Raw genomic sequence first — 144,179 nt, forward strand, 5'->3', positions numbered from 1 at the left:
GCAAATTAAGCAAAACAATCTCACAGCAAGTCAACACTACACATGTAAACCAGCTTCAAGCATTTTTAACTGTCATGGTTTACTGCCAAGGAAATAACCTTAGAAACTCTTGATCTGTGAAGGAGTTGGAGACATTTAACAAAGGATACTTGGGACTCTCAGAAAACTACAATTTTAGGATTCTTTGAAAGATGCCATGACTGTCAAACAGGTTTAAATGTATCGTATATATGCCCACTCTGCGAATTAGTTCACTTCTTTCCAGTGCAGTTTTGACCTATGCCCTTGATAGTCTATATCTGATACCTAGTCCTCTTTTTTGTGCCATCTACATATCTCAGTTATGGTGGTGTAAATGCACTGCTGAAGAAACGCATGGGCTTGTCTGTTCTTAGATCAGGGATGGTCAATTTCTTCAACCTGTGGGTGGGGTGGCAGATGCCATTATAGCCAGGAAATGTTGAGGCACCAAAGGGTGGAGAAGTTGAGGCTGGTCCTCATTTTGTGCACAGTGGTGATTGAGCAAGGCATCACTTAAGAACACAGGAAGAGCCATACCGGATAGGACCAAGGGTCTATCTAGTCCAGCATTCTGTTCACTCAGTGGCCAACCAGCTGTTGACAGGGAACCCACAAGCAGGACATGAGTGCATCAGTATCTTCCCGCCCATGTTCCCCAGCAACTGGTGTGCATAGGCATGCTGCCTCTGATACTGGAAGTAGCACATAGCCATCAAGACTAGTTGCCATTGATAACCTTCCCCTCCAGGAATTTGTCCAACCCCCTTTTAAAGCCATCCAAATTGGTGGCCATCACTACATCCTGTGGTAGTGAATTCCATGATTTAACTACGTGCGGTATGAAGAAGTACTTCTTTTTATCTGTCCTGAATCTCCCACCAATCAGCTTCATTGGGTTCAAGTATTATGAGAGAGGGAGAAAAATGTCTTCCTATCTGCATTCTCCACACCATGCATAATTTTGTACACTTCTGTCATGTCTCCCCTTACTCACCTTTTTCCAAGCTAAACAATCCCAGCTGTTGTAACCTTCCCTCATAAGGGAGATGCTTCAGCACCTTGATCATTTTAGTTGACCTCCTCTGCACTTTTTCCAGCTTTACAATATCTTTTTTTAGGTGTGGTTACCAGAACTGTATACAGTATTCCAAGTGTGGTCGCACCATAGATTTGTATAAGGGCAGTATGATACTGGCAGTTTTATTCTCAATTCCTTTTCTAATTCTGCCTAACATGGAGTTTGCCTTTTTTACAGCAGCCACACACTGAGTTGACATTTTCATCGAGCTGTCCAGTGCAACCCCAGATCTCTTTCTTGGCCAGTCACTGCTAGCTCAGATCCCATCAGGTTATACTTGAAGTTAGGATTTTGTGCCCCAACATGCATCACATTACACTTCTGATGATGCTGTGTACTGAGAGATAGAGATATAGATAATATTTTTATCTCACCTTTCCTCCAATGACCTCAGGGCAGTACACGTCTCCCCGCTCTCTATCTTTACAACGACTCTGTGGCTGAGGGAGTGACTGTCCCAGACACCCTGTAATCTTCATGGCTGAGAGGGGATTTGAATCTGGGTCTTCCTGGACCTAGTCCAACATTCTAAATCGATGACTCATAATTGCTTGCATTTGGCTGGACTGTATCCACTTTTAAGAAACAAAAATTCATATTCCCCAGATTCCATAACTGATTTTTGTGTTGGTTGCAATGTTCGTTTTTTTGTGTCAAGTGTGCAGTCATGTATACTTATTTACATGGCTAGATGGGTTTGTTACACACAAGCCACAGTGGACTGGCAATTTTCTAATCCAATTGCATACCTTATACTGCAACATATTCAGAGAGGGATGCAGAGTTGCGTGGGCTAACAATCTTAGCATGGGATTGTTAATGATCCTTTTTATTTTTCATGCATAGGGCATCATTTCTAGACACTGGGAAAAAGGTGTCATAGCCAGTCTCGTACCGTTCCTTCTCTGGACAAAACAAACAGGGTTACGCTAGCCCTGTCTCACTGGATGACACAACTCTGCTGCAGGTCAGGATTAGAGAGCTTCGGCTATTGGGCGGTATAGAAATGAAATGAATGAATGAATGAATGAATGAATAAATAAATATAAATAGAGTCCTTTGATATGAGGGCAGCAGGTCACAGTGCTCCAACACTGTGCTCAAATGGGAGAGGTTATTTGTGCCAGGAGATAAAAGCATCACCTCGCTCCCATGATGTTTTCTAATCCCTGCCATAGATGCCCCTAAGCACATGAAAGCAAAAGCAGGGAAGGGGGTTGTGGGGAGGATCCTTCTCAGCATGACAAAATTCAGATTCCAATAGAAGGAACAAGGAGTTTTCAGGGTGTCTATGTGTAAGAATCATAGCAAGGTTCAAAGGGCCACACTTTATTATAATTAAGGCTGGATTCCAAACTGGATTGTGTATTTCAAGGACATTTGTTCCTTTTTTGTATCTCATTACATCCAAACACAGGCCTGGTCGGTCCTGTGGCTCCGGAACCACTGGAGCATTCTAAGGCCTCCTGTGAGGCTTTGGCAAGGCACTTTGCAGATAAAATTGATCAGATTAGGTGTGTTACTCTGCACGCTGTGGATACAGTTAGTGAGCAAGAGGCGGCCTGTGGCAAACTGGTTTTGTGGGATCGGTTCCAGCTTCTTCCTCCTGATGAAGTGGACAAGGTGCTTTCATCTGTAAGGCCAACCACCTGCTTACTTGATCCTTGCCCATCTTGGCTCATTATGAGCTGCAGAGAGAGACTGGGTGAGGGGATCAAGGCGGTGGTGAAAGCCTCCCTTGAGGAGGGAGTGATGCCATCAGCCCTCAAGGAGGCAGTGATAAGACCGCTCTTAAAGAAGCCCTCCTTGGATCCTCAAGTTCTGAACAACTTTCGCCCAGTCTCAAATCTGCCATTTTGGGGCAAGGTGATTGAGCGGGTGGTGGCGGTGCAGTTGAAGGCACACTTGGAAGAAACTGATTATCTAGACCCATTTCAGTCGGGCTTCAGGCCTGGGCATGGGACAGAAATGGCCTTGGTCGCCTTGGTGGATGATATGAGGAGGGCTCTGGATAGGGGTGAATGCTCCTTCCTTGTTCTCCTCGACCTCTCAGCGGCTTTTGATACCGTTGACCACGGTATCCTCCTGGACCGCCTGGAGGGGTTGGGCATTGGAGACACTGTATTGCAGTGGTTCCGGTCCTTCCTCTCCGGCAGGTACCAGAGGGTAGCACTGGAAGAGGAGGTTTTGGACCCGTGGCCACTTACTTGTGGGGTGCCACAGGGTTCCATCCTCTCCCCGATGCTATTTAACATCTATGTGAAGCCACTGGGGGCTATCATCAGGAGGTTTGGGGTGCAGTGTCATCAATATGCGGATGACACGCAGCTCTACCTCTCATTCAAATCTTCACCAAGGTTGGCCGTAGAATCCCTGTCCAAATGTCTGGAGACGGTGAATGGCTGGATGGGGAGGAATAGCCTGAAGCTGAACCCTGACAAGACTGAGGTACTTTTGGTGGGAGACAAGAGGAGGCTGGGGGATGTTGACCTGGTGTTGAATGAGGTACGGCTACCCTTGAAAGACCAGGTCCGCAGCCTGGGGGTCATTTTGGACTCCCAGCTGTCCATGGAGGCTCAGGTGTCAGCTGTGAGCCGGACAGCGCTGTATCAACTCCATCTGATACGGCGGCTGTGCCCCTTCCTTCCCGACCAACTGCTCCCATCGGTAGTACATGCCCTGGTCTCCTCTCGTTTAGACTACTGTAATGCGCTGTACGTGGGGTTACCCTTGAAGACGGTTCGGAAGCTGCAGCTGGTACAGAACGCGGCGGCTCGCCTGATTAAAGGCAGCCGCCGGCGAGATCACATCACTCCAGTGCTGAAGGAGTTGCACTGGTTACCAGTTGTTTTCCGGGCAAAATTCAAGGTGTTGGTTTTGACCTTTAAAACCCTATATGGTTCCGGCCCAGCCTATCTTAAGGAGCGCCTCCAGCAACACCAGACAGGCCGCTTCACAAGATCAGCCTCGGATGGCCTTCTCTCTGTCCCATCAGCCAGGACAGCTAGACTGGTGGGGACGAGGGAGAGGGCCTTTTCTGTGGTGGCCCCCACTCTGTGGAACTCCCTCCCTAGGGAACTCCGTCATGCCCCTTTTTTAATGAGCTTCCGTCGTGCATTAAAAACGTGGTTGTTCAGGCAGGCATTTGGGGTGGGTTAGGGTATTTTAGAAAATGTTTTTATTGTAGAATTTTATTGTTTTAAACTGTTTTTATTGTGTGTTGTACATTGCCCAGAGTCGCTGGGTGACCAACCAGATGGGCGATTAATAAATTTAATAAATAATAATAATAATTACAACAGTGATTACATAACAATAGCTATGTTATCAGTACTGCTTTTTTAATCACTAATTGTTTATAATGTAATTCAGTGCGTTGACGCAGAAAGTTGGCCTAAAACAAGTGCTCCTGGGAAATAATAACCCCTGAGGAATAAACTATCTATCCCCTCTAAGTGTTCTCTTCCTCCTGCCAGCCCATTTTTCAGAGCAGTAGCCATGTTAGTCTGTTAAAGCACAAGCAACAAAGAGTCCTGTGACAACTTAAAAACTAACACATATATGATGGCATAAGCTTTCGTGGACACTGTCTGCTTCATCAGATGCATGAAGTATTAACCTCAAATTGGCAGATTTATATACACATGCTGGGAGCAGGAGGGGGGAATGTAATCAGTGTTGTCAGGGGGAATTGAAATGCAAAAAGTATAGACAGCAATGATTACCTTAACAGTTCATAAAACTTTGGGTGAGAACACAGTCATCATTGTAATGGTGAGCTGATTAACATATGTAGTGCCATTAAAAAGAACACATTTGTTTTTATTCAAACCAAAAGAAATAGAATTGAATCTCTTGATGAATTGTACTTCAGCAATTTTGCACTGTTATCTGTCTTTGAAATTCTTTGTTCAGACCTTTTTTGTATCTGGAAGATCCTAATTTTGTTCTGGTCTCTCATCTCAAGAGTTTTGCCCTCCTACTCTGGGCCCATTTCGTTCCCGGTCAGCATTCCTTCCTTTAACCACACCAGATGCCGTGGGGCCACACACAACACTGCATCACTCAACTTATTCCTTGCACGAATCTCTAGCTGGAGGCTCCTCATATCCAAGCCAGCTAATATGGAGGAAACTGGGGGTGCTGCCGGACGGAGGTCTCCTAGTGCTACCGAAGAGAAGGCACTATGCAGCAATTCCATCTTTTTTCCCTTAATGGATTTTCCACAGTAAGAAAAAAGATGGAAGCAGTGGTGGAAGTCATAGGAGACTTATGGGTGGAAATTGACATTGTCTGGACTCCTCACATTTTTTTGTGACTAAGGCAGGCCGATGGCACGATAAAGGGCTCATCTGGAAGCACCCAGACTCTACTCCTGACTCTGAACTCTCTTGGCATCTTCAGCGGCAGGGCAACGGTCCCATAGAGTGTCCAGCTTACAGCAGACCATGGAAACACTGTTAGGAGATATGGGCAGAGCTGGTATCAATACTTGTATCCATGGTCAGGTGTTAACCTGCCCACCTCCAAAACTCTGGCAGAGTCCACGACTGATGCCTGCTCCAGGCCCCCCTTTAAAAAAATATTTTTACACAGGCATTCCAAGAAGCACTGGGTGGCTATGTCTGACCAGCACTTACAGTCAGGGCCAAAAATATTGGCACAAGGATAACTGTTTTGGGAGTTGGCCTCCGTACACCACCACATTGAAGTTGAAAGGAAACACAACCAGATGGGAGTGAAGTCAGGACTTTCAGCTGTAATTCAAGGGGTTTGACAAAAGTGGGGCACTAACCATTCAGGAAGTACAGCCAGTGGCATACACACACACCCATCGTTGGGGGCTCATAAGTAATGGAAGGAATGGCTGACAAGCAGCTGCATGGCCAGGTGTGGCCTGTTTCCTGGGTACCCCATGACCAAGTAAGCAGAGAAAAGGCCTGGAGGTGGTTCTGCATGTTACATTTGCATTTGGTAGCTGTTCACTGCAACCCCCAACATGAGGTCCAAAGAGGTGTCCATGCGAGTGAAGGAAGCCATCATTAGGCTGAGGAACCAAAATAAACCCATCAGAGAGATAGCAAAAACAGTGGGAGTGGCCAACACAACAGTTTGGAACATCCTGAAAAAGAAGGAATCAACTGGCAAGCTCAGCAACAGCAAAAGGCCTGGCAGACCACAGAAGACAACTAAAGTTGATGACCGCAGAATTCTGCTCATGGTGAAGAGGAACCCTTTCACAACATCTAGCCAGGTCAAGAACACTCTTGAGGAGGTAGGCATGTCATTGCCAACATCTACAGTCAAGAGACGGCTTTATGAATGTAAATACAGAGGCTTCACAACAAGGTGCAAACCACTGGTAACACTCAAGAACAGACAGGCCAGATTAACCTTTGCCAGCAAACACCTAAAAAAGCCTGCCCAGGTCTGGAATAAGATTCTTTGGACTGATGAAACCAAGATTAACTTGTACCAGAATGATGGGAAGAGAAAAGTATGGTGAAGGAAAGGAACAGCTCATGATCCAAAGCATCCCACATCATCTGTCAAACATGGTGGAGGCAGTGTGATGGCATGGGCATGTATGGCTGCCAATGGAACCGGGTCACTGGTGTTTATTGATGACCTGACTGCTGATCAAAGCAGCAGGATGAATTCTGAAGTGTATAGGGCTATACTTTCTGCTCAGATTCAGCCGAATGCTGCCAAACCGATAGGATGCCGCTTCATATGGCAGATGGATAATGACCCGAAACATAAAGCAAAAGCTACCCAAGAGTTTCTCAAGGCAAAGAAGTAGGATGTTCTTCAATGTCCAAGTCAGTCACCTGATCTCCACCCAATAGAGCCTGCTTTTCACTTACTGAAGACAAGACTGAAGGCAGAAAGACCCACAAACAAGCAGCAGCTGAAGGCAGCTGCAGTAAAAGCCTGGCAAAGCATCTCGAGGGAGGAAACTCAGCATTTGCTCATGTCCATGGGTTCCAGACTTCAGGCAGTCATTGACTGCAAAGGATTTTCATCCAGGTATTAAAGGCGATCCTTAAGTTTGAAATGATGTTGGTTTGCTTCATTACTTATGAGCCACCAACGATGGGTGTGTGTGTATGCCACTGGCTGTCCTTCCTGAATGGTTAGTGCCCCACTTTTGTCAAACCCCTTGAATTACAGCTGGAAGTCCTGACTTTGCTCCCATCTGGGTGTGTTTCCTTTCAACTTCAATGTGGTGGTGTACAGAGGCCAACTGCCAAAACAGTTATCCTTGTTCCAATATTTTTGGCCCTGACTGTAAATCTGCCACAATTCCCCAGCACAATGCTACAGTGGGGGGAATTGTGGAAAATTACAATAGTGGTTAGATGCAGATGTTTGATGCTGCTGCTGCCCACTACCACCACCAGTAAACTGCTATGGCCTTCTGATGGAAGGGGGGGGCACCCAAGGAGGCTTTGCCTAGGGCCCCCTCATACTTAGAGTTGGTGCTGTAGGTCATAGAAGTGAACTTCGCATTCCTGCTAAAAGGTGTTTTCATCTCCCCAACAAATCTGCCAACCCTGCTGAGGCTCTTCAACATGCACTTTAAAAGATAAGAATCCAAGGGGAAATGTAGACAAGAGACTATTCTTTCTTGTTAAAACACACACACACCTGCCTTCAGTGCTAGAGAAAGGTAGAAACCTCAACTGACGTCTCTGCGATTGGGAACTCAGCAACCCATCCTCCTTCCCAGTTGAAACTGGGGGGGGGGGATGCTATCTCAGTCCCTCCATAGGTCACCCCATATCCTCACCCCATCACACCATCATAGTAATTTTAAGTATTATTGGAGGAATGAGTCCTATAAATCATACTGAGGATCAAAAGAACCATAAAGCTGGTTCCATGTGTGTACCCAAGGAGTTTTGAGTTCATGATTCTTGAACATTCATTCACATACACCCCACCCACTGCAAAGGCTCATCTGTTTTGATAACTGGGTGGTTGTTCAAAAGCATTTTGTGATGTGAAATTAAAAGTCTACTATTCAAAGTATGTCCAAGCGCCTGGGCACACCTAGAGGAGATATTGGATCTTGGCCCACAGGATAGGGGCTCAGAGCTCATGGTTTGTTCTGTTGAACTTCTGTAGAAGTTTTGGGGGCATGTGGATTGGGGGCATAGTCAGTGTGTATTCATTCTGTGAATAAAGCAGAGCAATTGCACCATAAAAGCCTTGTCTGGAAGCACCATTAGTCAGCCAGCTTGAGTAAATAAATCCTCACCAGCTTTATTGTGTAGCTTTAGGTTATAATATAAAACAATACAAAGTCAACCAACCGGTCACAAGACAATGAATATTATCAAGATAAAACATCAAAGAATACAAAAATTGTCCCCCAAATGTAGCAATAATCCAAAACTTAAAACCTATACAAAACAGCCATATCCATCAGACCTATTTTGACACCTCCAGTGCATCACTTCCTTGAAACAACTTGTGTTTAATCTTTGAGGCTGCTGCTAAAGCAAATGCAGTTCATGTTTTTCTTACTTTGAGGGCCTTATCACTTAAAGGTATAGTAGATTGTACTCTTACAACAAAAATGCAGAGGCACAGTTCATAGCTGGAACAATCTCTCAAGAACTGTTGGGGACAGAGATCAAAAGTTTAAGACAGAGAATGTCCTTTGAATCATAGAATAGTGGGGTTGGAAGGGGCCTACAAGACCATCGAGTCCAACCTCCTGCTCAATGCAGGAATCCAAGTCCTTCTAAGAAGGCACTTCAAATCTGATAGCTAGCTTCCAACGTAAGAGCATTTACCTATGTTTGAGTCAGGGCGCAGCATGAGCAATAGCATTCCTTGACAAAAACAAGTGTCTGGTGGCACCTTAAAGCAGAGGTCCACCATTTTTTTGGTCCTGGGGGCTGCATTGGGTGTCTTCTGGGGTGGTGGGGGCCACACATACAACTCACACACACACACACCCTTCTCACAAACCCCACCCCAGCTGCCACAGAGCTTGGTCTTGTAGCAACAGCATCAAGGTACAGAAGCCCCCACTCCAACACAATCACCCCCAAAATCCAAAATGCTCTAAAACAAACTCTATGGTTCCTGCCATAGAGCATGAACCTCATTCCTGGATCATCCCAGGAAGTAGGCAGGAATCATAGAGCCTGTTCCTAGAGAGCTTTTTCCTTCCCTCCCACTTTTCGAGCAGCAGCAGATACTGGGCATCTGGGAACCACCAGACAGGCGTGGGAGTGGGATGGCACATTTTTTTTTGCACCACCAACAAATTATGATATCCGCTTTTATGGACCACGGCCCACTCTGGGTGCTTCCAGATGCAGGACTCCTAGTGTTAATAGTCAAAGGGCACTGTGCAGCTATTCTGTCTTTTCTTCCTTAACAGATCTTTTTCTGGTTAGAGAAAAGATGAAGTGGTGGGGAAACACAGGAGGGTTATAAGGGGGAAATGATGACATCTAGACCCACTATAAAATTCCGTGAATGGGGCAGGGTGGTTGCACAGTAAAAGCCTCATCTGGAAGCACCGTTTGACAGATGTATTGGCAAGCAGCCTGCCATAACCACTTCTTAATTGCTTTTGTGACACACAAATGAGCTAGTAATTCACCCTCTGAGGTTGCTAAGACAACTGACCCATACCATGCTGCTTGCAAGTGTCTCTCACCACCACCCCATTTCTTGAGAACAGGCTCTAGACCAATCAGGCCTTTCTGTATTTTGGCATGAAGGAAGGAAGCAGCCCTCTTAGGGAGTGAATTTGTGGCAGGAAGGCAGAGCCTTTTGCTCCTGTTATCTTGTTCCTGTGACATGCTGCTGGCAACTCCATTAGTTGCAACTCTCACTGCAGGTATAACATAAAGAAGCTAAGTCCACTCTAAATTGCACTGGACCCAGTTAATACCTGTCTCGAAACTGTAAATTGTATTGTTGCAGTTTTGTTAGCATTTTCAGAGTACAAAGTTATGCTAAGATTTTGAAGTGGTTACATTTTTAGCAAGAAAGCTTAGGAGAACTATTGTATTTTGACTGCAGTTCCTCTTTCAGTAGTTACGTGATTCAGAGAGCAATCCTGTGGCCGCTAGACACTGTATAGAGGGCCATAGGACTTTTCGCTTTCTGGGAACTGAGGACAGAGCCAGTGCTCCAAATGCAGTTCCCAGAAACTGCCCTCCCCACCCCCTCATGGTTCTCTCTGTGCCAGCTACGTCTCTGTGCTCGGAAATGGAGTGCGGAGATGCCAAAAAGGGGGCGGTCCTGGAGGTGGGAAGGGGAGGAGACCACGGAAGCCGCTTTATGCAGCTTCCTATGCGCCACGTGGCCTTCTTCCCTCCCGCTCCCCAAAGCCATGGCTAGACAGCTGAAATCGGCCATCTAGCCAAAAATGCAGGGCGACTCTGCATTGGATACTCGGCAGCTTCCGATGGAGGCTGCCAAGCATCTCAATAGGATTGCGCCCTCAAAGTCAAGCCATGACTGAGTATAATGGAAAGTATTTGTTTTCTCTCTCCACAGCTAGAGCATAAAATTCAGAGATTACATCTAAAAAAAATCACTCAGTTTGTGGCTGGTGAGTGAGAGAAGACCTCCACTTCAAGCAATCAGTGGCTACCCCACCCCCGACCACAGACCTGCCGATCCAAAATTGTAAAAGTATAGATAATAAAAGGTTGTTTCTGCCATATGGAGGTTTTCTTGTTGTCTCTTGATATCGAGCATGCTGAAACTGTATTATTTAACTTCATTTTGCATATTCATATAGTGGAGAAAAAATAAAGAAATACAGATGTGTCTGTCACCTGTGTGTCTGTCACCTGCAGGACTTGACTGCTGCTGATCCATGAGAAAGGTTCTGAGCATTTGGAAAATGTTTATAATATTTTATATTATACAAACTCTGGTAGACATACACTGTTAAATTTGGAAAAAGATCCAGAAAATACTCTGCAGGATCTCTGATTATGTCTTTCACCCTGAAATGGAGAAAAATAAGGTTTTTTTAAATTACAAATGTTTAAGTGAGTGCTGGGTAGCTTTCATTTAAAAAAGAGATACACATGACACATAAATAATTATTTACTCATGTCAACATAATTCCTAAATACTAATTTCCTAAGATCTCAGGTTTTTTATGCTTATGTCAGATTTCAGGATGCAAGGAAATTACCAGCAAGACAGGTGCTTTGCTTTCTGTTCTATTTTACTCACAGACTCCTTCCTTATATAAACTGTGAGAAGAGATTCTCTTGATCTGTGTGTCTTGTTTCCAAAGTGACATGTCTCGGGGCGGAACTAGACGTTACGAAGACATGGAGCTACTGCTGAAAATACCAGTCCTGTGTCTGGCTCTTCCCTGTACAACTCTCCTTGTGATACGATGCCACTGGGTTGTAAGTTCCTCCACTCTTGCCAGCCAACGATGTGTGAAAAGGAACTTATATTACAGGGACATCACATAGCACACTGAGTTGTACTAGATGTTACAGGAAAGGAGGGAGAACTAAACTCCGTCCAGCATTTTCCATGGCAGTCCTGCATCAGCTGTGACATCTAGCCCCACACTCAGTTTTTAATTTCATACTCACAGCACCTTGCCTGGATATTTCTAGACAGCTTTATGGAACATACATATTGCTACCCTGTTGGAAAGTTTTGTCCAAGCAGGATCTTATAGTGCAATTATCCAACCTTGTCCATAGGAAACACCACAGTGGACCAGACCACAATATGGTGCAGTGGTTTGAGGTTTACGTTTGGCTCTGCCATGAAACTTACTGGGTAGTCTTGGGCAAGTCACAGTCTCTCAACTTAACCGATGTTAAATGCTTGACCAAGACACATGTTTCTATATGTCTGGAATGTACTTTTTCATGTATAGGGACTAAGCTCTTCACAAACACAAATTACTGGGAGGAATTACTCTTCCCTCTGCGGCCTGGCTTTATTCTGCCGGAGGACAGGCTGCTGTCAGCCCAGTCAAGTTGGTCCAGAAACTAGCATATTTACAAAATACAATAGAGCACAGTGTATGTAACTTTAGCCTAGGTCTCACTACGCCTTTTGAGGAAGGAGTAACAGAGACAAGGGCAGACCTTTTCTGGAAAAAGACATTTTCTTGATCAAGCAGAATAACAGGCAAATTGCAAGGCAAATTTTGGCTTGTCCTAGAGGGAAGGAGTGGAGCCCAAAGGGAGACAGTCAGGGGCAGTGAGCCAAAGGCAGCTGTGCAATGATGCTTGGGAGGAGGAACGTTGGATGCTGGGGAGCTGGCAACAGAGGGGGCAGGATTAGACTGAGAAAGAGATATGGGGATATTACACCTATGCTTTACAATCTGTCAGAAGCATGTCAGAGGGGGAGGGATTCACAGTGTTAAGGTAAATCCAAAGTGGGAGTGAAAGCTGACCTTCTGGGGCCATGGCAGGGCTCTACCAGGCCAGGTTGTAGGAGATGAGAATATGAGCAGGCACCCAAACCAGGGTTTGGGTGCCTGCCGGACCACTCTCAAGGTGCAGGCAAAAGTCCAGGAAGAAGCGGGTACAGTGGGTACCCTGCCTGGGACCTTTAGGACAAACAGAGTGAGAGCGCTGTGGGCACAGGAGACTTTAGGCCTTTGTGCATCTAAAGGCTCCTTAGCTTGAGGCAAAGAAGGGCAGGACGCTGCCTCTTCCACATCAGCAGAGGGTGGGGACTGTTGCGGCAAACAGACCCTGCCCTGACTTGCCTGCTGTTACTAACTAGCCATCACAGACAAGATGGAGACTGAGAAGCACACTGAGAGTGTGGGACAAAACGGAGGCAAACAGGTACTCTCTGGTAAAACCTACCTCACAGGATGTCATGAGGATAACTGTGTGCTGTTATTTTTTCTGTGACATATTTATCATATTTGGGATTAATCTCCTCCAGCTTTTCCCATGTACTCAATTTTGCAACTTTTTCTGGGAAATGATTCTTGCCCTGATTAGAGAAATATTCACACCAGGACTTGACAGAGAATCTATTGCTAGAACTATCACTCGGAAACAAAACCCCAGTTGAACTGACTGATGGCAGGACACAATCCTGCACCTGTCACACAATGTCCTGGTTCACACAGTCACTGCAGCCCACGGGTGCCAGGCTGCCAATTCAAGGCCCCACCGCGTCTGGAGTCATCCAAACCACCCCAACAAGCTACCTTCCCTGGCTTCAGATGATACAGGAAGCCATACCCAGCAAGGGTAGTTATGCAAATCAGCCAGCTTGCAACCAGCACGTGTGGGATGGCTAACTTGTGATGATGCAAACTGGGCCATTCCATAAGTCCTTCTGCCTTCAGTCATATTTAAATACACATAAATATACCCTGCTCTTGAGACTGTAATACTAGATAAGCTACTTTAAAGAAGAGAGTGCTTCTCTCACTGAGGATCCCAGCTATAGAGCAGTTTAATACTGGTAATCTTAAAAAATAAGATTTCCAGGAACAGTATGTGCCAACGTTGGCCTAAAATGTGAGTTGAAAATTAATGTAGTTAAATTGACAGGGCTCCAGACCTGGAGCTGTAAGAGATCAGAGTGTAAATCCCAGCTTCGTCTAGATCTCATTTCAAGGCTGCATTTCTCAGTCACCCAGTCTATAAAATGGGGACAGCACCCAGTAGCCTGCTGTTTGGCAGGATGCTTAGTACTTGCATATTAGCTGCTGGAAGAGGCTGCAATGTGAGTGAAGAAAAGAAATGTAACCTGGTAGCATGGCTGTGAGAGCTGGACTATAAGGAAGGCTGAGCGCCGAAGAATTGATGCTTTCGAACTGTGGTGCTGGAGAAGACTCTTACGAGTCCCCTGGACTGCAAGGAGGTCAAATCAGTCCATCCTAAAGGAAATCAACCCTGAGTGCTCATTGGAAGGACAGATGATGAAGCTGAAGCTCCAATATTTTGGCCACCTAATGCGAAGAGAAAACTCCCTGGAAAAGACCCTGATGCTGGGAAAGACTGAAGGCAAAAGGAGAAGGGGACGGCAGAGGATGAGATGGCTAGATAGCATCACGGATGCAATGAATATGAACTTGAGCACGCTCCGGGAGAGAGCGCAGGACAGGAAGGCCTGGCGTGCTATGGTCCATGGGGTCACGACGAGTCAGACACGACTGAACGACTGAACAACAACAAAAGCATGAGTTATTCAGATGGCCCAGGGTAGCTATACATCTAAAAGAATCAACTATAACTTACTGTTCATCCTTCTCTTCGAAGTGCTCACCAAAATTCCTGATTAGCTTCAGTAAATCTGTTACACAGTTTTCATATATTTTCTTGGGTCTATTTTTCTTTTTCTTGTCCCTATTACTAAAGGGATCAGCCATACAGTCCAGAACTTCTTTGTCTATCTGAAAGAGATGCAAATCGCTATAATTATTTTAGGTTTGGGAAACAACTCTTCACAAGGAAATTCTCTCTCTATATATAGGTTGGAAATCCTCAATCACAAGGCCATAAAATGCATATAGGTAGAATGGTAGTAATATTTATACTTCAGTTTTTAAGAATGAATGAACACATTTCCGTATGTCTGCCTAGTAAGTTTGAAAGTATTTAAAATCTGGTAATGCAGCAAATTAATTCCATGCATAGAATAACTCTCTTGCTGGATTACATCAGACCAAGGTACGTATAGTCCAGCATTCTGTTTGCAACAGTGGCCTCCAAGATGCCTCTACAAGCCCTAAAGCATGCCGTGAAGGTGACAGCTTTCCTCTGTTGTTTCTCCTGAGCATCTAGTGCTCACAGGTATAACTGCCTCTGAACATGAAGGTTCCATGTAGCTATCATTGCCAATATCAACTTGGAGAATACAACATTAGAAGCTATGTTTAAAAGTTTTAGTAATGGAATTGGAGATCCCCATTATTAATTCTAAGTTATTTAAAACTTATTTCAGAAATTCCCAGGCTGGCATTCCAGAAGAATGTAGAGCAGTTTGTTGTTGTTGTTGTTGTTATTCAGTCGTTCAGTTGTTTCCGACTCTTCGTGACCCCACGGACCATAGCACGCCAGGCCTTCCTGTCCTGCACTCTCTCCCGGAGTGTGCTCAAGTCCATATTCATTGCATCGGTGATGCTATCCAGCCATCTCATCCTCTGCCATCCCCTTCTCCTTTTGCCTTCAATCTTTCCCAGCATCAGGGTCTTTTCCAGGGAGTTTTCTCTTCGCATTAGGTGGCCAAAATATTTGAGCTTCAGCTTCAGTATCTGTCCTCCCAATGAGCAGTCAGGGTTGATTTCCTTTAGGATGGACTGATTTGATCTCCTTGCAGTCCAGGGGACTTGTAAGAGTCTCCTCCAGCACCATAGTTCGAAAGCATCGATTCTTCGGCGCTCAGCCTTCCTTATAGTCCAGCTCTCACAGCCATACGTTGCTACTGGGAAAACCATAGCTTTGATTATACGAACCTTTGTCGGCAAGGTGATGTCTCTGCTTTTTACTATGCTGTCTAGGTTTGCCATAGCTTTCTTCCCAAGGAGCAAGCGTCTTTTAATTTCATGGCTACAGTCACTGTCTGCGGTGATCTTGGAGCCCAAGAAAATAAAATCTGTCACTGCTTCCATTTCTTCCCCTTCCATATGCCAGGAAGTGATGGGGCCAGATGCCATGATCTTCGTTTTTTTAATGTTGAGTTTCAAACCAGCTTTTGCACTCTCCACTTTCACCCTCAACAAGAGGCTCTTGAGATCCTCTTTGCTTTCTGCCATTAGGGTGGTATCGTCTGCGTATCTGAGGTTGTTGATAATTCTCCCGGCAATCTTAATTCCGACCTGTGATTCATCCAACCCGGCGTTTCTCATGATGTACTCTGCATATAAATTAAATAAGCAGGGCAACAATATACAGCCTTGTCGTACTCCTTTCCCAATTTTGAACCAATCGGTTGTTCCATGTCCGGTTCTTACGGTTGCTTCTTGACCCTCGTACAGCTTTCTCAGGAGACAGGTAAGGTGGTCTGGTACTCCCATCTCTTTCAGAATTTGCCACAGTTTGTTGTGATCCACACAATCAAAGGCTTTAGCGTAGTCAATGAAGCAGAAATAGAGGTTTTTCTGGAATTCTCTTGCTTTCTCCATGATCCAGCGAATATTGGCGATTTGATCTCTAGTTCCTCTGCCTCTTCGAAACCCAGCTTGTACTTCTGGTAGTTCTCGGTTCACATACTGCTGAAGCCTAGCTTGTAGGATTTTGAGCATAACCTTGCTGGCATGTGAAATGAGCGCAATTGTACGGTAGTTTGAACACTGTTTGGCATTGCCCTTCTTTGGAATTGGAATGTAAACTGACCTTTTCCAGTCTTGTGGCCATTGTTGAGTGTTCCAAATGTGTTGGCATATTGAGTGCAGCACTTTAACAGCATCATCTTTTAGGATCTTAAATAGCTCAGCTGGAATACTGTCATCTCCGCTAAATTTGTCGTTAGTAATGCTTCCTAAGGCCCACTTGACTTCACTCTCTAGGATGTCCAGCTCAAGTTCAGTGACCGCACTATCATGGCTATCAGGGACATTCAGATCTTTCCTGTATAGTTCTTCTGTGTATTCTTTCCACCTCTTCATAATCTCATCTGCTTCTGTTAGGTCCCTGCCTTCTTTGTCCTTTACCATGCCCGTGTTTGCACAAAACGTTCCCTTGATATCTCCGATTTTCTTGAAGAGATCTCTAGTCTTTCCCATTCTAATGTTTTCCTCGATTTCTTTGCATTGTTCATTTAAGAAGGCCTTCTCGTCTCTCCTTACTATTCTCTGGAACTCTGCATTCAGTTGGGTATATCTTCCCCTTTCTCCCTTGCTTTTTGCTTCCCTTCTTTCCTCAGCTACTTGTAAAGCCTCATCAGACAGCCACTTTGCTTTCTTGCATTTCTTTTTCTTTGGGATGGATTGAGTTGCTGCCTCCTGAACAATGTTATGGACCTCCATCCATAGTTCCTTAGGCGCTCTGTCTATCAGGTCTAATCCCTTAAATCTGTTCCTCACCTCCACTGTATATTCATAAGGGATATGATTTAGGTCATACCTGAGTGGTTTAGTGGTTTTCCCTACGTTCTTCAATTTAAGCCGAAATTTTGCAAGAAGCAGCTCATGATCTGAGCCACAGTCAGCTCCAGGTCTTGTTTTTACTGACTGTATAGAGCTTCTCCATCTTTGGCTGCAAAGGACATAATTAATCTGATTTCGATATTATCCATCTGGTGATGTCCATGTGTAGAGTCGCCTCTTGTGCTGTTGGAAAAGAGTGTTTGCTATGATCAGCATGTTCTCTTGGCAAAACTCTATTAGCTTTTGTCCTGCTTCATTTTGTACACCAAGGCCATGCTTGCCTGTTATCCCGGTGATTTCTTGACTTCCTACTTTAGCATTCCAATCCCCTATGATGAAGAGGACATCTTTTTTTGGTGTTAGTTCTAGAAGGTGTTGTAGATCTTCAAAGAACCCATCAACCTCAGCTTCTTTGGCCTCAGTGGTTGCGGCATAGACTTGAATTACTGTGATGTTGAATGGTTTGCCTTGGATTCGTACTGAGATCATTCTGTTGTTTTTGAGATTGTACCCCAGTACTGCTTTTCCCACCCTTTCGTTGACTATGAGTGCTACTCCATTTCTTCTAAGCAATTCTTGCCCACAGTAGTAGATATAATGGTCACCTGAATTAAATTTGCCCATGCTTGTCCATTTTAGTTCACTGATTCCCAAGATGTCGATGTTCAATCTTGCCATCTCATGTTTGACCACCTCCAGCTTACCTTGATTCATTGATCTTTGAGCCTGCCAAACACTGAGCTGACTACAAACACAGACACACAATCCACAGCAGCAAGAGTTCAAGTCTATGAAAAGTCTCACAGAACTTTTCATGGCAAGTCCTTAACAATCCAAAGTTCCAGTCCATGTGCAGAGTGCCTCCAAAAGCCCAGATGATGATGGATCCAAACAGAGAAAGCTTCGGGCAATGATGATGAGATGTTCCAAGCAAAGGCTTTTTGCCTTTGCATCAGCTTAACCGGGAAAGCGAGACTGCAGGACACCCCCTCCGGATCCCTTGACAGACAAGGGCCTTTAGCCTTTCAGCAACCTCCTGTCTAAACAGGGCGTCACTGCTAAGACCTCCAGCAGTGACTCTTAGACCTGGGTAACACTTCTGCAAACCCCACCCCACCTCTGTCAGGTTGTCACAGACAGCTTCCAGCCTCCCTGTCTGCCAAGGCCAGACCATCAGGTGGACAGGGAGTTGGGTGACTCCCCCTGGCTCTGTTCTGAGAACACTGACAGAGATAAGCTCACACAGACCCTGACATTCCAGAGGCTGAATGGGACTAAGCCCTTCCAGGCTACCTCTAATCAAATCTTGGCTATAACCTACAAGGCCCTGACAAGATGTGGCTTTTATATATTCTGCCAGGGGAGAGAAAAAAAAGTGGAAGAACACTCTGTTGGCATTGTTCTAAGTTGTTTTCTAAACCTTGACAGTGATTCACCCCAACTGGCAGATTGAGAAGGTTGAGTTCAAAGTAGTCTGGCAGTAGAAGGAAAAGGTCGGCCGCGTTCGGACGTCACTTTAAGCCACGGTGGCTTAATAAGCTACTCACAGTAGCTTATTTTTGAAATAGTCCGCGATGCCCCACCACGTCACTGGGCTAATAAGCTACTGTGTGTATCTTATTAAGCTACAGTGTGTAATCTGAGTCATCCCCCTGCCCCCTGTCCTGCTGCAGTCCTCCTGTCCTGGCAGTGGTGTTGTTTCACCCATTGACAACATCACAGCAGCCTGTTTAACCCTTCCTCAATATCCGAATGAGAGGGGAGAGGGGAGGGGTGAAGTACAGGGGCTTAATTCAGTGCTTCCAGCATCACCCCGAGAAGGGGGTGGTGGCTTTAACCACTGGAAGTTTGCAGGATCAAGACCATATTTTGTACATGGCCTCCCCTGGTCAGGAGGCACCTGACGCACCATCAAAACCCTGCGCAATTACTCACAAAGGAGCGGAAATGCTGTGTGCACCAAAAAGGAGAGGCAGCAATAAGACATTGGAGGTTTGCAGGATCAGGACCAAAGTTCACATGCAGCGTCTCCTAGTCGGGAGGCACCGGAAGCACCATCAAAACCCTGCACAATTACCCCAGAGGAGGGAAAATCCCAGGTCCACCAAAAAGGGGGTGGCACAAATAAACCCTTTGGGGTTTGCAGGATCAGGACAAAACCCTAAATTGCACACAGACAAGCTACAGCTTGGGGGACCATGCAGGGAACAAGAACACTGATGACCCAATGGGCATGTGGCAAGCTCTCTGTAGGTGAAGGTCATGCTAGGAATACTTTGAGATAAATGAGGGTTCAGCTACGTCCTGTGCTACTGAATGGGAAGCATCTAAGGCACATATGAGAGGAAGAATTATTGCATACACTTCTCACAAGAAAAAGCTTCGGGTCATGGAAGAAGAGAATTTGGATAAAACAGTGAAGTCCCTCTTGAGCCCGTTGGCAGCCTGTCCCTCCCCAGACCTCTATCAAAGACTACAACGGGCGAAATATGAATGGAATAAAAGACAGTAATCTACAGCTGAATTCGCATTGCCTAGTCTGCGTCAGAGGTATTGGGAATGCGGAGAAAGGCCTGGTGAGTTTCTGACATTTGGGTTAATTAAAGATAACCATAACAATGTACACATAAACCAAAAGGATATAAATTTAGAGTTTCATAATTTTGTTCTGAACTATATAAGAAGGAAAGGGATCCTACGAATTGGGAATTTGAAGATTTCTTTTCAGATTTGGTCCATCCACAGTTGTACTTGCAGCAAAAGGAACTACTTGCAGAGTTTTTGCAGGTCAAAGAGGTTAAGGGTGCAATTCTATCGACTGCACCCTCAATAATCAGAAGCTCCCAAACTCGGAGGCGTCCAATCATCCAATGCAGGGTGGGAGGAGTGGCAGAGGCAATCCCCGCCCTTCCAGCCTGCATTTTTTGCTGGATGGGCTTTTTTGCCTGTCTAGCAATGGCACTTTACAAGGGGAGGGAAGGAGGCTGGAAGAATAGCTCATATCCCCCCAGGCAGTTCTCTCCCTCCTTTCGACCTTAGTTGGACTCTAAGACAGGAAATAAACTTAACTGGGGAGGAAAAAAAGAATGGGGAAAGGAGGAATTGTGAGAGGGAAGCAGTGCATATAGGCAATTTTTTGTTCTTCTAAATGTTAACGTTTGCACCCTGACAAACACCTCAAAGTGTTTAAAAACAGCAAAAATATTGTACAGATAATAATAAATTAAATTTCACATATAAACAATATCATCAGGAAAAACAGTGCAGCAGCAACAGAAAACAGAAATACCTATCTGGCAGATTCAAGATACAAATACCCATGCCAGCTCATACAGCCAACACAATGTCATTCACACAACTCGCATGCCACAGATTGGCTTTCCCCTGCAGTCAGCCTCCTTGAACAGATTATAGTTTGTGTATTCAGTTCATGTGTAGTTCTCTACTAGTTGTATCTCTGTGAATGAGTAATGAACCAGGGTTGTTGTTGTTTTCAATCCCCTGGGTCAAAAAATGGGCTGCAAAGTGGCTGTGTGAATCAGCCCCAATTCAAGCTGTAAAAAGGAGGCTGCAAGAAAGCTTTCCTAGTACATTGCGCCAGGGCTGGCTCCAAGTCTGAGGGACCCTGGGCAAAGTGCACTGTGGTGCGCCCCCTCCTCCATCAGTAGGCCCTGGTGACAGAGAGCAGCAACGGTGCCCTGAGCATTTCCAAGTGGCTGGGTCTAGTCACTCTTTTCATTTCCCACAATGCCCTGGAATGATGCTTCATTGGGCACATTCTGTGGTAAATAAAAATGGTGACTAGGCCAGCTCAGACCACCAGGCTGGGATTATTATTATTTTTTTGAAGGGGGTATCAGCATGGCCCTTGCCAGGAGACTAGATCCTGACAGATAGCTGGTGCTGAGGCCAACTCCACACTGTGCCCACCCAATAGCTTACCACTAGGGATGGCAGAGAATTCCGCCACGGATTTCAGTGAGGCCGAATGCACTGGCATTCGGCTCCCCGAAATCCGTGGCGGAACCGCCCACCCCCCCCACCCCCCCGTGGATCCCCCCCGGGACGAGACTTACCTGGGGCAGATGTTCTGGACGGCGGCGGCTCCTGCGGCGGTGGCGGCAGCGGCGGCAGCTGGTCTTTCGACTGGTTGCCGCGGCCATTTGCAGTCTTTTTTTCTTTTTTTTTTACCTAGATGTGATAGGCTACGTAAAGACTTACATAGCCTATCACGTCTGGGTTAAAAACAAAAACAAACGGCGTACGCAAATGGCGGTGGCTACAGCGGCCGCCATTTGCGTACCCTATTTTTCACCAATTTATCTTACGTAAATATTTACGTAAGATAAAACGGTGAAAAAAAGGGGAACGCAAATAGTGCCCACTACACCGCCATTTGCGTACGCTGGGTTTTGTTTTTTGGTTTTTTTACACAGACGTGATAGGCAACGTAAATTCTTATGTACCCTATCATGGCTGCAAACCAGGACGGCAATGGCGGCGGCAGCAGCCTGGCGGCGGCAGCAGCCTGGCGGCGGCAGCAGCCCAGCTGCAGCTGGCCAGGAGACCAGCCACCGCTGGAGCCGCTGCTGCCGCTGCCGGAACCACCGCCACCGCCGAACTGCCGGCAGTCGAGGATTCCGGGGGGAGGGACGGAGTGCCTCACCCCCCACCGCGAAAGATTCCGCGAAAAGGTAAGTGAGTTCGTACATCCCTACTTACCACATCAGTCCAATCCTTGAAAGGATTCTCCTCACGATTCAAAGCCTTCAGAATGTCACTGTTGCCATTCTGGTCCTTAGTGCCGCGTGTCTTAATATCGCTTTCATTCCCAACGTCTCTTAAGAACCTGTACTTCCTGTCAAATGGAAGGCAAGTTGGTGATGCTTTGTAGCATTATGTAGTTATCTTGAGAACACATTTTCATTCTTTATGAAAGCTGGCCTCTCTCCCTCATGATTGTGGAGACAGTTTAAAAGGTGTTCCCAAATGAGATGTTTAGAGAGGTTAGATCAGAGGTGGGAAACCTGTGGCCGTCCAGACGTTGTTGAACAAAGATTCCCATCATCACTCACCACTGGCTAGTCTGGCTGGGGCTGATGGGAATTGGAGTCCAACATCATCTGGAAGGCTACAGGTACCCCAGCCCTGGCTTAGATGGTGGGATCTCTGTGATCTAAAAAAATACAGTTAAAATGGCTCCCCCCCCCCCCGCCAGCTGCCCCCATAAATCATCCCGCCTAGATCCTCCTCTCTGGTAAACATTTAATACACAATATTCAGAGTCAGCATTTGACATCTAACAGTTTTTGGTATTAACTACATTTGACGTTTTGTGCAAAGACGGGCATGATAAAGGACAAAGAAGGCAGGGACCTAACAGAAGCAGATGAGATTAAGAAGAGGTGGAAAGAATACACAGAAGAACTATACAGGAAAGATCTGAATGTCCCTGATAGCCATGATAGTGCGGTCACTGAACTTGAGCCGGACATCCTAGAGAGTGAAGTCAAGTGGGCCTTAGGAAGCATTAGTAACAACAAAGCTAGCGGAGATGACAGTATTCCAGCCGAGCTATTTAAAATCCTAAAAGATGATGCTGTTAAAGTGCTGCATTCAATATGTCAACACATTTGGAACACTCAACAATGGCCGCAAGACTGGAAAAGGTCAGTTTACATTCCAATTCCAAAGAAGGGCAATGCCAAAGAGTGTTCAAACTACCGCACAATTGCGCTCATTACAAGCTGGGTTTCGAAGAGGCAGAGGAACTAGAGATCAAATCGCCAACATTCGCTGCATCATGGAGAAAGCAAGTGAATTCCAGAAAAATGTCTATTTCTGCTTCATTGACTACGCTAAAGCCTTTGATTGTGTGGATCACAACAAACTGTGGCAAATTCTTAAAGTGATGGGAGTACCAAACCACCTTACCTGTCTCCTGAGAAACCTGTACGAGGGTCAAGAAGCAACAGTAAGAACCAGACATGGAACAACTGGGTGGTTCAAAATTGGGAAAAGAGTACGACAAGGCTGCATATTGTCACCCTGCATATTTAACTTATATGCAGAGTACATCATGAGAAATGCCGGGTTGGATGAATCAGAGGTCGGAATTAAGATTGCTGGGAGAATTATCAACAACCTCCGATATGCAGACGATACCACCCTAATGGCAGAAAGCAAAGAGGATCTAAAGAGCCTCTTATTGAGGGTGAAAAAGGAGAGTGCAAAAGCTGGTTTGAAACTCAACATTAAGAAAACGAAGATCATGGCATCTGGCCCCATCACTTCCTGGCATATAGAAGGGGAAGAAATGGAAGCAGTGACAGATTTTACTTTCTTGGGCTCCAAGATCACCGCAGATGGTGACTGTAGCCATGAAATTAAAAGACGCTTGCTCCTTGGGAGGAAAGCTATGGCAAACCTAGACAGCATAGTAAGAAGCAGAGACATCACCTTGCCGACAAAGGTTCGTATAATCAAAGCTATGGTTTTCCCAGTAGCAACGTATGGCTGTGAGAGCTGGACTATACGGAAGGCTGAGCGCCAAAGAATTGATGATTTCGAACTGTGGTGCTGGAGAAGACGCTTACGAGTCCCCTGGACTGCAAGGAGGTCAAATCAGTCCATCCTCAAGGAAATCAACCCTGAGTGCTCATTGGAAGGACAGATACTGAAGCTGAAGCTCCAATATTTTGGCCACCTAATGCGAAGTGAAAACTCTCTGGAAAAGACCCTGATGCTGGGAAAGACTGAAGGCAAAAGGAGAAGGGGACGGCAGAGGATGAGATGGCTAGATAGCATCACCGATGCAATGAATATGGACTTGAGCACGCTCCGGGAGAGAGCGCAGGACAGGAAGGCTGGCATGCTATGGTCCATGGGGTCACGAAGAGTCGGACACGACTGAACGACTGAACAACAACAACAACAACAACATTTGATGTTTAATAATTAATGTTGTCAACTAAGAGCTATCAAGTGTTGAGGGATCAAGTGATATGTATGCATGTGTTCAAACTGGTTCAAAGTCATGATAAAATAATCCAGGTAAGGAGGGTTTAGTGACAGATTAAGGCTGGGAATCAGCTACACATTTCCTTAAGACCTTCTGTATTTATTGGATACTTACACATCCCTGTTCCAAAAATAAGGATGGTGTATCAACTGTTCCAGTTGTTTACTGACTGGGATAGTTTCATCAAGATTGCTCAGACGTGCTCTGAGGTCTTCTATTTCTATATGATTATCTACCTCTACTGGACACTCTGTGGGTAAGTCTTCAAGGCGGGCTGTGCTCCTCATTGCAACATATACAACCAGCTGTTCAAGAGCCTGCATGACAGAACAAATGGTTATTGCCCTCTTGAACGTCAATCAGAATGAGCAATTCGGGTGGATTTATACGTTCTGTCTCCATGCTTAAATGCTGTCTGTTTTTCTATGCATGTGTGAAGACGTGTCCAGCTGCCCTGTATACAGCTCTGGCCTGAAGCACCCCTCTTGACTTATTGCTGCCACCACCTCTCTGCTACACCCTACAACTTCAGTGAGGGAACTCCAAGATCTGGGAGGAGGAGAATTACCAGTAAGTCTCCCCAGTCACCGCTGAGTATGTTCAGCTTGCTTTCCCTTTACCTCTCCTGTGTCAAATTGTGTAGCAGGAAAGAGCAGTCTGACATGCAGGGGAAGGTTCCTTGGGAGGTCAAAAGTGTACAAACAACAGATTCCAAATTAAAAAGATTTATTAAGACTGGGGATAACGGATGAGGGAGAAATCAGATGGGTAGCATAAAACAACAACAAAAAAAGAAACAAAGCAGTTCACTTGCTAAATAACATACACTAAACAGTTTTAAAGAGAAATTCCAAAATTTACATGTGACATGTTTTCCATGTGGATGGTAACTTTCATTAGGAATAAGCCTAATTTTTATCCTTGTAGAATCAGGGAAGGGGACTGACTGGGGAAGGAGGATCCTCCAATCAGATATGGACAGGTAGACTTAATAGAATCAAGTGTGGACAAGGAACACGTGGGGCAATGGGCCATTAATGCTTTACAATAACCCGGGAAGTTAGACGTAAGAGAGGTACACTGCGAGGAATTTCCTATTTACTCCTAGTTGACAGGACTCACTAAGGGGTTTATCACATGGAGCTTTTATTCTGCTATTGAGATGGCTCTCTCTAGGAAGTTTGTGGGCTCTTTACATGATGCTGTTACTGTCCAAGGCGCCTCCTGCAGTTTCCCCCAGCCTATCTCATGTTTTCCCGAAATGCAAAAAATGTGGTATTTTTTTCCAGCCCACGGAACAGGAGCGCCATGACTCCCCTGTGAAAGTCTCCAGTAGCGGAAGAAACTGCTCTGTCTGCCTGCTGTGGGCGTTTGTTTTCAGTTGTTGGGGGCGCGGCCAGGATGACGAAGGCATTGAGAATGGGAGCGGGGTTGCACGGAAGGAGACCCGAGCAGAGATGACAGGCGTGAGGGCAAGAATCGCCTGCCGATTGTGACTCCTGCCTCCGCATTTCTCAGTTGGAGGGAGAAAAGGGTAAAATGCCTCCCTGCAATGAAGGGAGATACATCTGAGCCCCTACCCCACCAAGCTCAGAAGCAACGTCCTCTGTTGATTCAGAGCACCCCATTAAGTTCAGTGGGGCTCACTCCCAAGTAAGTGTGCTGGGGGTTGCAGACTTACAGGGTGATCTTATGTCTACTGAGAAGTAAGTCCCATTGAGTTCAGTGCGGCTTACTCCCACATAAGTGTGCCAAGGGTTGCAGACTTACAGCACAATCTTACATTTTATGTCTACTCAGAAGTAAGTCAGAGGTTTCCTGGGGGCTGCAAAAAAACAGTACAGCAGAAGTTAAGCTACGAAAACAAGACTCCGCCCCCCTCCTTTGACACATGCTAGGGAGGGAGGAAGGCACTCCCTCAGTTCAAAGCATGTGGCTGCCGCGTAAAGAAGCCCTTCTTAATCCTGCAAAGAAACCGAAGGCAGGAAGCTCCGGAAAGGATGTGGGGTTTTTGCTTAATGTAGAGAGATACATGAAGTGGGAAATTCCAGCCTGTGTATCTGAGGGCTAAAAAAGATTCCATGGTGCCAATGGAGATTTTCTTTCTTCTTTTTTGGCCCCCATGGCTACTTCTGAGTAAATATGCAGGATTGTGCTGTTACAGCAATTGTGTTGTAATCAGCCTTATAAGTCTCTTGGACTATGACTTCATTCACTGTTGTTATATGCTCGATTATCCACATTTGTTTTTGTTATTTGTTTTGTTGTGTTACAATATATGTACAGGTACTTCAGTAAAATAACATAAAAAAGAATTCAGAAAACTACTCTAGTGTAGTGGCTAGAGTATTTGACTTGGACTAAGCAGACTTGGGTCCAAAAATCCCTGCTAAGCCGTGAAGCTATCTGGGCCTCTCTCTCTCAGCCTCCCATACCTCATAGGCATAGCTCGTTATGAAGAAGAAATTGGTAACCCCATATACAGTGCCCTGACCTCCTTAGAAGAAGGGTGGGATAATTAATTATACTGGTTCTGGACATGGGGGTTGAATAGCCATGGACAGATGCATCATGAATTTGGATAACGCTTTTCTAAGAGTGCAAACCTGTGGCCACTAGATGGCCATATGATTTTTCATTTTCCCGGAACCGACCTCGGAGCAAGGAATCTGAAAGGAAGCTGCAAGGGGGAAGGAGCAGGGAGCTTGGACTCCTGGTTCCGGGGGCAGAGTCCTGTCTCTGACCTCGGAACCAGGAATCTGAACTATTCTATAGCCACCTAGATGCTGTCTAGGGGCCATAGGATTGCTCCATTACCACCATTTGTGTTAGGGACTTCCATAAGTTACATATACATTGTGTGAAGGAGTACTTGCATTTTCTCTACTGACTTTACTATCAATGAGCTTCTTATATTAGGAGAGGGAGAAAAAAATCACTTCCTTCACACTAATTCATAATTTTATAAATGTCTACCATGTCCCCCCTTCATTATCTCTTTTTTCCCTCTCAACACAAAAACCTCTGAAATTGCTAGCCCTTCTTTCTGGAGAACGTGCTCTAACCCCCATTCACTTTAGATGCACTTTTCAGTACCATTTCCAGCTTTTTGAGATGGGGCAACCAGAACACAGTATTCCAAATATAGTCACTTCATAGATTATATAAAGACATTACAATACTGACAGATTTAATAAAGAATGTGTATTATTTCACTGCTGCTGCTCACTACAACCCCAAGAACTCTTTCCAGAGGAGACCCCACCAGAGTACTATCGTGGTTAGGTTATTTTGTCCCAGTATGCATCACTTGATGAAGTCTTTACAGTTAATCTCATTTGCCATTTTGTTGCCCATTCACATGGGGCTGGATCCAGATTTACACTCAATCAGCTATGCTGGCAGAAGTGGACATCTTCACTCTCTCCTTCCCATGGCACCCTCTCAAGCCCCCTGAAAATGCTACACTAGAGAATCAGAACCCCCTTTGCTTACGGGGGTGTGCTGTGGTATGAGGGGGAGGGGGGATCCCCCCAAACCAGGTGGAAGGACCTTCCGCAAACAGTGCCATTCCTCTTGCAGAAGGTCCCTTACTCTCACAGAAGGCAGATCCTGGATCCAATCCCCAACCTGGGTGAACTCCAACCCTTCTAGGATTTCACCTACCTGAATAGTCTGGGGTCATCTGCAAACCTGGCTGCTCTACTGTTCACCCTGACTTCAGATGATTTATGAATCAATCAAATCACACAGAGATCCTTGGTGGATTCTACCCCTTACATCCCTAAGTTATGAAAACTGTCCATTTATTCCTACCCTCTGCTTCTTATTACTTAACCAGTTGCTCATAAGATGATCAATATGCAAAAATGAGTAAACAAGGAGAATAAATAAAAGAAACATACCTTCAGGTCTTTCTTGATTATAAGATCTTTCTCATTATTATCATCAACTAACTCTGTGCTCTTATCAAAATCTGCCAGGAAAACTTTGCCAGCAACATCTGTCAAAATAAAAGAGGTAGAAAAATAACATGAAACAGCCTTGATTTTTATGCATGAGGCTATTCTACTTTTCTAGAATCTTCTAGAATGTAATGGCCACTTTTGCCCTGTGGCAGACATTACTTTTTGAAAACACCCTTCTTTCTAATGCATACTGATTCCTTGGGTGAAAAGTACTCCAGGTCTTAAATCTCTCTCCCATACTGCACATAGATTCTTCTTCTGGAAAGTTTTCTTTTTTCAGGTAAAGCAGCTGTGGAGGGCTTCATTGTCCCAAGCTGCACAGAAACGCATGGAGCCAAACGGGCTCTTACTAGTAGTGGGGGAACCGGGCTTGGGAGCAATTGTATTGTTTCCTCATTCTACAGCATTGCGTCATTTCCTCAGGTCACGGCATTGACAGGGCTGTGAATCAGGCACTAGCTATGTCATAATCTTGAAAGCTCCTCCCCTAGTCCCAGATTTAACCTGTTGTGGACCTATTCAGCTCATTGGGACTACATGGGAGTAAACAGGTTGTGGACCTGAGCCTCAGTTGGACAGATTATAAAATAAGAGAGAATTCAAACCTATCAAAATGTTACTTGGATGGAGATCCTGGTGGCCAAATCCAAATCCATGAAGGTCCTTCACTGCCTGAAATATTGCTTCAAGGATGTCTTTGCTCTTGATGGCTGCACTGTCCGCCATCCCAAAGTACTCCTCGAGGTTCTTCTCACACAGAGCGAGGCACAAGTAGAGACGGGCCTTCTCTTCTTCCCACCCACAAAACCTCACCAGACGGTTGCTGGTTTGGCACTTTTCAAAGCAGGCTTTCTCTCGCTTAGCATTTTCTGCATCCATGTGGAATATCTTCACGGCCACCTCTTTTCCATCATAGAATCCCAGGTAGACTCCTCCTCCTTGGGAGGTTCCGTGAATCTTGAAAGATGGATCCATGGAAAACTTGGAAAGTTTTCCAATCACGGTACGGCTCTTTCTGTGGAGATCCTGGAGCTTGTGTTCCCAGCATCTGCTGGTGGTTGCACACTGTTCCTGGGGCTGGAATGAACTAGGCTTGGCACCATATTGCTGAAGCAGATCCGCCATTTTGTTATTGTAATTTGCAGCGGCAATCTCGAGGCTGTTTCCAATGGCGGCACCATTTTCACAAAGTATTTTGGCGATTTCACAATTGTTCTTCTGAACAGCTACCTCCAGTGCTGTTTTTTGCTCTTTGTCTCTGGCATTTATGTCAACTTCATCTTGTTCTAATATAGCCTGTACCAGGTCTTGGCTCTGCCTTTCCACAGCGAGGATTAGGGTTGTTTTCTCATATTCATTTTTTCTCTTCACATCAGCCCCACATTTTAAAAGGAAAAGGGCTGTTTCCTCCTTCTTTTTGCTCCAGGGCCATTTCTCGCAATCTGCCAAAGCATGGACTAATGCATTCCTGTTTCTATTGTCACAGATGTTCACCTTGGCCTTCATATCCTCAACAAGGGCCCTGACAATGGTGACATGGCCATTCCTGGCAGCATCCATCAGGGCTGTTGCACCTCCTTTGCCAATGTTCTTTTTCTCCTCTTCAACTACTCTGCCCAAGTTTACATCTGCCTCTTCATTATACAAAAATCTCAGGGCTTCCTCTTGCCCTTTCCCAGCAGCCTCCATGAAAGCTGTGAAGCCATTGCTATCACACTCATTGATTTTTGACCCTTTCTTAAGAAAGAGATCCAAAAGCTTCACGTTCCCAGTTATCCCTGCTATAATAAAAGGAGTAGCACCATTATCCTTCCTAGCAAGTGGATCAGCCCCTTTGTCCAGCAGGAGGTGGACAATGTCTTCCTTGTTTCCCTGTACGGCACTATGGAGGGCTGTCCAGCCACAATCCACCTTTGAATTGATATCAGTACCTTTTTCCAACAACTGCTGGACGGTCTCGATTGAGCTGTTTCGTACAGCATCATTCAGCATTTCTGCTGCCGTTTTTTTTCTGGGGGATTGTGAGGCTTCCTGATGGCGGTGATTGTCGTGGCTTCCCATGGTTTCCAAATATATTTCAAGTATGAACACAAATATTTGAATAGCTAAGGTGACTTCAGAAATCTGAATTAATGGATGAAGAACCTTTCACACATGGAGTTATGCTGCCATGGGACCAGGTGCAACCCATTGTGATTTCAGATAATTTTGATGATAAAGGTTTAAATAATGAAAGTGCTACAGAGGGGAAATGCTGATGTATTTGTCACAAAAATATAACATGGTTCTGTGCCAGGGGGCACACAGATGTCATTCTTCATGTAAATGTACATATATTCACCTGTTTGAGGAAAAAAGAGAATACTCCATTTAGTTAATCTGAAGACTTTATAACTACACTTTGTATTTTCACAATGAAAGCAAATTCAGTTGTTTTACCATTTCTTGCATTTCATAACACCCCTATGCATAAGGCTGCTATCAAAAGTGGTTTTTCGATTTGTCAAATTTTCAGTGAAATAAATCAGCATGTTTGGTAAAAACCCAAAGATGCTTTATTCAAAATCAGACTCAACGGTTTAAAAGTTGTGCCAGACTAATAGTCAGAGATTAACAGTGCAATTCTTTGGATGTCTACACAGAACTAAGTCCCATGGAGTTCAGTGGGACTTCCTCCCTCCCAGTTAGTGTCTACAGGATTGCGGCCTACAGCACCTATGCATGGCTAATCAGAAGTAACCCCGCTGAGTTCCACCTTCTCTCCCAGCAGCCATGCAGAATGTTGCTGACTACATGGGAGGAGGAAAAGGAGCTGAATTACTTTACCAGCACCCTGTGTGGAGCCTGAATGGGCAATCAAGGTTCATCAGACAACCCAGGGCATATAGTGTCAGATCCTGACTTCCCAGAGATGAGGATCTGACTTCCCAGAGATGAGGCACAAATCACAGTAAACCCATTTACTGCAGCGATTCCAGTAATTAGCTATCAGCTTTTACAGATCCAATAAAGAACCACAGTTAACAGTTCACAATGTAAGTCCTTGGCCCCATCTACATGGGGGATTTACTCCAGTATTACTGCGCCTCACAGATGATTGTGGCACATGACGTTTCCCCCTCCCTGCAGCAACTGCACATTTTCATGCTGTAAAACCCGCATTTTTGCAAAGTTGTTTTGTGACAGATTTTCCATCGTGCTGGCTTCAGTGCAGTTTGGGAGTCTGTGTGACCTCAACTAGTGATACTGCCTTCAGTGCTGGCTGGGGCATGCAGCACTGACAGGAGGAAGGGAAAGTTGGTTGGGTCATATCCGGAGGACTGGACTTTTGCTTTGTTTTTCCTCAAATGAGCCTTAAAAGCAGCACATTGCTGTGGGATGACTTTTGTTCTTTTGAAATCTCCACTTCTTCCCTGAAAACATCCCGCTAAACAGATTTACTAAGAACCGACCTGTACATTTCACTCTGCATCTAAGGCCCTCCTCCAGGAGTGTCCTCCGAAGGAGGCTCGAGGGCAGCAACAAGGGAGAAGGCCTTCTCGGCGGTGGCCCCCCATTTATTGAATAATCTCCTTGACGAGGCCCACCTGGCGCCAACATTGTCATCTTTTTGGCACCAGGTTAAAACTGCCCTCTTCTCTCAGTCATTTGGCAGCATATAAGCATATTTGATTGTCTCTGGCTGATTGTTTTAAATTGTTTTAGATATATGCTGCTGTTGTTGTGTGTGCGATTTGTTCTATATCATTATGTAAATGGTCTCATACTTTATATAATGTATTTTAATGGTTTTTAATTTCTGTGATCTGCCCAAAGAGCTTCAGCTATGGGGCAGTATAGAAATATAATAAATGAAATGAAATGAAAGTAATTCCCATTGACTTCCACTGCACTTACTCAACATGGAGCTGAGAGGGGTGGGGAAGCCTATTGTTTTGAATCTGCACCCATCCGGAGCTGCAGAGCTTCGCAAAAGGGTTAATGAATTTAAAAGGCACTTTGTTTTTCCCCAAATGAGCCTGTGCTTTGGGATGACTTCTGTTCTTTTGATGTCTCCACTTCTGCCCTGAAAACAGCCCGCTAAGCAGGTTACTCCACCCACATATGCCCAAATGAATGCCGTTTTCATGTAGTCAGCCACGCAAAAGCGGTTTGTTGGGTTTTTGTATACGCCGCTTTAATTGGCTGCGTGTGCCACGGGAGGAACAAATCCGATTTTATGAAAAGGCAGTTTTTAACTGAACTGCGCTGGAAAGCATATCCGTGTAGAGGGGCCCCTTGAGCATCACAAGCAAACAGCCAAACAGCCCTGGGTACAGCTCACAAAATAAAACCACACAGATCCAGAGTTCCAGTGAAAGTGGGAAGCTTTTCAGGTGATCAGAGTGTCGCTTCCAAAAAAGTTTACTTCTGGTTGCTCTGGTTTAAATACAGGGGAGTGGCTACTAAAGATCAGTATCAGACATTCAGTCCTGGCAAGGAAACCTGGCTCTTCGATGATTGCCCTGCCTCATGGGGCGCCTCTGCTCTGCCCTCTTTGACGCTGGACTAAGGGAGACACCCCTGGAATGCCTTCCCCTGCAGAGACCTCCTCCTTCTGCCCGGTTCCCATGGAAGATGTCTCTGGTTGAGAAGCAGGGGCCTCCATCAAGGTCATATTTTCCAGCTGTGGAAGATAGGCCACATCAGTGTTCTGAGTCTCATCCCCTCCCGGCTTGCAGCGGGAGGCCTAGTAGGACTGAGTTCTCAGATGCCAGGCTTCCCATGGCTGGGCCTGACTCTACAGCGCCCCCTTCTGACTCAGAATCATTGTCAAAGGCTATAGCGCCGCCCAAACTGGGGCACGGTCTCACATGTATTAAGAAGATACTTCTGTTTAAGTGCAATTCGGAAAACATGTACCCTCTGCGTTCCTTCTCCCCAGTTTAGTTATAATGCAAAGAACTATAGGAAGATACTTTATTGCAGTGGTCCCCATCCTTTTTGGCACCAGGGACTGGTTTTGTGGAAGACAATTTTTCCACGGACTGGGCGAGGGGGGATGGTTAAATATAAGTGCATTACATTTATTCTGTACTTTATTTCTATTATTATTACTACCCCCTGCCACCCCCCAAAATCCCCCCGGGATGGAACCTACCTGGCAGCAGCTGGTCCAAGTCCATCCGCTGCTGTCCACCCACTGCGCCCAGACTGCGGACACAAATGGCGTCCGGCACAGCCGACGCCATTTGCGTCCCTGTTTTTCAAGTAATAGGCTATGTAAATCTTTATGTCGCTTATTACTGCAAAGAACAGGGACGCAAATGGCGCCCACTACACCATTTGCGTCCCTGTTCTTCACAGTAATAGGCTACGTAAAGATTTACGTAGCCTATTACTTGAAGAACAGGGACGCTCAACCACTGCTCACCTCCTGCTGTATGGCCCTGTTCCTAACAGGCCATGGACCGGTACTGGTCCGTGGCCCGGGGGTTGGGGACCCCTGCTTTATTGAACTGTCCTAAATTTCAGCTACCAGGTTTGCTGGAGGTCAAATATGCCAGTAAATGCATATTTAAAATGTTGTTTTGAAAAGCTTGACTTTTTTCTAACAGCACTGGGGGAAATAAAGAGTACATCAGTGAGCTACATTTTAAAATTTGGTGTCTTAAGGAAGGATGCAGAACAGGCTGTTGTTTAATGCAAGTTAACTGAGTTCAGTCGGATTCACTCCCAAGTAAAATGTTGTGCTGAAGATTCAGCGAAATAAAATAAGGGGTGGGACATTTCAAGAAACCAGTTCTCCTCAGATTACTGGATCGATTTCATGAATTTGGGGGCAAATCAGTCTTTTTTCCAGAGCTTACCTTAGCGATACTCTAACCAGCAGCCAGTTAGGCACCATTGCCCCAAGGAAGAAACTACACAGAGCAGCTGTATTGGGGTGGGAATGGTAGCTGGAGGCTGCCCGAACTACTCTTGCTCTTGTTGGCTAACCTGCATCACTTCTCCCCCCCCCCCCATGTACGCTCAGCCAAGAAAGGGGGGAAAAGGAGATCACCACCGTCATGGCTCGCCATGCTACTGCTAAGGTAAATGTGTAAGCATCTGCCCCCTCCCCCAGCCACGTGGTGAAACCACAGCAAGTATTCCCCCCACCCAATCACCCCTCCCATTTCAGGGGGTTATATCTGCTGGCCCATAACTGCAAAGAAAATGAATGCACTCCATTCAAATCTGCAGCCTGAACTATTGGCTATGCTGAGCACACCATAAGCACTTGCATTTTGTCTTTGGAATGGGATCTCACCTAACTCCTGCCCTTGTTTTGGGGTGAAAGAAGGCCTTTTGGCAGCCAGCATAATGACAGAGAATACCGTGGGAAAGACTGAGCATGTTCTGTTCATGGTTAGTCTTATTTGGGTCTAACTGCCCCGACTCTGATCTTCTTTCCCCCTAATTTAAACTTATTTTGTTCACATATAGGTTTATGAAATCTGATTCCCAATGGGATTACAAAAACAGTACAGGGATTCAGATCATGCTCCTGAGCAGGCTCAATATACTCATAGCACTGGGGTAGAAAAATCCATCAAGCTGGATTTTTAGTTATACTGAGCACTACACAGCTGGGACCACTCACATGATCCCTTCTCACACCATTGTCTCCCTGAGCATCTCTACACCAGCCTAAAATCCTGCATTTAAAATGGGCCTTTCTGCTTCCATTTTAAATGCATTATCACGACGCTTTACACAGGCTTCCTCCCCCCTTTCCCTCCTCATCTGAGTCTTCCATATGTTTCATTGGCCTAGCTCCTCTTATTGCGGCTTTTCCTTTTTCACGGAGGGAACTCAAGCGGAATTCAAGCACGATAATTTGACAGGTCATTATCTCTGATCTTTTAAAAAACGGAATAAAGGTCATTTAGTGCGGGAGATGCCCTGGAGGCTGACGACGTCATCGAAAGGACCTGCAAACGTCCATGAGTAACCAATCTCAATAGCAGGAGGAAAGCTCCCTGTGAAGAAGCCCCCTCTCAGCCAGGCAACAAGCAGGTCAGAAGGCAGACAGAGTGAGATGGAGGCAGGTGGGTAGACAGGTAACTGAGTAAGCAGCAACACCCTCGCCAGGTGGGCACAGTCCCCCTAAAGGTGAGTGGGATCACTGTGCGAAGTGGCAGGAGGTGAGCTAGGAGTTCTGGAGAGTGGCTGCACTGAGAGTGCAACTAGGTGGGCAGCAGTGGGCAAGCAGAGGCAGCCGGTGGAGGGGGAGGCGGCAGCACCGATGGACGTAAGCCTTTCGCTCGTGAGTCAACACCGCCAGGGTGCCACTCACTGGCCCTTGCTCCTTCATCCTGGCACTAGGTGGGCACTTACAGCACTTTTGCTAGGTGGGCACAGCCCCTGAATTGGCACAGGGGCACCATGCAGAAGCAGCAAAGGCTGCCTTGAGGTACGGGGTTATGTGGTTGCAGTGATGGAGCCACAAAACAAATTCAGTCAGAGTTGAGCTGCGCTGGAGATGCGCAGATTTCAGAGTAAACGGAAATTATGGAAAAGAAAGCGGGGGCGGGGAGAGAAGCAAGAGCGGCCAGTGGCAGCGGGGGAAGGACGCTGACTTCCTCAGAGCAGCCGATGTGGGGAAGCCCAGGAGGGAGAGGGTGACTTTGAGGAAGACCAACTGCTCCACCAACTCAGCATCCAAGCAGCTGTGGTGGGGTGGGACAATACTGACCGCCACAGAAAGCCCCCTCTTGCTGGGGATGCGGTTGGTGGGCAAGACAGCAAGTCCCAGGCAACGGTGGCCATGTCTTGTCATATCTGGCTCTGTGCTGCCCTGTGCTGCCCAGTATGGGGGCGGCAGCTGTAGTCCTCCACTAATTCTGCCAGGCAATGCAGAACTGTTGTCTGAGCATCCTCTTGGCAGCTGGGGGACTCACTGCCTCTTGGCCACACCGTAAAGAACAGAGCCCTGGCCCAAACTCTGCTTGACCATGCTGTGTGGCTCTCAGGGTTGCTGCTGCTGCTGGTGGTGCTGTGGGGAGGCGTGGGTTCCTCTTTCTCCTCCCCTGTTGCCCTCCACCTCTTTCCTGGGCCTCCCTCACCTTCTCCACCAGCAGAGCCTGCCACGTCATGCTGCTGTTGGGGATGCAGAAGGTGGCTTTCACCTACAATCACAGATGGTGACCAATATGTATGCCTACTCCTGGTACAAGAGCTCCAAACAGTCTGCTCTGACACTCTTCTGTCATCGGATTGTGGCACACACCTCTAGTTTGAAGATCCCCAGCATCTAGGAACTCGTCCATCTGTTGACCTTGATGCTTGGCCACGGGGATCACCTGACTGAGGAAGGAAGCCGGGGAGCTTGGAAGGTGACCCAGAAGTTCCGCTGCCTATGAGTCTCTTCCAGCAACACAGGAGTGTTGGGGCCAACAAACTGAGGAACTGGCAATTGTGTCTCTGCTTTCTCCTCCATATTGCTCACCACTGCAGAAGAACTACAGAAAATGTGGCGTTCTGCACAGGAGTTAAGGCTCACATGCTGGCTGGGGAATGCTGGGAGTTGTAGGACTTTTTCCTGTCTAAACATGTATAGGATTGCGCTCTAAATTTCTTTTTCCTCCTAAAGGGGAAAGAAAGGGGGAAAGCTGCATGGATAAGGCAAGAAAATAACAGAGTAAGAATGCAGTGCAGGAGAAGACATGGGGAGTAGGAATTATATGTGAAGAAGAAAGGAAGGATCAGGAACAACAATAAAAGAATGTAAGCCACAAAAATGCCTATCTGCATTCCACACCTAACCAAACTCTTCACATGTTGACAGAGGGTGGAGAAAGCTGGCAGGCACAGCTTTTTCAACTCAAAACTTAGTCACAAATCAATCCCTCCCCCAAAGCACAGTGACTGGAGCCCCAGGTAAAACATGCCCTAACATTAGAAGCTGGACCTGTCATTCCCTCAACTGCACTCCCTCCATCCCCCCCTCTCCCTGCTTAGGGATTTTAGAGAAACAGAAGTTAAAGATGCCACTTGTTTTTGGCAAGATACACACACACACACACACAGAGTTTCCCGCAACTCCAAAACACAAGTCGTTACCAAAGCCTTGTGTGTGTGTGTGTGGGGGGGGGGGTATTTGGTTCTGTCTCCTTCAGAGGGAAGCCCGCTTCAACTTGGGAAGCAACAGAACTGGACTGGTGGCCCAATTCTGCTTGGGCTTTGTCTGAAACTGATGCACATCACTAACGGTAACATACAAAGGGGCCTATAGTCAATTGTTTTACAAAACCTAGACAAAAAAACAGAAGTAGCCAAGTTGGTCCATTAAAAAAAGTTCATATGGCAAAATAATACCTTTATTTGGACTGATCGAAAATCAAAACATAGTGTGCAGGCTTTTGAGTTCACCAGAATCTCTTCTTTGGAATAGATGTTAAGCAAAACAAAATGATCAGGGAAGTGGGGCAGGGGAGGGAAGAGAGAGAGAGAGTGAGAAAAAGGTTGCTGAGCATACAATTTGTAAGAGTCTTAAAATGGAACGGAGGAGGAGACATTAGACTGTGGCTTGTGCAAACAGATCTCAAGTTACAGCAAGCTTGCTGGGACAAAGCAGCAATGGCTATTCTCCCTTTAAAAATAGAAAGGCCAGTTGTTATTTGAATCTGTCTCTAACATCAGTCTCTAACACAGGAGGCATTCTGCAGATTGCTTTTATATTTCCAAATGGAGAGTAAAGACATTTCTTCAAAATGTTAGCAACTTGAGTCTGCTTTCTCCTATACTCCAAATCCTTTCTCTTCCCATTCACCCTTCAGTGTGCGCCGCAAACACTATTCACCTGCTCTCCTTCCTACGGCGTCCACCCAAAAAATCTGTTTTTATTCTCTCTGTCCTGGAAGTCCCATAACGCTTTTGTATGAAAGTCAAGAGAGGATAAAAATGCCTCTTGCCCACCTGCTTACTCTGATCTACCCAAATCTGTGATTGGAGCAGAACCAGAGGCAGAAGGTGCCTTGTCCCTCCTCCTGGGCACTGATTTCAGAAGTGTTTGAGGGGGGGGGGGATAATGAACTCCACAAGCTGTAGCCCTGATTACCCCCAATTTTAACCAAAACATGCGCCTAATACCCTTCTAAAGTAGGCTAAGTAGGCTACCATGAAATGCAAAGGCCGCAGGCACCTTCTCCACCCCTACCCCATAACTCAAAACACTGGATTTCTCTTACTGTCAAGTGGATGTTTGTCTCCTTTGCTTTCTTTTTCACATTTGCAGTCAGCACCCACGATATCACAACAGCTGGGCAAACAGGAGAGAGCAGTGATGCAGAAAGATGACAAAGAAGCTAGCAAACGGTGTTGTTTATGAAGAAGCAAGGCTTACCGGTTCTTTCTAGAAACAACTTTATTAATTAACAAGTAAAGAGTTCCGTTACTGCCCTGCTTGCAGCTCTCTTCCTCTCTGGAGTTGGCCACACCTTGTCTTCTGACAAGTTCCTTGCTAGCATTAAGAGATTAAAAAAACAAGTCTTAAAGAGACAGTGCACTATTCCCACATGTCTCTCTTTTATAAAAAAGATAAAATAAAACAAACATGTTATTAACTTTAATAACAAATATCCACATTGCTCAGTAAGTCTTTCTGGTGCACCGTATATTTTGTTTGACCTATGTGAAGCCACTTCAGACTGCTTTGCAACCATAATAGGATTACATTCTGTTCACACATTCTGTGGGAACAGAATGCTGGACTAGATGGACCTTTGGTCTGATCCAGCATGGCTCTTTGGTTCTTGGTCTTCCATCCTGCCTTCTGAAACACTTTCCTGAATCAATCCATTTGTAGCTTTCTCCTGATCCCACATCCCATCCTTTTCTCCTGACACAGGAGAAAGTTGCAAATGTCTCATGCTGCAGTGAAAAGAGTGTCCATCTTGAGTCTCTCTTTCATAAGATCTTGGTGTCACCTCTCGCAGTATACGTGCTTTCTGAACCCAGGAATTATCATTGAAAATTTGAATATTATCGGTTGGTTTCAATGCCCGCAATGACCTGAACCCTTTATCATAGCATAATTTTTGCTTCACCTTGTTCACTTTCTTACGCCTGAAGAGAGCAGGCCTTGTTACATAAGCCCTGGTAATCAAGTTTGCCGCTTTCAGTTAAACAACAGTTCAGACAAACCATGTGTTAATGGGGCTGATCTGTAATTCAAAATTGCTAAATAGGAGTCCCCATCTGAGGCATTAGGTTTCTTCAATAATCATTTTATGATTTTGACCCCATTTTTCACAAGCCCATTAGACTGTGGATAACTGGAGTTAGATGTTATGTGACGAAATCCATACAGCCTGGCAAAGCTTTTAAATACATGCTTTAAAAATTGAGGACCATTGTCAGGCATAACTGTATGAGGTATCCCATATCATGGGGAAATGGACATAATGCGCTGAATAACCTGTGATACAGTTGTGCTGTTCAATGAGGCAATTTCAGGGTAGTGTGAAAAATAATCTAGAACTAACAGTCTTTGCTTGCCAGGGTAAATAAATAAATTCCCACTTTATGCCGTGGCCCTTGTACTTCAACATCTATCCACATAGGCTCTTTCTTGTTCTTAGGCTGATATGTCTGGCATGTCTTACATTTATGAACCACATTTTCTATTACAGTACTCATACCTGGCCAATATAAAACCTCCTGAGCCCTCCATTTGCATTTTTTCAATGCCCAGATGACCTTCATCTATTATTTCAATTGTATCTGCTCTTAGTGTTGTAGGGACCACTATCCTCTGACCTTTGAACAAAATACCTTATATTACTGACAGCTCTGCCATGAATTGATAATATGGAGAAGGGAGACAATGTACTGGACAACCATAGGTAACGACTTTTATAACGTTCAACAACACCTCATCCTATGCAGTAACCACAACAAGTTTTGGCCACATCTCATTTGAGACTGGATAATCTTGTTGTATCTCATTGACATGCACAATATCCATTTCCAGTTCATAATCATCAACAGTTATATCAACTGCCCCGGACAGAGTGTCTGCAATTACCAGGTCCTTACCAGCTTTGTATTCCGATTACAAATCATACAGTTGTAGCTGAAAGAAAAGTATCTGAGGCCTAAGAAGTATGTCAGGTAGTCCCTTTCTTGCAATAATTATCAAAGGCTTGTGGTCTGTTTTAGCATTATCTGATCTCTGTATATAAAAGCATGCAATTTTTTGCATCCATGAACCAAAGCTAAAACCTCTTTTTCTATTTGTAATATTGCTGTGTTTATGAGAGCTCTGGATGCATATGCTACAGGCCTCCAATGATCACCATATTTTTGCAAGAGCTTTGCCCCAATACCCTCTTTGGAAATATCTGTGGACAAAATTGGTCTTCCTATTGCTGTCAAAACACCTGAGCACTGGAGCTGTTTCAATTAAACTTTTTAGCTTTGCAAAAGCCTAGACCATGTTGGCATCCCAGTTCCACTGAGTATTTTTTTAATGAATGCTCTGCGGCTATTGGTATGCTTGCCAGGTTTTTAATATATCTGCCTACATGAGTTACCATCCCTAAAAATCTTTGAACCCCTTCCTTATCTTGTGCATTGGATGTCAATAAGCTGCCGAGTTCGGAGGCTCACAAGCATTGGGATAGGATTGTCTAATAGTCTAAGAGTGAGAAGATTTCCTTTCCTTAATCACGCATCCGCAATTCCATTCTGATTACCTGCTCTATATTCTGTCTTAAATTTGAACTCTTACAGAATCCATGACGATCTCAAAACAGAACTCTTGTCCCTTCACATAGGATTTTAGGATGCCCAGTAGCCAGACAATTGCTTCCAATCTGAAAAATGTATTCACCAGTGTTACTGCAAGCACAATGTTCCTCATTGAAACTGATTAAAAAATTGGCACAGGTATAGCAAGTTAAGAAGTCCTGAAAGCTAACACATTTGTACTTTTTACTCAAAACTGTAGCTTGGCATATATATTTCTTTCAAATGTTAGTGAAAACTACTGATGTACTTTAATCAGGTTTGTTGTGGAGATGTGCCTTTCATCGGTTTGGTGAAGTTCTGAGTAGCATTTCAAAAGTTATTAAGGCTTTTTTGCCCTATGATAGCCTATGGCAACAACTGCTGACTAAGTTATGTCAAGCATACTCAGTTTCGCTCTGAAGCTAGAATGCTGCCAGTACTCCAATGTTTTGAGACAAATTCCAGTGTTCCTGTCAGCATTCTGACAGTGGGGAAGGGGTAGCAGGAAACTGTCAACTGAGATAAGAGTGAGGTAATTTGACGGCTGAGGGAATCACTCTCACTGACTGATAGATCACTGATGAAGAAGGGAGAAGGAGGGAAATGGAAAGGGTATGTTGGAATCTTCTGCAGGCCTTCAGAAAGTAAGCCTTTCTGAACATAGAGGGACATATTTATTCATGACTACACATCTAGTCAGTTAATGACTTGTTTTTTTAGTTTGTGTTTTTGTTTTTCTCACAACACTGTAATAATATATTGCCTTAAAAAAACAAAAACAAAAAAACCCAGGGAAATTCCATGATTAAAAACCTGCCAGTTTAAGACCAGAGTTAAGTACCTTCCAGAAAATTGGAAGCCAAGTCTGATGCCTTAACAGAAGTGCCCCGCGACCAGTAAGTTGATTGTATCTGCATTGAATGTAATGTGTGAACATCCCTAAAGTGAACATGTGTTCATCAATTCATGCAACTATATGCACGTTCATTCAATCCAGGTTGCGCCGTACAAATGGTCTGTACCCTGGATTAACGATAATTAGCAGAATTTAAGCATTTATTCATAATTGAATCCTGCTGCTGGAAAGAATGCCATGTTTTTAACATCCCTTGGCTTTCAACTAGGGCTGTGCACAGACCCCCTGCTTCTCTTCGGATGCCGCTTCGGACCCTCCTAATCGGCTTTGCTTCGACTCGGACCAATTCGGACCTCCTCTGCTTTGACTTGGTTCTGGATCTGAAGTGAGATTTGGATATCCAGACCACGTGCTTTGGGCGTTTTCCCATTGACTTGCATGGGAAAACACAAATGGCCATAACTTTTTCAGTTTTCATGATAAATACATGAAACTTGGGGGCCTCTATGTTGACATGGAGTCGATCCCACCTGCCAAATTTCAGACAGAAAAAAAATGGATTCAAGGCAGGGATCCTTAGGGATCCTCATGATTTTTACAAGAAAGATACCCCCAAACACTGTCATATCACAGAGCAAATATATGTCCATGGATTGAGTGACAAAAAACATAGATTTGGGGGCTTTATAGCACCATCATGTTATAAAGCCATGGATAAGATGCCCAATTCAATATGGATCCTCTGAATTTTTACATTGGGTCCCCCTGCCCAACCCCCCCATCAAAGCACAGAACTCATCTTTGTCCAAGTATGCACACTAAGAATCCCAGATGTGCTGCTTCCCAGATCTTCTGTTTCACCTCAAATGGTGTGAAAAATCATATGAAATCGAGAGGATCCCTGCCTCGGATCCCTGTTTTTGCACCATGGCTGCACCCACGAGTGACAGATCTGTGATTTTTCTGCTTTAGTTCGTGGAGGCAGATGTGCTTTGTGACTGGATGGTGGTTTTGTGGGTCTCCCCTTTAAAAATTATATGAAATCAGGGGGATCCCTTTTTTATTTTTTGGATCCTCATTTTACCCAGTCCCCTTTGTGTTTACTGCTCTCTTTCCCCAAAAAGGGCATATGTCGTCTACTCAGAAGTAACTCCCATTGTGGTCAATGAGGCTTGCCCCTGAAATGCAGGTGCTTTCAGGGTAAAGGAAATGGGGGGGAGGGGGCGAAGCCCCTCTTATAGCTTGAGCAGCCCCTGCCGGCCAGATGACATTCAATCCAACCCCCACCAGGAAGTATGTTCCTGGATCCTTGTTTTACTTTCTTCCAACACAAAGACGGAAACCAGCCCCCATGTTAACCCTCAGGATCTCTATAATGAAGGGGCACTGTGCCTCGTCAATTGAGGGGGTAAATCACTGGTGGAAACACCCCCAAGGACTACTAGCCATCTCCTGCTCATGAGGAGGAGATAGCTAGTGAGCAGCAGGGACGTGTGCCTCACCTGCTCTTCCTGCCTGGGCGATTCACAGTGCTTTTTGTGTATAAGTCTATGTGCACGTAGAGTGCCAAGCGCCATGTTTTTTAAGAACATGGCAATCACGGCTGAGGCAGAGGAACCAGCAAGTGGAGCAGAGGCTGGGTGGGCTTTCTCACTTCTCATATCCCTAAGTAACACCACCAGAATTATCTCTGTCCCTGAAACGCAGCCATTTTTCTCCAGTTATTCCATTCCCCCACCCCACTTTCTCTGATTGGAGATTGCTGGGTTCTGTTCAGCCCTGATTTGGCAACTAGAGTTTCCATTCACCAAAGCTCCCTCCCTCTTCCTCCTCCTTAACCCTTTGCTGAACTTTCTGAAGTTGATAATTTGGTGCCAGGCTGTCTGGGCTGCTCAGAGTGAATCATCGAGTCAGATGAGGTGCTTCGTATACAAGCTGCTTTGCTCCGGGGTGCTTCGTTGCTATTTTGCTCCACTTTGTACCACATGGAGGCACCTCCGAAACAGCCTGCTTTGATTCGTTATTCAGGATTTGGACTGAAGCGGTACACAGCCCCACTTTCAACCTGAAAAGGTTGCTTTTCCATGGTGTTTTGTGGATTCCCCCCTCCCTGCTTTGCACACAGCATCTTGTTCTATTTATTAGCCTCTGTTTGCCTTTTCTGTGCAATGGGTTGCTAGTGGAGCAGAAAAAATGTGTCTTCAAAATAGTGTTTTTTCTTCATTGTGTGGATCAGACCCCCCCCACACCTATTGTGACCCCCGGCTCCACCTCCCACTGGCTCCACTTATTATGACCTCCGGCTCTGCCTGCAGGTAGCTGCCCTGTCCTCCACATCACCAGCCCCAGTGGAGACCAGCCTCCACTCCCTGTAGGTACAAAAGGGCTTCATATGCAGGGAAAGAGGAGCATCATCTAGCAGACGCAACAGACTTGGGCAATGCACAGTGATCAGCTGTGATTTCTAGCAGGGGGTGGCTGGCTGGACTTACTGGTGTGGGTATAGTGGAGTCTGGGGGATACTTCCAGATGAGGCATCTGCAGTGGAATTGCCATGCCCCATTCACTGACATTTAAAAGGGGATCCACATGATACAGTCATCCCCCTGTAACCCTCCCATGTTGTCCCAGTGCTGCCATCTGTCTTTATTTCTTACTTCTCAAAACCTGTTAAGGAAGGAAAGAGTAGAATAGCAGCACCGTATCTTCACAGGTATGGGGCATCTCTACACCAGCCTAAAATCCTGCAATTAAAATGGGGCTTTCTGCTTCCGTTTTAAATGCAGGATCACAATGACTCCCTTTTTCACCTGCTTCCTTTCCCCCTCCTGCTCCCTGTATCTGAGTCTTCACGGAACACAATGGGGTAATTTGATAGCTCATTATCTCTGATCTATTTTAAAACAGAACAAATGGCATTTAGTCCAGGAGACTAGAGCCTGCAAACTTCCATGATTGAGCAATCTCAGTAGCAGGATAAAAGCTCCATGTGAAGGAGCCCATGGACAAGAACATGTGGAACTGAGGCAGGGTAGGAGGAGTTGTCCCTGTGGACAGTGAAGGACTCCTTGATGCTGCCCCTCCAGTCATGACTGCCTGCTCAGCATTTCCTGTTGCAGCCATTTGATGTGTGGCAACTCAGACTCCTTTCCCTTAAAAGAGTTTCGCCCATTGCCTTTAATCTTTGTCAATAACTGGCTTATTCTTTTTATTTTTTTAAGCTTATGAATGCATTTGGTAATGGAAGTCCTGCTTCTGCCTCTCCAAATCAACATTACCGTTCACTTAATTAATTACATCCTGAACTTGTTGCTTTCCAGAACCAGCTGTATTCAAGCCTAGCAGTGAAATTTAATTACAGGATGCAACTTTGCAGCTTCCTTTAATTATAATTTTTTTAAGTATGTAGTGCAATTCTGATAAAAGAGAATTGTGCAAGAACAGTAAAATAAAAAGTGCCTGCTTTTGTTTTTAAGCAAGAAAAATACCCTGCTGATTAATTACTTCCTAGTTTCACCTGGTGCTAATCTCATTAGCCCCCTAATTAGAGAATTCCCATTGCTGTGTTAGTATAAAATTAATCTGGCTGCAAAGCTTTTAACAACTTTTTGTAAGAGTTTAAAGGCTTCACCTGCTCAAAAAAATGAAGTTATCCACACACTCTCCACACACCCACACACACACATCTTTCTTTCTTTCCAACGTTTGTATACCGCTCCACATCTAAACAGATTCCAGAGCAGTGAACAACAAGAGATTAAAAGAATGAAACATGATATTAAAATCATTCTTTAAAAACAGAGTGGCAACAAAACCAAGGTTGCTCAGCCAAGGAATGCTTCCTGGAAAAGAGCTGTTTTCTTATTATTTCCCTCTTCTCCTCTTGGGACAGTTCCTGATGATTTGTGGTGAGGGTGTGAGGAGGGAAAATATACTCGGAAGGGGCCAGTCCTCCTTAAGCAGTGGAGGTGAGCTTGGCAGATTGAAAAGGAAAGAGGAGTAACTTTATTGCTTGGAGCCATAGGCCACCACAATATGCATAACAAGAAAAAAGAAAAGAAAAACAATCAGTACAGTCACATATTTGTATACATGTACACGCAAAGGAAAGAGGGAGAGATTGGTTCCTCCTCAGCTGCTCCTCTGCAAAGACCTGAAGCCTCCTTCTAGAGTCCCACCAAATGTGTCTGGTTGACCCTAAAGAAGACAAGAAAAAGAACTGCTTTTAAGAGCCAGCCCACCTCTCGGTTGTTCTTATTAACTTCTTTCCAGTGGGGGGCGGGGAGAGTCCTAGCTGACTTCTATAAATTCTCAGAGAGGAGGTGTGCTTCCAGATGGAGGGCTCCCAGCGCTACCAATCAGAAAGCGTTGTGCAGCAATTCCATCTTTTTTTTCCTGAATGGATCTTCTGTGTTAAGAAAAAAGATGGAAGAAGCGGTGGGAAATCACAGAAGTGGTATGAGTGGAAGATGATGTGTGCTCCCCCGCAAATTCTGTGGAAGAGGCAGGGTGCTAGTGTGGTAAAAGCCTGGCCTAGAAGCACCCTATGTTCCTGAGGCGATTGCTGCCTTTCCCCCTTCCTTTAATATGGCTGGTCTTCTCTGCTTTGCAAGGAATTGTTGCTATCCTTAAACAATTGGGAGTCAGAAATCCTTCATGATCTAGCGCAAATCACCCAGAGATCTGCCAATAGATCCTTATCTCCCTACTGCCCATGCCTGCTTTACAGAGTACAAGAGGCCAGGTCCCTGCCAGAAGGAGCTTACAGTTGAAAGCTCAGCACAGAGGAGAAGCAGGGCTAAGCAGTAAAAGAATAGGTAATTATTTCACTTTCATAATCTTAAAGTTACTTACAGTCTTAGTAGTTACCATAGGGCAGTGGAAGACACCTGTTCATCACATGTCACCAGAAACCCCATTTTTTTGTGGTTCCTATATAGGAATTTTTGCCTTTTTCATATTTATTAAGACACATGACAACATACTCCCACTAATGGAAGAGAGCTAGTTTTAGAAGTTAGAACCAATACATGTAGAAAACATGGACTTGTCTTCTGAGCTGGGAGAGTAGAATCACATCTGGACCTGCTTGCTCATTTGTTCCAGAGCCTAGTGTATATGTGTGCATGTTGGAGATTCCTGTCTCACAAGCCCCTGATTACAACAGCAAAACATGCATAAACCATCCCAAGCAACATAATGTGTACATTTAGCATGGGGCACTTAACTGTTTCTAGCTAGCACAAGAAGAAAGCAAGAAGAGAGAGTGTGTGTGTGTGTGTGTGTGTTGTGTATAGTAATAGGTAAATCAAGTAACAGAATCATTACGTAAATTCTCCTTATAGTTTGGGATGCTAGCAAAGTACTCCCTTTGGACTAATATAGTTTGAAGCTTCAGGTATGATGGAGGTTTAACAATAATTTAAGCACTTACGATGCACATTAAACTGAATGTTGTTGCTATTTTAAGCCACGAGACGGCAGCAAAGTAGCGTCACTCTAATCACAAGTACATTCTGTCTCCTAATAAAGAACATAGTTTAAGCTTGGCCTAGCAAACAAAAACATCAACAGACATCCAGTGTTTCTGCATTCTGTTCTTCTTGCGTTTGGCTGCTACTCGGGTCCCAACTTCGGCTGCTTCGTTCTCTATATCCAAAATTTGTTCCTGCTGACCCAGATTGGAAGATTCAAATCTTTCAAGAGCTGAAAGTTCTCCTTCAGTGATATGACACAGTATGTGGTGCTGTTGTATACTATCCACAGGTGAAAAGAGAATCCCCAGGAAAATGTAATTTCTGTTTCCCTCAACATAGTGGTTGGTTGTCTCTCTTAGTTTGCTCCTGCAGTGCAGAATTTCTGATGACAGATCCTGAAATCCTTGGATACTATGATCCTGATATTTCAACTATATACTATCTAGGGTTGCCAGGTTCAGAACATCCCAGGCCCTGAAACTGAGATCTAGTGATGGCCCCTGATGATGTCATGGGATGGGGCTCCAGTGGGGGTTACCAGAGGTGGACCCAAGGGCACCTATTTTGCCATACACAAGCTTTTTGCTACACAGTTCAACCCACTACTCCCGCTCCCAGACATTTCTTCAGAGTAACAATACAGAGAAAGCAATTTGTGGCAGAGCCCATTTATTGAAAGCAACAGGGAGTGGGGGGGGGGAGAAACCCATTTCACACACAGGCAAACTGAGGCAGTAGGCAATTAAAGTCAATGACTGCAAGGGAGAGTGTACGTTTGGGTTACATAATCGCAGCACACTTAAGTTCACAGACCAGAGAGCAGGCTTTTTTTAAAAAAACAAAAAACACCCCAGTTTATCCAGAGTATGTCACAATACAGAGAAAGGCATTTGTAGACAGGACCACTTCTCCAAGATTTATATTAAAGGGGATGGGAGACCAGGAAACCCATTTCACGCACAGGCAAATTGAGGCAGTAAGCAATTACGAGTCAATAACTGTAAGTGAGAGAGTTTGGGTTACATAATCACGGGGGCGTGTGTATAAAAGTGTGTTAAGTGTGTTAAAGTGTGGCCCAGCAAACAATCAGATGCATTATATAGCAAAAATTTGGGATTCCAGGCCCACATTTACAAACAGTTCAACCCACCACCACCACCCCTCTGCAAATGTATCCAGAGTAACAACACAGATAAAGCAATTTCTAGCAGAGCTGGCTTTTCCAACTCTGAAAGCAAAAAGGGGGAAAGAAGCCAGAAAAACCCATTTCTGACATACATACAAGTGCTTACCTGGGAGTAAGTCCCATTGAATTTGGTGAGACTTACTTCTGAGTAGACCTAGATAGGATTGCTGTATATATCCCATCATTTAAAAGCACTTGGCACACACAAGCAAATAATGCCAATGTATACTCTATCATGGTCATCAAAAATGTCATCTTAAGTTGCAGCACCATAAATTCAAAAGGATTTATATTAAGGATAGAATCCAACCACAATTCATATGTGCCAAAGGCCTTGGGGTATTGCAATTCTCCCCCCCCCCCGCCCCTTTCAGATTCCACAGTCTTCTCTCAATCTCCCTCCCTCCCACCTCACAGTAGCAGCAAGGGCTGGTTGGGGCAGGAGGGCAGTAGCTCAGTAGGGGAGACAGCCCCAGTCCACAGCTCCTGATGATCCCTTGTTCAGGGAAGGAACCTGGTGATAAGGCCTCGGATGGCCTTCTCTCTGTCCCATCAGCCAGGACAGCTAGACTGGTGGGGACGAGGGAGAGGGCCTTTTCTGTGGTGGCCCCCACTCTGTGGAACTCCCTCCCTAGGGAACTCCGTCATGCCCCCTCTTTAATGAGCTTCCGTCATGCATTAAAAACGTGGTTGTTCAGGCAGGCATTTGGGGTGGGTTAGGGTATTTTTTAAAAAAAATTATGGTAGAATTGTTTTAAATTGTTTTATGGTGTGTTGTACATCGCCCAGAGTGGCTGGGTGACCAGCCAGATGGGCGATTAATAAATTTAATAAATGAAATGAAATGAAATAAGTGGCGGCAAGAGAAACGGTCCTGCTTCCCACCCAGCCAGCCAGGCTACCACTGTTCTTGGCAGCAGTGGCTCCTCAGCTCATGTTCCTGCATGTGTTCCTCCTTCCTCCCCGTGGCATGGCCGCTGCTCCCACCTTGTACACCAAGTATCGGGAGACCTCAGCCAGGGCCCCTCTCAGGACAGCTTGTAGGAGGGAGCAGCTGGCCAAGCAGGTTGGTGGGCAGGCAGGCATGGCTCCATGGCCACGCATGATAGAAAGAAGCAGTGGGCCTGGGCTCCCTCCATTCTCTTTCCAGGGGCTTCCTCCTCCTGCTCAGGAGAAAAAAAACACCAGCAGCCAACGAGAGCTCTTGTCCAGAGATTCCCCCTGCACCCATCCTGCCTGGAGACTCAGGATGAGGCCTGGAAACCTTGGGCAAGGCCTGGAGACCTGGGAACTCTAATACCATCATGAAGCAAGTTTAATAAACTGTCTTTAGTCTTGGTAGCCAGAAATGGAGCAGTAATATCACTCTGCTGTTGCCCACTCTGCTGTCTAAAAGGACAGGGCTCTTGCAATTAGTAACACTTGGGGAGGAAGATCTAGAAGTATTGTGGCTAGACATTCTTTCAGCATCCCCTCAGTGTCATATGGTGTGGAAACCCTCAAAAATGGACATCAGCTCAGCAGCTGTGGTTTTCCAAAACATCGGTTGTGGCATGCAGTTCCTTCTTCTTAGAAAGTATCTTGATCCCTTTTTTTGCACACAGTTTGTTCCTAGTACTCTATTCACAGTTTTCTCCACTCCTCCCCTATGTTCTATTTCCTCCAGTGTTTTCTTAATGGGAGTTAAATCAGCAGTAATTCTTGCCTAGCTTCCTCCCTCAGTGCCTGTTGCTGGCTCAGGATTTCAGCAGGAATGTCTGGAGATATAGAGCTTTTCTAGACAAGAATTTTATTGTGCACTCATAACTCTTCACTCATGATTGTTTATGAGTACTTTAGATGACATTGTCACTCCAGTTTTGCTTGCAGTTTTTAAAAACATTTTTTGGGGGAGTTTGGGTTTTTTGCGGGGTGGGGAAGAGCTTGGAAAGTCCAGAATTATTCCTGAAAGTGAAACAAAGGGCTAGTCCCCACTAGTGTAGTTGAGTTATTCTCTTATACCACGGTGCCACCTAGAGGTTATGTAGTGGAAAGTACAGAAAGGCAGGAAAGGAAAATAACCCATGTAGACCCTTACAGGGTCGTTGGGAAGCCAGAATAAGGGGGAAGAGCAACAACAGAGTGGGGGAGAAAGACAGTAGATGGAAAGCTTCCAGTGGAAACACCATGAGGACCCAAGGAAACATATCTGGAAGGAGGGTTCCCACCACCTAGAAGGGCTTCAGACTTCCCTCCTGCTGGAAGGAGTGGAGGGAGGAGGCGGAGCCATCAATCATGTTACAGGAACCAATGATCAGTCTTCTGTCCTGATTTTTCCATGCCTCCATGAAAAGGTAGAGCGGAGGGAAGCACTATGAGAGATGCCTGTATACAGGGCCAGTCTAAATCCTGGAAAGGATCCGGAATCAAAAGGACCGGTTTGTAGTGGGATAAAATGCCAGGTGTGAAGAGAGCCCATATTCTCTTTTTTGTGTGTGTATTTCCCTGCCTCTTTTCCAGTTTCTTCCCTCTTTTTTCACTGTCTCCCATTTCTCCCCTCTCGCCCCTCTTGTTTTCCATCTGTTTTGTCTTTATTTTCCCCTTTTATTTCCCCCCTCTTGCTCTGTTTCCATCTCCTTCCCCCCCTTTTGTTTCCTCTCTCACTTATCTCTCCCTTTTCCCATCTCTCCTATTTTCCCTCTTTATTTTCCCTCTCTCTCCCATTTCATGTTTTCTGCCTCTTTTCCCCAGTTTTCTGCCTTCCCCATCTCTTTTTCCATCTCTGTGTGTTTTCTCTGCATGTGTGTTTTCTCTCTCCCCATTTGTGACAAAATGAAGGAAACTGATAGATATCCTCAGATGCAAGCCAGTGGAAGTTGGCAGGTGGGAGCCTGGGGATGATCAAGCCAGACAGAAGCCAGTGGAGGTACCTGGAATAGTGCTGATGGATGGTAGGGGATGAGCCAGCCTGCTTACCATATGTGAGTTTGCCTTCCAGGGAAGTGTTAAACCAGTAAGGTTTTCTCAAGGAGACTCCTGCAAGCAATTAAGAAAACCAACAAGACTTAATCAACTTGAGGACAGTTCCGTTTCTTCTTCTCCTTCCTGTCCCCCCGCAATTGCTCTTCCCTAAAAAAACCGTGGAGACATTCAGCATTACCCTTTGTCTTCTTCTAAGCCATGGGTTGCTAAGACCATGGGTATCATGGGAAGCTGTTCACTGTGGTTGTGTCATCCCTCACCTAGGGATGTCAGAGAATTCCGCGACGGATCTCCGTGAGGCCGAATGCCAGTGCATTCGGCCCCCCGAAATCCATTGCAGAACGGCCTGCCACCCCCCCCGCCCCCCACGGATCCCCCCCGGGACGAGACTTACCTGGGGCGGATGTTTCGGATGGTGGTGGCGGCGGCTGGTCTTCTGACCGGCTGCCACCGCCACCATTTGCAGTCTGTGTTTTTTTCTTTCGTTTTTTTCCCCCATAGATGTGATAGGCTACGTAAAGACTTACGTAGCCTATCACGTCTGGGTAAAACAAAAAAGTGTACGCAAATGGCGGCAGCTATGGCCGCCGCCATTTGCGTTCCTTATTTTTCGCCGTCTTAGTCTACCTAAATATTTATGTAGACTAAGACGAAGACAAGAAAGGGGAACGCAAATAGCGCCCAGCATGCTATTTGCTTTCCCCTTTCTTTTCTTCATCTTAGTCTACGTAAATATTTATGTAGACTAAGACGGTGAAAAATAAGGAACGCAAATGGCGGCGGCCGTAGCCGCCATTTGTGTACACATTTTTTTTTTTACCCAGAGCCCTCCGCGGCTGGAAATCCGCCTGCAGCTGGCCCTGGCCTGGCCCTGGCCAGCTGCTCCATGGAGCCGCCGCGGAGCACAGCCGGCTGTCGAGGATTCCGGGGGGGGAGGACCGGATCGCCTCCCCCCATTGAGGATTCCGGGGGGAGGGACGGAATGCCTCCCCCCCCCCACCATGAACAGAATCTGCAAAAAGGTAAGTCACTTTCGTACATCCCTACCACCCACTGGATTGAACAGAAGATGGTGGAATGCATATTCAGATGCTGGCGGATATCGCAAGACAGAAGCTGGATAAAGTTTCTGGATGTAAGCTGGTAGAAGTTTGCTTCTGGAAGCTAGCTGATGGAAGCTCAGTGAATATTTGTGGATTAGAGACAGGACCAGCCCCCTCAAAAGACCCTTGGAGCACTGAAAGCCATCAGCCCTGATGACACTAGTTATCTTCATTTTTTTTTCTTGAAATAAATGGTCTAGCTGTGGCTTTCATGCTCTTCACAGAGCCATCCCTCTCTGCCCACTCCCTCTTCTCGAATTGCTACACACCCTTCTTTGACCATCCCTCTCTCTTTCTCCACCCTTAAGGATGGCCTAAAAATAATTCTAAATAAAAATACGTTTTAAAAAATGTTTGCCCAAAGGAAGTCTTCTTGTCACTATTTTCACCCTGTGCCACCACAAGTAATGGTCATGTAAGAAAAGGAACATGCCAACAAAGTCATGTATAGGTTTGCATCTCATGCCAATAAAATTATCTTGATGGACATTAGAATGATGCTGGCTCAATCCTGTTCTCAAATGTTCCAGTAACTTATTTTACGATTTAACTGGCGGTAAGCAATGTGGTGCCCACAGGAGCCAGTGTGCCCACACGCAACTCTTCCCTCCACCTACCAAGTGTCCTGACGATACTGGTGATTTTCTCTGTTAGCCCAGGAGCATATGTAGAAAAATCATGCCCCATGCCAGAATTAGTGAAAAGAATCATAGAATCATAGAATAGTAGGGTTGGAAGGGGCCTACAAGGCCATCGAGTCCAACCCCCTGCTCAATGCAGGAATCCAAGTCAGAGCATCCCTGACAGATGGCTGTCCAGCCTCGTCTTGAATGCCTCCAGTGTGGGAGAGTCCACCACCTCCCTAGGGAACTGGTTCCATTGTCGTATTGCTCTAACAGTCAGGAAGTTTTTCCTGATGTTCAGTCGGAATCTGGCTTCCTGTAACTTGAGCCCATTATTCCGTGTCCTGCACTCTGGGATGATCAAGAAGAGAACCTGGCCTTCCTGTCTGTGACAACCTTTCAAGGACTTGAAGAGCGCTATCATATCTCCCCTCAGTCTTCTCTTCTCAAGGCTAAACATGCCCAGTTCTTTCAGTCTCTCCTCATAGGGCTTTGTTTCCAGTCCCCTGATCATCTTTGTTGCCCTCCTCTGAACCCTCTCCAGTTTGTCTGCATCCTTCTTAAAGTGTGGTGCCCAGAACTGGACACAGTACTCCAGATGAGGCCTAACCAGTGCTGAGTAGAGGGGAACTAGTACTTCCCAGGATTTGGAAGCTATGCTTCTATTAATGCAGCCCAAAATAGCATTTGCCTTTTTGCAGCCACATCACATTGTTGGCTCATATTCAGCTTGTGATCGACAACTATTCCAAGATCCTTCTCGCTTGTAGTGTTGTTGAGCCACGTATCCCCCATCTTGTAACTGTGCATTTGGTTTCTTTTTCCTAGGTGCAGAACTTGGCATTTATCCCTATTAAATGTCATTCTGTTGTTTTCTGCCCAGTGCTCCAGTCTATCCAGATCACTTTGAATTTTGTTTCTGTCTTCCAGGGTATTAGCTATCCCGCCCAATTTTGTGTCATCTGCAAATTTGGTCAGCATTCCCTGCACCTCCTCCTCCAAGTCATTAGTAAAAACGTTGAAGAGCACTGGGCTCAGGACTGAGCCCTGTGGTACCCCACTCGTTACCTCTCCCCAGTTTGAGAAGGTCCCATTAATAAGCACTCTTTGAGTCCGATTCTGCAGCCAACAGTGGATCCACCAGATCGTTGTATCATCTAGCCCACTTTGCGCTAGTTTGCTCATCAGGATATCATGGGGCATTTTGTTGAAAGCTTTGCTGAAGTTGAGGTATATGATGTCTACAGCATTCCCACGGTCCACAAGGGAGGTTACTTGACCAAAAAATGAGATCAGATTCATCTGGCACGACTTGTTTTTGACAAATCCATGTTGGCTTCGAGTAATCACTGCATTGTTTTCAAGGTGCTTACAGATGGATTGCTTTATCATCTGCTCCAGAATTTTCCCAGGGATTGATGTCAGACTGACTGGTCTGTAGTTCCCAGGTTCCTCCTTTTTACCCTTTTTGAAGATAGGGACAACATTAGCCCTCTTCCAGTCGTCTGGCACTTTCCCTGTCCTCCATGATTTCTCAAAGAGAATAGACAGCGGTTCTGAGAGTTCTTCTGGCAGTTCCTTTATTACTCTAGGATGCAATTAATCTGGCCCTGGAGATTTGAACTCATTCAAAGTAATTAGGTGTTCCTTGACCATATGCCTATCGATCTCAAGCTGCAATCCTGCCCCTTCAGTCTGTACTTTGCCTTTGCCAGGGGGGTCATAGACCCTCTTTTGGGAGAAGACTAAGCCAAAGTAGGAATTGAGCACCTCTGCCTTTTCTTTGTCATCTGTTATCGTTTTGCAATCCTTATTTAATAGCTGAACCACCATTTCTTTCCTCTGCCTTTTACTATGCACGTAGCTGAAGAAAGCCTTTTTGTTGTTTTTAGCATCCCTCGCTAACCTCAGCTTGTTCTCAGCTTTAGCCTTCCTGACACCATCCCTGCAATTCTGTGCTACCTGCCTGTACTCTTCCTTTGTTACTTGGCCTTCTTTCCACTTCCTATGTGTGTCCTTTTTTGTTTTCAGGTCATCCCTAAGCTTTTTGTGAAGCCACATTGGCTTCTTCCACCTTTTCTTCTTGTTGGAATCGTTTGTGCCTTGAGAATTTCCTTTTTTAAAAGCTCCCACCCATCTTGGACTCCTTTTCTCGTTAGCATCGCTTGCCATGGGACCTTACTGATCATTGTTCTGAGTTTATTAAAATCAGCTTTCCTAAAATCCAGGGTACATGTTTGACTACACTCGGCTTTTGCTTCCCTTAGAACCAAGAACTCAAGTACAACATGGTCGCTTTCCCCCAGAGTTCCTGTAACTGCTACTTTATCCACTAAGTCATCTCTGTTGGTTAGGATCAAGTCCAGGATAGCCGATCCTCTAGTTCCTTCCTCTACTTTCTGCAGGAGGAAGTTATCTGCCACACAAGTCAGGAATTTCCTGGAGGGGCCATGTTTTGCAGAATTTGTCTCTGAACAAATATCGGAGAAATTGAAGTCCCCCATTACTACTACATCATGCTTCCTTAAAACATTGGCTATTTGCTTTTCAAAAGTTTCATCCTCGTCTTCTCCTTGATTGGGTGGCTGGTAGTAGACTCCGACGACCAGGTTACTTTTATTCTTTGCTCCGTTTATTTTGATCCAGATGCTCTTGATGGGGCTAACAAGCTCATCCTCCTGTATTTCTGTGCAGAGATATGTATTTTTCACATACAGTGCAATTCCACCTCCCTTTCTGTTCCTCCTTTTCTTTTTGAACAAGTTATATCCTTCAATTGCTGTATTCCAGTCATGAGTGTCATCCCACCAAGTCTCAGTTATACCTATCAAGTCATAATTTCCCTCCTGTACTAAGAGTTCAAGTTCATTCTGTTTGTTTCCCATACTCTGGGCATTAGTATATAGACATCGAAGACCATGTGCTTCATAGTCTGGCTTTCTTCCTACATGTGTCTGAAGACTATTATTGGGCACTATCAGAGCTGTTCTCTCCGTTGTGGTGCATGAGCCTTCGTCCATTGTTACCCCCAGCTTTACATCTCCCTCCCCCATAGGATTCAGTTTAAAGCCCTCCTGATGAAGTTCTTCATGCTGTGGCCAAAGACATTCTTCCCAGCCCTTGTGAGGTACAACCCATCCCTTGCCAGCAGTCCATCTTCCAGGAAGAATAGCCCGTTGTCCCAGAATCCAATCTCTCACGCCGGCACCACCTTCATAGTCACCCGGAGTATTTTTCTTTCCCTTTCTACCCCTCCTCTAACTACTGGAAGGATGGATGAGAAAACTATCTGGGCCCCAAAGTTCTTGAGTTTCCTCCCCAAAGCTTCAAAGTCTGACGTGATTTCTTCGTAGCTCCGCTTGGCGGTATCATTTGTTCCCACATGGATGAGAAGAAAGGGATACCTGTCAGTGGGCTTTATGAGTGCAGGCAACCTTTCAGTCACATCTCTAATCCATACCTGGCGAGTCCATGGGTCTTCGTGACATACTTAGGTCTCGATCCCACGCAGCAAGGAGTCTCCCACTACTACCACTCTTCTCTTCTTATTGTTGTAGGCCTGGGTTTCATTGCCTCTGTTTGACTGACCTTCAGCCTCTTGCTCACTCTCATGTAGGTTCCCCTGTGATTCTTCCTCTGCAGGCTGTCCTCCAGTCTCATCCGCAAGTACCTGGAGGCGGTTCCACATCTCCACTGCTTCCACTGGTGCAGAGTGGCGTCTAGTTCTTCTTCTCCTGTCACCCTTTTCCAAGGAGTATCCTCTATTCCATTTTTCTTCACCTCAGCATTTCCCACTGCCTCATCTTGCTGTTGCTCTTCAAGCTTCTGGTCTTCCCTTTGCTGCTGTAGTTCCACATTCTGTCCAAGAACTCTTCGTGTTCTCTTATTCCCCGGAGGGTTGACAGTTGCCGCTCCAGTCCACTTACTTTTTCTTCCAGCAGCGTGATCAACTTGCACTTGTTGCAGGTGTAGGCCATGTTGTTCTCAGGCAAGAAAACAAACATTGCACACACCTTGCAGGTCACCACCACTGGAGAGTCCTGTCCTTCCATTGCCTCTTTTCCCTTTTTGTGTCTAGCTTTGTGATTGTTCTAGACTAGCCTGTGCCTGCTCCTCTACTCAGTAGAGGTTAAAAGCGGAGTCCCACTGGTGTGGAAGTGTGTGTTACAAGACAAAAAAATGAAAAAAAGTTAGTTAAAAAATAAAAATTTAAAAAATGTGCAATTGGTTTTATTTGATCAGAAACTACCTGTACTTACATAATTTCCATGGTGTAATTCTACAGTGTGTGGCAAATAGTTTTGATGACATCTTCAAGATGGCCACCATCAAAATTCACAAAAACATTAATATCTCTGTAAATAGTGGATGGATTTTAATTTATAAGGTCTCATTTTAAAGATAAATCAGACAGCTACAGAATAATAATTTCCATGGCGTAACTGGTGTGTGACGCATAATATTGATGTCTTCAAGATGACAAGCAACTGGACAGTTTTCAATGCAGCATTGCAAGATGTTCCTAAGCAAATAACATGTGTATCTATTCTACCAATCATACCCACTGCCACAACAGATTGTTCAATTCAGTTGACATTTTTGCACCAACTTGAAAATTTAACTAAACACATTTGTGGAGCAAAATCATGATGTGTTGTTACATTAGATTTGGGTCTCTATAAAGCCAGTACAGCAAAACTAATAATGTCTCAACACCATCTTTGTGATCAATTTGTTTTACAGCCTGGTGAACGGCGCATATGCATGGCGTTACTTCATGCAGTTGTCACTTACACTGATGGATCCAGTATTCCTGAAATGCGGGAGGTCTGGTACGATGAGAGCACTGTGCATCACATCATCATGGGGAAAGACCGTTGACGTGCTGTAGAAGCTCAAATATGTACATTCATTGCACTGTACAACTGCTACCTAGAAATATTCTTTAAGAAGCATTCATGTGAAGAAATCTGTAAGAAGGTTGAAAACCTACAAGGCAAATCTGATTTTACCAAAGGCAATGATATTGAAGATCTGTTAACCACTACAGATAAATGCAATCTCTCTGGACAAATAAGGGAATTTCATGAGCTCCAAGGACAATCAAACCCAACATTTAAAATGATGCAAGAACACATGGCAGTGGTGGAGTGTTTGTTGCAAGTAATTAGGGTCTATTTACACAGCATCCTAAGGCCCTGGCTCGTTATTTTTTTTAACAGCACCAATAGCTGACCAAGTATCTGAAGAGATATCATGCATGGCAGGGATACCATTTGGGCCAGCAACATTGCGTAAGCATCATCAGAACTCAAAAGCAGCAGCCACTAAACAAGATACAGCAATAAATTAACTGCGTATCGAACTGAAACAGACTGGAAATACATTTTCAGATGATAGGCCTGAACTCATTAACATTGCAGCCAAGGCAGTTCTCAGTGGAAAAAACTGCAAAGGATGTTAGTCGACTGTGTTTTCTCAGTATCATATTGTGTGAAGATTTCAAAATACGGAGACTCATCTCAGAAACTAGTTCCACGAATCTATGGGATCCAGTCAAGAACAAACTAAATTTGTGTTCAAGTGCAAAGAAGAAAATAAAAATGAATGTGGCCGGTGTTGTTAAAGAGTTAAGTGCAGACAGTTCACTATTTGCCCGACTACTGATTATAGCTAGATCACAGCACCAAACTGGTTTATGTGAGACATTGGGACACTATGAAGTCTCTGCTGTACTACGATCACTGTTTAATACTGAAGGAACTATGCATCCATGTCAGCAACTACTACACAGGACTTTGACAATAACGAAACAAGGCCTACACAGCTATGCTGTAGCCTCACAGAGACCACACAAAGTAAACAACACATGACACCAACAGTTATATACAGACATTTCTTCACAGTTCATAATTGTGTATTTTGAAAATATTGAGAGTAAATATAATTGTGTATGCATATTGGGTTTTGGTTACATTGTGTTCCACACCAAGACACAAACTGGTGCCAGGCACTGGGAAACTGATTCATTTGCTTTTCCTCTACAGTGAATCACTTTGATTGAAGATAGCTGACCAAGCTTTATCCAAATCACCAGGAGTCTCTGCTGATAAGCTTGTCTGTGTACACTGACAAGGAGAAATTTTGGAGGCTGTGAGAACATGCCATCTTTCTGACACCTCTCATTAACGGCTTTCAGAACTTGGGCCCCAGGAAGAAGCGTGTTGTATTCACATACAAGAGTTAAGAAGCTGGAGATGCTGCCGGGATATTTGATCCTTTTTGTCTATTCCACATTACTCTTTTAGTGAAATGGAGACAAACTAAAGGAAGCCAGGCGTGTCCATAAAGAATCGATGCCCATTGGTCCTCACTGCAGCTGAGAAGGATTTTGGGCAGTTGGAAAAAGTCTAGCATATTTTGTATTATACAGTCTCCGGTAGACATAAATTGTTAAATTTGGAAAGCGAGTCAGAAAATAGCCTGCAGGCTCCTTGATTATGGCCTTCACCCTGAAATGGAGGAAAATATGAATCCTTTTATTACAAATAGGTAAGTAAGCGCTGGTAAGCGTTGCATTTCAGAACATCATTGCCAGTTTCCCAAGACCCCTTTTCTGCTTATGGGCCATTCTTCTAAAGCCTGGTTTCAGGAAGCAAGGCAGCTATCACCAAGAATGATGCTTTCTGTCCTATTGTATCTGCACACTCCTTCCTTATATAATGATACAGAATGTGAAAAGAGATGCTACGCAACTGTTAAAAGCCCAGGAGCCTCTCAGGGGCTGGCTTGGTAAACTTATTTTCCCCTTCCCTAAGATCCTAGTGCATGACACTCCATCTTTCTTTGCCAGTCCACTTACTTCCTGCCATCACCTCAAGCTTCTCTTATCCATAGGATTATGTGAGGTTTTGCCTCAGCCCCATCTTGTTGGCCGCTAAAGCTCCTAAGGGCACAGTTCTATTGATTGTGCCCTTGATGATCAGAAGCCCCCGAACTCAGAGGCTTCCAATTTTCCAGTGAAGGGTGGAGGAGTGGCGGCAGCGAACTTCACCTCCCCGTCCTCCTGCCCTGCATTTTTTGCTAGGTGGGCTGTTTTGCCCGTCTAGTGATGGCACTTTGCAGGGGGAGGGAAGGAGGCTGGAAGAGGCTCAGGATAGCTTATATCCTCACCTCTCTGGTCTCCTCCTCTCACTGCCCACCAAAATGCCCCCTTTTCCCCCTCTCCAAGGTCACTTTTCCAACTTCAGAAAGCAGCTGAAGTTCCGTCCATGCTGGCTGCAAGGGGCAGGGCGAGTGGGGTCAGATCTTCGACTCCCCCTTCCAAGGTTAGAGCACTGTCTCTGACCTCAGAGGGGGCAATCGCCAGCATCCTATGTCCCCTCAGACAATATCTAGGGGCTATACGATTGATCTCTAAATTTCTCAAATAGCAAACTTTAAAAACAACACCAGCCCTATCTGCAGGCTTATTGTAAGGAATTATTCGACTAAATGCCTCTGCTACCCATTGTTTCCTCAGATTCCTGCATTTTAGAATGTGTAGCCATTGCCTGAGGCCTGTCTTACTTCCTTTAGACACCTGACACTCAGCTAGCTTGCCTACCTGCTCAGCATAGTTGTATCTTGCCAACCACTAACACACAGCCTCTTCTGTCCTTAGACTCCATGAATTTTTTCCACAGCCACCTTTTAATTGCCCCTTCTTTTTCTCCCTTTCTCTTCTGCTTTTTTCTCAGGCTGCTCTCATTCCTTATCTACTCTTCCTCAGGTGCTTGTTTTTCACTCCACAGATTGTACTGAGCCTATCCTCTAGAACCCTTCTTCTTGGCTTCCTTCCCCTTGGCTCTCTACTCCTTGCAACTTCTTCCCACTGAGATTTCCAGCTCTGATCACAGACTGCGTGGGTTCGCATGATCATGGAGGGGAAATAAGCCATGGTGGCTTATTTTCCCTCCCTGTGTATTGCCGGTCATGAGCTGCCTAATTAGCACAATTACCCTCATGAGACACAGGTTTGTTATGATGTCCAAACCCTGTGTGCATGGGTGGATGGGGTGGTTTACCAACCACTCAACAACCCTAGAACAAGTCATAGTTTTCAGGGTGGTTTGTAAATCACCCCAGTCATTTACCCTCGCCGAGTTCGGATGTCATGACAACCCGTGCATGGTGAAGGGTCATTATGCTAATTAGGTAGCTCGTGACTGGCATGGGCAGGAACAGTAAATAAGCCACTGTGGCTTGTTTTCCCTCTGTGGTTGTGTGAACCTGGTCAAATTAAGGGGCTGTTCACACAACACACTAGCCCACACTCAGTGGTTCAGTGTGGGTTGTTTTGAACCGTAGGTTGTTTATTGAACGGTGGGTTATTGTGTTGTCTGAATGCAGCCAGGGTGGCTTATTAACCATGCAGTAGGGCTTATTTTTCTCAAACAACCCTCCTTGAGAACCCATGGCTTGTTGTTGGGTTGTTCAGAGTGGTTAATAAGCCAGACTGCATGATTAACAAGCCACCCTAGCTGCGTTCAGACAAGATGATAACCCACCTTGCTGAAAACATGCTGCGTTCAGACTACACACTAACCCATGGTTCAACAAACAGCCCATGGTTCAAAACAACCCACACTCAACCACTGAGTGTGGGTTAACGTGTTGTGTGAACAGCCCCTAAGCTTGTGTAGGAAGGCTTTTCTCAGCTCCAAAATTACCTTCAGTTCACAAGCTGGATGCTACAAGTGTTCCATCCATTGCTGGCAACTTTTCTTACATCATTCCAACTATCCAACAGATATCAGACATTTCATTGTTGCTGCCAAAAATCCACAGCCTTACAAACATAGATTTTGTATGGCCATAACAGGCCAGACAAGATGCAATCCAAGAGATCAGTGATCAGAATCTCCTTTGGATTTCATATTTTGTTCTTATTTCAAGTTGCTAATTTGGTTGTAGACATGATACTGGGTGAAGGGGTTTAAGCCTTTTCTCTGTGTCATTTGCCTGTTCTAAATCCCACCCCCTATTTCTGAAACAAGGAAATGGCACAAGAGAAAAAGATAAAAATCCCAACTCTACATCACCAAACAAATTAGCAGCTCCACATACTGCTCTGAAGTACCAAAAAAAAGTTGCAGAATCCCATTTAGTTTGACCTCTTGTCTCTCAAAATCCAAACTGCACAACTGCAATCATAAAAAAACTAGGGATGTACGAAACTCACTTACCTTTGCTCCGTCCCTCCCCACGGAATCCTCGACGGGGGGGGGGGGGTGATCCGGTCCTCCCCCCCAGAATCCTCGACGGCCGGCTCCGCTCCATGGCCAGGGCTGTCTGCAGCCGGATTTCCGGCCACGGACGGCCTGGTGCAGCCACAAATGGCAGCCACCGTAGTGGCCGCCATTTGCGTCCGGCCAGACAACCGTGATAGGCTACGTAAGAATTTACGTAGCCTATCATGGCTAACCTAAACAAAAAACAAAAAAAACGCAGCATACGCAAATGGCGGTGGCTACGGTGGCCACCATTTGCGTTCCCTATTTTTCACTGATTTATCTTACGTAAATATTTACATAGGCTAGAATGGCAAAAAATAAAGGAACGCAAATAGCATCCACTACACTATTTGCGTTCCCCCTTTTTTTCGCCGTTTTATCTTACGTAAATATTTACGTAAGATAAATTGGTGAAAAACAGGGAATGCAAATGGCGGCCGCCATAGCCACTGCCATTTGCATACGCTGTGTTTTTTTGTGGGTTTTTTTGAGGTTAGCTGTGATAGGCTACGTAAATTCTTACGTAGCCTATCACAGTCCAAGGATGGCAATGGCGGCAGCAGCAGCCCTGCCGCAGCTGGCCAGGAGACCAGCCGCCGCCGAATCCGCCCCAGGTAAGTGCCATCCCGGGGGGATTCCGCGGGGGGGCAGGAGGCCATTCCGCCACGGATTCCGGGGGGCTGGATTCTAAAGAATCCGGCCTCGCTGGAATCCGTGGCGGAATTCTCCGCCATCCCTAAAAAACCAAAAACAACGATCAAGCAATTCCTCTACCTACAAAGAGGAAAAGAGCCTGCCAGCAGGAAACAGGAATATACTAATTAAAGGGCTGGTTCACTAATGCAGTGGTTTGGAAGCAAACAACTAATTAAAGGGAGAGTAGCTTCTAGAAGCAGGAGTTGCTTAAAAAACAACAGGGACTGTGAGAAGAGATTAGCTCAAATCAGTTAGATTTGCTGACTGAGTGTTACAGTCCTAAGCATTCATTGAACCAAATAAGACTTACATCCAAGTAAACACACTTTAAAAAGTTCACCTGTAAGGATGAACATTGCTAGATTTTTATGGGGAATATAGGAAGTGCTGTATGGAAGCACTGTTTTATTTCCACTTACAGCTGACTGCTGAAAAGTAAAGCCTTGGAAGTGCTAGAGGGCACTAGTCTGGAAGCAGCTGCAACTCATCAAGAGTTTGGACCACTTTATCCATAAGAATAGATTCAGGACAGCTAAAAGAAAGTACTTTTTCCATACTATACATGATTAGCATATATAATTTGCTGTCATAAGTTGTGAGCATGGCCACTGCTTTAGAGGGCTTAAACAAAGGATTTAAACAAATTCATGGAGGGTTAATCGGTCTATCAACAGCAGTCTATCAACAGCAAACCATTTTCAGAGGCCAGGCCATACACCTCGCTGCAGCCATTTTTGGAGGACAAAGAACAGGAGTGAGCTTTTTCCTTGATACCCTGCATGTGGAACTTATTTTCTAAGAAGCTCTGCCTGGCCAGCTTTTAGAAGGAAAAGTTAATTATGAGCATTTAAATATTACTAAAAGCAGAGGGCAGGATTGGTATTAAACATCTTTTAGAAAGGGTTTTTAATAGCTTTTAATAGCTCTGCTGCTGAAGTATCTCTGGTTTTAGTAATATTTACAACACATGGGCAACTTCAAGAGGATTGGGGGCCATCTTTGCCCCCCAGACATCCTCCCCATGCTGACCATGTGGCCCCAAGTTCTAATAGAGAAAAAACCTTGCAAGCTAAATTTGACCCTTTTAGTGCTCTGCAGCAGCTATGGAGTACTAAAATAGTCAAATTTAGCTTGCAAACAAGTTAAATTCAACTCTTTGGGCACCCCATAGTGCTACAGACACCAATTTTTTCCTCTAAAAAGGGGGGGGCAGGGGCCACACGTGGCCAAAGGCCACATATTACCCAAGCTTGATTTAAATGTTTGTAGCTGGTCGCAAAATTGCTACCTATGTCAGTGGTAGGCCTGAAAAAGTGCCTCCCACCCCCATAATGGCCCCTGGCCTGTAACCAAGTCAGCAGTAGTTTTAGAGGGGCCTGGAGATCCATGCTTTCTGCTTTGGTTCATTATTAAGTGCAATTCTCTTGCTAGTGGGCCTCTTGGCTGGTAAGAGGAGTCAAAGGTCGATATCCTCGCCTCAGCACATTCCATGCTAACAAGCTCCAAACCGTGTATCTTATCAGGGCCTAGAATGTACCTGAGAAGTGAGGTTATGTTTATGCTATGCTACAGGTGTCTCTGCTGGGAAAGTTCTGATTGTTTTCCTTCTGAACGAGCACTGTTAGTCTATAATGAGAAAGTTGCAGATGAACGCTAGTTAACTCTTGCTTCTGTCATGCTGCCCCATTGCTAACATGTATGGTATAAAACCCAGTATACCCCATGGCTCTGGGCTCAGAGAAACTGTCTGATCCAACCATTGGGTACGCCTGTGCACTGTAAGTACTCAATAAAGTCTCCCTGTAAGCAAACCTGGATCTGGCTTATCATTATCTCAGCACCTCTAAATTCTGGAAGCCCACTGCAGGGGAAACCCCCCCCCCCAAGTTTTCCCTCTTGCCTTGAGAACTGCAGAGGATGCCCTACTCTCTGTGCCTCCATAGCCAGACATGGACAGTGGAGATCAGTTCAAGATCCTCCTTTGTTCAGGATTTGCATGCAAGCTGCTGCAGGAGGAAGATCAAGGCACAAAAGCAGCCAGTCAGTGAATCCTATGCAGAAGGCCAGGCCAGCAACAAAACTGAAAGAAATCAACTGGCACTTACGCCTTTGGCTTCTCGTTGAAGTGCTCACCCATATTTCTGATTAACCTTAGTAAATCTGTCATACATTTTTCATAATGACGCTTGTTTTGTTCTTGTTTCTTCTTCCCCCTTTTCCCCTTGTCACTGGACAAATCAACCATAGACGCCAACACTTCTTCATCAATCTGAAAAAGACTCACATCCTTGTTATTACTTTGGTTCCATAAAACCCACTCTTCCCAAGAGAGTTCACTCCTGCGAGCTGGCAGATTCCCAGTCACAAAAATAGGATAGTCTATATTCAGCAAGAGGACACTAAAATGTGATATATATTAATTAATAAAATAGTTTCCATATATTGCTTGGTAGATTTAGCAATATTTAAAATCTGGTAGTGTTGCAAATCAATTCATGTACATCAGAACTGCCCTTGCAGGGTGTTGCAGGCAAGCCCATGGAAGGAATGATGGACAGCTGAGACCACAGTGAAATGTGGGTGGAGCTAGTGGCAATTGGAGAAAGTCGAAGAAGGGCCAGGATTGTTAGGGAGAGATCAGGGAAGGAGGGAGAGGAGTTAGGATGGAGAGATAGTGAGAGGAATTAGGGACCAGAGGCAGTTAGTCAGTGAGTAGAATCAGACAGGTTGTGAATGAGAAGAGATGGAGAGAAGCTACTGAAAGCAGAGCTGTGGTGTGGAATAATGGAAACATTATTATTATTATTAATCAGTTATTGCTTGTTCTGAACTGACCTGTTCAAAAAATAAATATATGTTTACATTTTTAAATACCTGTTTAAAATCTGGGTACATTTGAAAATCAGCATATCTCAGCCCAGGTGCTAAGAATGTAAGGAGGAAAGTCCTACTGCTTTCTCTAAATCAGTAGGTGGTGGCAGCTTTTGGAAAGTCCTGGCAAAAGCATGGATTCAGTGACCTCTAGGGGCCAGAACCCTAGAGGGAACCCCTAGTTACGCCATACAGGGCCGGTTTGCACAACACGGAGAACCATGGTGTATGCAGACAACATTTTGAATATGTAGCCCCCTGCTCAGGAGTTGATATGTCATGCAAACCCAGCCACCAAAGTTTCTTTGATGGTTAAACAACCCTCACATAACCCTACAACAAACTGAGGGTTATGCAAGGGTTGTTTAAACATCAAACAACCCTAGGTGGCTGGGTTCATTGCATATTCAAAATGTTGCCCAGCATGCACTGCAATTAATCATGGGTTAAAAACTCCCAGAGAGACAGGCATGTTGTGCAAGCCAGGTTGCTGGGTCTGACCAAAATAGCAGTTGCTCAGCAGCAATTTATAGATATTGAGTCAATCATGCAAGAACCAGTTGGTGGAGAGCAGAACCACTCTTGAAAGCAGACTAACCCTACATATGGTAAATAGGTTGGGTGAATCAGACCGTAGCTCAGCCTTCCTCAACTTGGTGATCTCTAGATGTTTTGGACTATACTCCCAGCATTCCTGATAATTGCCCATGCTGGCTGGGGCTGATGGGAGTTGAAGTCCAAACATCCGGAGGGCACCAGGTTGGGGAAGGCTGCATTAGCTGCATGTTATGAGCATATGGTGCTTTCAGGCCTGGTAACACATGATGAACCACAGGCATGGTCAATCCAGAAGGGAAAAAGGCCAAATGTAGTTGTACAAATCAACATAACATAATTAAAATGAGGGTTGCAGGAAAGCTTTCCTAGTGCCTCTTGCCCAGCCAATAGGTTACCTTTTCCATCCAGTCCTTGAAAGGATCCTCCTTGCAATTCAAAGCCTTCTTGATGTCAGTGGTATCGCTGACAATGGTAACATTCCAGCGCTTAGCGTTTCCTGCCTTAATGGCACGTATCTCATTTCCAACCTCTCTTAAGAACTTGTACTTTCTGGCAAAGAGAAGGCAATCGTAAGAACAGCACTCCACTGCTGCCAGGACAATAAGCTGCGCGGATGACTCATGAGGCCCAGATGCTTCTGTGTAGCAAAGCAGGTTGGCCTCTGAGACAGGGAGAGACCACAGCTCAGTGGTGGACCACACACTTTGCATACAGAAGGAGGTCTCGGTTTCAGTCCCTACCATCTCCAGTTAAAGGGTGGAAGCAGGTGATGGGAAAGCCACTCCCAGGCAGACGGGACTGGGCTAGACGCATAAATAGTCTGACCTGGTATAAAGCAGCTTCCTACGTTCTTAAGTGGGCAGGTATGCTGCACCCACTAACTCCAGACAGATGAAAGGAAGGGACCTGCCTTTTATAACAAGCCTCAGTGATTTGCCTTTCCCCTCCCTCTAATTAATGATAATAAATTGCATTTCTATGCCACCCCATAGCCAAGCTCTCTGGGCGGTTTACAGAAGTTAAAACATTAAATACAATATAAAAAGTTTAAAACCCATTTACATAAAAGCACACAGACAACATACACAAACAACATACGACTACCAACTAATGACATCACTACCCAGCATACTTCTTTCAGCTAGTGTTCTGCCAGCCTTCCTGAGGTCTTGGTGCCCACGATTCTCAACGCTCAAAGGATTGGGTCACCATCACAGTTGTCCTTCCTACAGCTACCTCGCCACAACAACACTGGAGATGGAATTTTTCACCGAGTAGCTTTCAGGATCCTGGCTTTCATGCTTTATGATAGCAAGGCATTTATTATATCTCTCATGGTTGTGGGAAAACACTTGGAAATGTATGGTTTCTGCCTGTTGAAGTCTCAGAAGGTTTTAGACAGGTATGAGAATGGAGCCTAACAGGTAGTATCGAAACATACATTGCTCCCATAAATCCTACTCTATGGATTTTGACACCTGTTGTATGTTACAGTCAATATCCAACTATTTGATATGTGACACCTGGCAGTATTTGATTACCACTGATATCAAGACTGCTTTGCAATATTTGCAGCAAATTCACTAGCCTGGTTCACGCAACACTTATTTAACCCTACAACAAGTCACGGGTTTTGCGAGGGTTGTTTACCTCTTGAATAACCTGTGGTGGCTGGGTTAACATGACACAACAACCCCCAGTTGAGGGTGGCATATTCAAAATAGCGCCCAGCATGCACTGCGGCTCACCATGGATTAAATAACCCATGGTGAGCCTGGCATGTCATGTGAATCGGGTCAGTATCAATGGCATTCATTACTGAAATACAAGTTTTGCTTTTACTCCACCTTGATGGATAGCCTTGTAGTTTGTGCAAGGTTGTGAGGGAACAGGCAGTACAACCTTTCCTGAACACTAGTTATATTTGATACAACACTACAATGCTTGTGAGACTGTAAAAGAAAGGACTACCCAAACAGTCTAAAGCACTCCCAATGTGTTCAAATTCTGAGGTTCAATTTTCAAGGCAAAACTCAAGATTTCAAAAAACTGAAATGGATAGATTGCAACATTTCCTAAATGTCATTCTAGCTCTACTTGCAAAATTTCTTCTTCCATGGCTACTAGGTTAATAATGGGCCAGTGAAGTTAAGATGGAGAGCTAGGAGAGGTGCTAAATGTCCTGTATTTACTTACGTCTGTTTGCTCCAAAAATAAGGATGGTAGATTAATTTCCCCAGTTGTTCAGTGACTGGGATGCTTTTATCAGGAGATTTCAGACATGTTCTGAGGTCTTCAATTTCCATACAATCAACTTCATCCTCTGGACAATGTGTAGGCAAATCTTCAAAGCAGATTTTGCCCCTCATTGCAACATATAGGACAAGATTTCCGAGAGCCTAATGTGTGAGAACAAATGGCTGTATCACACCAGAACATTTAGAATGGATTCACATATTTATCCTACGTGCTAAGACTTAGTTCTCAATGAGATGGTAAACATGTGTCCAGACTATACCAATTTATATTGCTGGTGGGGGAATCTTGTGATTGAAAGTCTCTTACAAAAAAACCTCCCACAGTTCCTTGCACATAGAAGCTGACCTAGTATGTCCGGGAGAAGCATTAAAGCCTGTAAGGTCACTTTTTATTTTGCCCCATAGACCAAAAAGCAGCTGCAGAATTATTTTAATCAGGGAAAATGGTGTTGGAGGAACAGCTTCCCCCAACACTGTCATCCTGGTGAAATTACCACTACTACCATAGTCCTGCCACAGTGACTGGTATAATGGTATAATATTTTTATTAAAGCATGTCTATTTTTTTTAATTCCATGTCTAATTTGACCATTAAAAACATGGGACTGACCTGGTTGGTTACTAAGTTCTCTAATCTACCTGGATTATTAAGAAAATTATGTTATAAAATCAATGAGGCTGTTACAAACAAGAAGGAACCCATACCAGTCACACTCTTCTTACCTGTTACAAACCATTACTCTTCCTTGAAGTCGTCATTATGCTTGTGATTGATTAAATATATGTGTATATTGCATGCACACACAATACTCTGCCTTAATGTTTAGACTCTAGAGATAATAATTGTGTAGATGTAGAAGGAGAAATCATAGAATCATAGAATAGTAGGGTTGGAAGGGGCCTACAAGGCCATCGAGTCCAAATATTGGAAGACAGTTATTTACCTGTAAGTCTTCTGAGATTGTAAGATCTTTTTTATCATCAGTAATTTTTCTGCTCTTATCAAAATCTGCTAGGAAAACCTTGCCAGCAACATCTAGCAAAATAAAAAAAAAAGAAATGGACAAATGAAGTGAAACATTTTTGTCTTTTATGCATAAGTGCTTTGGAAATTGAGGGCAAATAATGGCAATTTTCAGCATTCAGCAATGCTAAACCATAGTTTAGTGTTATAAGAATGCGCCTATGTGAGTCTTGGCCTTTCACACTCCTCCAATCACTCTGATAAGGTTGTGAGGAGTTCGAAAGTTTTTGTTCCTGAATTGCCACATGTGGCAATTCAGCAAGCCTTTTATCAATATTATTCAAATTTGTATAAAGGACAGGATATCTCCCCAGAATTAATGGATAAATATATTCATAAACAAAATTTACCAAAAATTACTAAGGAACAAAAACAAATGATGAATGGCCCAACAACAGTAAATGAAATGGTGGAAGCAATAAAAAAAATTAAATTGGGAACAACTCCGGGACCAGATGGAATATCAGGATTATATTATAAGAAGTGTGAAGAAGAAATTTTACAACAGTTGAAAAATATGATGAACAATATTTTAGAAAAGGGGGAGATATCAGAAACATGAAAAACAGCATATATAACATTAATACCTAAAGGAGGACAGGATTTAACCTCGACAAAAAACTACAGACCAATCTCATTATTAAACAATGATTATAAGATATTTGCAACAATTTTGGCAGAAAGGCTCAAGAAAATATTGCAGGACTTTGTAAATGAGGACCAAAGTGGTTTCTTACCAAGGAGACAGATGAGAGATAATGTAAGAACGGTCTTGAATGTGGTGGAATATTTGGAAAAACATCCAGAAAAACAAGCAGCTCTGATCTTTTTAGATGCAGAGAAAGCATTTGATAATCTCAATTGGAAATTTTTAATTAAGACTTTAGAAGAACTGGACTTTGGAGAAAACTGTATAAAATGGGTGAAATCAGTATATACCAATCAAAAGGCTCAAATAATTATAAATGGGGATCTGACTAAACCTTGTGAGATACAAAGAGGAACAAGACAAGGTTGCCCATTGTCACTGCTTTAATGGAAAATTGCCATTATTTGCCCTCACTTTCCAATATATTGTTTATATTGGTTCTAGAATTATTGAACATATAAGGCAAGATGATCGAATTACAGGAATAAAGATTAAAAAGGAGAAATATAAGATGAGGGCTTTTGCAGATGACTTGGTGTTTATGTTGGAAGAACCTTTAAAGGGAATTGAAATTTTAATGAAAAAATTAACAGAATTTGGAGTAGTGGCAGGGTTCAAAGTTAATAAACAGAAAACAAAAATTTTAACAAAGAATATGAATGTTCAAGTTGATGGATAAGACTGGCTTCCAAATTGAAAAGAAAGTAAAATATTTGGGGAAAAGATTTAAAATTTACTTTATGTACAAGTCTTAAAGAGAATTTTTATAAGATGATGTATAGATAGTATATGTCACCGTTTAAATTGTCTAAAATGTATAAAGGTGTTTCTGGAAAATCTTGGAAATGTGAAGACCAAGAGGGAATGCTTTATCATTTATGGTGGACTTGTAAAAAAGCTAAAACATTTTGGAAACAAATACAATCTTAAGCTCAAAGAATATTAAAGACTACTATAGAACTATAGCCAGAAACTTTTTTATTGGGACTAACAGATAAACATGTAAAAGAGAAGGGGGGAACCCTCTTTCTCTACATGACAACGGCTGCAAGGTTATTGTATACACAAAAGTAGAAGAATGAAACAATACCAACTGTGAGTGAGTGGATCATGAAAATGATGGAGCTGGCAGAGATGGCAAAACTTACTATTATAATTAAAGAAGGGTCAACAACTAAATTTATGTTAGACTGGAAACCTTTTATAGAATTTGTACAAGAAACAGAGAAAAATGATATCTATGTATGTGGATTTTGAATTATGAGATGGTTGATTCTCTTTTTTCTGTTGTTAAAATTAGGAGAAAGGAGATAATGTCTGTGAACTCAATGTATGATATACAACTAAGATAAGAAGTAGAAAATAATAATAATAAGCATTTGTTGTGTAAGGGGAGCCAAAGGTAGATAACTTACAATCTTAAGATATATTTTAGTGTATGTGTATTGTGTGTTTATATTGTTGTTGTGTTGTGTTTTTCTTTTTAAAAAAAATAAAATAAAAAATAATCACAAAAAAGATAATGTTATTGTTCCTGTTTTTGATTAACCACAGTTCATTGTGTTGTTTAAATTCAGACAAACTGTGGTTAGTTTAAACTATGGTAAGTGCAAACAAGTCAACAGTGAAGTGTGTTTCTAAGTTCCTTCTCAAGACCTCGCAGGATGATGGTGTCAGATGTCACCATCTGGACACAGTAAACTGCCTTATATCAAGTCAGTCCTTTAGTCCATCTAGCTCAGTATTGTCTCACTGACTCTCCAGGGTCTCAGACAGGAGTTTTCCCCAGCCTTACCTGGAGATAGCAGGGGGATTGAACCTGGGATCATCTGCATGTGAAGCAGGTGAGCTACAACCCCTTCCTTTCTTGCACCGCTGGGGCTACTGGTTGGAGGACAGTTCTAATTGGGCACTTTCACCACAGTCCAGAATCTTCTTGGCTTTGGGGAGTGGATGGGTTTCTCCACATTAATGGAAAATCCCGCTGCCTTATTTTATTTATTTATTTATTTATTGCATTTATACCCCGCCTTTCTCCCTCTCGCAAGGAACTCAAGGCGGCTTACATTATCCTCCTCCTCACCGTTGTATCCTCACAACAACAACCTGTGAGGTAGGTTGGGCTGAGAGTCTGTGACTGGCCCAAAGTCACCCAGTGAGCTTCCATGGCCAAGTGGGGACTAGAACCCGGATCTCCCGGCTCCCAGTCCGTCACTCTCACCACTACACTACACTGGGGCTTTCTGCTTCCCGATTCTTTGCGAGATTACGATTGGCTCCATTACATGGGCGGACATGGACAACCACACAGTTTGAATTGAAACCTTCCATTTCGGCACTTTTCCTATGTTTTCCTTTAGACAGCACCATCTAGTGGCTTAAATATAGCACTACAGCGGCATTACATGCTACTGATTCTGTGCATTTTTTAAAAAAATACCTGATTTAGTCTGGTGTTTACAGCGGGATAAAACTGAAAAAGTGCCGGAGGGGCCCTGGATGTCAATGACATCATGTAATGGGCCCACAAACCTCTGCAAGTGGCCAATCACAAGCGTGCAATAAACTGCTGGTGTAGAGAAGTTTGATGATCAGAGAGCTAATTCCACATCACTGCCTGCAATAAAGCTCCTACATCTACTGCTGTCCTTCAGTCTGGGTGACTTCTTACTGAGTGAGGCTACTGAAGTATCTCTCTATGCTGCCCACCTGCTCACTTTTGGATCCGAGTGCCTGATATGTGCAGATGGCTGGCTATCTAGTTAAATGCACACTATAGCAAGATACCACATCGTAAATGGTTACCTGTATGCACACATACTATATGATTAAGCTATTCTTTGTACTCTGGTTTAAGTACAATACAAGTCTATTTGATAAACCCCACTGACTTTGATAGACTCCTGATGTGACTATGACATGGGGTGACTCAGGGAGAAGAGATCTGGGAATGTAAGTGCAAGGTTAGAACTGACAGAGCTTGAATTTGGTTTACGACCCTGCTGCTGAGAAGTGAAGCCAGCCGTGTTCAAATTTCCCTGCTCAATTTGAGGCAACACTGACACTTTGTGAACTGAATAGGGAAAACTGAATGAGGAATCTACTGATTATACTACAGTATTGAAAAGCTGCTGTTCCATGTTTATCCCATAAATTTCAACTGGATTATACTGGAGTAAATGGGTAGGATTCCATCAGACAAGGTCAAAAACAAGAGAATACAAACCTATCAAAATGTTACTTGGATGCAGATCCTGGTGGCCAAATCCAAATCCATGAAGTTCCTTCACTGCCTGAAATATTGTTTCAAGAATGTCTTTGTTCTCCATGGCTGCACTCTCTGCCATCCTAAAATACTCCTCAAGGTTCTTCTCACACAGAGCAAGGCACAAGTAGAGACAAGCCTTCTGTTTTTCCCACCCATAAAATTTCATCAGATGGTTGCTGGTTCGGCATTTCTCAAGGCAGGCTTTCTCTCGCTCTGCATTTTCTGCATCGGTGCAGAATATCTTCACAGCCACCTCTTTTCCATCATAGAATCCAAGGTAGATTCCACCTCCATGGGAGGTTCCCTGAATCCTGAAATCTTTATACCTAAAGATCTTGAGTTTCCCAGTCATAGGATGATACTTTTCATAGAGGTACTGGAGCTCAGATCTCCAGCGTCGGCTAGAGAATATCCTCTGTATCGCTGGCTGGCTTGGACGAGGTGATGCATGATATTTACAAAGAAGCTGTATCATTTTATCATTGTTGTAAGTTACACTGGCAATCCCAAGGAGGTCCCCAACATCTGTTCTTGCTCTCTTTTCACACAGCATCTTTGCTATTTCATAATTTTTATTCTCCACTGCTACCATCAGTGCTGTTCTGCTGTTTTTGTCAGCATCATCTATGTCAACTTCATTTGTTTCCAAAATGGCTTTCACCAGATTTTGGCTTTCTCTTTCAACAGCCAGTATGAGAGTAGTTTTCCCACTTTCATCTCTCTTGCTCACATCAGTCCTGTGTTCTAAGAGGAAAAGGGCAACTGCCTCTTTGTCTTGGTCCCAACCTTTGACTTCAGTCACTGAGAGAGCATGGACTAACACATTCCTCCCGTGATTGTCACAGATGTTCACGTCAGCATTCATTTCTGTGACTAGCGCATTGACAACAGTGACATAGCCATGCCTGGCAGCATCCATCAAGGCTGTTGCACCTCCTTTGCCAATTTTCTTTTGCTCCTCATCAACGACTCTGCCCAGATTTACATCTGCCCCTTTCTTATATAAAAATCTCAAGGCCTCTTCTTTTCCATACCAAGCAGTTTCCATGAAAGCTGTGAAGCCATTTTTATCATACTCATTAATTTCTGACCCTTTATTAAGAAAGAGATCCAAGAGCTCCACATTGCCTTTTATCCCTGCCATAATAAAAGGAGTAGCACCATTTTCCTTCCTAGCAAGTGGATTGGCCCCTTTGTCCAGCAGGAGGTGGACAATGTCTTCCTTGTTTCCCTGTACGGCACTATGGAGGGCTGTCCAGCCACAATCCACCTTTGAATTGATATCAGTACCTTTTCCCAACAACTGCCGGACGATCTCGATTGAGCCAAATCGCACAGCATCATTTAGCTCAGAGGCGCCTGCTGCATCTTCCAATCCAGCCCTCTGGGGTTCCCCAGGTGGCTCTACCACCCTCACCTGGTCCTGCCCCCTTTCCTCCAATGACTGATTGTTTGGTGGTTTCATGGCTTCTGTGACGTATTCCCCCATTATAAAAGATTGTTAAGCCTTTCTTAATGCTTACCTGCTGGCAGTAAGAACTTTAAGCTAAAATATTCTGGTATTTTTAGTATTGCTCCCCTCTCTCTTTTGCCAGCCCCCTTTTGCCTTTAGCTCTACCTACCACCAGAATGCAGTTTGAGAGCTTCTTCAAAATGGATTGGGCCCTTGGGCTGAAAGAGGTTCAATACACCTGATGTAGCTGAAGGGCTTTCTCTGCTGCCATTTCTTTTCTGTAGAATTCTGAGACCTTCTGATGGCAGAGATTATTTTGGCTATGTATATACTTCTAGTATAATACAAATAAGTTAATACCTAAGGTGACACCCACAGTTTGTATTAATAGAAGAGCTCTTCACATGCAATATATATCAGATGCAGACATTTTGGATGGTGAAGGTTCAAACGACAAGGTGTTAAACAGATAAAAATTGGTGTCTTTCACAATAATGTACATGTCCCAAGGGTTCACATTCTTCCTTCCATCTGTTTATCAAAGAGAGAAACCATTGTGTTTAGTTAATATGAAGAATTCATAAAGAATATGTCTCTCAATAGTGAAATGGAAATTCCATGTTGAGAAACAGCATACCTCTGCATACTAAATACTGGGGACAAACAGAGGAGAGCTACTCCTCCCATGTCCCATGTGTAGGATTTCCTGGAGGCCTCTGGCTGGCCACTACTGCAAACAGAATGTTAGACTAACAGTGCAATCCTATGCATGTTTACTCAGAAGTAAGTCCCACTGTGTTCAATGGGTCTTACTCAGGCACATGAACCCTATACTCACATTATGCTAAGATAAGACCAGAGATATGCACAGCCACCGCAATGAAACAGTCATCATATCCAATGCATACTCAGCCCAAGAGAGAAGGAGGGAAACATACTAGAAAGCACAAAAACGGCATAAAAATGGCAGACACATTCCCAGCATTCCTGGAGACTCCAGCAGCACCCACTAATCAGGGACTGCCAGCAATGACATCCATGTGCCATCCATACATGGAGGCAGCCAATGAACTCATGACAATGGGGACATGCCCCCAGCACACACCCCTGAATCAAATCATGCAAGACAACACCACATCACCCCCAGTTCATCAGCCCCAGTGGCACAGCCACTGGATATTTTAAGATACAGGAAGGTGACCTCTACCAAATGATATGGTTTTAGCGATGTACCCATGATGTAATTAATGGTCCCCTTTTTGGAGGGGTCAGAAAGGGGATATGCTCCAACAAAGTCAGTCAGATTGCACAGCGAAGAATTATATACACTATTCCCCAACAGATACTGCTTGTTTCATCCATGTACCTTATGATGTAATTATTGTCCCTGGAAAGGGTGGGGTGGAGCTGCCAACTCCTAAACACCAGAGCAGTTGCTCATAAGACTGGAGGTTTTGGAGATGTCACAACTTTTGTAAAATGTCCAGGTAGTCATTTTTTTGTACCTTATAACATAAGCATTTTAATACAGGCTCTTGTACTATTTAAGATCATTCACACCTTTATCACTTGTATTTGTTATCTATATTTACATTTCCTTGGTATGATTAATTAACTTAGATCAGGATTTCATGGCCTCCGTGACAACCATGGAACTATCTCAACATATCATCTGCCCAACAGATATAGCAGGGCACTTTTTTTCTTAAGCTGGCCATGGAGATGGTAATCTGAAGGTAGGAGACCTTGAATGAGTCCCTTCGTCATGGTCAGATCACCTCCTACTGAGGTTTAGACTTACAACAGCTTTCCCCCACTGCAAGGGTGGGGGACCTATTAAAATGATCCACCCCCAGAGGCTAATGGATCCAAACAGCTTCCAGATGGCTTGGGGAGGGGTCCTTACTGATATGGTTGGCTCTCCTGTCAAATACGTAGTCAATCTGTGGAACGCAGAACTGACCTGGGCAGTTCACACGATGCTCCAAAGCACCCTCTCCACAGTAGAGCTCAGACGGCTTCACAATATACCTTGGCGCTGACAGTGATGAAACAAAACAACAGACGGTTTGATGGAGGAAAGTTCCTGACAGATGGAATTGAACACTGGTACGCGCCTATGCTCAAATATATTCAAGGGCAGTGAAGGCGGAAAAGAAACAATCTCTCTCTCTGCCTCTATTGAATCCTCTCTATGCTGCCCAGCAAAGCTTCTTAGGATTGTTCAATCCTATATGCCGACCCTAGGGAGGTTGTGAAGCCATCAGAGGCCTGTTATGATATCTTTGCATAGCACTTCCAAGATAAAATCTCTTGCATCCACCAGAACTTAAGACTCCAATGTTATAGCAGGTGAATCACGTGACAAATCCAGAGTTTTGCTGGATAAGTTTCAGTTGGTACAGCTCAACAGCATTGACAAAGTGCTTGGACAGGTTTGAGTGGCCACCTCCATATATGAGCCTTGCCCATCTTGGCTTATAAAAACTGGTAGGAAGGGAACAACTGGCTGGGCCAGGGAGGTGACTAATGTTTCCTTGCAAGAGGGAGTGGTCCTGGGCCCGCCTGAAAGAAGTGGGGGTGAGACCACTCCTGAAGAAATCCTCCCTGGACCCAAAAGATCTTAACAATTTTAAGCCAGTGGCAAATGTTCCAACCCCAGTCAACCATGACTAATCATCAGGGATTATGAGGGTTGTAAACCACCCTGAGGGCATTTGCAGTTAGGCAGTATACATATCTAATAAATAACAACAACTTTAAAAAAAAACAACTTCTGGAGGGCACCAGGTTGCTTCCTCTGCTATGCACATTTATTTAGGGAAAGATCCAACTGAAATTAATGGGGCTTGTTTGTCAGTAGTCATGCATAGGATTGCGCTATAATTCACTTTTGATACATTAAGGTCGCCATCCTACGGCCGCTAGTCAAAGGATAGGTTGGTTCCCAGGAACCAACCTTGGAGCCCGCACTCCGAGGTCGGTTCCCTGAGAACCGGCCTTCACCCCTTCCTGCTCTGCCTTGCAGGCAGCGCGGAACAGTCCCGTGCTCTGCGCTCGGAAGAGGAGTGTGGAGTGGCAAAAACGGGGCATTCCTGGGGGTGTGCCAGGGCAGGAAACTCAGAAGTGCTGGTAGGACACATCCAAAGTGTTGTCCAGCTGCCGCTTCCCCTGCTCCGACTTCCGGCAGTTAGACAGCTGAAATTGGCTGTCTAGCCACAAATCAGGGCAGGTGAAGTGTGGAGGGGACAATCCCCTCTGTGCTTCTCCTGCCCTGCATTGGATATGATTGCTAGTGTTGGAGGGAGCAATGTTAAAGACATAATCTTTCTACCAGATTTGACATACACACCTGCTCCCAAGCTTCTCTGTGTATCCATCTCTCTTAAAGCCACCATCTTTTTTCCCCTGGCGGGGCTCATAATATACCCTGCTGCATTATTGGCAGAAGATGCAGTGGTGGCAGCTGTGCTAGGGGAAGCTTCACCTGTTTAATCTCTGCCTGCTGTGCAGCTATTAAGGGCACAGGAGTTGTTCCCAAGAAAGTGGCAACCTGCAGTCTCCCCATTTGCTACTCCCAGGGGTGCAGCTAGGTTAGGGAGGCTAGAGGCAAAAGCGGACAGAGCTTCTGCCCCTTTAACAGCTGTGTCAAAGAGGGAATTTTAGCAGATGTCGCTCCTGAAGCAAGCTGCACCTGCTGAAATTCCCTCTTTGACACAACAAATAAAAGTGCAGGAGGCCTGTCCTCCTTTGCGTCTGGCCACCCTAAGCTAGGGCTGGGCCTTGGAGCCAAAGAACAGGGCCCTGCAAACGGGGGGGGGGGGGTGCTTAAGAGCACCCAGAAAGTGGTAAGGGATGAAGGTAGCATAAGCAAGCTCCATTTTATTCCTGCAACCACGATGGTGCCATGATTGAAAGGAGCTTCAAATGCAAGACTGTGCATGCTCAGAGGATTTCTTTTTTCAGTACTGGCAAACATTCTAACAAAAAAGGATGAATGTAGAAGCACTTGTAAAGCATAGGCTGGTGGTTGGGGGTCGGGGAGAAGAAGAAATCTCAGCTGTGTGCTTCACAACAGAAGTAATACACATGGCAGTATAAAGAGGATAAGACCATTATGTCCAGGCTCTAAAAATTACCTAATTGTACCACTGGCTTCTCCATCCAGCCAAACCCCATTCTGTCTAACCCACGACCCTCTTGTCTTTTCCGTTCCTCTGTTACAGATACGGGGTAAAATCCAGCGTTAAGGAGCCCTACTTAGAGTAGACCCATTGAGATGAATTGGGGTTAAGTCAGTCGTGACTAACTCAAGCCCCGTTCATTTCAATGGGTCTGCTCTAAGTAGGGCTCCTTAACGCTGGATTTTACCCACCTTTCTCACACGTTTGTCCTCCCTCACGCAGCCTTCGCCGTAAAATCCTATTTTCTCTCCCTGCCTGTAGAGACGCGCATGCGGGGCGTTTGTCCGGCATTCAAGGAACCCTTCAGAGCCTCCAGCCTGCCCCGCTTGCTTTGGAAATGACTGAAGCCTGTGGCAGGACCAGGAGCAGAGACAGAGGCCAAGCTGCCCCCGGCTCGGCTCGGCCCGGCCCGCCTGTCCCCTTGTCCCGGGCACGGGCTTCACTCACCGTCGCGCGGACGTTGCTCTCCTTTGCATTAGGTGGGAGCTCTGCAGCCGCCAGTGCAGCGGCTGGCGAGGGCCGGGGGAAGAGGAGAGGGAGGGAAGGGCCGCGTTTGGGGTTTTAAAACCCAAGGAACGAAGGCTGCTTCAGGGCTGGAGGCGGAGATGCGGCTTGGAGAAGGGGCGTTGTCTGCTGGTAGTTTCATTTCCCGGTCTGGTCAGAAGCACCTGTCTGAAGGCTTCTCGAGTTGGCGCTGTGGCACTAGGGGAAGGAAAACCTTGCGTCGCTCCGGACCGTCGTTGCTTCCACCCAGTGGGCGCTTCCTCTGCCCTGCCTCAGAAGGGGTGTGTGTGTGTGTGTGTGTGTGTGTGTCCAGACGACATCGTCTTCCACGACGAACCCTGCCGTGTTTTCCCCACCCCGCCGCTTCCGCCTTTTTTCCTACCACGAAAAATCCTTTGATTAGGAAAAGCAGTGGAATAACGAGGCGCTCAAGCGGGATGTGAACGCATGGGAAATCGCAAGAATGGTAAACTGAACAGAAATAAGAGAGGGGAAGAAGGAAGTAATTGTTTTCAATAATTGGAAACCCATCCTTTTTTTAGAGTTTATGACTCAAACACAATTTGGATATTGGTAAGATCCGGGTTCTAGTCCCCACTCAGCCATGGAAGCTCACTGGGTGACTTTAGGCCAGTCACAGACTCTCAGCCCAACCCACCTCACAGGGTTGTTGTTGTGAGGATAAAATGGAGAGGAGGAGGATAATGTAAGCCGCCTTGGGTTCCTTGCAAGAGGAAAAAAGGCGGGGTATAAATGCAATAAATAAATAAATAAATATTAAATGCATGGTTAAAATAGGACCATATGCACTGATAATAATTAAACTATTTAGGGCACAATCCTATGGCTGCTAGATAGCACCTAGATGGCCATAGGATTTTTCGTTTTCTGGGAACCAAGCTTGGAGCCACACTCCATGGGTTCCCAGAAAACCGACTCCCCTCCCCTGCCGCCTCATAGGCGGTGCGTTTCATCCCCAGCACTGCATTTGTAAGAGCAGCATGGGGAGGCCGAAAAGGGGGCATTCCTGGAAGAGGGGAGGGGACAGCCCTTGCCATGCTTCCCATGTGCCATCCAGCCTCCCCCACCCCACTCCAAGGTGCCCTGGCTAGACAGCTAAAGTCATCCGTCTAGCCAGAAATGCAGGGCAGCCAAAGTGCGGAGGAGAAGGTCCCCTCCATGCTCTGCCCAGCCTGCGTCGGATAGTCAGTCGCCTCTGAGTTTGGAGGTGGCTGACTATCCCCGTAAGATTGTGCTGTTATATATTTTTAAAGCATTATGTAGATAGAAACGCTACTTACGTTACTAATTGTGTATGTTGGAATGTTTATCAGTCTTGTAAAATGTTAATGGAGTTACAAAATTTACCAAGATGTATTTGTGTTTTGTAATATGTAATAAAAAGAGGGAAGGAAGGAATAGCTCCACAGTGTCTTCTGATTGTTAGCCCGAGGACTCCTCTCCCCCATCTGGAAGCACTCTAGTAAATATGTAGTTGACACCCATTTGTTACAGGGGATCCAGATGTTTTGGTTCAATTTACGGTTCTGTAGCATTAGGTACAGATAATATGATAATAGCAAACACTCTTTTCCAACCGCACAAGAGACGACTCTACACATGGACATCACCAGATGGTCAATATCGAAATCAGATTGATTATGTCCTTTGCAGCCAAAGATGGAGAAGCTCCATACAGTCAGTAAAAACAAGACCTGGAGCTGACTGTGGCTCAGATCATGAGCAACTTTTGCAAAATTTCGGCTTAAATTGAAGAACATAGGGAAAACCACTAAACCATTCAGGTATGACCTCAATCATATCCCTTATGAATATACAGTGGAGGTGAGGAATAGTTTTCAGGGATTAGACCTGATAGACAGATTGCCTGAGGAACTATGGACGGAGGTCCGTAACATTGTTCAGGAGGCAGCAACGAAATCCGTCCCAAAGAAAAAGAAATGCAAGAAAGCCAAGTGGCTGTCTGATGAGGCTTTACAAGTAGCTGAGGAAAGAAGGGAAGCAAAAAGCAAGGGAGAAAGGGGAAGATATATCCAACTGAATGCAGAGTTCCAGAGAATAGCAAGGAGAGACAAGAAGGCCTTCTTAAATGAACAATGCAAGGAAATCGAGGAAAACAACAGAATGGGAAAGACTAGAGATCTCTTCAAGAAAATTGGAGATCTCAAGGGAAGGTTTTGTGCAAAGACGGGCATGATAAAGGACAAAGAAGGCAGGGACCTCACAGAAGCAGATGAGATTAAGAAGAGGTGGAAAGAATACACAGAAGAACTATACAGAAAAGATCTTAATGTCCTTGATAGCCATGATAGTAATGTCCTTGATAGCCATGATAGTGCGGTCACTGAACTTGAGCCGGACATCCTCGAGAGTGAAGTCAAGTGGGCCTTAGGAAGCATTAGTAACAACAAAGCTAGTGGAGATGACAGTATTCCAGCTGAGCTATTTAAAATCCTAAAAGATGATGCTGTTAAAGTGCTGCATTCAATATGCCAACAAATTTGGAACACTCAGCAATGGCCGCAAGACTGGAAAAGGTCAGTTTACATTCCAATTCCAAAGAAGGGCAATGCCAAAGAGTGTTCAAACTACCGCACAATTGCGCTCATTTCACATGCCAGCAAGGTGATGCTCAAAATCCTACAAGCTAGGCTTCAGCAGTATGCGAACCGAGAACTACCGGAAGTACAAGCTGGGTTTCGAAGAGGCAGAGGAACTAGAGATCAAATCGTCAACGTTCGCTGCATCATGGAGAAAGCAAGAGAATTCCAGAAAAACATCTATTTCTGCTTCATTGACTACGCTAAAGCCTTTGATTGTGTGGATCACAACAAACTGTGGCAAATTCTTAAAGTGATGGGAGTACCGGACCACCTTACCTGTCTCCTGAGAAACCTGTACGAGGGTCAAGAAGCAACCATAAGAACCAGACATGGAACAACCGAGTGGTTCAAAATTGGGAAAGGAGTACGACAAGGCTGCATATTGTCACCCTGCTTATTTAACTTATATGCAGAGTACATCATGAGAAATGCCGGGTTGGATGAATCAGAGGTCGGAATTAAGATTGCCGGGAGAATTATCAACAACCTCCGATATGCAGACGATACCACCCTAATGGCAGAAAGTGAAGGGGATCTAATGAGCCTCTTGTTGAGGGTGAAAGAGGAGAGTGCAAAAGCTGGTTTGAAACTCAACATTAAGAAAACTAAGATCATGGCAACTGGCCCCATCACTTCCTGGCATATAGCAGGGGAAGAAATGGAAGCAGTGACAGATTTTACTTTCTTGGGCTCCAAGATCACCGCAGACGGTGACTGTAGCCATGAAATTAAAAGACGCTTGCTCCTTGGGAGGAAAGCTATGGCAAACCTAGTCAGCATAGTAAGAAGCAGAGACATCACCTTGCCAACAAAGGTCCGTCTAATGAAAGCTATGGTTTTCCCAGCAGTAATGTATGGCTGTGAGAGCTGGACTATAAGGAAGGCTGAGCGCCGAAGAATTGATGCTTTTGAACTGTGGTGCTGGAGAAGACTCTTACGAGTCCCCTGGACTGCAAGGAGGTCAAATCAGTTCATCCTAAAGGAAATCAACCCTAAGTACTCATTGGAAGGAGATACTGAAGCTGAAGCTCAAATATTTTGGCCACCTAATGCGAAGAGGAAAGTCACTGGAAAAGACCCTGATGCTGGGAAAGATTGAAGGCAAAAGGAGAAGGGGACAGCAGAGGATGAGATGGCTAGATAGCATCACTGATGCAATGAATATGGACATGAGCACACTCCGGGAGAGAGCGCAGGACAGGAAGGCCTGGCGTGCTATGGTCCATGGGGTCACGAAGAGTCGGACACGACTTAACGACTGAACAACAACAACAACAACAACAACAACATGAGAATCATAGTCTGTCTGGCAGGACCAGTCTTAGTGTTAGGCAGAGTGAGGCAGTCACCTCAGGCAGATAATTTTGGATGTCAAAAGCTTGGTTATTTAATTTATTATTGTTGCATTTTTATTCCCAGAGAGAGGCTGTTGTAGGATTTAGAGATGTAAAATTTCCAGAAATTTTGAAGCTATGGAGAAAACCATTTTTTCCTGTTTGTGTGTGTGGAAAAAACAGAGTTTTGGAAAAAATAGAAAAAATAAGCAGTACTTGGGGAGCAATCTTATTGAGATAGTAGCCTCCGAAATCCAATGTACGGAGGACGGAGGTGATCCTCTCCTCCGCACCTCGCCCGCCCTGCATTTTTGGCTAGTCACATGTTTTTGGGTGTCAAGCTGTGGCTTCAGGGAGGGAAGGGGCCTGGAGAACCAAGAGTGGGAGGGGAGAGTGATTTCTGGGAACCAAGGTCAGACAACATTGGTTCCCAGAAACCAAAAAGTCCTGTGGCTGTCTAGGCAGTGTCTAGCGGCCATAGGAATGAGGTCTTATCTTTTAGCACTCTTTACAGATCTAAAGTTACTTTGTTGCTTTAGGACAGCCTTCCCCCAACCTGATTCCCTCCAGATATTTTGGACTTCAGCTCTTATCAACCTCAGGAAGGATGGCCAGTGGTCAGGAATGTGGGCCATCGTAGTCCAAAACTTCTGTAGGGCACCAGTTTGAGGAACGCTGCTTTAGGAATATAAAGCAGCCTTTATGTTCCTATAGTTAAATTATGTATAATGTGGTTTGCTCATAAAATTAACACTATATTTGAATACTTTAAAAAGTGATCTCAGTAAGTTGTAATTCTTGTCTGAATAAATCATACCTTTAAAATTTAATATGCCAAACATGATTACTTTTATGAGCAAACCAAGTTATACATAACATATTTTAGGTTCCTAATTTATGTCTGACCAGAGGGAACTTCAGCAAATAGTCCCTGAAATGTCTGAATCATCCTAGAAGCCAGAAGAACAGGAGGCAGAGGAAGACAAGTCCAGAAACACAACTCTGTAGAATAAAACCCAAACTGTCAAGAATGCACATTTTCTTCTATATGATAATATGGTGAATCTATTCACTTGTTGGGAAACTGAGCATGACTGAGAGCATCCCAAAATGTCTATCAGTAAAAGATACATTGGATCAATAATTTTAATAAGAAATTGGAAAAATAACTATGCGGAGAATTTTACAGCTAGGTTTTTTTAAAGCAATTTTCCTCATGTCTTCATTATTTCCTGACATTTTACATCTGTAGTCTTTCTATAAAAGTCTTATTACATAGTTTTAGAAATAATTTGGGTGGAGGGAGTAAAGGCTTGGTAACAATATATATACACCTTGTCTTATTTTCTAAAAGAAAATATTTCATAATCTAAAGCTTTCAGTGTTTCCAGTTTTTCAGAAAAAAAGATCCTTGAGGGAAAAACAGGGGGAAATGGGGGGGGGGTCCCCCCCAAAAAATTTCCATTTTTTTTTTCCAGGCCTTCAAATCTCTAGTGGGATTTTCTGCCTCAGGTACCAGCATAATTTGGCCAGCCTTGGGTACTATGCTGCTTGACTTTGTGGGCGGAGGCAAGGTGTGTGTGTGTGTGCTTATTTGCTCTTATACCTTCAGGCAACAAAATGTCTTGGGCCAGCCCTGAGAGCAGGGATAGGCAACTGTCAACTTAGGCATCCAATTCGGCCCTTCTGGCTTCCCATCAAGAAACTAGCATGGCCTCTTATCCCAAGGAGCGGCCCCTGCACTCCCAGCTGGGAGGGACCTTCAGCGAGACGAAGGGATCCTCTTGTGGGAGGTCCCTCTGCCCAATTTGGGGGGATCCTCCCTACAGTTCACCCCATTCAGCAGGGTCTCCTGAGTCACTGGGCTAGTTTGCATGTCATGATAAAGCACCATAGGTTAATTCACTCATGGGTCTGTGAGATGTGCCGGCTGCCATTTTGAATATGCCAGCACAGGTGTCATGGGTTATTTGAGAGTTAACCTTAGAACAACCCATGGGTTATTTGTTTATCTGAAGGAGCTGCCCCCACTGCAGCATGCATATTCAAAATGTCAGCCGGCACGAGTCTCAGAGCCCCGCGGGTGAATTAATCCATGGTGTCGTACCATGACATGCGATCCACGTCACAGTATAGCATTTTCAGGGGGATGGAAGGGCTGCTGTGGGAAGGAGGGGAGGAGAAGTCCACTTCTGTCAGCACAGTTAGTCCAGTGTAAATCTGGATCCAAACCATTAAAAGTAAATCTGGACATTTAGCTGCCATTTACTGGACATTTAATCCATTAAATGGATGCCTCACTGCCAAATTATGAATGCAAAAGAGATCTTTGTAGAAAGGCTTGTGAGGAAATTAATTGGGTCTTTTCTCTATGACAGTTCACTTTTCATCTGACATGTTTTCACTGGCTATATTTGCATGTGAGAAGGGAGGATCAGTGGGGGAGTGGGGAGAACACCGTAGTACTGAAAATGACAGGAGTCTGGGGGTGGGGGGTGTTAAAGTGAGCTGAAGGATTTAATACATTCTCCCTGTTTATAACAATTTTGCAATACTCAAGGGTTCTCTTGGGATATAAATCCTGTGACTCAAAGCAGGGAGATGAGGCAGCAGGTGTATGGGGAAGGGACACAATACAGCGGGGATGCCTGTGCAAACGAGCCCACACATGTATAAAGGCACATTAACTGCAGTTCCTATAATTGTGAGCACATGGACATAAACATTTAGCCTGATGAAAGTGGGAGCGGTGGGCATACATTTGCCTCACATATTCATGCTGGCGCACATATACAAACACGTGTGCATTTTAGAGATGAACACAAAGAAATACAGTCACTTCCAAATATAAATCAATGTGCATGCTTGTACAATTGGTCCCATGACGCTACAGAAACAGATAAAAGGAGATTCTAATAGGCCAAGTATTTGGAAGCCAGAAAAATCTAATATAAGTGGATAAGACTTAAGGAGGGGTGAAAGGGGCATGCCTCTAAAGTAACTCTGAAATACAGAGGATTCGGGATCACAAAAACTGTTGTAAAGGTATTGGAAGCTGTGTGTGATGACTTTTTTAAAAAAAATTAAGTGAATTTGGCATATATTTTTCCTACAGAGAAAAATGGCAGAGGGAGCAATCCTATGGCCGCTAGACAGCGGCTAGATGGCCATAGGATATCGTGTTATCCAGGAACCAACCTCAGAGCCCTCACTCTGAGGTTGGTTCCCAGAGAACCGACCTCCCCCCAATTGTCCTCCACGATTGCAAGAGGAGCGCAGAGCGGCTGCAAAGGGGCATGGCTGGGGGCGTTCTGGGGCGGGGAGGGCGGAAATGCCTGTATGAGACATCCTATGCGTCGTACAGCAGCCTCCTTCCCCGCTCCATCCTCCCGCGGCTCTAGCCAAAAATGCAACGCAGGAGATGCACAGAGGGAACAACCCCCTCCATGCTTCTCCTGCCCTGCTTTGGATAGGAGGTTGCCTCCGAGTTCAGAGGCAGCCACCTATCTGGATAGGGTTGCACCCTTAATATCCAAATCCAGGAAGATCAGCATAGTAACTCCGTTCCCAGGACTAAACTGCAAATGCTTGTAATCCTGAGAAGGATAAAATGATTCCCATGAGAAATCCCTGGAACCAAAGATGTGTGCACATTTGTGAACCTTTTATGTTTGATGGGATCTTGAAGGTGGAATTGTGGTTTTCCTTTTACTTTTAGAATGCTGGCTCCAAAATGGCACTAGTTCTACAGTGCTTTTCCTTGTGAGGGCAGGGGAGTACCAAAACCAAATGCCAGGCTAGAATATTCATTGTATTAAGCATGCTATGGAACTGTATTGTGATCTTTGATATAGTGTTATTATCAGGGGTATCGTTAGAGGAGGGCTGATCTGGGCACAGGCCCCGGATCTTTTTTGAGCTGTGCCCCAGATCTTTTGAGCTGTCCTAATTGCCTTTTTTTTTTTTTTTTACATTTTCCCATTGACTTGAATTGGAAAACAGAAACGGCCATAATGTTTTCCTTTTATACAATAAATACATGACATTTGGAGACCTGGTAGCCCCCATGGAGCTGATTGAACCTGCCCATTTTCAGGCAGTTAGGTCCAGTGACTTTTGTGCTAGCCACAGGTAAAATTGGTTATTTTCAAGAAAATCTGTCAAAGCAAAGAGCTATAATTTTTTTCTTCTTCCACATAAGTGCATGGAATTTGAGGACCTGGCAGCTCCCATGGAGCTGACTGAACCTGCCAAATTTCAGGCAGTTCAGTGCAGTGCCTTTTGTTCTAGCCACAGGTAAAATTTGATTTTTTCCAGAAAATGTATCAAAGCAAAGAGCTATAATTTTTTTGTTCTTCCACATAAGTGCATGGAATTTGGGGATCTGGCAGCTCCCATGGAGCTGACTGAACCTGTCCATTTTCAGGCAGGTGCAGCAGCTTTTATGCTAGTCACAGGTAAAATTTGCTGTTTTCAAGAAAATCTGTCAAAGCAAAGAGCTATATTTTTTTGTGTGCTTCCCCATACATGCATGGAATTTGGGGACCTAGCAGCCCCTATGGAGCTGACTGAACCTGCCAAATTTCAGACAGTTGGGTCCAGTGGCTTTTGTGCTAGCCATGCGTAAAGTTTCCTTTTCTCAAAGACTAAAACAAAAAGTGAAAACTGCCAAGATACACAGGGGATTAGAAATCCTAATCAGAAGGTATTTAAGGTGACCATTAGGAGGTCACTATCCCTAATCTCTGGTGTAGGTTTTTTTGAGGTTCAAAAAACCTCTCTCCCCCTACTTTTCTGCTCTTACAGGCCCACTGTTGGGAGCTTGCTTGCAATGAAATTTTGAAGAGGGAGAAGGGAGGGAAGAAAGTCCTCTCTGTGAAATACTGTATTTCACACAGCACCTGATTTTACTGCCCCAAAGTGGAACCTTTGGCTTCTGCAGAAGTTTAGTAGCTTCAGTACAGCAAAGGATCCAATCAGCCTCCACAAACGTGTTTCTCCCCCTCCACTTTAATTTCTCCTAAATAGCTGTAGGACTCAAATTATTTCAAAAGGAGGGTTAGGACTATGTGGCATCATGATCGAGGAACTGCCAAGGCTTTTAAACAGGTTCTACAGTTTAAAAAAAGCTAGAAAAAGCCCTCAGCCACCTCACCTCATACAGTTCATTTAAGTACGTGCAATCCTTACAAACCCTCCACAGCCTCCTAAATTCCTCTGAAGTACTACCTCTCTGAAAGGAACCACTTGGCTTTGGGAATTCTCTCCCCCCCCCGCCCCCGGTGCATTTCTAGTCACCATTCTTCTTCTTCCCTCCCCTATCCTGTTCTGTCTTTCTCTTCTTTATTCCACCCAGAGCATATCTTGGGGCATTCTTAAAGAGAATTCTTTCCGGTGGGCAAGAGAAGTTATGAACTGTATTTGACTTTATACAAACAGACAAGAGTCTTGGATTTTCTCCTTCTCGCTCAAGTCTTTGAGAAAAGTGGGTTCACATGGTTGCAGAGAACCAAATCTGGGGCTGTTTTGTTTGTCAGTTGCCATTATCCAGCAATAGGAAGGGCTGCAGCTCAGTGGCAGAGCGCATGTTTGGCATGCAGAAGGTCCCAGGTTCAATCCCCGGCATCTCCAGGTAGGGCTAGGAAAGAATCCTGCCTGAAACCCTGGAGAGCCGCTGCTGCCAGTCAGTGTCAACAAGACTGCGCTAGATGGACCCAGGGTCTGACTCAGTATAAGGCAGCTTCTTATGTTCCTATGAACAGAAAGCTTTAATAAAAATAGGAGGTTTGGGTTTGTTTTTTAAGTGGAGGGGAGGTAAAGACTGCTCATTTATACAATCCTATGTATGCCTACTCAGAAACTCCATTATGTTTAATGAGACTTACCTTCAAGAAAGTGTGCATAGGATTCCAGCACAAGTTACTTCTGCAGGGACGTTTGCACTTTGATGTTCTGCATGTTTACTCAGAAATAAGTCCTGAGTTGTGAGCATGGTATTGCAGGCTTAATACAGTGCCTACCCAATTCCACCTAATGAATTGACTACCCTTTCAGCTCAGTCCAATACGTGTTTTGTCATTTGTGGGTTTGGGGGTGGTTGTTTTTTTGCATGAACTCTAGCTTCAGTGGTGAGGGAAAGGCACTTAGTACATGCTCAGAGTTTCTCCATAACTTAGCCCTAGTTTTGAAAACAGACTCATTGGCTGAATCCTGGTGAAGTCTTGGCACAAATGAAGTTATGGGGAGGAAGATACAATGAGAGCTTGTGCATAACAAGGAGGAAGTAGAGAGGAGTTGCACAAAACAAGACATCTGTTTTTATGAAGAGTTGCTGGAGGATGGTAGGATGAGGAGGGATGGTTGCATGGAGGGGGATAGAATTGGTAGGGGGAGAATGTAAGTGCATAGTGGTGAAAGAAAAGCATTCTGCATATGCTCAGAGGCTTTCTCTATTTAAGAACATAAGAAGAGCCATGCTGCATCAGACCAAGGTCCATCTAGTCCAGCATTCTGTTCACACAGTGGCCAATCGGATGCCCATGGGAAACCCACAGGTAGAACATGAGTGCAATAGCACCTTCCCACCCATGTTCCCCTGCTGCTAACATTGGTGAAATGTAAATAAATTCTAGTCATTCTAAATCTGCATGTATGTATATCCTTCAGAATTTTGCAGGTTTCTTGCCTGAGAGACACCTCTAATGATCTATGCATTTTCATACAAATTTACCCAAAAAACTGTTGAGGAAGGGGTGAAGGGAAAGCAAATCACTCCCTCCCCCAAACTGGAGAACTCCCTTTCCACATGAACTGCTGCACTTATCCTTCTGAAACGTTGCTGGTTTCTTACTTAGGGACAACTCTAGGCTGTCTGTAATTTTCAGAACAATGGTCCACAAGGAAAATAAGGAGATTAGTATGTCCTCTTTTGGAGACCTCAAAATGTCAAGGCCACCCTTGCACAAAAATCCTTGTGGCTAAGCTATCATTCTGAAATTTGGAGACATGATCTCCTCCGATGGGGCAATGAATCCTGAAATGTGTATCCAATTCTTCCATGTAATAACAATGTTATTGGCAGTTCGCTTTAAAAGAAAATCAAAATATAAACCCTGCACTTATTTTTCTGACACTGAGCAGGCGTAATCCCCTTCTAGGGGGCTACTATGCCTGAAATGCCCCTTCATGGATCACTGCCTTGTTGTGGCGAAGGGGCTTGCGTAAAGCCGAAAGGACACTCAGCTGTGGATGTGTCTGGTGGTGAAAAGAAAACCCGATGCTGTAAAGAACAATATTGTTTAGGAACCTGGAATGTCAGATCAATGAATCAAGGTAAGCTGGAGGTGGTCAAACATGAGATGGCAAGATTGAACATCGACATCTTGGGAATCAGCGAACTAAAATGGACAGGTATGGGCGAATTTAATTCAGGTGACCATCATATCTACTACTGTGGGCAAGAATCCCTTGGAAGAAATGGAGTAGCACTCATAGTCAACAAAAGGGTGGGAAAAGCAGTACTGGGGTACAATCTTAAAAACGATAGAATGATCTCAGTACGAATCCAGGGCAGGCCATTCAACATCACAGTGATTCAGGTCTATGCCCCAACCACTGATGCCGAAGAAGCTGAGGTTGATGGGTTCTATGAAGACCTACAACACCTTCAAGAACTAACACCAAAAAAAGATGTCCTCTTCATCATAGGGGATTGGAATGCTAAAGTAGGAAGTCAAGAAATCACCGGGATAACAGGCAAGCATGGCCTTGGTGTACAAAATGAAGCAGGACAAAAGCTAATAGAGTTTTGCCAAGAGAACACGCTGATCGTAGCAAACACTCTTTTCCAACAGCACAAGAGGCGACTCTATACATGGACATCACCAGATGGTCAATATCGAAATCAGATTGATTATGTCCTTTGCAGTCAAAGATGGAGAAGCTCTATACAGTCAGTAAAAACAAGACCTGGAGCTGACTGTGGCTCAGATCATGAGCTTCTTGTTGCAAAATTTCAGCTTAAATTGAAGAACGTAGGGAAAACCACTAAAGCATTCAGGTATGACCTCAATCATATCCCTTATGAATATACAGTGGAGGTGAGGAATAGATTTCAGGGATTAGACCTGATAGACAGAGTGCCTGAGGAACTATGGACGGAGGTCCGTAACATTGTTCAGGAGGCAGCAACGAAATCCGTCCCAAAGAAAAAGAAATGCAAGAAAGCCAAGAGGCTGTCTGATGAGGCTTTACAAGTAGCTGAGGAAAGAAGGGAAGCGAAAAGCAAGGGAGAAAGGGGAAGATATATCCAACTGAATGCAGATTTCCAGAGGATAGCAAGGAGAGACAAGAAGGCCTTCTTAAATGAACAATGCAAAGAAATCAAGGAAAACAACAGAATGGGAAAGACTAGAGATCTCTTCAAGAACATTGGAGATCTCAAGGGAACGTTTTGTGCAAAGACGGGCATGATAAAGGACAAAGAAGGCAGGGACCTAACAGAAGCAGATGAGATTCAGAAGAGGTGGAAAGAATACACAGAAGAACTATACAGGAAAGATCTGAATGTCCCTGATAGCCATGATAGTGCGGTCACTGAACTTGAGCCGTACATCCTCGAGAGTGAAGTCAAGTGGGCCTTAGGAAGCATTACTAACAACAAAGCTAACGGAGATGACAGTATTCCAGCTGAGCTATTTAAAATCCTAAAAGATGATGCTGTTAAAGTGCTGCATTCAATATGCCAACAAATTTGGAACACTCAACAATGGCCGCAAGACTGGAAAAGGTCAGTTTACATTCCAATTCCAAAGAAGGGCAACGCCAAAGAGTGTTCAAACTACCGCACAATTGCGCTCATTTCACATGCCAGCAAGGTGATGCTCAAAATCCTACAAGCTAGGCTTCAGCAGTATGCGAACTGAGAACTACCGGAAGTACAAGCTGGGTTTCGAAGAGGCAGAGGAACTAGAGATCAAATCGCCAACGTTCGCTGGATCATGGAGAAAGCAAGAGAATTCCAGAAAAACGTCTATTTCTGCTTCATTGACTACGCTAAAGCCTTTGATTGTGTGGATCACAACAAACTGTGGCAAATTCTTAAAGAGATGGGAGTACCAGACCACCTTACCTGTCTCCTGAGAAACCTGTACGAGGGTCAAGAAGCAACCATAAGAACCAGACATGGAACACCCCAGTGGTTCAAAATTGGGAAAGGAGTACGACAAGGCTGCATATTGTCACCCTGCTTATTTAACTTATATGCAGAGTACATCATGAGAAACGCTGGGTTGGATGAATCACAAGTCGGAATTAAGATTGCCGGGAGAATTATCAACAACCTCAGATACGCAGACGATACCACCCTAATGGCAGAAAGCGAAGAGGATCTCAAGAGCCTCTTGTTGAGGGTGAAAGAGGAGAGTGCAAAAGCTGGTTTGAAACTTAACATTAAGAAAACTAAGATCATGGCATCTGGCCCCATCACTTCCTGGCATATAGAAGGGGAAGAAATGGAAGCAGTGACAGATTTTACTTTCTTGGGCTCCAAGATCACCGCAGACGGTGACTGTAGCCATGAAATTAAAAGACGCTTGCTCCTTGGGAGGAAAGCTATGGCAAACCTAGACAGCATAGTAAGAAGCAGAGACATCACCTTGCCGACAAAGGTCCATCTAATCAAAGCTATGGTTTTCCCAGTAGTAATGTATGGCTGTGAGAGCTGGACTATAAGGAAGGCTGAGCGCCGAAGAATCGATGCTTTCGAACCATGGTGCTGGAGAAGACTCTTACGAGTCCCCTGGACTGCAAGGAGGTCAAATCTGTCAATCCTAAAGGAAATCAACCCTGAGTGCTCATTGGAAGGACGGATACTGAAGCTGAAGCTCAAATATATTGGCCACCTAATGCGAAGAGAAAACTCTCTGGAAAAGACCCTGATGCTGGGAAAGATTGAAGGCAAAAGGAGAAGGGGACGGCAGAGGATGAGATGGCTAGATAGCATCACCGATGCAATGAATATGGACTTGAGCACAATCCGGGAGAGAGCGCAGGACAGGAAGGCCTGGCTTGCTATGGTCCATGGGGTCACGAAGAGTCAGACACGACTGAACGACTGAACAACAACAATGCCTGAAATGATCAGCCAGTTCTGACCAAGAGAAAAACTTAACAGTTTTTTTAAAAAAATTTCCAATGGTAGTCAGTTGGAAGCATGAAGACTCATTTTTCCAGACCTTGACTCAGGTTTGGTGCTGAGCTGAAATGGTCCGACTACAAATTGGCCTGAGCAGAAGCAGGATGTTTTCCAAAATGCTGCATCGGGGTCTGAGTTGAAGTGGGGTGGGGGGTCATTGCACACTTCTTATGTATGTATGTAATCTATACACACACGCAAGTACACCACATGCACACACACACCACACACACACATAATATATATATTAGAGGCGCACTTAGACTTGGATATATTATAAAGACAGACAGACAGACAGACAGACAGATGCTTGTGTTATGGGCCTCTGCCCTGGACCTTTTAAAAACCTAGCAACGCCCCTGGTTATTTATTTTTTTATTCATTTCATTTCTACACCGCCCAATAGCCGGAGCTCTCTGGGCGGTTCACAAAAATTAAAACCAAACGGCACACAATAAAACAGTATAAAATATATGGAACATTATTATGAGCTTCAGCTATTGGGCAGTATAGAAATGCAATAAATAAATAAAAATATTATAATAACATTATTATCCTGGGTTGCACCAAATAGAGGGATAATTGCATTTATGTTCATGTGGCACTTTTAAAAAAGCACAGTCCAATTGTAAAAACCCCTCTAGGGAGGCAGAGGATGGATCAAACCTGTCGTTCAATCAATGCTGTGCACAACTGTCTCTGCAGCAAAATTCACAGAACCCACAGAAGGCAGGGGAAGTTGGTTCACTGTGCAAGTAAAAACAACAGCGGCCAGTAGAGTATACAGGGGTGTCTATATCAGCCTTTCCAAACCTGGTATCCTTCAGATGTTTTTGACTACAAACCCCAGCATTCCTGACCATTTGCCATAGCGGCTATGGCTGATGGGATTTGAAGTCCAAAACATATAGAGGGCACCAGATTGGGGACGCACATACATCCCAAGAATACCTCTGTGTTGCAAGTTTGTCTATCCTGCTCCAAGCCCATTTCAACATTTTCTAGGCAGCTTTTACAAGCTGTCAGGTCCGTGCCTATTGGCGATACATCTTGCATTACCATTCTAAGGCACAGAGAGATGAGGCAGGCAGGTGGTGTGCTTTCTGGCCCATTCCATGACCGGTCCTTTCCCCAACGTTCTCCTTCCCCCACTAGCTAGCATGAAAGAGATTTCCATTGCACTGGTTTCTGTATCTGTTTTATTTTTTTCCAAATAATATATTGACAATATTATAACATTCAATGCAGCATCTCAGTCGTTCACATTGAAAGAACTAAAATACAAAACTATTTTAAATAAATAAATATGAAAGCCGCTCTGGCCTTGGGAGGCTCCTGCTTATATTCTCCTAGGCATCTTAGCCAGGCTAACTGCAGTAAGAGAGGGTGGTACAATATAATCCTGAGGTCTTAAAAGTGGGCTGCACTGGCACTGCTACTTCATGGCTGGTTTACTGGTGGAACTGCCTGCCACTGGAAGGGCCCTGAATATTTTCTCAGTTGCATTCCAGCATTAAATCCTACTAATTTCTGTCAAATAGGAAGCAATGCCTGTTCTGAGGAACAACATCTCAAGAAAACCAACATTAAAAGGGCAGCATGGCAGCTGTGGGAAACAGTGATGGAAAGAGTTGAGTGTGTTTTTTAAAATCCAGTATCCTCCGTACTTCCTTATAGCAGATCATGAGATGGCCATCATATTTAACTTTGGCATGCAGTGAAACCAAGGACAAACCACAGTTGAATCAGTAGAACTGGGCATGCAGACACTACACTGCAACATTGAAGAAGTTGCCTTTGAATTTGCCCCCAAAGTAGGTGATCTTTAAAAAAGATTTTGATTATTTAACTTAAGGTATTGATCCCTCACCAGTGGAGTCTATGGGGGGAGGTTTTAACCATAGACTTCAGAATGGAAACTGAATCACATCCTATCGCCTTTTTCAGACATCTCATTATGGAAGTCAAGCAGAGTTTGCCTGAAGAAGGGTTAATCAAAATCTGAGTAAAAACCTCGGGATAAAAACCCTATTGAATGAACTCCAGCATGCAAGATGGAATTTGCTGTTGGCTCAGGGTGCAACTGCTCCAGGAAATATTGCTAATGGATGAAGGATTTTTTCCCCATGACTCATTGCTGGAGAAAGAAAAGTTTAAACTGGGCTTCACTAGCATTTGAAAAGTTTTGCTAGCACCAGTGATTTGACCACTGGTGAAAAATAGGTACAGGATGCTCAAGTCAAGTGTAGCTGCCTTGGAATCTTGATCTCAACTGTATGCAATATCATCAAATTTCAAGTTTACATAAATCTGTACTCTAGATGTCAGAAAATGAAATGAAGGGCTGATTCACACATGTATGTACACCACTTAATCTCATCACTGGATTACTCAGTGACTCTCGGCCAAATATCTCCATTGGAATGTGTTGTATTTGAGTTAATATCAGACATTATAAATGTTGTTGTCTGCAGTGAGTAATCTACGATGGCTCATTCACACGTCACTGGAGGATGAACATATGTTCATGAACCAGTCCAAAGCCTTACACTGCACTGTAAACTGCTCAGTAATTGTGTGTTTACAGTTCCCCAACCCCAGCCACTTCCAGTACTTAAATCATATAAATAACTCTTGATAGGTTTATGTTTGGAAGAAATAATCTGCTTTGCAGCCTGTCAAATGTAGGTAGTTGGCTCTAAGGTCTGATTCAACCAAACTATGCAGGGGTTCAATCATTCAGATAGGTCTGGCACATTCTTTTGCTGCCAGTTACCTTTAGTGCAACAGACCCCCAAACAATCCCTAGCTGGTGTACATTACAGAATGTATGAAAGTACAAATGGGCAGGGGAAATGACTGTGAGCCTGTGCCCCTTCCCACTTGTAATCCAGGACTCTGCCAACTGTACAAGTGGAAAAGGTGGTGACCAATGCAACATCACAATGCCTGCCCTGTCGAATGGCAGGACCAGCCCTGCATCTGTTTCCAGACTGCAGTAATGGATCAGCTGCCATGCATGCAGGGTGTGCTATGTTTTCCTTTTCATTGGGACAGGGTTGTATGTGATTCCTAAACCGTCCTGTGCTGCCCATGTGGACGGCATAGCTCAAAGGGGAGAGCTGATCATGTGTGAATCTGCTCTTTATTTAATCAATGTGGAGACTCGTTTTTCTCTAAGCTGAAAATGTTGACACCATCAACATTCTGTTCAACAATGTGCTGTTCCTCTCTCTCCAAAATCAAGTCACTTCTTGCACTAAGAGGCACTGGGCCCACTAACTTTCTAACAGGACTTCAGCCATACATCCCTGCTTTGGATAGGCAGTTTTAACCTGGAGATTTGAGCTATGGTTGCCCACTTGTCTCATTCTTCTGATTTTTCTACATCTCCTTTCCAAAATGTTCTTCATCAAAACCCATTGACGGCCTGTGAGACACATCTTACTGGCAATGTCTCCTGCACATCTGTATCCCTGCTAAAATATTGGTAGTTCCACAAGGACATGCACAACTGCTACCAATTTCAGTGGGGCTTGCACTGGAGATGCACACCTTGAATGGGTGAAGCCACAAATGAATTCTGCTGCAGTTAACTCCTTAAATAATCCCTACTGGCTATATTTTTAGACTTTCAATGGGACTAGTCTTCAATAAGTGGCTTGTAAACTGTAGCCAAGAAATCAACCCTTCAGCCTTTTCCTTTGTTTGACTGCATTGTAGTCTGGGATTGTAAATAAATAGCCATTCACTTGAGATGAATAAAACTAATCTCCAAGCAGGGAAGTGTTTGTCCATTGGAAAGTTGGTCTTTTTTCCCCTTTCAGGCTGTCAAATGTGCTGCAAATAACCATATGTGGGGTAGTAGACATTTTTATTGGCTAATAACTTTTATGGACTCATATTTTCAAGGCTGATCTTAGCACTGTCTCCCTCTCTGTCTTTTTCATTTCTCTGTATAAGCTGCCTGTTAGCGCATTTTATAAGTCCAGTTTCAACTGCAGCCTTCTTGCTGCAATGACTTGTCCATAGCACCTGCTTCTAAAGTGCTGTGCTCATCTAATGCCCTATCTGAATAAATAACAAAATAAATAATAATAATAATAATAATAATAAATAATTAAAAAATGGGGCAGATCACCCAATGTTGCATATAATGTTCAGAGAGGTACAATACACCAAATCCATGTGACTTCTGCATATGTCATTGGAAGGAATTGGCAGAAGACAGAGATTTATGAACGCAGTCTATGCAAAGCAGATGCAGCTTTCCTCTCTGGGTCCATAGACAAAGTGAGGCCTGCGCTGTTAAGGATGCTAAGCCCTGGAACATCCAGCTGGTCAGTGTACAAACATGCAGAGAGCTGTGGGCTTCTGGAGCTGACATGCGGCAGGTGGAAATGGCAAACCTGTGTGTGCTATGTACAGTTTTGGTCTATGTTTGTAGGTGCAGAGACTGGCTTCTGAGAGCAGACAGAGGCTTTCGCTGGTGTATGTGGATGGGCACATTGACACACAACATTCAGCAGCGAGTGGTAAACCATTTTAGAGGGGGAATTCAACCTTCCCGGTTATTTGTCACTTATTTCTCACTTCTGCTTTCCTCCTCCTTTCTGGAGAACAGGTTCCTCCTTGCACAGCGTTCTCCAGCACATCTCGAACTCCTGTTTTCTTCCCTCACAGCCTGCCTTCTGTGGTGCTAGGGAGGGTCTTTCTTCGGTAGAGCTTCTGGGTGCATGGAAGCATTTGAGGTCCCAGGCATCCTAGCCAGGATAAAGCCCCAGCCAAAACTCTGCCAGGCAAAGCTCTTAGCACCTCCCTCTCAGGGTCCTGCCTCTCCTGGTCTGTTCTGTGTCTCTGTTCCCCAACACAGGTCCAAGCGAGGGCAATGGGTGGCCTCAGGTGTGTGTGGGCTTGCCTGTTCTATGGCTAGTCGCTTGTTCTATCAGATCTCTGTAGTAGGCAGATTTCAGAAATCTGGGATAGGAGTCCTTCTCCATCAAGGTATGGGTTTTGGCTTGGGCTTCTTCGAAGCAAGCAGAAGTGGCGACGGTGAGATTCCTCCTAGTTGCCTCTCTGGTTTCATGGTCAAGGTTCACCTGTAAGGAAGGGAGAGCACATGGTGACTATTCATTTTATACCAGTATATTTCCTAATGGTGGTAAGTGTAGAAATAACAGGTAGAGTGTACATTTAAATACAGAGACTGGTATAATTTTTTCAGCTTGTATCATTAAAAGGCTTTACAAAACAAAAAAAAGACAAGGTTCCCAGTAACAAATTCAGAACAAACACTCCAAGTGCAAAGAACCAAACAAAGCAGCAGCACTGGACCAGTAAAACACTTTTTGGAGTTTACGCTAAATTATTGAACTAAACTATTTCTCAAAGCAGTCACATAAATAGACCATCAGGGCTCCTTCACATGGAGCTTTTATCCTGCTATTGAGATCGCTCAGTCACGGAAGTTTGCGGGCCCTTTACATGCCACCGTGACCCTCCAGGGCGTCTCCTGCACTAAATGCCCTTTGTTCCATTTTTAAATAGATCGCAGATAATGAGCTATCAAATTACCCCATTGGGTTCCGCTTGAGTTCCCTCCGTGAAAAGAGGAAAAGAGGCAAGAAGAGGAGCGAGACCAATGAAAGATATGGAAGACTCAGATACGGGGAGAAGGAGGGGGAATAGGAAGCACGTGAAAAAGGGAGTCGTCGTGATCCTGCATTTAAAACGGAAGCAGAAAGCCCCGTTTTAAATGCAGGATTTTAGGCTGGTGTAGAGATGCTCCCAGTCAGTTTTTCAGACACAACAATATCAGTAAATACCCAACAGTCAGTTTTACAGTTAGGTTATATCTAGCAGTCCACTACACCCCCTGGTGCATTTCCCTTTCGACTATGGGTGGTCTTCCTCAGGTGCTCAAGTAGACATAACGGTTTATAACTCATCACAACTTACAAAGGCTGATAATATTGGAAAGAACGTTAAACTTGTTTTGAGAAATAATTTAGTTCAATCGTACCATCCCATAGCATAAACTTCACAAAAAAGTATTTTACTGGTCCAGTGCAGCTTTGTTTGGTTCTTTGCACTTGGAGTGTTTGTTCTGAATTCATTAAAAGGCTTGCCACTTCTGGATCTAGTTGGGAGAATCCTCCAATCCTTTTAGAAAGGGTAGGAGACTTATTCAGCAATGAGAGACCCATATATAATAAATGTAGCCAATCTAATGAGCGTTGCAGATCCATGAACAAGGTCCTTTTTTTCTACAAGGGGGTCGGCAACCGGCTTGGAAGAAGGACCCCACTGGGAACATTCATCATGGCAGGCATAGATTTGAAGAAGCAAACCTGAGCACTGGAACTTTGCTTTTTTTAAATAGCGAAAGGTAAGATGTCCAGGCACCTGGGGGCTGCAGACTAGTTTAGGGAGTTCAGGGCAGGTCATATGACACACACAGATCTGTCCCCCAACAGGGGAATGGCCAGGGGCTCAGGAGAAATGACCAGGGTGCTGCCAATGCTACCCCTACCCTGCATTTGCTGTCTGAGGTGATTGCCTCGCTGTGTCCAATGGAGAGAAGGAGAATAATGTCAGCTGCCTTGGGTTCCTTGCAAGGGGAAAAAAGGCGGGATATAAATTAAATAAATAAATAAATAAATAAATAAATAATAGGGCTGGCCCTGCCAGGGAGTGAAGACAAGAGAGTTTGAGTGAAGGATGGATCAAGGATCTGAAGTGCTCAGTTCACCCCATCTCCTCCTGCCCATGAAATGTCATGGGTCTTTCCCCCTGCCATAAGTAATCAGCAAGATCACTCCGATTATCTTGAAATTCCATGTCATCCCCACTGTAAAGCCATCTGATAAATGCAGAAGTATAACCTGAATCCAAATTTGCACCGAATTTGCATCTGCATACATTTGATAATGCTCAACTTGCTGCATAAAGCCAGGTGAGAAATTAACACGGTCCTATTATTACAGTAAATGCCTTTCAGAAAGCCACACACTTCAGTAGAAAGAACAGTAAATAAAAGCTCCAGATAACTGGGCTTCTATTCTACTAGTTGTTATGTGCAATTTTGAAGGAATCTCTTTTTTAATTCATTTCTCCATAGGAGCAAAATGACTCTAATGATGCTGAAAATGCTAATTAGTTTTATGAGCAGTAGTCATCATTTATCTTTTGGAGGGTTCCTTTGTGTGTTCTTTTTTGTACACAGAGTGATCATGCAAGGCACACACGTACACAAAGACGCCTGCATTTGTGTCTGCATAATACCTGTGCCCGACTCCTCCTCTCCCCAACAGATCTGTAAAGCGCAACACTTCTAGGAGTATCTTAAATGTTTACTAGCCTGTTGGGGAGGTAGGGTGGAACTAGACAGACCCAATTTTATTTATTTTTCCCTATAATGCCATTTTGGTGTGAACTTCCCTGATCCACTCCACATCATTGCCTGCTGCCAATAAGGGCAGGGAAGCTTAGAGTGTGGTGATGTGATGTAGTGTGTTTCACTAGCCATTACAGCTATGAGGTGGAGAACAAGACACAAGGTTGCCGTTTTTGTGGCAGCCCCATATCTGCCATGTTACCTAGTTCTGCCTTTTCACACATGTGTTATTCTTTCACAAGGCAACACTGGTGCATGTATAGAGACGTGGAGTGGCTTCTGGAAGGCATTCCATGTCTGCAATATATAATGTGAGAAGCAGCCCAATATTGTGTTTGTAAAGTGCTACAGATTCTGGATGTATTTGCATATACCTTTTAAATGGAGGCAAAGTAGAGCTGAATCTGTATTGAATAGTATAGTTCTTACTGATAGTGTTTATATTTCTTTGCAAAAGACATTAGTCCTGGTTTTATCATGCAAGTGCAACATCCTGGGTGTTTCAGTACCACAGACAAAACCAGGTTTAATGGTTATTCTGGGTGCTTTTAAATGAGGTGCCTTTATTACGTCATTGCCCTGCCTAATTGATGGAATTTTATGGTGGGTCCAGATGTCATTGTCTTTCACTTGCAACCCATCCCCCCAATGTTTTCCCCCTGCTTCTTTCGTCTTTTTTCTTACAGCGGAAAATCCATTGCGGCGCAATCCTATTGGAATGGCTGTAAGCCTCCAAACTTGGAGGCTTATGGCTATCCAATGCAGAGCAGGAGGAGCAGTGGGGGCAATCATTGACTCCGTGCTCCTCCCTCTCTGTATTTTGGCTAGATGGGCTTTTTTGCCCATCTAGCTGGGGCTCTGCAGAGCGGGAGGGAAGGGGCCTGGGGTACATCATAAGCCGGCCTCCCCAGTCCCCTCCCTGCCCACCAGCACACCTGCTTTCCCTCCTCTCCAATGTCTCCAGAGGAAAAGATGGGATAGCTGCACAATGCCTTCTCACTGGGAGTGCTAGGAGCCCTCTGTATGGAAGCAACCCCAGTCCCCAAAGAACCCTGGGCTGGCACATCTGTGAGCAGGGTGGCTAGGGATATTAAACAGGGACTTTAAAGCACCCCCATCAAACTACAGTTCCCAGGATTCTTTGAAGGAAGCTATCACAGTTAAAATGGCATAATATGTTAGTAATGCGCACAGGCCTCATGAGCCACCCCATACATGGGTGAGTTTCCTCCAGCGGTCAGTCAAAAGTGATCCTGTAACTAACTATTAATTTTGTAACCAAGGGTGGTGATGGAATGTACCAGTTTAATCTGCACCAGTTTCCTAAGCACCTGTGTGTAGCAACTGTAGAACAACATTTATAACAGGCAACCAGTGCAGCCCCTTGGACAGCCTTTCCCAACCTGGTGTCCTCCAGAGGTGTTTGACTACAACTCCCAGCATCCTCCAGCCAGCCAGCCAGCCAGGAATTATAGTCCAATACCTCTGAGGGACACCTGGCTGGGGAAGGCTGCTCTAGGAGGAAGAGTATTTCCTATTCCAAATCCAGATTCAGCATCACAAGTGGATAAGCAGCTCCATGGGAACACCTCTCGTGGTAGCTAAGGAAGGCACCCATTCAATTGTCAGCACAGAAGTCATCCTTGGGATTTTGACTCACCTCTCTGGGGGCCTCATTTTGAACAAAGTCCTCAAAGATCCTGTTGGCTTTGGATGCCAGCCTTGTTTTTGAGCGGGTTTTCTTAAACTCCTCGCAGGCCAGCCAGAACTCCAGATTCTCTTCGCTGAATTCTGTTTTAAGGAACCCGTGGAATGCTGCCACCCCACCTGTAAATAAGGAGAAGGAATGTCCAGTTTAGATGTGGCTGGGAGAGAAGAGGAGGAAGGACAGTTTCTTGCAGAGGAAAAAACATGGCTATGGATTTTCGAAATCCTGAATAAATCTCAAGGAGGAAAAAAGAACTAGACACCTTGTATTGAACACAGCCCAGAACGCTGCAGAAAATATATTTGGGGGAAGAGAATCTTAAGTGTGGAATTCAAGGATATTTTTAATGTCCCATCTTATCTGATTCAGAGTTTAATGGGGCTGGGATACAGTACACCTGAAAGAATGATGGAACAGTCAAAGCTTGCATTTTCTATATGGTGCCTTTGTAAGGTATCTGCTTTCCAGAAATACATCGGGGGAAATTCTCTGCTGTTTTGGCATTATGTGGATTGTCAAGAGATTCCTGTTTCATAGAGGACTAAGATGGGAACAACCTGTTAAATCATGTGGTCACCAACTCCTGCTGCTTGTAATTATACTTTCCTATTGGTACATTATGCATCATAACATATTACTACTCACTTTTACTTCTCAATAGATGGTCAAAAGATTCCTTCCATCCAAGCATTTCTTCCAAAGCATATCTGGAGAAAAAAAGAAGTGTGTTGGAACCATGTTGCGGGAGGTTCAAAAGTAATGTTGGGGTAAGGAGTATAGGCAGAAGAGCCAACAAGAAGCCCAGAGATCATAAGCTAAAATAAGAAAATGAACAGTCTCATTGCTACCTATGGATGTCTCCCTCTCTTAATTTCATAACTGCCTCATATTATCTCAAATCCATAGTGTGGCTACAGTATTTAGAAAGGAGCTGAGGCAAGTTCTGAAAATCTTGTTAGCCATAGGGGAAAAGACGGGCCATTGTTCTTGCAGGCTGCTCACCAAAATGGGTGAGAGATGCCACCTATTTTGCTGTCTTGCTGAGCATCTAGCTTGAAAACACACATGCCATTGAACTGGTTTAGGGTGCAACCCTATGCATGCTTGGACAGAAGAAAGTCCTAGAATTCTCAGCATGCCCCAGCCAGCATAGCTGGCTGAGGCATGCTGGGAACTGTAGGACTTTTTTCTGTCTAAATATGCATAGGGTTGCAGCCTTAGTGGAGTTTTCTCTGTGATAATTACAGGGCAACGCAACTCACAATTGAAGAACAGCCGTATCGCATAGCATGTTTTCTCCTACAGATAGAAGCCTTAGTTACGAGTCCTTCCTCCCTTTGGAATTCCTTAGGAACTAATAGAGTTTGAATGCTGCAGTGCTCTGTTGCTCCTTCTGACCCAGGTTCCTTTCCTGTAGCTGTATGTTCTAGGACATATCAGTTTGCTATTCTAGACATGGCTTACCTCTGTTTTGTGCCCCGGCTGAGGTTCCCAATTTTATGTCCAAAATCTGGTTTATGAAGCAGGATCCCCAAACGGGTCTTGAACTCTTTGGCTCTGAAAAATAAGAGGAATATCAGAATATTCCTAGGTTATTATGACTGTTTTATTGATTCCTGTGCTATTTATTATTTTGCATGATAATGCATTTTATTCTTTTAAATATTTGTATTGTATTTTATATATTTGTGTTTTAAAATGGCATTTTAGTTTTTAACTGGTTGTAATTCACCCAGACAACATTAGTTATTGGGCAGATTAGAAATGTATTGAATGAATGAATGAACGAACGAACGAACAAATGGATACTAAGAAAATAAAGAAGTGATTGCTAGGGGGCAGCAGTGCATGTTCCTTGCTTCAAGCCTGCCCTGCCCTGAGCTGAGAATGGCCTTCTGGGTTTGTGGAAGACTCTGCATAGCTGTGGATACATTGCCGGGGGGGCGGGGGGGGGGATAGATGTTGCATCTTTGTTCCAAAAAATAAGAGATGCAGAGTAACCATAGGGGCATATCTTTCATTAGACTAATTTCTGTTGTGCATAAGTATGCAAGCATTACAATTAGGCAGTTTTCTTAATCAAGCAGATAATTCTCATCTATGCAGAAACCAAGGCTGGATTACCCATGCAGATAATGTAATCATTTCCAATAGAATGGTGGCCAATTTTTTTTTTTAAGTTCTTTCAAAGTCTATTCTGGAGACACAATCTGTTGTGTCTTGCATTTAATCCAGGGTGTTTTTTAGACTCTGCAGACTTCCTCTGAGTTCCCACTTTGTAAAGACAACAGGATCTACCTGGCAGTGAATTTAGTTTATCTTTAGTACTCAAACTGCTGAATTGACTATTAACTTTTACAACATTTAGGATTCATCAGTGCCCTCGAGTTTAATAAATTGCCGTTTCCTATAAGGGCTTCTTTTTCTTCATCCCCAACGTCATGGTACATTCCTCACCCTCTGTGCTGCAGGACTCTTGAGAAGTCATACTGTTACGTAATGGCCCATTATGAACTGGGAATATTGGTAGGAGTGCTTCAAGGGGGTTTTCACAAAGCAACCAAAATTATTCATTTCTGTAGTTCAAAAGCATTTTAGTATAATTTCTTTAATTGGATGGTACATTTGTTCTGTGGCATCTGCTCTTCAGATGCAAGGGATTGGAGTACCATGAGGCACACAGAACTGGTAACAGCCTGTTGCAAAGAGCAATGCCTTTCCACTCGGAACATCTGGTACCCTTTTAGCTGCTTCCTCCTCTCGGATGGCTCCCTGCAAGTTTGCTCCGCTTACACCCACAGATAGTCTGTCTTATCCTTCATACTTCTATTGCTGTTGAATCTGAGAGAATTAAGCCATGTGAAGGTAGCTGGTTTCTTCCAGAGATTTAAAGGAAGGGTCGTAGCACTGTCTTTGCCTGGGGGTACACACGTTCCGTGTGGTCATTATCTGTACTGCTTCCTCAGGTTCTTCAAAGCACTCCCAAAGCCTGCAACATTTGCTTCACCAGAGATTATGGTAGGTCAGGCAGTGGGGTGGGGTGGGGTGGGGTGAGTGGGGAAACCAACCACTTTTACCATTAGGCAAAGACACCCAGAGTGTCTTAAAGTTCCCAGAAACCCAGTGTGTGTTCACAGCTGTAAAAGCCCCACTTCCTTGGAGACAATAGACCTGGTATCCTCCAGATGTGTTGGACAATTCTTATCATCTCCCAACTGGCAGGGCCATTGACCCTGCTGGCTGGGGGTGATGGGAGTTGTAGTGGAGAAACAAGCATCTGGAACAGTACCATTAATTTAATAGCAAAGTGGTATGCCAGCAAATAGGCACTGTAATGTCTATCCCCCATTAAGCTCAAGTTGAACTGCATTTATCTCTCTCCCTTTCCTCCTTCCTACCCTGTGCTGTCTCCCACTGTCAAAATGTAGACTGTAAGCTCCTCAAGCCAGGGACCTGCACTTACGTTGCTCTGTAAAGCAACTTGTAAATTGGCAATACTATAGAAATAGTAATAATAATAATATCCACATTCCTTTTTTTGAGAGAGCACAAGGCTGAATTTCTCCATGCCATCTTGCCTGACGTTCCCTGACACCATTCCCCCTCAGTGACCCAACTGGGACACTTCACTTCCACTGTGCACACCATAATGCTGCGGAGACAGTTGTCTGTTTTTGGATCTCTTGCGACAGCTGCCTGCTGCGATGCATCTGCAACTGCACAGAGGTGCCTCCCTGCTAGCTGGCGCATCACTGCGACAGTTTGGAGATGGTTGCCTGGTGTATTGCTTTCTATTCTTAGCTCACCCCGCTCTGGATGGTGTGCAGCAGGAATGCTAACTGTGTGGAGGGCTGCTTGCAGAGTTGTCTCAGAGAACTGCAAAAATAGATTATGGTTCTGTTGTAGTCTTTTCATCATATCACTACAAAGCTTTCCTTCTGAGCAAAAGCAAACTGTCTATGAAGCAGGGAACCAAACATCCCTCAGCAACAGCAACAGAAATATGAGACAGACATAGTTCTTTTTTGTTTTGTTAATTACCTCTTTTTTCTCAGTAAGTCTTCCTCAACTAAATAATCATTATTTGAAAAGGTACAATGATTTAACTAGCGAAGCCATTATTTGAAAAGGTACAATGGGAGTTTGAGCTAAAGTTGCACACAAATGTTAACACCAGTTCAGAGGAGATGGCCAAGCAAGGCGCAGCTGTGATGATTTCTCACCTAGGTAATCATTTGCCAAGAGCCCCAAATATTTCCCAAGCCTCTTACCTTTCCAAGCAGCTGGCAGGGAGTGCAGCTAAACCCCGACACATGCTGAGAAAGCAGGTGGATGCTTTGCCTAAGTCTGTGTAAACTGGGATGGTGAGAAGCGGATAGCTGTAGCTGCACCTTTTCCTGCTGAGGTCTCTGTGCTGGAGAGTCTGGGAGCAGAGCTTTTATATCTAGCGGGAAATGGGAGGGGACGTGAATCAAGCACACAGTTCCTGCCTTTAGACAAGAAGAATCGGAGCTGTCCTTGAACATCACGGTCATAAGCAGTTCCCAGACAAGAGGACAAGAGACCAATTCTGTATTATTATAAAATAGGGGTGCTTCTGTTCCTGTAGCTTCTCTGATTTGAAGGGGAGAGACGGCACACAAAAGCTCCAGGGATGCATTTTGCTGCTAGGTTTACAGCGAAATAAACACTTTATCAAGTGTATGATGAAAAACACACAGTGATGGATGCTCTTTGCTGAAATCCTTTTTTGTTTGTGTTAAAGTGACACTTAAAACACACACTTACCTTGAAGGGGCCAAACTTGATGTGCCATTTGTCACGTTGTTTGTCCTTATGTAGTTGATTCTGGCAACAATTTATTCAATTTATGAGTCGCCCTGTAGCCAAAGCTCTCAGGGCAACACACATAATAAAAGCAAATACAATAAAACAAATGATAAAAAATAAAAATAGAACACATTAAAAGAATTGTTTTAAAATAGAATTGTTTTAAAAGCAGACTTCTTTTAAATTAAAATAAGGCTTTCATCCTATTGCAAATGGCAGGCATGTGGGGTGTGCGTGTGTGATTCAGATCAGGAGCACAACAGGGGTAAAGTGTTAAAGCACCCCCTCCTCCATACCATGCTCCCAATCCAGCCCCCACCCCTCTTTCCCATGCACCAGCTATTCGTTAAAGATAAATCAACTACGTAAGGGCAATCTACATGACAGGCTTCATGCCTAGTTTGGCCCCGGTGAGTCTCATTAAAACCCATGGGACCGATTTCCAAGTAAATATGTACTATACCAAGATGTAAGGTCTCAAGTGCCCTGTACAAAGCTAGTGCCCATATCTATTTGCAGGTTTAGTAAAAATTCCAACAGGTATAGGAGTTGTACTATTACTAGAGGAAGTGATGGCCTCCAAGGCTTCTAAAGAAGGGCTGGAAAAAATAATGAAGCAAAGATCTATTAAGGAAGCAATCTGATGGCCTTTAAAAATTGCCAGAGGGGCCATAAGATAAGGGGAATCCCCCCTCCAAGGTCGGAGACAGCACTCCAACCACGGAGGGGAGGTTGGAGATCTGACCCCCTGACCCTGACCCCTCACAGCTGATGCAGAAAGAACCGCATCGGCTGCCTTCTGAGGCTGGAAAATCAACCTCAGAGAGGGGGGAAAGGAGGCATTTTGGTGGGCAGGGAGCAGAGGAAACCAGAGAGGCCAAGATACGAGCTATCCTGAGACCTCATTAGCCTCCTTCCCTCTGTTTTTGAAGTGCTGTTGCTAGATTGCGCCCTAACAGATATTAGCCATGACAGTAAAATGGAGCCTCCTTTTTCAGAGGCAGTGATGATGCTGGGGACAATATATATACAGTATATATATATATATACACACACACACACACACATACATACATACATATATATATACACACATGCAGACACGCACATACATATACGAATATATATATATATTCATGCCTGAATGCCTGATGCTGGAGACAATCGAGAGAGAGAGAGATGGTGGTTTCATGCATCTGGCTGGCCAGGTTGGAAGCTGAATTTTGGATCAGATGGAACTTTGGGTCTGACCCAGCAAGGCAATTCTTACTTTCTTGTGACTAGCTCATTCTACGAAAGCTAAGCATTATCATGTTACTTTTCACAGTTCTGAAAAATGCATGTAGGGAAGTGGCAAAAAACTGGTTGCAGCTACATTTGTAACACAGAAATGGTCATCCATTAATGAATTGTCCACCACAGACATGAGCTCCTGTGCCTTTTTGGTACATGATTGTTCATTGGGAGTAACTTGTCAGGAGCTCTGGGGCTTGAAACTCACAAGCCACTCAGGGCAGAAGACCGAAAGGTCCCAAGGGCTGCTCTTCCTTTCCACAGTGAAGTTGCCCACCTAGGCAGCCTGGTGGGTTCTCCTGACCTGGTAGGGCTATACAAATTTCTGGGTCATAGGAACATAGGAAGCTGGATTATATTGAGTCAGACCACGGTTGCATCTAGCTTAGTATCGTCTCCCTGCAATTACGCAACCTGGTGCTCTCCTGATGTTTTGGATCACCACTTCCATTTGGTAATGGATGAATCCTGGAGATCGCTGTGAGAACGCCAGTATGAAGTAACCACGTTCTCAGCCTTTTCTACATGATCGCCTGGGTTTAAATGTTACTAGAGGTTTTGTTCTCACAAACAGCAGATGAGGTGGTCAGTCTGTTTCGGGAACGTACCACTTTAGACTAGAGGTGGAGAGCTCAAAGGACTGAATACTCCTCCACCCCACCAAATCAAATCAAATCCATACACACAGAAAACTGGCATTGGTTTTTGCCTAGCCTTCTCCCTGACATCCTACTTTGCTATGTATAGCCATGTTTTTTCATGGGAGAACATTCCTTCATGTAAGCACTTCCAATCTGAAGTGGAACTATCCAGGCACAGAAGCCGTATTTGGGATCATGTGATGGAGGAGGGTGTAACCATGGTCACCAGCCCGCTCCACCCCACCCCACTCTGTCCATACCACCCAGCCACCCTCCACACACTGGAAAGGGAAGGTTTGAAGGCCAGAGCCTGCTCTGCATCTGTAGGGTCCCTATACCATCAGCGTTCTAAACCACACGAGATGCCTACATGCATAGCAGGTTGGCCACTTACTTACGAATCGCCAAAAAAAAGAAGACACCAATTCGCACAAAGGGCTAATTTATGTGTATAGATGCAAGTTAAGTTTTTCTTAATCATTTAAATAAAAATACAGTAAGGGCGCAATCCTACAGCTGCTAGACAGCAGCTAGACAACCACTGGATTTTTCAGGTTTCAGGAACTGACCCCGGAGCCAGCGCTCTGAGGTCGGTTCCCAGAAGACTGGCCCCCACCCCCTCCCTCGCTGCCTTGTAGGCGGCACGGTTCGTCCCTGTCTCCGCACTCAGAACAGCAGCACGGAGTGGGAGAAATGGGGACATTTCCAGGGGTGGGGATGGCGGAAGTGCTTGTACACACTTCCTATACGCCGTCCATCCTCCCCCCGCCCCCCGCTCTGAGCTGCTCCAGCTAGACAGCTGAAATTGGCTGTCTAACTGCAAATGCAGTTCAGAGGCTGCTGACTATCACCATAGGATTGTGCCTCTAAATCACACTGTGGGGTGGGAGACCGTAACCAGGTGACCTGTGTGCCTTGCTCAGTCTGTTGTCCAGCTGCTGTTGATGGGCAGCGTCAAGGCCTAGCTCTTCCTTCTTCCTTCCTTCTGGTTCTTTATTTTTAACCCAGAATTGGACAGAGCAGCCCTTCAAATACAGGACTGTCCTGTTTAAAAGAGGACACATGGCCACCCTTGCTCCCTATTTCAGACATTCGCCCTCCAGTGCATGAACAGTAGCAATGGAGACACAACAGAAGAGGCAGGGGCAGAGAGCGCAGCCCTGTTCTCCCCCCGGACGTGAATGGAGTCAGAGCAGGGAGAACACCCAAAGAAGGCCCGAAGTAGTAAACCAGAGCGTGGTGTAGGTCAGGAAGCAATCCTGTGCGAGTCTGTCATATGAGGATAGACCCTACAGAACGCTCAGCATCAGTTACAACGTAAGGGGATGGGCTAGAACAGCAGGCCTGTGCTACTTCTCACACACACACACACACACACACACACACACACACACCAGTTGAATGCCGCTCCTCAGCCATTTTGTGGAAGCTGGTATAAGCAGCTCTGAAAACCTTCTAGTAAAAACAAGGTGGTAGGCAAGCTGTAATACTACTACAGAGGTATTGTAATACTGTAATACTACTACAGAGGGAGAAGGGTTGGAGAGTGTAGTTACCTCAGGGAGCTCTGCAACTACACGCAAGCCCCTGTGGATTTGCTCTCACTCACTCCGCAGAGGGAGAGCCTCCCCTATGAGCAGAGCATGCCTCCTGAGGCCCCTATTGCATAGTTGCAGAGACCCCCGGGGCACATCTCAGTTTACAGGTTGGAAAAGGCGGCGTGTAGCCCCAACCATGTGGAATTAGGTCCCAGAGGCTGAACAATGCATTAGTGCATTTCCCTTCTTTTAGAGAGAGAGAAAAAAGTGTAAAGCTAACCTGTTTTTAGACTGGCTTTTGTTGCACGGTGCTACTTTTACTGCAGGAGTGAGCAATTTGTGGTCCTTCAGATGTTTTGGCCTACAGCTCCCATGATCTCTCACCACTGATTGTGCAGGATGAAAGCTCATGAGAGTTGTAAGCCCAAAAAATCTGGAGGGCCACAAGTTGCCCATCTCCTGTTTTATTGTTTCCCACGCTCCCCCTCAAATGCTCCTATCTCCTATGCTGAGTTTTTTTCCCGAAGTATTTCTATGTTTACAACTGATTTTATATTGTGTCAGCTGTCACAAGCTTGAAAAGGAAGTGGGGAATATAAACAAATGATACAAAACTTCCATTGCACAGATAAATTACCCGGTACGTGGTGGAATAGGCTGAGGCTCATCCTGGTGTGTGGGTAAGACACACAGCAGTATGAGATGGCAGAATCCTAAAATGAATGAATGGGCTGTACCACTTCAGGGAGGAGGTGGAAAATGCCACTTTTGGTTGATTGCCCCATGTAGAAACAACCCAGTGTTCCCCTGCCCCCGCCAACCTAGAAATCAGGAAGAAAAGTTCTAGTCCAAGCCCCAGCACTGCTGTGCTAGTTTTCTTCTTGCAGGGAGGTGCCTTTTGTTTTGTTTTAATGTAGAGAAGCTTTAATTGGGACTGAGTTGCAGGCTCTGTGATTGTTCAGTCTGACTTTCAAAATCCCCTGCAAAATCCCCTGTCCCCACTTTCATCAGTGCTTCATGGGGTCAGGGGCATGAACTTGGGTGTACTTTGCTCAGTGCATAAGGCAAGGGGAAGGAAGTACGTCATTCTATTACCTAGGCAATATGGGGCACGAGTTCCTCTGTTCCCACCCTATACGGCAGCCAATACAGTGTAGGAACAGAGGGATACGTCCCTGTGTTGCCTGGACAACTAGGCAATGTATGCTCAGCCCTGCATGTCTTGTGGGCCCTACCCACATAAATGAAACCTGACACACACACAGGGAGGGACGGATTGTTGTGAGAGCAGCTGCCGGAAAAATGAAGGAAACGGTATTGGGGGAGGGGTGCTTTGGTAGAGTGACCAGATACAAAAGAGGACAGGGCTCCTGCACCTCTAGTACTTGTGTTGAAGAGGGAATTCTGAAATTCCCTCTTTTACACAACTACTAAAGGTGTAGGAGCTCAGTTCTTGTTTATATCTGGCTAACCTACTTGTGGGGGGTGTTTGCACCCCAAAACTCCCCATTTTGCACCAAATACTTCAGCCCAGGTCTATGTGTGATTCTCCACCTGCTGCAGTTCGCTCCATTTCATCACCTCAAGAGGACTACCACCTCGTTTGCCTATTCTTGCCTCTAGCCAATTACCTATTCTTGCTCTAGTATGTATTCTAGTATGTCTAGTATTCTTGCTCTAGAATAGAGTCTATTCTTGCTCTAGTATGTAGATCAGGCTCTCCCAACCAGGTGTCCTCCAGACGTGCTGGATTACATCCCCATCATCCCCATGCTGGCTGGGGGTGGTGGGAGTTGTAGTCCAAGCCATCCGGAGACAACACGTTGTGGAAGGCTGACGTACACTAGGCATGTATAAAAATTTCATTTATGTTCACAAATCATGCGAACATGTCCCATTCACAAACCTGACTGCAAGGAGGAGAGCATGTTCTCTGAAAATGTTTACAAATTCCAGAAGATGCATTTACATTAAAAAAATGCACATTTTTGTAAAATTTGCATTTTTCATATTATACTCAGAGGGAGTACGCATTTCGGTGCACTTTTTTTTAAAAAAAGCCACATTTTTCATGTTCAAGATGCACACTTTTTCCTGTTTGAACAAAACAAAAAAAGCACAATCAAACATGGGGAAAGAGGCGAGGCAAGCTTGAAGGTGGTGTTTGCCCATCCCTAACATGGACTCACAGTTCATGTCAACTTGGAAGTGTATGCCACTGTGTTCAATGGGGCTTACTCCCAGGTGTATAACATTGCAACCTCACTTGCTCTTTCTAATTGTATGATGCAGTCACAGATATGCTAGAGAGAGACAAATGTTCCATTCCTTCCCCCCACTCCCATCCCAAAGCTTATATTACATTTCTATCAGAGAGGAGGAAATTACACCTAGTCTCAGAGCTGTGCTGGAAGCTGTACAGGCACCAGCAAGTGCATATCAGAGACACTTGTGACACAGACGTAGCTAAGAGAAGCAACATAATCCTGCTCTATTGCCATCCCACATGCTGTATTGTCTTAGTGGCCTCTTGAGTGGGAGGGGGAGAGAAAAGGAAGCAGGAAACAGCTGCAGATGGATAGACTGTCAATTGCAAAGAAAGGTACCACGGGAACAAGATGAACCAGAGAGAGAGAGAGCCAGGAGGAGAGATAAGTGTCTACTGGAAGTGAGACATGATTCACATGAATGTGTCAGAGCACAAGATGTATGTAAAATGACTAGGGCTGATTCTATACAGGACAGGGATCCTGTGGTTTTAATTGCTGAACAAAAGGGAGAATTTTACAAGTACTGGTTCTCCCATCAGAGTGCTGTTTGTGGCTGGTAACATTGAGATTCTCTGCAGAGCTGTCTAGTATCAAAGTTGGCAGTCCTGATAGCCATACATTAATAAATGGGGATGTGTGTGTGTGTGTATGTATGAATGACATAATTCATTTTTAAGATTCTTTAAAAACCTGGACCAACCAGTATTCATATAAATCAGGAAAGGGCAACATGCATCCCCCTCCCCCACCTTTTTTGTGCCTACTGCCAGCATTGAATTAGCAAACTACAACACACACACACCCGGCGCATTTTGCTGTAAATTAAATGGATGTGTGTGTGTGGGGGGGGTGCCGTGTTTTAAAGCAAAACAGTGGTGGGTTTGCTGTTGCCACTACACAGCATTTCCAGTGGGTTCTGGGGAAATGAAAATTAGCCCCCAAGCCCCCGGAAGTTGCCTACCCCTGGTATAAATAGTGAGCACGCTTTCAATTTTCACAGATCCTCTTCATCAGACGAAATGAATATTCAGCTCTAAATAAGACAACTTTTGTAGGCTGAGTTTGAGTTTAAATGTACACTCAGTGGCAAACCCAGGTTTGCTTCTGCATAACATGTAAATTGGCTCTAAGCTATTATCTTTAGATAAAATACAAGATGTGGCTGCCAAATCAGGCCTCCTTTGTACATTACCTGCGTTGCATGGCCACCACTACCCAGTGGCTACATTTCACATTGCTCTGATAATGCAAAATGATAAAATAATGTGGAGAGCTGGGCAATATGTGGAATTGCCATGCTGCTGCACAGGCCCTCTGGGTGATGTGGCAGCTTTTCATGTTATCCCCTCCTATTGAGTTGCAACATGAATCAAGGGTGAGGTAGCATTTGGAGACCCAGTGCAAACATGATTCCTGAAGCAATAAGGATGTTAAGTAGCAAATTGTACCAGTGGTCATGCCAAGTTCTTCTCCAGAGGATGCAGTGGCTCACATATTGTCATGGTGCAGAGCATGCGCAGGTCACTGCACAATGGTGGTAAACACAAAACAGGAAACCAGAGCAGAGTGCCAGCTGTCAAGCAAGGGGGTAGGGACAATTTTGCAGTGGAAAAGTGGCAGGCAGCAGTGGGTATGTACTTGATCTTCTCCTGCCCCATCCACTTTCCCCCATTTGATATGGCAAAAATGTACCAAGGAGCCATCCTAGTATGTCATGCTAAAATTCTCACTTCTATATAATGATTAAACATATAGGAGCCCAGTCCTGTGTAGCACCAAATATAGTTTTTGGCACCACTGCTTGCTTGTGTGAAATGCTTCACAGATAGTCCCCCTGGCTAGGGGGAGGTGAATGGTGGGGCAAAGGAAGAATTAAATATCCCTCCCTTTGCTGACTGTTTCTCCCCTACAAATTAACCCCCCTTCCCCACTGCTTTGGAGCTGATAAAAAGCAGCCAGGGTTGCCTGATTTGTGTTTGGGTAAAGACAGATGTAACATTTAAAGAGAAACCACAGTTGGCTGGTCACCTGCTGTTTGAATACAGTGTCTTTCTGGCTTCACAGTTAGCGTGACAGATGTGAATTGTGGTAAGCTGAAAGCTGGATCAGCCACTGGTGTTCTCCTCTCCCCCCCACACACACCTCTGCTCCAGCCCTCCATTCAGGTGGCATGTCCACCTGTTTTAAAATTATTTTAAAAGTGCCATATGTGCTTTTATTTGTTTATACATTCATCCCCTCTCTCTGCTTTTAATGAAACATTTCTAAAATGATTGCAAAACTTCTCTAGAGATTGGGGAAGAAGCTTCCTTTCTAATTATCCAATTGATGGCTATTCATGTCTGCTTTTTCAGTCAACTTGGAGAATGTGTTTCTTAGAGCTCAACCTTGGAGAAGGAAAGGTAAGTTTATACACCGAATATAGCGATGACACTTCCAAACTAACCCCTCTACTCTGCAAATATTAAGGCCACAATCCTGTGTACACTTAACTAGAAGTAAGCCTCATTGAACACAATGGGACTTACATCTGAGTAGACATGTAATTCCACCCTTGTAGCCAATGTTAACACAGCCCACAGTTTTGCTTTAACATGCACAGCTTGTGAGTATGTTGCTTGTGACGCCCTATAATTTAGACAACATAAGCAAATCTCCTAGGAGATTTGGATATAGAGGATCTTGCCTCAGCGTGTGCATGTGAGTGTGTGAAATAGTATAATTTTAATCTTCCAGTCCTGTGATTCCCCCCCCCCCCCGGAAAAAAATCATAGATCACCCTACTCCAAGGTTTGAGAGCCACTGGCAATACTGTATAGCCCCAATAAAATGGGTTCTATAAAACTTTTAGGGGGGTCCAAACATTACACTCTCATGTGGAGTCTGCTAAATGACATTCCTATGTGGTGGTGTGGAACTCTGTATTGAAATTGTAATGTCTAACAGCAGTTTATCATGCTTATTTAATTTCTACCCTGCCTTTTGAGCCTGAAGGATCTATGTATTTTGGTTTATGTAAGATAGTAAAATACAGTTAAACTTTTCAAAACCACCCAATTAAAAACACCAAACTTGTAAAACATTTGGCAACATAAAGCCTGCCCGCCCACCCCTCTAAAACTTTGCAATATCTTGTTTTGAACACTTCTTCAAAACCAGGAAATAGGTAGCTTGATAGACTCCTTAGGCAGGGAATTCCACAGAGAAGAGCCCTGCATTTTCATCTAGATAAGCCCAGCACGAGCAAAGTGTAGTGCTACTGTGAAGGATGGGCTGAGCCATGCAGTAAGCAGCTTTCAAACATTTAATTCCTCATCCCCTATCCACGTGCTGTGTGAATACTTGGTCGTGCAAAATCGGGTTTGGGGGTGGGGGTTGCTCTAAATACGTAAAAGTTCCATGTACTGAACTGGGCAGCTGGAACCCGGGGAAGCAGAGTTGTCGGGTGTTGAGATGTGGGAGACTTAAGGAAAGGATGTGAGAAGGATGCTTCTACTATATTTGTTTGGGCTTGTATCTGAGATAAATGTGTGGCTGTCCCTCCTTCCCTCCCCACTGGTATGAATTACACTCTGATAGAACGGAAATCAAGGGAAACTTGATAAGAGTCCACCCCCAACCTGAGGCTGTAGTGTTCGTTCACAACAGCGTGTGTGTTCCTCTCCCTTTCTTCTCTCTTCTTAACTTCTTCCCTCTCTGGCCATCATTGAAACTAAGCATCCACTCCCTTCCAGGAGTCCATGCTGATGTTAACAAAGCACAGCTTACAGGCACGAGGCAGCGGAAAAGCGGGGGGCGGCGGTCCTAAACACTGGAGAGAATAGCCCTTGTGCAGTCAGTCACACGTGTGTTCGTGGCGTGCATATTTTCAGGGATCACCTGTCTGTGTCTATTCTTGTGGTTGTGGTGGCTGCTGAAAATGCCAATCACTGCTTTATGGGGGAAGAGCCTCATGAGGGAGCGTGTGTGCATGCAAAAGAGCTAGTCTGTGTCTCTGTAGCTGATTCATTCACATGCAGGTACACGTGGGGTCTTTTGGCGGGTATATTTCCGTCTAAACATGCCTAGGATTGCACCCTAAAGTATTTCATCTATCTCCGTGGTCTGCTGCACTGCCATTTCAGTGAGGAGTAAGACCAGCCCTCACCCCCAAATGACCACCCAGGGAGTGGCAGATAATGGGGAAACCAAAGCCAGCAGGCACCAGGGCTGACAGAGGCCACTGCAGCTTGCTTGCTTGCTTTTAAAAAAAATTATATTCAGGGGTTGGGTATATACATAGTTACAGATGCTCATTTTATTATTTTTACTCTTAACATGGGTTAAGCTTTTCTACAACAAAATGGTCCTCATTTCCAAGTAAATCAGGACAGCAGAAACAAACTCCACTGAACTCCAGAGGAATGCTGGGAGATCTGTAGGAGTTTTTTCTGTCTAAACATGTATAGGATTACGTCCTTAGTGAGTTTAAAATGCAAAACTGCACATGCTCAAATATTTCCTTTTTTCTTCTTAATCAAGGTTGGCAAACCATTTTTGTTTATCTGTTTGTTGCTCTAACATATCAGGAATGTAGAAGCAGATGTAAATCCTGGAATGGCAGTGGGGTGAGTGGGAGAAGAGAAATACTGTGTGCTGCACAACTGAAGTAATATACATAATCTCTTTCTTGGTCAGTCATGCCAGCTCAGATCCCATCAGTGTATATATGAAGTTAGGATTTTGTGTCCAATGTGCAATTCCCAATGCATAGATCCCTATATAGCCAATATGGCACCATCCATATACAGGAGGGAGGTATCAACAGGATTGGAGGGATCCCAAGGTTGGCAGAAGTACTAAAAACGTGTGTGTGGGGGGGAACCTAATAAGGAGGACTGAAAAACAGCCCAGTGAGGACTGAGCACGCTCAGTGGCCGCAGAATGCTGGCTGACTGTTTTGGGTGGGTGGTTGAAAAACCAGTGGGGAGGAAGAACAAAATGGAGTAACCAAGAAGAGGGCATGGCTGGCTAGAATCCTGAACAGAAGCCTTCTACAGTACATTTTGTCATAGGTCCTGCTTGTAGATTTGATTGATAGGCACACACAACCCCCCCTTTACATGTGAACCACATCACACGTTTACTGTGGAGCCATAATGTTGGCCCCACCCCGGAATGTCCATGTAGTAGGATGGACCTGTGCACTGCACTGCAAAGGCGACACATGAGCAGCTGCGTATGCACAGGCTGCCATGATCGGGACTGCTGGTTGCACAAGGGTCTCGATGTCATGGAGCCTCTGCATGTTCACTTCCTAATGCGTAGGCCAGCCTTCTCCAACCTGGTGCCCTCTGGCTGGGGATTATGGGAGTTGTAGTCTAGCCCATCTGGCCTAGGCTTTGTCTGGAGGCAGGTCCAGCTGTGTGGCCCAGCTCCATGGTAATACTGTGATACACCTTGTAGGCAATTCATGTGAAAAAAGGGCTACTATCTGCCTAACTTTGGGTTTCTGTGATCTGTTTCCCCCCACTTTGTAGACTTAACTGCCATCAACAGTGTGCAAACAAACACATGTTCCTGTCAGGCAGTTGTTGCTGCTGCTTCCTTTTAATATCATTTTCTTTCCATTAACAAATGTATGTCTCTCTGCATAACTAGGGTATCCCCTGGGTATGTAGACACCACTACCTTATTTTGGGGTAGCTCTCTTCGATTTCCAAAACAAGGGTGTAAGTACATGCAACTTTAACAATGTGATTCGTAATCACGTTGTGTGTGTTTTAAATTAAATACCAGGCACGGGGAAGGGTGGGGGGAGATGTTGTTATCAAGATCTCAGTGCATGAAGAGGGGAGATTTGAGCCTTCCCCCCCCAACCACAATCTCTGTGATATCTCCCCTGCTCCCCACCCTTGTGACAATTAACATCAGGGGGGGGAAAAATCTCCCATTGGTGCCAGTAACAATCCCACCTAGCCTGGGATTTAATTTTTAAAAACACATGATGTGATTACTAATCACAGTGTTAATGTCACATGTAGCTAGGACCTGAGTGGCTCTCAGCCGCCTGAGGGCATCTCTTTGTTGTTGTTGTTCAGTCCTTCAGTCGTGTCCGACCCTTCGTGACCCCATGGACCATAGCACGCCAAGCCTTCCGGTCCTCCGCTCTCTCCCGGAGTGTGCTCAAGTCTATATTCATTGCATTGGTGATGCTATCTAGCCATCTCATCCTCTGCCGTCCCCTTCTCCTTTTGCCTTCAATCCTTCCCAGCATCAGGGAGGGCATCTCTACACCAGCCTAAAATCCTTTATTTAAAACTGGGCTTTCTGCTTCCGTTTTAAATGCAGGATCACAACGACTCCCTTTTTCATGTGCTTCTCCCCCGCCCCCCTTCCTTCTCTCCCTATCTGAGGGCTCCTTCACACGGACCTTTTATCCTTCACGGAAGTTTGCAGGCTCTTTACATGACGCTATGACCCTACCGTAACCCTCCAGGGCGTCTCCTGCACTAAATGCCCTTTGTTCCGTTTTAAAATAGACTGCAGATAATAAGCTATCAAATTACCCCGTTGTGTTCCGTTTCAGTTTCCTCATGAAAAGAGTTAACATGGAAAGAAGAGGAGCCAGATCAATGAAAGATAATGGAAGACTCCAATACGAGAAAAGGGGCAGGGGGAAGGGGAGGGGCAGGGGGAAAGGAAGCACATGTAAAGAGAGTCAGTTGTGATCCTGCATTTAAAAAGGAAGCAGGAAGCCCCGTTTTAAATGCAGGATTTTAGGCTGGTGTAGAGATGCCCTCTGTCTTCCATCATCTTTCACTGATTGCACTCCTCTTCTTACTGCTTTTACTCTTTTCATGGAGGAAACTGAAGCGGAACACAAGGGGGTAATTTGATAGGTCATTATCTGCAGTCTGTTTAAAAACAGAATAAAGGACATTTAGTGCAGGAGACACCTTGAATGATCACAGCGTCATGTAAAGAGCCCACAAACATCCATGAAGGAGCAATCTCAATCACAGGATAAAAGATCAGTGTGAAGGAGCCTATAAAGAGCGTGGGAACTTCCATGAGGGAGCAATCTCAATTGCAGGATAAAAGCTCCATGTGAAGGAGCCCTCTACTGTTAGGGGGAATGGAAGAATTGCTCTTCGCAGAGGAGCCCACTTCATGTGGAGGCAAGCCCAAACTGGTGATCTTGCAGAGGCAAAACATGCAACCTCCTCTAAAGGCAGGTAATTGTGCTACAACTCTGCATTGGTAGTGATTGATCCATCATACTTAATGCAGAAGCACAGTTGAATTACACCCCCTACATCAGAAACAAGGCTAGGACAATTAATCATGAAGAGAAGCAGTGGGTAGGTATTTAGGGGTCATACAAGTCTTTTAGAGTGCAATCCTATGCATGTTCAGACAGAAAAAAGTCCTACAACTCTCAGCTGTGCTGGCTGGGGAATGCTGGAAGTTATAGGACTTTTTTCCCATCTAAACATGCATAGGATTGTGCAAGTCAAACTTCTTTTAGACCAGTTTAATAGTCATGGGAAAGTATCCAACATTAGTCCTACGTAGAGTAGATCCTTTGAAATGAGTGGGACTTAAGTTAGTCATGACTAACTTAAGTTTCATTCCTTTCAACAGGTCTACATAAGACTAACATTGGATTCTACCCCATGGCTTCCTCCCAAAGAATCTTGGGTATTGTAATTTTTTGACAACACTAAGAATTCTTTGCTAGAGATCCCCAGGCCCTTCAGAGTTTTGCATTAGAGGCGTAAGACCACTAAAATAGGCTTCATTTGTTTAAAACAGTAGTGTCGACATGCCCTTTCACTGTTCAGTTATTAAGTATTCAGAAACTGGAAATTAAGAGGTCAGTTTTTATGGAACAAAATTCATGAGTTAGTCATTGGCTTGTTTTTACACTATCTCCCTGTTTCTATGTTGGATGTGTGTGTGTGTGTGAGTGAGAGAGAGAGAGAGAGAGAGAGAGACTGGGCCAGTTCCAATTGTTTTATTTTACCGTTTTTTTCTCTTATGGAAGAATCCATGTGAAAATGTTATAAAGGGAATGCAGAGAACGCAGCCCTCAGATCAAGCGCAGCATGATGGATTGGTCTTGGGTACAATCCAGCAAGCACTGTGGCTGAGGAACCGTCATCCCTTTTTGTGGGGTTTATGTAATTCCTTTCATCTTCCCCCACCCCCGCTTTGACTGATCTTTGCCTGCAATGAGTAGTTTTTGCCTTCCAGAAAAGAAATTTCCACAATTGCTGTGCTACTGAGGTCAGACCACCCCCTCAGCAGCTCTTTTAACAAGGGGTAAAGGTGCAAGGAAAGTGGGAAAAGCATAGATAACAGTAAGTGACACCCGATGGGAATTTCCATCCTGGCTTTAGATTTCAGAGCTGTCCTGTTGGGTCTCGAAGAGATGCCTGAACAACTCAGTTTAATGAAAGTCTAAGGTTTTCCCCTTGTTCATTTATAACATACACCGGCAATTCTGAATCATTTCTATACCATGCTATCCCATATTCCCCTCCCAGGGAAGTGGGGGTGGCTGGATGGGATTTCCAGGACTCCGGTTGTTGCTAAGTTGGTGTGAGAGCAGGGTCCATGCAATATATTGGAGAAATGGAGGAAAGGATGTAGAAAAAGTTCAGTTGAGGTTGGGGAGTTCAAGCCAAGAGGCAAAGAATGGTGCTGCATAATTGGTTGGAACCTTGGGTACAGGACCAAAGCTGGGAAGTCCAAAGAGAAGAGCACACAGCCAGCCCCAGAGGTTGGTGGGGGTCAGGCAGTTTCTGGGACCCTGGCCCATGAAGAGGCCCAGTCACCAGACGCCAGTGCTGCCATCTTGGCAAGGAGCTTAGCAAGTCTGGAGGTGAGTTGTGTTGCCTCCGGCCTTGCCAAGCCCTCCACAAAGAGGGAGTGCTACCCAAGGGACTTCGAGGCGTGCTCTGAGGGTGGCCATTTATGTATCACCAAAAAAGAGGGCACTAAGTTGCATAACATTTGCACATGCAAATGTATATGTATAGGTGCAGATTTAGAAATAATTATAATTGAAACAGAAATACAGTACATCTCTCCATAGTTGAGAATACTGACCAGGTGACATGTGTGCCTGCTCAGTCTGCTGTCAAAGTGCTAAGTGTTGATGGGCAACTTCAAGGCCCTTGCAGCTCTCCCTCCTTACTTTTTTTGCCCTTAAATGAGACTTGGACTGGAGAGACCATCACACAGAGTGCACCTTTACATAGAGGACTGTACTCTGCCAGCTCTCAAAAACAGAGGACTGTCCTCTGTAAAGCAAGACATCTGGCCACCCTATGCCTGTGTTCCTCACCCTAAGATAGTTATGGGGCCTTCCTACAGCAAAGTGTCGCATGGGGCCTCTGAAAAGCTGGAACCAGCCCTGAAGATGGAGGAACCAGACAGATCAACCACAGAACGGAGAATCAAAGAACTGGGCAGAGGAATTCTGACTGAAGTAATGCTTTCATTGGCAAAGGGCGGAAAGTCAGCCTCCTAGCAAAACAAGGAACAAGGCTGGAAGAAACTCAGCTGATCTAAACTGTTAGTGATTTGTGGCATAGTCAAGAAGATTGTAGATGTGTTGTGAACTTGTGTGGCCACACCAAGCAGGCTGTCATCTGAATCTAATCTAACCTCTCCTAAAAGATCAGAATACGTAGCTCTGGCAGCAACTCTCACACAGGTGGCTTGTGTGAGTCCCCAAACCCTACCTCTCAGGGCCTTTCCAGAAGGTGCTGGTTGACAGCTCTGCAAATGGTGTTTGTTTGAGCCGCTGACCTCCAGGCTGGTTATTGGCCGCATCTCTGAAATTACATTCCTGGTTGTGTTTTCCAAGGCTCAGCCATTAGCGGCTCATCACTTCTATTTGTGATGATGTCACTGCTGTCCCCTTCATCATGCTGTCCTTGAGTATTTCCTGCTACTGGTGAGAGTGTGCATCCTTGGCCTGATCGAGTGGTTAATTGCTAGGAAAAGGTGGCACAGGGCACATGCCTGACTGGCAAACCCAATTTCCTAATCCCAGAAGTGTGGGGGTGGGTTGTGATTGCTCAGCGATGAGCAAGCTGCACTTGGCAGCTCGGTGCATATTCTGGTTTTTTTTCCTCCAAGTGTTAATTTAATAATGGAGATTTTGGGCACTGGATGTTCCATTAAAGCACCCACAGAGCTTAACTGAGCCAGACCCATTTTCAGTGTCCCTGAAATATATTAAGGTGCAAGAAGGGTGCCTCTGAACATGTGCAGAGTGTTTCGCCTAAAACACAGCATGGCCTAACTGCCCTTCAAGAAGATCATTATGTTTATTTCTCATTTGAAATCTGCAGTCCACATATTTTGTACTTCTGTTGGGGGAGATATTGCAGAAGCTTGTGCAGAAGAGAGATCTGGGAGTTTGGGGAGGGAAAGACTTCAGTGGGGACTTGCTGACTAGCATTTCCTTTCTCAGGTCAGGTCCTGCCAGATCTAGTTGCTAGAAGAAAGGGAAGGGGAGCGTGTCTGGATGTCTTCCTGAAGGATCCCAGCACCGAAGGGATTATACTGATAGGCGAGATGGGTGGAAATGTTGAAGAAGATGCTGCTGACTTCCTTAGGAAAAACAATTCTGTAAGCTTAAACATTCTAAGAGTATTTTCCTATGTGTGAATATTCTCACCAAATCCACAGACATGCTTCCACTTGCACAGCCTTTTTGTGAAAGCATAAAGACCAAGTCTTTCTCCACTACTTTCTCCTGCATTGAGCAGGGGTTGGACTCAATGGTCTTATAGGCCCCTTCCAACCCTACAATTCTATGATTCTGTATCCTAAAGATGCGAAGGATTCAATGTTCCAAATATCTGTTGAGACAGAGCCCTTTTGGGTTGTCCTCCCAAGCATTTTTCAGACCTCCTGATATGGGTTGTGATACTTCCGCTATAAAATGCAATTGCAACACCAGCATCTCCAGGACAGACAGGCAGAACACTACTTAGGCCAGCCTTCCCCAACCTGGTGCCCTCCAGATGTTTTGGACTACAACTCCCAGCATGGTGGCTGAGGCTGATGGCAGCTCAAAACATCTCGAGGGCACCAGGTTTAGGCTTTTAAGAAGAACTACTCCTTCAACTAAAAGCTTTGGGCACTTTCAGATGGAGGGCTCTTACTAGTGCTACCAAATAGAAAGCATTGTGCAGCTATTTAATCTTTTCCTCTATAATGGACTTTTTCTGGTAAAAAAGATGGAAAGAGTGAGGAAACACAGGAGGGTTACAATTTGAAGATGTCATCATCTCCCCCCCCCCCCCCCAATTCTATGAACGAAGCAGGGTGATTGCAGGACAAAGCTTTGTCTGGAAGCTTCCTCTCATTTTGGAGATTTAGCCCATTTTCTAACTTCCCTGTTGGGTGTAGTTAGGGGATTTGTACAGAACTGACCCTTATTTAGTCAGCTTTTGTTCCCTGGGGGAGGGTTAAATTACTGGGTTATTTAAAACAGCTTTTTATAGTTCAAAGCAAAATAATGGAAAGAAGGTACTAATTTCATACATACACACATCCTTTACTGGGAACAAAAGTTAATTAGGGGTGCATTTCTATGCATGTTTGGACAGAAAAAATTCCTACAACTCCCAGCATTCCCCAGCCAGCATGGAGATGTAGGACTTTTTTTCTGTCTAAACATGCATAGGATTGTGCACTAAATAAGGTTCAACTGAGCACAAATTCCTCAGCTAGGCTGAACAGGTAAGCAGTAAGAAGGGCTGAGCTTCCATGGAAGCATGGAAGATTTCAATTAACATTGGAAAGGGCCTTTTCTGGATGGAAAATTGAGTTGACATCATGAAATGGCCTTGGCTACAGGGAAGAGCATTTCTGGATAACAGAGCAATATGTTACCATATGCTTGCCTGGAAACTCATTTTAATTTGCAGGTAATTGCAAAAAGGAGTGCTCCAGTAGCCCTGAACAGCTCTAGTAGTGTGGATGCAACATCGGCCGAATCTACACAGCCAATTTAGTGTAGAGCAAGAGCACATCGGGGTCTTTCATGATAGATGCTGCTGCTGTTGCCAATCTGCAGCAATCCCATAGCTTCCATCTAGAAACGGTACATTCTCGTAAAGTCGTTTTAGTGCATTGTTTTCCTTAAATGCAGCTCCCACGTGGTTCCGCTGCAGTATGCCCCGTCCCATTAAATCCTGGGCGTGCCTAGGGCATTTCTGTGACCTGGCTATGACCTGTCAGTGACAGTCAAGGAGTGGGTCCAACCCCTCCCACTCCCCATTCCCTCTTTTTCCTCATTCACAGTAGGGCCTTTTGGACAGAGGCTTCCTTTCCCTACTATCTTGCAGTAGCGCTGTTGTAACCATTCACAATATCGCAGTAGCACTGTTTTCCCATTCACAATATTTCAGTAGCCTTCTTTACCCATTCAGTCTGTAGTCTGTTTCAACCATACACAATATCGCAGTAGCGTTGTTTTCCTGTTCACAATAGTGCAGTAGCCTGCTTTACCCATTCAAAGTCTGTAGCTGCGCTGTTTTAACCATTCAGAATATCACAGTAGCACTCTTTTAACCTTTCACAATATCCCAATGGTGGATGAGAGGAGAGAGGTGTGGGGTAAACTAAAGGGGCTTAATTCAGTGCTTCCATTAAGCTTTTCTGATCAGGGGAGCATGGACACATGCAAGAAAAAAGCCTCTCATTGGCCGAGCAGCACCTATGTGGTTGATGATGTTCCATTCTACTCGCTGGACTCCAACCACTCAACCCTGAAGTAGGGTGGTCTCAAGTGCTGTGTGACCCGTTCTCCACTTTTCTTGCTTTGTGTTCCACTGATGGACCAAAGTAATTTCATGAAAATCCAGATATAACCACAAAACACTTCAGAAACCATCACAGTGTAGATTCCCCCTGAAACATTGCCAACCTCTTCATTAGCCAGTGATGGCAGTTCAGAAATGTGCCCCACTCTCATTGTCACGCAGGCCTCCCAATAATAATATTACCTGCTTTTTCCAAATTGAATTGGGAACATGTCGGAAATGGAAACTCTTTCACCAAAAGTGATGCCTTAGATTCTTTCTTTCTTTCTTTCTTTCTTTCTTTCTTTCTTTCTTTCTTAGATTCGTATGCCACCCAACTGGCCAATGCCCTCGGGGCGGTTTACGGTCATTAAACTAAGCAACAACAGAAACAAAATACAACAATAAAAGTATCAAAATAATACAGTATTAAACATTAGAAACATTTTAAAATATTTAAAACATTGAGGGTCCAGCAACGCAATTAATAATCAAACAACAGATTAAAGATTATATGCTTGCTTAAAGAGGAAGATCTTAACTGAGCATCTAAATATATGCGGTGAGGACGCCAAGTACACTGAAGACTCCTCCATGCTAGTTTTGTCCACCACTTCCTCTTCACTTGAACATCATTATTTTCTGTCCAAGCAGTTTCTACAAGGTAGTTGACTGTGTGGTTTGAGAGCTTTTGCGGCCTGTGAAACATCTCTAAGGGTCAAACCAGATGGAACATTCATTGCATGATAGCAAAAACTGTGCCCACTTCTTTAAATAGCAGCTACAGGGAAGGGAGTGGGGAGAGAATTGGGATTGAGACCACTGTATGTGGGCAATGGAGGTTAACCCTCTCCCTCCACCCCATCCAAATTCAGTTGCAAAGCTGCTATTCACCCTAAGAGGGAAGCTCCTGTTGCTGTCAATGGAAGCTTCCCTTCCAGGATGAATCCCAGCTTGAAGGAAAAATTTTAATCAGGACCACAGCAGTGGAGGGCTAATGCACCCCACCTCCTTCTCATGCACTGTGGTCCCAGTTCTGATCTACTCTGAAGCTACTATTTACTTTAAAATATAGACATATTGATTACAGTCACACAATCAACATCACTTCTAGTTTGGCCATTAGATCTGCCTTTTGTTTCCAGTGCACAAAACTCCAGAGATAAATGTTCAAGTACAGGCACTTTCAAGGAAGGCTAAGGTCAGAAAAGTCTCGCTACTACATTTCTACCATCCATAACTACAGCTGGGGCAAATAACTGTATTGATTGTAAAAATTGGGACAGTCAGTTCCATCAAAAACAACTGTTGGCTTTATCTGAATCGGACTTAGAGCCAATCTAAACAGAAATACTTTGAGAAGCTATTTGGGCAAAATCCGCATTTTCACAGAATTGAATGAGCTCTTTCCATGGTACACGCACTGCTGTATCCCTCCGCTTTTGCAGTGTATACAGGAACTGAAGCCGCATTAGTTGAGGTGGGGTGGGCAAGTCCTGCCACAAGTAGAAATGAATGTCAGCAATTGCATAGGTACGGGGCAGCCAATGAGTGGAGGCCTACTCCCCCTCCCTCACGTGTTCAGTGAAGCACAATGCAGGACGTGCTTATGGGTAGACATTCGTGACAAACCCCACATACACACACATTCATGAGGCGGGCAGGCAAGCAGGCAGCTGCCGCCACCTGGAGACTAAGCAAAAAGAGCAGGAGTGCAAGAGGTGCTGAGAGCAGAGAACACAGAGCCAGCGAGGAGGGAGAGTGACTAGCACGTTGTCTTTGATGTATATTAACTGCCCAATCAACAGGCTTCCCCTCCCCGCACAACAAACACAGGTTCAATTAAGTGCTTCTGAGAAAATCATCCACCCTGGCAATCACCCTTTCTTAGCTGCACAGCTTCGAATCAACAGGCATCCACCATTTCTCAGCTGTGCTCCTTCATAGCTGCACAGCTTCAAAACAGCAGGGCTGGCAAAGTGGAACTGAAGGCAGTGAGTTACTTCTGGGTAGACATGTTTACCCCTCATCTCTCCCCCCGCCCCATGCTACTTTCCCTTCTGCCAATCATCGCCACTTCCAGCCTGAGCTGAAGCCAGTTGAGGTCACACAGACTCCCGAACAGTGCTGAAGCCGCTGTGATGGGAAAATCCAACACAAAATGAGTTTGAAAAAAACCCGGATTTAGGGCGAGAAACGCTGGGCTAGCTATGGAGAGCAGTATGTGTCATCTTACACTATTGATTTGGGGATGGCGTAGAACCGGACTAAAAGCCCCATGTAGATGGGGCCCTAGTCTTAAACCTTGCTCAAATGATGCATCTGAGACTTGTGAATTAACAATGAAGAGTGTGCCCATGTTCAGAAGCAATGTGCCTTTCCTAGGGATGTACGAAATACTTACCTCCAGGTCCGGGGCGGGGGTCCGCAGGGGGGGGAGGTGATCCATCTGTCCCGCCAGAATCCTACCTGACCGGCTGCATTTAGCTTAAACTAAGACCTTTACAGCCGCAAATGGCGTAGTGGATGCCATTTGCGTCTGCAGTCAATCCGCCCAGCCAGCGATATGGCAATGGCGGCCATATCGCTGGTGCTCTGGAGCCGGACGGCAGGGAGGATCCAGCTGGCAAGAATTCCTCCAGGAGGCAGAAGTAAGTCTTCCGATCCTCCACGGACTCTGGGGGGCTGGATTTTTTTGAATCTAGCCTCACTGGGGTCTGTGGAGGATTTCTCCCCCATCCCTAGCCTTTCCCAGATAGCTAAATAACCATAGCCAGTCCCTGTAGAGACAGGGGTTGAAAACTAATGCAAGACCTAATTAATTTGCTGCCACACGATGGGATGGCCACTGGTTTAGAGGGATTTAAAGGGGATTAGACAAATTTATGGAGCGTAGGTCTATTTGCTGTGATAGCCAAATGGGAGCTCCATGTTCAGAAACAGTAGAGCTCTAAATATCAAATTCTAGAGATAAATAGAAACGAGCTATTGCCTTCATGCTCTGCTTGTGAGCTTCTCTTCCCAGCAGTGGGGTGGCGAATCCGCTCCGGGTTTCACCAGAGCCACCAGCCTCCACTGCTTCCCTGGTGTGCCTGGTTGGTGACTTTTGGACTAGTTCTAGATGGGCCCTCAGTCTGAGGCAGCAGTACTGCTCTTCCGTTAGGGACTTCCAATGTCATTTTGAGGAGTGTGACCCCTGGCACCTCTCTTTTTAGATGTTAACTAGCACTTTAAGGCAACCCAAAATCTCACACTGTGTGACAGCTGGGAGGAAAGCTGCATCCCGTTGGCCAAAAGGTGATTGTTCCAAGAGCCACTTTAATCCTGGGCTCTGACATTAAAGCAGACACAGCATTTTTTACACACACACACACACACACACACACACACACCACAGTTCCATGCAGTGTGACCTATATTTGATAGAACTGTTTCCCATTACAAATCTCTCCCTCTGCTTAACACCATGTCATCAAATTTGCCTGCTTTAGTGTACCTTACCCTTCTTCATGCAGCTCTAGGTCTTATTTTTTTAGCCGCCTGTTTACTGCACCATTGTGCTACGAGGCAAACCGCACACCCACTTAGTAGCTCCATCTATTATTGATAGCAGATTTGGAACGCAGAGGTTGTTTTGCATTTCAGATTTGATTTTTCTGGCTGCATTCCCTTCCCTTAAGCTCTTCCCTTGACAGTGCTAGGCTAACTGTCTCCCGCGGTTGCAGGCAGTGAAAGAATTTATGCACTGCAGTGTCTCAAATGTCATGGATGTTATTTTTTTCTAATAATAATAAAGACTAGAAAAATTGCACTGAATATCCCAGAGAAGGTCATTAATGCTCTTTTCCCCTATAATCCTCCTACTTTCTGAGTAATGGTTAATAAATGAGGCCTCAAAGAAAGAGAATTATTATGTTTATGAGAATTATTATGTCATTATGTTTGTTGACAAACAGAAGTGCTCTGTTGTTCTGTCGTTCAGTCTGTCCAACTCTTCGTGACCCCATGGACCATAGCACTCCAGGCCTTCCTGTCCTGCGCTCTCTCCAGGAGTGTGCTCAAGTCCATATTCATTGCATCGGTGATGCTATCTAGCCATCTCATCCTCTGCCGTCCCCTTCTCCTTTTGCCTTCAATCTTTCCCAGCATCAGGGTCTTTTCCAGTGAGTAAACAGAGGTGCACAAAGTACTTAAAAACTTTGTGAACCTGCATTTCATAAATAGTGTAATTCAGTTCAGGCTAAGAAGCATTTGCATAAATCTGAAGAGATTTGGGGGCAGATCCTTAACGGGTCTAAATTGGTGTAGTTGCATCCTTTCCAACAAAACTAACATTGGTGCAGGGGTAGCCCGTCCATATAAGTGAACTAGGCGGTTGCCTAGGGCGCCAAGTGAAGTGGGGCACCAAATTTGAGGGGGGAAATGCAATTTTTTTTTTTAAATACAATTTCATTATTTCATCTTCCGTGCTCATACAGAGGGAACATGACTGAGGCTGTGGAGGTGAGCGAGGGATGGACTGGGGATGGTGGGGCTAAGTCAGGCTGCTCGCCCGCCTTTTGGACCTGTCCTCCCTCAGGCAATGCCATTTGCCCCAGTGCCTCCTCAAAAGGAAGATCTTTGTGACAGATGTCACAGTTTCTGCTTCACAGCCACGTCGTGGTTTTCACAGAGAAATCCGGATTTTCTTAGAGTCCATTTGCTGTGAATTTTTCACTTGCTTGAGGTTCACCACAGGGGTTGAGCTGTCTGTCCCTTCTTTGGATTGACATCGCAGCGTTGTTGGTGATGAGAGACCTTTTTGCCCCTCCCCGTTCCTCCTTCGCAGTCCCGCAGTTACAGAGGCATGAAGAAGCGGGCTGGTAGAAGCCGCGCTGATTGGTGGAAGGGAAAGTAGCCTGGGGCGGGTGCGGGGGGAGAGCAGAGGGGTAAACATGTCTACCCGGAAGTAACTCATTGCATTCAGTTCCACGTCACTGCCTCTCACTTTAAGCAGTACAGCTTGGGAGTGGAGATGGGAGCCAGCCCTGCTGTTTTGAGGCTGCGCAGCTAAAGGAGCACAGCTGAGAAATGGTGGAAGCCTGTTGATTCGAAGCTGTGCAGCTAAGAAAGGGTGATTGCCAGTGCAGCTAAGAAAGGGTGATTGCCAGGGTAGATGATTTTCGTGAACATTACTCAGAAGCACTTCATTGAGCCTGTCTTTGGGGAGGGGGGCAGCCTGTTGATTGGGCACTTAATATGCATCAGAGACAACCTCTCCCTCCTCCCCAGCTCCCTCCTCTCTGCTCTCAGTGCCTGCTTAGTCTCCAGTGGCAGCGGCTGCCTGCCTGCCTGCCTGCCTGCCTTCCTGAGAAATGTGTGTGTGTATGTGGGGTATGCGGGGTTTATCATGAATGTCTACTCGTAAGCACGTCCTGCAGTGCACTTCGTTGAACATGCGAGGTAGGGGGAGCAGGCCCCCACTCATGAGCTGCCCCGCACCTACGCGATTGCTGGCGTTCAGTTCTACTCGCAGCAGGACTCGCCCACCCCACCCCAACTAACGTGGCTTCAGTTCCCATATACACTTAAAAAGCGAAGGAATACAGCACTGTGTGTCCTGTGGAAAGAGCTCATTCGATTCTGTGAAATGCGGATTTTGCCCAAATCGCTTCGCAAAGCGTTTCCATTTAGATGGCCCCCAGCTCTGCTGCTGCTCCCAGCTAGAGGCAGGGAGTGAGAGCCCCCGCCCCACCCTGAGACCAGCTGATTCCTTTGCTGTTGGAGGGCTGAGCCTAGGGGCTGGCGGTGACTTGGTGGCCATGTCACCCCGAAGATGCAGTGGGGACCCTTCTTCCAGGGCTGTGCTCGTCTCCTTTGTTGTTTTTCTCAGACTCTCTGTGCTGATTCTCTACTTTAAAAAAAAAAACATTTTGGGCACATTTTATTACAAATGATAATTTTCTGCTTCCAAAGATGCGGGGGCGAGGGGCCTCTTCAGGGCAACTAGCCATTTGCTTGAGTAGCATCAGGTAACTTGCATTAGTGTCAGCAACCTTTGTTACCAGAGCAATGTGGTTGCTGCTTCATCTGTGGCTTCACTACTCTGATGTTTGAAAATGGAATTACATTGGATAGGTGAATCGTGTGGTTAGTTCCATCACCACTGGCTTTTTTGTCCTCTCAAAAAACTGGGATGCTGAGGTTGGTATGACCATCACCCATATAATGCCTCCATGTGATTCAAACAGTAATGTTTAATGTTTAAACAGCCAGTGTGGTGTAGTGGCTAGAGTGCTGGGAGTCGGGAGATCTGGGTTCTAGTCCCCCACTTGGCCATGGAAGCTCACTGGGTGACTTTGGGACAGTCACAGACTCTCAGCCCAACCTACCTCACAGGGTTGTTGTTGTGAGGATAAAATGGAGGAGGAGGAGAATTATGTATGCCGCCTTGAGTTCCTTGGAGGAAAAAAGGCGGGATATAAATGTAATAAATAAATAAATATAAAATAAAATAAAATAATGGAGCAGCACAGGATCCAGCCAAGGAGCAATAAAAATGCTGCATTATCTTACCCTGTTTAGAAAACCTTTTGAGATGGGATGGAGATTGGTATCTTAAACTGGGGTTTGCTCCTGTCCAAATCCTTAATTCTATAAAGTTTTAGAAAGTACATTATTTTCTTTAATAGTAATTTTGCAAGCTTGTGGTGATTTATGGATGTTATGGTACTTTGAAAATGCTATTTGCTATTAGCTGCCTGGGACACTGTCTAGCAGAATGGTGGGATATATTTTTTTAAAATCAATATCACCCTTAGATTATGTGTTTTTATCTGCTGTTCCTGGTGTATTATCAAACTATTTTATAGCTTGATAAAACACACCAGGAACAGCCATCCCAGCCTCCTTCCCTCCCCCTCCCTGAAGTCTCTCTTAGACGGGGTGGGTGGGCACCCATCTAGTTTAAATGCAAAGCGAGGCCCCTCTGCATAGGATACTCATAAACCTCTGAGTTTGGAGGCTTACGAGTAGCCAGGGCGCATCCCATAGGATTGTGCCCTAAGCTAAGTCTGTTGGTCTCTAGCTAAAAATATTCCAGATCCTTTACAAATCTTGAATACAAAACAAGAACAAATGTATTTTTAATTTGTGTAGCTCATTCTGGTTCCAGAAATGGGGGGTGGGGTGGGGTGGGGGTGGGAATTTTGATTCTTTGGCAGAAGATACCCACAGCTTATTTATAGGCTTTTAAAAAGTAGATTGAAGGGAGGAGTTAGGGAGACAATCTGTGGGCTTTAGAAAGAGGGAGAGAGAAAACGAAAGCACAGATGGTGTGAAGAATAATTTTTTAAAATGGATGAAAAATGGATGGCTAATTATGTGGATTTGGTAGAACTGAAGTGATGAGTAGTTCTGAAAAAAAGAGGTAAAACTTTATGCAGGGCTATGATTTACATAATGCTTTGCAGAGAACAAAAACTTTAGGGCCAGATTCCCTTAACTTTTTTCGGTTATTGTAATGAAAATCCGATTCTCAAACAAAATGTGTTTTTTTAATTATATTCGTATTCCTACCTTCTTCCAAAGGAGAGGAGCCCAGCCCTGCTGTCTTTCCACTTCCTCATGAGGGGAAGGCACACATAATTTATCTTTGCACTATAATTATGGATCTGCAAACACTCTGCTAGCTATACCACATTGGCTCTCTAACCAACAAGGGGAAGTTGCATAAATCTAGATAGATGTGGGATTGTATGGAGTTAAATCAAATATTATGCAAGGTATGATATCATAGATCAAGTGACGCAAATCCTGGCAATATATCTTTAAAAAAAAGAGGTAGATCTGAATGGGGAGAAGGAGATAGGATAAGCACAAGTCCATGGCATATGAGGTAAATTGTGTGAGGAAGGACTAGAGGAGGGATTTGAAGGAGAATGTTGTCTGGAAGAAGAGGCGGAAGTATCTTATCCTGGATGCAAGGACAATATAAGAGAAACACAGTGAAAGTGGGTGAAGGAGACAGGATAATAAACTTGGGTAGGAGGAGGCTCATTTCTATATTTTCCTGACTGTAGCCTTCTTGAATTAGCATAGCCTGTATGAGGCCTCCTTTCGCTTTTCCGGTCATCCTGAGGGAGACCAGTTGGCTCGCAACAGTAGCCTATTCACAGGTATTTGACCTATTAACCTTGCTCCATCTGTTTGCCTTCCATGCCAAATACACAGTTTTGTTGCCCCAGGGTAGTAGCTAATGAGCCCTGGCCTGGTTGGGCAGAACAAGGATATTATCGCTATGACTCTAGGTTTAGAAAGCCAGGATCTACCCCCACCCCCATGGAGATTTTTCATTCATTGCAAGATCTATGTTAAACTGCAACACTGAGAAGATTCCAATACAGGTTTCTGACCATAAGACCTACACAACTTGAGCATGCCTTAACAATTGAGAACATTCAGAAAATATGAAAGATTACCCTAAAAAGTGAGGAAATCAAGCTGATGAGTAAGTAATGAAGAGAGGGTTCTGCCTTCTGCGTACTTTTCCATTCTGTATGCTTCAGCCAAGCTCCCACTGGAGTGTAAACTCATTTCATATATATGGTGGGTTCGCCTATTGGAAGAGATAATGTTAGCCCTGGGACAATACTCACCCATACGGTGGAGGGAGTTGAGTTGAATTTGAAACCAAGTCTCCAGTTGCTCTTACTGTTGGTTCTTTTCTATGTGGCCCAGAGAAGGTTTCTGAGTGTTTGTCCAGTGTTATTAGTAGCTGAAGTGTGCAGTGCTCAACAATGGTTACAACCCCAAGTGCATGGTGGGAGCTTCCCTGCATTAGGGGATAGGGGGTGTTGGCAACAGGGTCCCTCTCGGCAAATTGCACACTTGTCCTCCATCCCTTTGTGTGTGTGTCCTCCATTTGCTCACATCCCAACACTGCAGACATCTTACGTTCTTAAGTGCTCTGCCTGCCTTGTTTTTTTCTTGGGGTGCTTAGTCAGGATGAATCTGCATGGAGTGCCTCGTCCTTATAACCCCAGTTGCAACAGTGAAGTCCCTGGCGGATGTTCGTGTCTAAGGGCTTCTTCACTCAGAGCTTTTATCCTGCTATTGAGATTGGCCACTCACAGAAGTTTGCAGGTCCTTTTCATGACGTCATCAACTCCAAGACACATCCAGAGGTATTTCCTGGTTATTCCATCTTTAAAAGATCCAGAAATAATGAATTTATCAAATTAAGTTGGATTGTTGTGCTATTAAAACGATGGCGCTGTTTCATTGAGTTCAATGGAACCCTGAAAATTAAAAACTTCCCCTCTCAGCAATCATGTGGTTGCCATCTGGGAGCCCGCTGTAAATGCGGAAAGGCTTCACAACGGGAGGACTGTGGTTTTTTTTCTTTAATATAAAGGCAGCCCAAAGGATGCTGTCTGGGAAAGATGGGAGTTGCCGTCAAACACATCTGGAGGGCACCAGTTTGGGGAAGAGATTTCAGAATCCTAGTATTAGCCTTTTTCATGTTTGTTGTCCTTGGCTATTGGATATTTGTGAAACGTGCTCCCTTCTTGCTGAAACCTTCTGTTGAACCTGGCTTATATTAGCCTTAATTGCTCAGGCTCGGCCTTTTTGACATTACCAGCTTCTATTGCTATAGATAAACAGACACTTCGATTTTATAGAAGAAACCGTGGCAGCTCTCAGCACCTAGAAACCAAAAAGGAAAGGATGAAGGCCCATTTGGAGTGGTGGCAAGCGATTACTGTTGTTTTTGTCATTTAAAAAAATGTAACCAGCAAGTCCGAGAGTGCAGGGCCAGCAGGTGGGTCAAAAACAAACAAACAAGTCGCTTGGCGACAATGCCCTTTTGCCATGTCCGCCCGCTTGCGGACTCCCAGTTCTATAAATGGGAGAAGGGCAGAGCGCTTTGGCCTGTACCTCAACCTATCTTGATATGCTACACTGCGATTGGCTATTTGGTTAATCAGGATTCTGTTCTCCAGTGTGGCTTAGGTGAGAGGGAGGATGTTGGCATCTGGAGCTCTTCACTGGCTCTAATGGGTGCATGTTTAGTTATGTCAGCTATTATCTGTGTATAACTGTAGGGATGTTTATACGAATACCCTCCTCATATCAACAAGGAAAGTGGAATCCACCTGGCAATTACATATATCTGCTACTGTGTGTGCTGTCCACACCCCCTGCAGTCTTATTGCATGCCAAAGATAGGATCACACCATAAAACTTTGATTAATCTAATGCAACCTTCCCCAACCGGATGCCTTCCAGATGTCTTGGACTACAACTCCCAGGATTCCTGACCATTGGCCATACTGGCTGGGGCTCATGGAAGTTGGAGTCCAAAACCTCTGGAGGGCGCCAGGTCTATAACAATAGAAAACTGTGTCCTGGATACGATTAATTACACATTGGACCATTTGGGTTTGTATTTACTTCAATATGGGAGAATGAGTGCAAGCACCTTGTTGCTTTGTCCCGTTATATATGATTGCACAAACTCACCCTCCGTTTTGTGTCATTGGGAAGAATCTCAAGTTGGTCTGGGACATTTTGTTGCCTGAGGCAGAAGGGAATTACTGGGGGCTCAGATGGAATGGTCAGGGGGCCTCCTGCTGCTGCCCCCCAGCATCTGCCAACTGAGGCGGTTGCCTTACCCTGCCTAATGGTAGGGCTGGTCCTGAGTGGACCACCATAACATTCTGTGAATACGGCAGGGCAATTGCATTATGAAGACCTTGTCTAGAAGCACCCTAAGTCTTCTGGCTGCTAGAGCTTTTGTCTGCCACTTGAAATGGAGCCATTTCCAGCCATCAAGCCAGCTTCATTGGTACAGCAAATTGACTGGAAAGGGCTTCATTTTTCAAGCAGTAGACACCTTACCAGCCCATGGATTGATGGATGAATAGGTAACATCTAGTGCTCACTCAAACAGATCCACAGGCAGGGAATTCTGCCTAGCCAGCAAACTGTGCATTCGTGCAATGTCTGTTTAGAATATATTAAGTGAATCATCCTGGGGGAATGAATAGTAAGGAATTTACTTTCTCCTCAGTCAAAACTGGATGTGGAGCCCCTAGCCATATGTGGACTGCTTTGCTTTCCTAACCTGGTGCCTTCCAGACTACAAGCCACCATCCCTTACCATTGGGTGTGCCAACTGGGGCTGATGGGAGTTGTAGCCCAAAATATCTGGAGGGAGCCGGGTTGGGGAACACAGGCTTATGTGACAGCTACAGTGTCAGTGCTACCCATCAGGCTCTGTTACGGTCCATTTGACTGATTGAAAACAAAAGAGCACGTGCAAGCTTCATGTCTCTGAAAGAGATGGCCGTTCTGCTCTGTCAGTGCGTTGCTGCGTGCGGAAGGAGATGGTTGAAATAAAAACCAGAGTTATAAATGAAGCTTCAAAGGCGCATATAAGGCGTTCAGAAACAAACAAACAACCCCCCTTTTACTGCCTTTAAACTGCTGGGTGTGTTTGCACAAGAGTAAAGCACTCAGTCTAAGCCCTTTTAACAATTTAAACTGTGAGCAAAGACTCTCTCTGCAGAACCACCACCACAAAGCTGTGAAGGGCTGCTTGGATACTCCCAGAATCAATCCAAGCATGAGGAAAGGCTGTTTTGAGGACTGGGGTAAATGTTTCCCCAGTGAGGGTTCTGGGTTCCCCTTGCTGATCTTGGCACAATGTCCTTTTCAAGAAAGCCTGTAGCTAAGCAGATGCCAACTATGCATTATTCACACTTTTTAAAAAGTGTGCTTAAACTAGCCAGTTTTATTTTGCAGAAAAAGCAGTTGTACAATCCTGATCTAGAACATACACCTCATCCAGATAAGGGTCTCACACAAATTACTCCCTCCCTGGTTGCTATCTGCCTGAAGGGTGCTGTTAGCAGTAAACAGCACCTTTGGGGAAAAATAGCAGGGAGGCAGTGATTTTCAGCAGGAAACTGTTGCGAGGCCCATATCTGGATCAGGAACTCATTTTAGATTGGGGTCCCACCACTGATTTTTCTTCAGAATTAAAACTGGCCAGTTTAACAATGCTTTTTAAAAAAAACACAAACGTGAATCATGTAACGCAGAGGTTCCCATCTGCTGGCACCTCCAATGGTACCTGTGAAGGAGTCACCAACATGGTGCCTGCAGAAAACTTTATTTATTTATTTATTTTCTGTGTGTTGTTTTAATATATCCACATGGATTTATATATATCCATAGCAATGACTACATCTGTACAACTTTCTAGCAATTATACCTAGGCTTCAACAAAAGCAGACCAAATATCCCAATAAGTATCCATTTGAAGGTGGTGTCTATATGCTGCCCATTTAAATATTGAAAGTGTTGTAAACTCCTCAATCCAGGTGAGAGTTTATCCTTCCAAAGTTGTACTATCAGACTTTTAGCTGTCAAAATAGTGCAGAGAATCTGTTTATGCTGACCATTTGTTAATCCCCACGAAGGAGGTAAATAATTTAAAGGAGTGTATACATCAGTGAATATTAAAGACTGTTCAAATACAAAATTTATCTGTGTAATAACCTCCTCCCCAAAAGATGCAACTACTAGTCATTGCCAAAGCCTATTTTTAAAAGAAGCATTAGCTGTATTGTACCGTCAGCAATTAGCCAAATTAGACAATTCCTCATTAAAGAGATGTCCAATAGACACAAAATGGGGGAGGGGGGAGTTGCGGAATAAAATGCAGCCTAAGATCCATAGTTGAGACAGGTAGATGCCAAAGTGGGGATCCACTGATTAGGCATTTTGTGGTGGTGCCCATAGCAGTTTTTCAAATTCCTAAATGTGCCCACAGGTCCAAAAAGGTTGGGGACCCCTGTTGTAATCTGTAGTCTAGACCTCAGGTAGATGCCTTTATTCAGTGCTTGACTCAACTGGGACTATGTCCAGCACAGCCTCACAAACTTGTCAATTATTAAAAGTCCAAAATGACTCCAACCAGCAGAGCTGCCAAGCCGCCCTTGATGTACGAAACATATATAGCCATGACATGAGGCATCAAACTAGGTAAGTGCTTAGCAACGAACCCATTCGCATTTAGGCATGAGGGTGAGCAGGCAGATGGACAGAATCCACAAACTGGCTCCTAGTAGGTGCCAAACAGAATCCTGATACTGGAGTTTAAGCGTACTCAATGGCCTTGTAGGCCCCTTCCAACCCTACTATTCCATGATGCTATGATTCATACGCACATTCCAGTCAAAACTGGCCACTCTGCAAGCATTGGCTCCCACTACAGACTGAATACCCTAAAATGGCTGCTGCCATGTCCAGCACATTCAGAATCGTTATCAGGACAGCTGTGTGTGCTTCCCTGCGCTCTTTCTGCCTCAGTTTAGTCAATGCAGCTATATCTGCAGAACTGGGGTGGAGTGGGGTGAGGAAGAGAGGTCAGTATTCTTAGGCGTCACTGGTGAGAATGAAAAAGGTGGCTAAAATTAACCATCCAAGCCAGTGGAATGCTAAAGGGAAGCTTTCTGTACATTTATTAGAGGGCAGAACTATCATTCAAGGGCCCTGGAGCCAAAAAGGAGAGGAAATGGAGGGGGCGGTGTACAGGTGAGGAAGAAAAGTATGTGTGTGGGGGGGGAGACAGCCCAAGATTGACAGGCCAATTCTAGTTTAATGATTTCAGCCAGGGAAAAACAGGAAAGAAACTGTGTGAGCTGAATATTAATGGCACCAACTGTCTCCTCTGAAAAGCAAAGGATTTTGCAACCAGAATAAATGAGTGTGCAGATTGCTAAGGGAAAAACAGCAGGACGCATTCTGCACTCCCAGACGGCGTATTGTTAAAGGGAATCCATCAACTGACCTACTAATAGGAGACTGGTCAGACATAGGACCAGTGCACAAAATAAGGAATTTGTTTTTGGTGATATAGCCAGCTCCCTGGGTGAAGTATTAAAATAGTTCTATCCTGGGCAGAAAACCTGGAGTTGCTGAGCCTTGGAGACTCAGATGGCCAAATGCAAAAGGGGACAGGGCCCTGGGTCTTTAAGAGAGAGACTTTACCATGTGCAGCTTACCATGAAAGGTGAGAGAGAAGGTAGTCCTGCTAAAATTTCCGTTTCTTGACAACAAAGAGACAGGGGGGCTGACATCTTTTGCTTCCTGCCATCCTTTTGCAGTCTCTCCCCACCCACACTGTTTACCCTTTAGTGAAGATCTTTCCAGGAGGCTCCACCTGCTTGCATTTCTTTAGGCACGTCGTCCCGTTCCTGCCTCCTCCCCTCCACCCTGGAATTCCTGATTTGCCATCTCTTTTCTCAGGGCAGAGCTACGTGTTCCTTTTTGTATTCAGAGGGTGATCACTGGCGAAGCGATCTCCCTAGGATTTGTTGTGTGGGTTCTCACTTAAGGCCAAGTTAAAAAAAAAATAATAATCTTCCCCTTCCCTTTCATGGTCATTTCAACCTTTCCTTTTTCCCAGAGGACAGGAGAAAATTGATACATTTGGGGGGGCTTACTGGGAAAAGCATCAGCATCAGAGTCTTCCCCTCACCCCCTTCTTGTTGCTTTGTGGCTTCATTGCAAGCAGCAACAGTGCTGCCATCAGCAGTCACCAGGCTCTCCCACAATGCCTCACGGGGGTTATGGCTGCATCAGGCTCTCCTTTTTTGAGAACTAGGTAGGAGTGGTTGCCAGGAATCAGTGGAGGCTCGTGGCTCTGATTTCGGTGGGGCTCTGAATCCATCCTGGGTTTCAGTCAGAACTAGCCAGAACTCTAAAGGAGCTATCTAAGGTGGTGAAACCTAGCCCCAAAATAGCTTCAGTACCTTGGATAGTTCCCTTAGAGTTCTGGCTGGTTCTGACTGAACCCAAGGATGGATTTACAACCCCACCAAAATTGGAGCCGCCAGCCCCCACTGCCAAGAATACCTTTTCCCACCATCTTCAGGTCATTTGGAGGCTATTTCCTGTTCTGAATAGGTCAGACCTTGCTGCACTGACCCATGCTTCTGTAACTTGCAGTTGTTGTTCAGTCGTTCAGTTGTGTCCGACTCTTCGTGACCCCATGGACCATGGCACGCCAGGCCTTCCTATCCTGCGCTGTCTCCCGGAGCGTGCTTAAGTTCATATTCATTGCATCAGTGATGCTATCTAGCTATCTCATCCTCTGCTGTCCCCTTCTCCTTTTGCCTTCAGTCTTTCCCAGCATCAGGGTCTTTTCCAGAGAGTTTTCTCTTTGCATTAGGTGGCCAAAATATTTGAGCTTCAGCTTCAGTATCTGTCCTTCCAATGAGCACTCAGGGTTGATTTCCTTTAGGATTGACTGATTTGACCTCCTTGCAGTCCAGGGGACTCATAAGAGTCTTCTCCAGCACCACAGTTCGAAAGCATCAATTCTTCGGCGCTCAGCCTTCCTTATAGTCCAGCTTTCACAGCCATACATTACTACTGGGAAAACCATAGCTTTGATTAGACGGACCTTTGTCGGCAAGGTGATGTCTCTGCTTCTTACTATGCTGTCTAGGTTTGCCACAGCTTTCCTTCCAAGGAGCAAGCGTCTTTTAATTTCATGGCTACAGTCACCATCAACCTGCTTTCCATGAGGCTGCTCTTGAAGACAACCTGGTAACTTCAGCTGGTGCAGAATGCTCCTATGTGCCTTCTGGCCCATGTTGGAAGATGTAGCCATATGCAACCTGTTCGGCACCCAGTTGCTTCTGGGCCCAATTCAAGGTGCTGCTTTTAACTTTTAGAGCTTTGCAGAGCCTGGGACCCTCATTCTGCATGGAACATCTCTCTGCATATGAACACTGGCTAAGGTACAGTCAGCAAAGCTTTATTGTCGGTGCCATCTCTGTGGCAAGTAAGACCAGCCACAGCCCAGAGCACAGTTTTTACAGTGGTTGTTCCAAAGCTGTGGAATCTCCCACCACCAGAGGTCAGGACAACTATTACCTCTTTGTTTTCTTTTCATAAGGGCTGCAAAGACCTACCTTTTAAGGTTGACCTTGGTTAAGTCACTCTCTGGTTGTTGAGTTTGATTATTGGATTTTACTGATGATTTTCTAATCTGTATTTTTAATCATTGGCTTGTAAACCACTTTGAGTGGCCAGGAAAGTGGGTATATAAACATCTTAATAAATAAAATCAAATATGCGAAGAAACACAGAGGCTGCCACCAAAAAACATCATCCTTTGTCTGGGCCAGCCCTATGATAAAAAGCACCCTGGGCGAGGAGTGCCTTTGGTGCCCCCACCCCAGTCAGTTTTGCAGGGCCACCCAGAGGATTTATGGGGCCTGGTGCAGGTGTGAGAACAACATTGCTGCAAACCTTGATGTCTCAACTACTGTGCTACAGTTTGCACAAGCCAGAGCTCAAAAAGCCACATTCTGAGCAGTGGCAGTGCGCTGTGCAACACAGCAGAACTAACACAGGTTTTACTTACAGTATTTTTTTGTTTTGTAGCTGTTCCTGTCTTTGGGTAAGCATTCTTTATTTTAGAATATCCATTATTTTTATTTTTAAAAATAATAAAGAAAAGTTATAAATAAAAAAGGTATCCAGCTGACATCTTACAGCTTACGCCTTTATTTTATCATTATATATATATAGCGCTTATAGCAACTGCAGTATTTGAAGTGCTAACTGCTCAGTAACGTTGCCTCAAAGTAAGGCTGTGTTCCACTAATTTTTACCTAGTGCAAATGACATCAAAGTGGAAACTGGAAAAAAAAAAAACATACTGTAAAGCTAATTGAAGGAAGACCATTTGTGTAGTTAGTACCCAAACAACCTGTAGAACTCTGAAAGAAAGGTTGCAGGCCCTTGCTTTTTGCTACCCTAGCTCACTGGAGACAGTAGATTAAAAAAAACACAGCCACTCGGCTCAGCTTGGCGCCCCCTCAGCTCAGCACCCCAGGCAACTGCCCAGCTCGCCTACCCCTAAGGCCGGCCCTGTCCTTTGTGGCATTGTGGCTGTGCAACCTGTCCTCTGTTCTGACCAGTGGTGCATCTAGGTTGTTTTTAGAATTAATGGTCTTAAAGGGGCCACTTTTAGATGGCCATGTGTATTAATTGAGTTGTGAAGCACACAACTAACATTTCTCTTTTCCCCTCCCTGCCACTCCATGCATCACAACTGGTTCTGCGTTCCTGTTTACCAACCCTGATATATATTTTTTTAAGTGCAGTTTTGCATTTCAAAACTCATATCATAGCACTGTTGGGCCTATGGAAATAAAATGGAGCCTACTTCTGCTGCCCTAATCCTAACTGCATTTATTTGGGAATAAGCATCCTTTTTCTGTTGAAAAGCATAATACAGTGTTAAAGTAAAGAGAATGAAATAATAAAATGAGCACCATGTACATCCCCAGTCAGCTACTCCCTAGCTCTAAAATGTTTAAGCATAAGAAGAAAGGTGAGCAGCATCAGGGCTGACACATTAATTAATTAATTAATTGCATTTATAGCCTGCCTTTTTTCCTCTTGCAAGGAACTCGAGGCGGCTTATATTATCCTCCTCCTCTCCATTTTATCCTCATGACAACAACCCTGTGAGGTAGGTTGGGCTGAGAGTCTGTGACTCGCCCAAAGTCACCCAGTGAGCTTCATGGTCGAGTGGGGACTAGAACCCGGATCTCCCGGCTCCCAGTCCAACACTCTCACCACTACACCACGCTG

At 44.8% G+C, this 144,179-nt stretch overlaps 3 protein-coding genes across 11 annotated transcripts; all 3 read right to left on the minus strand.

Moving 5' to 3' along the window:
- Window positions 1-7,349: 7,349 nt before the first annotated feature.
- LOC146347772 (2-5A-dependent ribonuclease-like) lies at window positions 7,350-38,621 on the minus strand. Of its 9 annotated transcripts, XM_084851304.1 has the most exons (9): window positions 38,542-38,621; window positions 38,387-38,457; window positions 37,515-37,579; window positions 28,778-30,513; window positions 28,110-28,207; window positions 24,319-24,521; window positions 21,906-22,041; window positions 14,335-14,489; window positions 7,350-11,088 (listed from the first exon to the last, which is right to left on the minus strand). In XM_084851304.1, exons 4-9 carry the CDS (start codon window positions 30,231-30,233, stop codon window positions 10,926-10,928), a joined length of 2,211 nt encoding a protein of 736 aa, XP_084707430.1. In that variant the 5' UTR covers window positions 30,234-30,513; window positions 37,515-37,579; window positions 38,387-38,457; window positions 38,542-38,621; the 3' UTR covers window positions 7,350-10,925. The 9 variants fall into 9 exon arrangements, with proteins under 9 accessions (XP_084707430.1, XP_084707428.1, XP_084707427.1 ...); XM_084851302.1 differs by lacking the exon at window positions 37,515-37,579; XM_084851301.1 differs by having other exon boundaries at window positions 38,387-38,621.
- An 18,724-nt stretch (window positions 38,622-57,345) lies between these two features.
- Window positions 57,346-80,153, minus strand: LOC146347773 (2-5A-dependent ribonuclease-like). The gene is made up of 7 exons (XM_084851308.1): window positions 79,818-80,153; window positions 73,692-75,717; window positions 69,737-69,828; window positions 68,731-68,933; window positions 66,930-67,083; window positions 65,211-65,374; window positions 57,346-59,646 (listed from the first exon to the last, which is right to left on the minus strand). The coding sequence occupies exons 2-7, from the start codon at window positions 75,220-75,222 to the stop codon at window positions 59,505-59,507; spliced, it is 2,286 nt and encodes a 761-aa protein (XP_084707434.1). The 5' UTR covers window positions 75,223-75,717; window positions 79,818-80,153; the 3' UTR covers window positions 57,346-59,504.
- A 17,732-nt stretch (window positions 80,154-97,885) lies between these two features.
- On the minus strand, window positions 97,886-107,538 carry RGS16 (regulator of G protein signaling 16). The gene is made up of 5 exons (XM_084848189.1): window positions 107,403-107,538; window positions 104,596-104,688; window positions 103,777-103,838; window positions 103,084-103,250; window positions 97,886-99,126 (listed from the first exon to the last, which is right to left on the minus strand). The coding sequence occupies exons 1-5, from the start codon at window positions 107,444-107,446 to the stop codon at window positions 98,926-98,928; spliced, it is 567 nt and encodes a 188-aa protein (XP_084704315.1). The 5' UTR covers window positions 107,447-107,538; the 3' UTR covers window positions 97,886-98,925.
- Window positions 107,539-144,179: the final 36,641 nt, after the last annotated feature.

The sequence above is a fragment of the Heloderma suspectum genome, chromosome 4 (assembly GCF_057233095.1).
Source record: "Heloderma suspectum isolate Gila_16-S chromosome 4, 16-S_ref, whole genome shotgun sequence".
NCBI lineage: Eukaryota > Metazoa > Chordata > Lepidosauria > Squamata > Helodermatidae > Heloderma > Heloderma suspectum.

Excerpts from the sequence above, each read along its gene's own strand:
- LOC146347772 (XM_084851303.1), bottom strand. The coding sequence starts at position 30,233 with ATGGGAAGCCACGACAATCACCGCCATCAGGAAGCCTCACAATCCCCC. Across the intron at positions 24,522-28,109 it reads TAATCAAGAAAGACCTGAAG|GCTCTTGAACAGCTGGTTGT; the intron begins GTATGTTTCTTT and ends TCTGTCATGCAG. Across the intron at positions 14,490-21,905 it reads TCAAGGATTGGACTGATGTG|ATAGACAAAGAAGTTCTGGA; the intron begins GTAAGTAGGGAT and ends CATCTCTTTCAG.
- LOC146347773 (XM_084851308.1), bottom strand. The coding sequence starts at position 75,222 with ATGGGGGAATACGTCACAGAAGCCATGAAACCACCAAACAATCAGTCA. Across the intron at positions 69,829-73,691 it reads TCCAAGTAACATTTTGATAG|ATGTTGCTGGCAAGGTTTTC; the intron begins GTTTGTATTCTC and ends TTATTTTGCTAG. Across the intron at positions 68,934-69,736 it reads CAATCTCAGAAGACTTACAG|GCTCTCGGAAATCTTGTCCT; the intron begins GTAAATAACTGT and ends CTCACACATTAG.
- RGS16 (XM_084848189.1), bottom strand. The coding sequence starts at position 107,446 with ATGTGTCGGGGTTTAGCTGCACTCCCTGCCAGCTGCTTGGAAAG. Across the intron at positions 104,689-107,402 it reads CCTGCCAGCTGCTTGGAAAG|AGCCAAAGAGTTCAAGACCC; the intron begins GTAAGAGGCTTG and ends CTTATTTTTCAG. Across the intron at positions 103,251-103,776 it reads CCATCTATTGAGAAGTAAAA|GTGGGGTGGCAGCATTCCAC; the intron begins GTGAGTAGTAAT and ends CCTTATTTACAG.